Raw genomic sequence first — 138,191 nt, forward strand, 5'->3', positions numbered from 1 at the left:
CTAGGAGACACCTCATAACTGAATTGTTAATCAAAGATCTTTTGACTTCTCTTATAAGCTTACCCAAAGCCCTGTTATCCTTGTTGATGTCCTTCCCGTTCTTTTTCTTAATCAATTTAATGAAGTATTCCATAATTTTCTGGTCCAAAACCTCTCATGCGATCAAGAAACCATCCATGTATTGTAACTTGTGAACATAGTTGATCTGAAATCGATAGTTAGTGATTTTTTCTTTTTAAAAAAACTTATCGATATTATTCTCCTAATAGCATAATCAAATTATAATTTTTTCCTTCTAAAATATATACATATTAGGAATCAAAATAACTACTTTAACATGTTAAAAATCGAAAACTTACCATATTACTATTTCTGAGTGCAACCGAAAGTATGTAGGGTATATGTGTTTCTCTAACGTAACATGATAAAGAACATATATTTATGTCCACCGAAATTAATTTGTATCAGTGTCTATGTATTGATCTTCAACGACATGTAATATAAATACTTACCAACAATATATCCATGAAAGTATCTTTAATACCAAACAATGTCGAAAAGAATCTCAATAATATTAAAATCAAAATTGTCATATTCAGATCTCTTTTGTATATGTCAAAGCTTACATATTTCCTTCTTTATTGATCACCAAGATCCTTATACAATCAATATATCTTCAAGCAAATCAAATATCCTCAGAAAAAAGATTTAATGGAGTGGTACCCATTAGGACTCCTTTAGCTGATTGTCTGTATCCCGTTAAGACCCCTTAGTTATAATATCATATCTAATAATTCAAGTCATAATATGCAACCTTTAATGTATAATTTTATATATAGACCTTTGTTTATTTTATCAAAATTCTAAAAGTTTTGCTTGCGTATGTGAAGATTTTCTAATGTCCTCCTAAAATATATGGAAAAAGAGTTATTAAAATATATGAATATATGAGAAACCCTGATAAAATATTAATTAGTGTTCTTATTGATTTACGAATTCTCTACGTCTATAAACATATTTCTTCAAATAATTATTATTTAGTTATTGTTCTAATAATCATTTGTGTCTAATTAAGTAAAACAATCAAACAGGAAAAAAGAGAGAGAGAGAACTAACCCTTGTTAAAAAGGGATTACCAATACGTTCAAATTAAAGTTCTTTTAAAGCTATTTTTTGACTCTTTTTTTTTAAATCTTTCTTGCTTTTTATTTTGGATATTCTTTGACTATTCTTTTTTGGATCAAATCTATTTTAGTTGAAAAAAGTTTTTCTGGGTAGGAATTTAATCATAATAAGAAAATCTTCTCCATTAAATTTTTATTATATTTATTATAGTTAATATTTAATATTATTAAAATAATAATATAATAATTGAAGAAAAATAATGAAAAGACGCTTTTGTCTAAAGCAAAATCTTTTAATGAAGGGCAAAAAGTTCAATCGATATTTTAAGAATCTTTATACTTTTAATATAATATAGATAGATATGTACTTGCTTTGCACATATGTACTGCGTTAATTAATAATAAATATATATAAAATAAAAACTTATTGTGTGTAGGTTATATTATAAAGTACATTTTCTTTTTAAAAAAATAACATAAAAAGTCTAAGATAAAAAGTTCACTTAAAGAGGAACATGATAACTCACCATCACATTAATAATGAAGAGCAAAACTAAGGCCTCATTTGTTTTCATTAAGATTTAGACGTCTGAATCTGAATACGCATCTAAATATTAAGATATGAATTCTAGATCTGGACACTGAATGATTAAGATGTGGCCTATGATTTGGCTCTACCTCTAGGTTTTTCTGGAGTGCACCCAGTATTTCATGTGTCTATGCTAAAGAAATATCATGGTGATGGAAATTATATTATTCGCTGGGATTCGGTGTTGTTTGATGAGAATTTGTCTTATGAGGAGGAGCCTGTAGCTATTCTTGATAGGGAGGTCCGCAAGTTGAGATCAAGGGAGATTGCGTCTGTGAAGGTTCAATGGAACAATCATCCGGTTGAGGAGTCCACTTGGGAAACTGAGGCGGATATACATGGAAGATATTCACATCTGTTCGTCGAGTCAGGTACCTTTTTCAACCCTCGCTCTTCTTTGACTGTTCGGGGACGAACGGTGGGTAAATTGATATCTGTTGTACGACCCATTAGGTCATTTTGAGGACTAGAGCTTTTTATTTCATAAAAGACCCCTCCCGTAAATTCTTAATGGGTATTTTGGACTATTCGATAACTATGATTATTTAGTTGAGGAATGAGTTTAAATAACTAATTGAATTAATAGGTTAAAGTGGTAATTTATTTAATACCCTATACCATTTTATTTATTAAAATCAGTTAGTGGGGTTGTAACTTTTAATACCTAATTAATTAGAAAAGAAAAGAGAAAAAGAGGCGGAAGACTCACCTGCGACGTCGAATACGAAAGGAAACTTTGAGGTAAAACCAAATTCTGTTAGCTTTGGTTTTGCACAATAACTTACTGCTGACAGAGAATGAATTGTAAACTTTAAGTTTTTTTTAGTAAATTGGCAAAGTGGGAATAGTAAGGGTTGATAATAATGTAATGATGACTCAATCATTAGGAAATAACGATAGTTTGGAATAAGATTTTGGTATTTGGAGAAAATTGAGACTTAACCCTAAGTTAGAACTATAGTAATATGGATGTTTAAGGACTCATTTGCTTATAAATATTGTATATTTGATAGATTGGGCGTAACATTCTAAGGCATCGAAGAAAGGGAAATCATCAGTGAATTAGCTTGCTTGACTTTGGTTCTTCGGTTGAGGTAGGTTATGGTTTATTCTATATCATAGAGAGACTCTTAATAGTGATTGATAGTCGCTGAGTAATGTTGTGAAGTTTACTATGCATTTAATTATTGTGGTTTGGATGGTTGGTATGTTGTTGTGATAGGTCTGAAATCTCAAGACCGTGAAATCCATAATCTTGAACTTGCTGTATCAAAAATGGTGTATTGAATAAAGAAGACTTGATAAAATATTGTTAATGAAGTGGAATGTAATAATACAGAATGATAAATTAATTATATTTGGATCGAGTGTCACGATCTGACACGGTATGTTTGAATCGGGTGTTACATTTTAACACGGTATATTTAGATCAGATGTCACGTTCTGACACGGTATTATTGAATTGAGTGTCACATTCCGACACGGTAATATTAAAGGAGAACAACTTAAAATGACTTAATGGTACCAAATCTCCAATAACTCATTTTCAAAAGAGCGTGATGTGGAAGCCTGAGTCCTCATATGTGGTCTGGATATTGTTGTCTGGTTATGTAATTGTTCATTGTGTGATCACTTGATCTTGATCTTGATCTTGTTGGTTGCCACCTGTTAAGTGTTATGGTTGATTTCTCGCTGCTACTTTATGCATATTGATTTCTATTTTGAGTCAGCCGATGATACCAACTCAGTACATGTTGTCCTGTACTGACCCCTACTTGTATTTTTCTTTGTTTTATTTTGTGGAGTGCAGCAAGTGTTCCACCGACTTCGACTCGACCTCATCTCTTGTCAGTCTTCAGTTCATAAGATTTCAGGGTGAGCTATCCTTCTAGCTCGTGATGAATTCTCTCGGTCATGGCATGGTGTCCTTAGTTTTCGGGCACATTTTGTTATTTATTTATTCTAGTGTTTGACATTTTCAAACTTAGTTTTAGAATTTAGATGTTCTTTATGTGATAACTTTCAGATTTTGGGGAACGTCACGTAATAGATTTTAGTGGCTTTTGTTATTTCTGACTTTAACAAGGTCGAGCTTCCGCATTATTGTCGTGGTTTATAACTTGAATCGTTAATGTAAGTTGGATTTGTATCGTTGGTTCTCCCACCTAGGAAGTTAAGCGTAGGTGTCATTCATAACTCAATTTGGATCGTAACACATGGGTTCATAAACTAAACCTATACGAATATGGCCTCATTATTATACAAACAATGTTTTCATTAGCAACTTTTTTTCCTTGTTATTTAACCAAAAAAATAATAATCTTAGAGTACAACTAATTTTAGGAGACTTATTTTACCTCAAATAATTTTCTTTGCACTGCCTTAGAATATAATTAGTTTTAGAATACTTCTATATCAAATAACCTTCTTGTATTTTTATTTTTTTATTTTTTTGTCATTAGAAATTTTATTCTTACTCAATAATTAAATAATAATTTAAGAAAAATAATGAAAAGATGATTTTGTCTAAAGCGAATTCTTTTAATAAAAAGAAAAAAATTCAATCAATATTTTAAGGGTCTTTATACTTTTAATATAATATATATATTCAAATCCATGTTATGTCACGACTTAGATTAAATTAATCTATCAAAGATCTGATCGTATATCTGACAAAAGATCGATCCTAACTGTCATATCAATATAAAATATAAACTCCTAATTTTTTTTGTTTTGTTTTATGTAATTCGTTTTACTTTTTTTAACTCTGTTTTTATTTTTTTTTAAATCATTTTTGACAACTCTTCAATTATAATTTCCACACGACATATTTAAGATCATTAAATTAAAATATTTTGATATATTCTACATATTTTTAGTTTAAGACAATAGAATTTATAAGTTATTTTTTTCTCTTAAACTCCATGCAAAATCAAAATCAGACAACAAATTAAAACAAAGGAGTATAATATTGTTGCGTACATGTACAGCTTGTTGTATCTATGTTTCATTGAGTACACGCATAATAATACTACTTGAATACCGAAATACGAATAAAAGATTATGAGCACTTTATATTAAATTAACGAATACAAAGACATGTTGTGTGTATGTACAACAATTACTTGTATCATGATGTAAATGGATTTTTTTTTTTGATTTTGCAACCGGTGTCCGGAGCCTGTGGAGTCCCGACTAAATGCGAATCGTGTACTGCGGGGCTCATTCGAGCGTGGCACTGCCAACAATGTTTTTTTCATACCTAAGGCTCGAACCCGAGACCTCAGGATAATGGTGAAGCAATCCCACCACTACACCACAATCAATGTTGATGTAAATGGCGTTGATCGTTTATATGATTACTCAATTATTGAAAATGGTAAAACAAATTATTCCTGTTAAATTTATAACAAAAAAACTCAGAGAAAATGTATTTCAGATAACAATATATTTATGACAATGACACACAATATTTGAAATCAAAAATTGAAAAACAAAAAATCCAACTATATATTTTAATTTTTATTTCAAAGTGTGGTCTCTATAAATAGAACGAGACAGACTCTTCAGAAGGTATGAGCATAGAATAATATTTACCTTAAAGGTTTATTTTGTTATATAGTTTGAGTTTGTGTTTTGCGAAAAAAAAATATATCTATGGATTTGATATTGGCATCGAAAAAAGCAGATAAAACGATAGTGGAAGTTGAAGGAGTTGGTGGATACTACACTTGGTCAAGCAGCCAATTTCCTGTTCTTAGCCAGAAAAAAGTTGCTGCTGGATTATTACTTCTTCACCCTCGTGGAATTGCTCTACCTCACTATGCTGATTCCTCAAAAATTGGTTATGTTTGTGAAGGTACGTAGCACATACATAGGAAAATAAGCTAAAAGGATTATTTGAGGGTGGAATGAAGGATAGGGGATTTCTAATTTTTTTTTCTTTTTTTTTGTTATAAATATTTAATTAGGAGTTAATTATGAAGAGATGAAGTTTATTTAAAATATTTGTAAACTTAGGATAAAAAATTAAAAGATCAAAAACTTTTAACAAAATCTAAAATTCCATCCATTTTCTTCATTTTCTAAACGCATTTTTTTCTCTTTCTCTGTTCTCTCCTCTCTTCTCTTCTCTTTTCTTTTCCCCAATTCTTTCACTCCGATTTGATTGTGAAAATTATATAAAAAAAATTGATGAAAAGAGAAGAGAAGAGAGGAGAGAATATGTTGTTTATATAAACATGAGTTGTTCAACCAACGAAGAGATGTTGTTTAAACAACGAAAAAATTGTTTAAACAACTAAAGTTTGTTTAGTTCAAACAACTAGAAGATATTTAAACAATCCTAAGTTATTTAAGTGTTTTTTATAATTTTTAGTTAAAACAATGAGAATATTTTAAATATCAGCTGGTTATTTGGAGAAATAGGAAAAAATATTTGCTAATTGTTTTGGAGATCGAGATATGAAAATATTTGTTAGTTGTTTAGACAAATGTTTAAACATCACGCCCGTAAGCTAGCTCTAAGAGATATTTGTTTTTTGACAGGTGAGTGCATTCTTGGACTGATCTCACCAGAAGATTCAAAAGAGGAAGTTATAAAGATTCAAAAAGGGGATACCCTACCAGTTACCGTGGGAGTAACTTCATGGTGGTACAATGCTGGTCATGACTCAAAACTCACAATAATTTTCTTGGGAGAATCATCTGAAGAATACACACCTGGAGAATTCTGTTATTTCTTTTTAACTGGAGCCGCTGGTATTCTAAACGGATTCTCTAATGATTTAATTGCTAAATATTTTCACATGAACAAAAATGAATCTGAAAAACTAATGAAAGATCAAAGTATTTTAAATCTTTTAATTAAGATAAATGAAGGTACAACTATCCCAAATCCATCGAACAGCGCGAAACGCAAGTTGGTTTTCAACTTGGATGATGCAAAACCTTGTGTTGACGTAAAAAATGGTGGAACTTTATCTTCTGTAAGTGGTAAAAATATAGCGTTGCTTGAAGAGATTGGATTAAGCGCGAATCGCGTTGTTTTGGAAGGGGGTGCTATACTTGGTCCAATTTTTACAGCGGATAATTCAGTTCAACTGAATTATGTAACGAAAGGGAGTGGACGTGTTGTAATTGTGGGGCTTTTTGGTAAGGTTGTGTTGGATACTAAAGTGGAAGAAGGTGAATTGTTCTTTGTACCAAAATTCTTTCCGTTTGTTGTGGAAGCTGATGAAGGAGGAATTGAGTTCTTCTCCGTGAAAACGTCGTCAAAGTAAGTACTCTTATCATTTAACTAGTCAAATTGAATGTTACTACGTCTTGGGGCTAAGGTGAGATCCACTCAAGGACTAATTAATGTTCCGCTATATATGTGTTTGCAGGCAAGTATATGGAGAATTATCAGGTGGGAAAAAATCAATTTGGGAAGCAGCATCTTCATCAATTTTAGAGGTATCTTTAAATATGACTCCAGATTTGACTAAGTCTTTCAAGGCCAAAATTGCTAAGGGTGCAGTGATTGCCCCACCTTCAACTGTTTAAGTAATTAATTGTTAGACGACATTTGAGTTTATTAAGTGTCTAATATGTAATTCTATTCTTGAAAATAAATTCGATGACTATCTTGTATGATTCGGGGGTAATCGATGGAACTCTACCGAATAATGTGTGTAAAAGATTATATATATAGGAGCTTTTGTTTTATATGCTACTGTTGTGTGCCAGTATGTATAATATATGTATGTCGTCTTAATATGTATGTATGTATTAAACTGTACGTACTAATAGTACAAAAGTTCATTATAGTACTATTAGTGTAACTAACTTAATTAATTAAGGCATTATAATAATTAGTTGGTTCACATACATGTTATGCCTAGAATATATATAATGCAAGAATTGTTTATGCAATATCAATAATGAAAGACGGAAGGGATTCTATATAGTTTAATTTTCACATTGTTAATCTATCTATATTTATACATAAAGTTAGGCATAAACAAATTAAAGTAACATGACACTTCTCTTTGATAAAAAGGAACCATTAGACGTCAAGACAAATGAAACTTTCTTATTTTATTCCCCAATTTTTAATAGCACTTTTATTTCTGATAACACAAATTACACCAATAATATTATAGCAGCCAAAATATGTAGTACAATAACTATAATTTTAGATCTTATCTTAAATGAAACGATATTTTCGTCTTTTTAAAATTTTGAATTCATCTCTGTCATCGATCCAACCTAGCTCCAGGCCTAATTACTCTTCCTTTATCCTAATGACATCTTTGTATATGTAAGTTTAACAAGAATAAACAAAAATGAAAAAGATTATGGGAGGACATATAGGTGAAGTGCTGTTTTCCTTAAATGTCAGTTTGAGAACAAAAGGCTGTAAATCGCATTTGTTAAATGCGTTTTACCTAAAGGATTAATGAAATAAAATTTATGAACGGAATTGAAAGTGCGTTCGACAATTACAATTTATAAAACATATTAGCCGAACACCATTTATAAACAAAATTGAAATTATTAAAGAAATACAACTTAACATAAACTATGGAAAGGGACTTAAAATAGCCTTGAACTATTGAAAAAAGTACAAAAATGCCTTTCATCCATCTATTAGGTCTAAAATGCCCTTTTTCGTTTAAAAATGTCATTTTTGGACTTAAAGGATTGTCAAGGGCATTTTAGGCCCAATAAATGGATGAGAGGTATTTTTATACCATTTTCAATAGTTCGAGAGCATTTTAAGCCTTTTTCCATATAAAATTTTGTAATATGTAACGATATTTACACAAGCAGTGACGAAGCCAAAATTTTCACTAAAGAGGTTCAAAATCTGAATAAGATATACAAATTAGCCGAAGGAGGTTCATCTCTATATATCAAAAATATTGTAATCATATAAATATATAATCTTTTGCCTTAAGAGGATTCAAATGAACCTCTTAACCACAAGGTGGCTCCATCCTGTACATATAGACTAAGCTGTGTAGGATCGAAGAAAAATCTAAACTCTCTTCAACAAAAAATTACATTATTTATATATAATTATAATTATTTTTTTATCTATATAATAGTAAATGTTAAGTCTCTATGGGGATTCTGGATAGGAGAGGGGGAAGGGGGGTTGTCCCAAAAATTTCTAAAAAGGAGAAATTTTGGCTAATAGACTCAGTTAAATTTCCAATTGGCATCTTTCTTTCCTTCAGTTACAGAATCCAAAAAGTTATGCTTTAAAAGCTTATTTGAATTGATTTATTTTAAGTGTTTTTAAGTCAAAATAGTTTTTAAATATTTTTATAGTATTTGAATATTATCCGTTTTGAATCACGCATAATTTTTTTCAAGATTATCATTCGAGAGTCATTTTAATGACATTTTCCGTTCTAATAAAAAAAATGATTTTTCAGGAATATATATATATAAATCGAACACAAGTATTTGTTATGACATTAAACAATTCCACCACTAAACCACACATGCACTTTCAAAACAATATTAACAGCATTTACACCTAATTACCCAAATTAATTAACAAGATTTTTCAAAACATAGTATTTAAGGGATTGGTGATCCTTGATTTTAGACTCCAATCATTCCCATATATAGTGATATACACACGACATATGAAATACATACAACAATATTATTTGTATGCGTGTACATATTATATATCATGCTTAAATATTTAAAAAAAGAGAATTTTGATGACTTGGTCGAGTATTTTCACGAGTCTACATCCACCATTGATTTTGGCAAGTGTATGAGCTTTCAAAGGTATTCTTTGTAGGATAGGAATATTTGGATTAATTTTCGTTATCTATTTATAATACTTGGTAGTACTTTTTTTTTTTTTTAGCTGAGGACCTATTGAAATATTTTTTTTATTCTGATAAAATTTGTATGTATTTTATTGTGTCATGATTTCACCTATAAAACTATATTGACTATATTATTATTATTAAAGAGAAAAATAAAAAATTTGTTTGTTATACCATACCATAATTTGGGTCCCTTGATTAATGAGATTTTAGTTATCCTAATGTGATACCATACCATAATTCGTATACTTCTTTATTAGTACAATCCCGCAGATATTTCTACGGCACTTTACGTCTGAGAGTCAAGTTACTTAAAATTTATATTAAATAAAATTAAGTTAATTTAGTATTTTAAATTTTAAATTTAAATATTTTAAATTAAATAAAAAATATAATCTATAATTCTATATTTCTATTCATATCACTTATCAGATATAATAAAAATATAGCTTAAATTATTGATCAAAAATTTAAAATTTATATAAATAGAATTTTAATTATTTGTCGAAGTTCACATAATTAAAAATAACACGTAAACTCAGATACGGAGAATAATATTTTCTTCTTGCTGTTGTTTGCATAGCTGTCCACATTTCGTCAATCTTCAAACCCACGTTATGTCACGACTTAGATTAAATTAAATTTATCAAGATCTGATCGCATATCTGCACGTAGGGTTGGGCATGGTATGGTATATATTGAATTATTATATTATATCAAAAATTTTGATATCGTGATTTTGATATTATGATATTTGATATGATATATGGTATACATTTTAAGGTTTTTTGGTATTCGATATGATATTAGTATAAACTAAATGTTTAGAAGTTAAAACCTTTACTACTTTATTTTGATTGGAATGTATTTTAAATGTAATTGATTAACAAAAGGAGTTGTTTGTACTTTTTTTTGAATATATATTTCTACATGTGTAATATTTTAGTATGATATAATTGAGACCATTTTTTGAATCATCGAAGTCATAATACCCTATTATATGAGTATATATTATTAGTCGAAATTAATAAACTATGGGTTATCGATTTATCATACCGCAAAATATCGAAACCGAACTTCAGAATATCAAACCATACCGAATTAAATTGGTATGATAATGATATAATAATTTTAAAAATCAAATACCAAAATTACCGTACAAAAATTTCAGATACCGTACCATACCATATCATACCATGCCACTACTATTTGCACGGCAAATTTATAGGTAAAAAATGAAGCATGTGAATTTGTGGTCAGTCCTTAAATTATATATATAGAGAGAGATATTGTTGATATATATGCTATTAAAAAAATCTAATTAATTGAATGTCAAGTTATTTACCTAGTAGACTAATGATCAATTCTCACTTAATATATATATAATATGATGCTCCCATACTCTAGAAATTCTAGATTTGCCTGACAAAAAATCGATCAGGACTGTCATATTAAGATAAATTCATCATAATTAATAAATGATGATATTTGTTTTTTATATAACATTGTTGGAGAGAAATGATTTTCTTGCTAGTCCTTTATAAATAAAAAATTAAAAAAGAAATCTTATTTTTGCACATAAAAAAATTGATTTCCTCTATATTTCGTTATATCTGTGATTAATTGAGTACGCACATACTAATTGGAGTATTTGTCAACAATGGTAGCATGGATAAAGTATAGTTTATCTAACACTTTATATTAAGCGAATGAATTAGGGATGGGTTGTTTGGGCCGTTTGGATTGGATATAAAATTTTGGTTTGAAAATTTAATTTTTGAATTGAAGAAATTATAATTCACATCCAATTTAAACAATAAATTCAATTTTGGATAATCAATTTTGACTTTTGAGCCTTTAATATTGCCAGACATAACTATTAACAACTTCAATTCCCATAATAGTTTGCTCTTTAAAATATATAACTTTCTATAATTATCAAGCTAAGGATTGAGGTCACCCTACGTCGCCCATGTCATGTAATTTCATATTAAATTTTATACTATAACGTATAGGATTCTAGTCTATTGGACCTTTGGAAATTGAACTCATTGATATTGGGCACATATAATATGGGTAATCAAACATTAAAATTCAAAATTTTGGATAGTAACAAATCTGATATTCGTTCCACGATTTTTTTAAAATCCGAACCATAATTCAAAATTTCAAACCAAATATCCTAAAACTTGCTTATGTTTCTCAAAGGTATGATATACTACAAATTTTTCATAGCATGCATGGAGAAATATCCATGCACGAATCTAGAATTTAAATATTTGTGGATTTCATGTTTAAGTTGTTATTACTGAACTTGTTTAAACTTACTTTTGAAATTATGGATTCATCAAGATTTCGTTTACTTGAAATGATTATATCTTATGTATCAAAAATTATGGATTCATTTGAACTGAGCTTTTATGTTTGATATCAATTAGCTATTTCATTGGATACTAATTACTTACTATTTATCTCTCACCAACATATTTGAAAAAGAAATTATATGCTATATCTGCTAGGATATGAACTCTGATTACTCTCTTTCGCATAGCGGAAGTTTTAGTGCATCGGAGTGCCTTTTTTTATCTTATGGTTATTATGACACATATTGTTGAAATGTATATATTTCTTATTGACAAGTAAATGCATTGTTACAATGCTTGTGACAATAGTTCTCTTGGTATATTCTGATGATTACAAACCTGGGGAATAATGTTATTTCTTCTTAACTGGATTCGTCGGCATTCTTAGTGGATTCATAATGAAACTAACGAAGGAGGAATCGAGAATCGAGTTCTTCTCCGTCACAACGTCATCAAACTAACTACTTTTTATTGGTGAAAATATCATAAATTGATGTTAAGGATCTAAATGTTCCATTATTTGCAGGCAAATATATGGAGAAATCTCTAAATGTGACTCCAAGTAATTTGATTAATTCAGTCTTTAAAGTCCAGTATTGTTAAAGGTGCACTGATTGTCCCATCACAGAAATACGATGTTGAAAATCCTCTTGCAACCATTGTACCAATACTCATTCCCGCCATCTACTTACGCACCCATTTTTCAGTTCTTGATTGGCAAGAATTTCATCAAACTTGGTCAACAAATTCACGCTCACATGGCCGTTCGAGGGATTTCTCCCAATGGATTAGTCGCAGCCAAAATGGTAGCCATGTATGCTAGCTCCGGTGAAATCGACTCTGCCTCACGTATTTTTGATAATGCCACAGAACCCTCTTCGCTTCTGTACAATGCCATGATTCGAGCACTTACCCTTTATGGGATTACCAAAAGAACAATACAGCTTTACTTCCAAATGCATTCATTAGGCTTGCGTGGTGACAATTTTACCTTTCCCTTTGTTTTCAAGTCATGTGCTGATTTGTGTGATGTTTGGTGTGGGAAGTGTGTTCATGGCTTGATTTTGAGGTGTGGGTTGGTGTTTGATATGTATGTAGGCACTTCTTTGATTGATATGTATGTTAAATGTGGTGATTTGATTGAGGCTCGTAAACTGTTTGATGAAATGCCGGTGAGAGATATATCGGCTTGGAATGTATTGATTGCTGGGTATATGAAGGATGGGTTGTTCAAATATGCTGAGGAATTGTTTGAGGAAATGCCAATTAGGAATATAGTGTCGTGGACAGCTATGATTTCTGGGTATGCTCAGAATGGTTTAGCTGATGAGTCGTTACAATTGTTCGATAAAATGTTGGATCGTGACTCGGAGGTGAGGCCTAATTGGGTGACGATTATGAGTGTCTTACCTGCTTGTGCGCACTCGGCTGCACTAGATCGTGGGAGGAAGATACATAGTTTTGCTAGAGAGACGGGATTGGAGAAGAATCCTTCGGTGCAGACAGCTCTTATAGCTATGTATGCTAAATGTGGAAGCTTGGTTGATGCTCGTTTGTGTTTCGATCAGATAGACCCAAAGGAGAAGAAGTTGGTTGCTTGGAATACAATGATTACTGCTTACGCATCCCATGGTTGTGGGCAGGAAGCTGTTTCAACGTTTGAGGATATGTTGCGAGCTGGTATACAACCTGATGGAATCACATTTACAGGTTTGCTATCAGGTTGTAGCCACTCAGGTCTTGTGGATGTTGGACTGAGATATTTCAATTGTATGACTTCAGTTTACTTTGTGGAGAAGGGACATGACCATTTTGCTTGTGTGGTGGATCTTCTTGGTCGTGCTGGACGGTTGGTGGAAGCATATAACCTTATTTCTCAAATGCCAATGGCAGCTGGACCAAGCATTTGGGGTTCCTTATTAGCTGCTGGTCGAAGCCATCGCAACTTAGAAATTGCAGAATTAGCAGCTAAAAAGTTATTTATCTTGGAACCAGAAAACAGTGGGAATTACGTTGTGCTCTCAAATATTTATGCAGAAGCTGGAATGTGGGAGGAGGTGAATCACTTAAGGATCCAACTGAAATCACAACGTATTATGAAGAGTCCTGGATGCAGTTGGATTGAATTTGATGGGAAGGCCCATTTGTTCGTTGGAGGAGATACATCTCATCCACAGGCACAGCAAATATACATGTTTCTGGAGGCACTGCCCGCCAAAATAAAAGCAGCTGGCTACATGCCAGATACTACTTTTTCTTTGCATGATGTGAGTGAAGAGGAGAAAGAGCAAAACCTTAGTGGTCATAGTGAGAGGCTGGCAATTGCCTTTGGCATTCTTAATACAAGCCCAGGTACAGTTCTCCGAGTGACAAAGAATCTTAGAATCTGTGGAGACTGTCATACTGCTATAAAACTTATATCTAAAATATATGAAAGAGAAATCATTGTAAGGGATGTGAATCGGTTTCATCATTTCAAAGATGGTTCCTGTTCCTGCAGAGACTACTGGTGACTAAATATGAAGATGTTGATCCCTCTTATTTATCTGTTCATGTTAAGATCAATTAAAAAACTCAGATTGAGAATTCTTGAAGGCGCTATGCATAACCATCTCGGAGACTACCAACTGTAATATCAGCTGTGTTCACTGTCCACACTTGGGAGGAAATTATTAAGCTCCAGTGGCATCGAATGTTTATTTGTACACAAGTTGTTTCCTCATTGAACTATCATCCGATTGATGAATGACAAGCCTCAAAATGATGGGAAGTTTGTTTTATGGAGATTTTTTATAGGGTGAAGTATCATCAGGAAGGATGTTGTTCCCTTGGTTTCCTCAATGAAGACTTTGTAATAATCAACTTTTAGAGAAGCCATTGACTGGGAATAATCAAGTTTGGAATCTCCATTGTTGCTGAGACACCAATATTGAGAACTTGTTTTGAGAATGCCATTTACAGTTGCAGGGAAGCTCAACACAACAATAAACCATTAGACCTGGTATGGCCTTGGGGTACAGTAATGCTCTTGGTTACCTCAAAACATACAGAAGTTGAATGTCCCCAAGTCAATTTGTTGACCAAGATATCGTATTTATAGCATATACGTTAAATTCAACAACTTGTCTAAGTGAAAAAGATTGACGAATGGAATGTCCATCAAGTTAAGCGAAATATGAGAATTTAGGTCATTAGAATTGAATCATGACATATTCATCTATTATTGTTTTGTACATGACTCTTTTCCTGGTAAGAAGACTCTGTTTGTCATTGAAAAGACGAACTAGAAACAAGAATTGCTCGTGAAAAAAAAGAATTGTGGGGTGAGAGAGGCTCGAACTCTCGACCTCAGGATTACTCAGAAGCTATGAGACCTACGCGCTAGCCAACTGCGCCACCACCCCGATGTTGTTCTGCTACAACTAAGAAAATACTTATATAATATACGCAAAACTTCTTCCTTATCAATATTAACCCGCACTTAATGTTTACACCAAATTGTCGTAGAAGTAAGATCTACGTACACTTTACCCTCCCCAAACCTTATGTTGTGGAATTTCACTGAATTGTTGTTGTTGTTAATGTTTACACCAAATCAATGCAACTTACTATAGTTAATCAAATAAAAATATACATTAATTAAGCATAATTATGTGATAAGTATATATATTTTAACATGTGTCATGCATTGACTTGGTGTAAACATATGCTTTCAAAGACGGAAAGTTGTCACCGGAGACGACACAATTCCAATCATAATAGAGAAAAAAACACGCACTATATGATTTTTTTGAGAGGAGAAGCAGAGTTACTTCCCCTTACTCCATAAGAAATTGTTAGTAGCCACACCATGTTGACCATAACGTTGGAATCTCACCCATATTCCTGTTCCATCCGTCCAAAGTAAATTTGCTAGCCATTAAACAAGTTAACCAAGATAAGAAAAATAATATCAGAAATTTCGCATTCTTATGCCACCAACCACTTAGTAAAAGGATAAATAGTTCATCTTTTTTTTAACTTTGGATGATTTTCTGGTATTAATTCGCATGTGTTCTTTTATACATTAACACGAGATTTGTATACATTGATGAACAAAATAGAAATCTCTTTCTTACGCATGAAGTAGTTGCTTCCGACACCTGTATTAGCCTCTTTTTTTTCCTGTTTATAGTTAAACTAAAAGTGTTTGTGTCAGTGAAATGACAAGCAGTTCCCTCTCCTCAATGGGATTCCTCAACTGCGACACTTGAATAAGTACAAGTGTGACTATCCACTGCTGCTCCATTTTCTTTTGTTTTACTCCAAGATATTCTCCAAATTCGAAATAAACTGATCCTGTAGGAGAAGAGTGAAATGTAATCATGTGATGACAATGGCAAGCTGGAAGTATGGATTCAGAGAGAGAGGCAACTGTACCTATTTGTTTCAATGTCCCTTTTCGCAAGCATTAATGTCAAGAAGACGGGCACCATTGCAGCACATAAATGTTTGACTGTGTGGCCACTTACGATATGATAAGTCCAGTTGTAGATTGGCTTATCAGCTGCTTCTTCAATCTTTGCTAAAAGATAAAATCCTGCATTGCAGAAAAATCTCATTTTACATGCTGTAGGAATGAGGTCACAGAACCAAGAGGACAAAATAAATTCAAACCTGCAGCCCACAGCCAATAACTGGAATGTGTGTACATCGGAGGTAGCAAAATAGCCATGAGTGGGATGGCTAGGCATGGTACAAATTGCACTGCCGCATAAGGGCGGAGATCATCAAAGAACCTTCAGAAGGAAAATGTACAATAACAGAGCAGTTTTAGCTGGAAAAACGAATCTCAAGGAAAAGCTCCAGTTATTTACTACGGATCTACACCATGCACTCCCCTCTAGCACGCTTAGAAAATGAAAATACAAGAAAAAGCAAAATCACATCCAATATAGTACTCATAATTCTGGATAAATACAAACCGGGACTCAATTCAATAATCTTCCCGATCCTAGTTCCGGGCTTCTGCCAGAGCTGAAACTCAAGGAGGATAGCTGGTTTCTCTTAAAGACCCCTTTTTCTTAGCTCTATAATCTTACAATCTGTAAGGGCAACATGATTGCAGAGATTGGTTCAGTTTTTTCTGGAAAGCTGAGGAGTTGAAAAGCGGAGTAGATTCTCCCTAATGGAAAGTGAAAAAAAGTAGGTAAATTCTCAGTAACAGAATGCTATAATGTCCCGACCAACTCAGTAACAAGGGAACTTGGAAACAAATATGAAAAGGAGAACCTCTGGAAGTGGCTTGCTTACTTGGACAATCACGTATGATGCAGTGTCTTATACTACCTTTATGCACATATTGAAAAAGGAACTTCAGTATGTGCAGTCGATACAACTTATGCAAAAGCTGTGATGAAAACTTAATTTCGCATTGTTCTTTAAAGTGGCAGTTATGGTGTTTGTTTCTGAACCTTTTTGGTGTCATGGTGTGTGATGCTGAGGATGTTAGGCACTCCGGTAAGTTGGCATGGACAGAGTATAAGGAAACCATTGATATCAATATGGATGATGGTACCTTTATGCACTCTATGGATCATCTGGAAAGGAAATACAAGTGTTTTGAAGGATGATCTGAAGAAAGAACGAAAAGAAGGAACGCGGAAGGAGAGGACCCTAAGAGCATATTATATATCCAAGGATACACTATGCAATTCTTCAACTATTTCTTTTTTTTCCTTTTAAAAGTGACTCTTTTGGGGTGGGATGTGGTTGGTGTTGGAGGGAGGAGTTGATTAGCCATTGTTGAAATAAGAAGCTTACCTCCAATATATAATACTAATTACGCCAGCGAGAAGCAATGGAATGAGAGATATAGTTCCCTTTCTCTCATCTATTCTTTCAATAATAAAGATACCAATGATAGACGTAAATGCAACAGTCATCTGCAACAGTCAGACATGAGGCGTCAAAAATAGGCACACAGAAGAAAACGTAATAAATAATAGATTGCATCAACATTTAGTACTTAGATAACCTACTGGCAATCTATCCCACACAAGACGAGCATCATTTGGCTTGAGATGATAGTATGAGGACCCAAAAGCAACAGCTGCCACACCAATATAGAAGCACGTCCAACCCCAAAGCTCTCCTTGCAAGCTTTCGATGCACATGTCAAATGTCGAATGGAATTAGCTTTAAGCACTTCACATATAAACTAGAATGCAGAATCACTAATTTTAAAGCCTTAACCATCAGCAAACCAGATAAATCTCAACAGTTTACCTCAGCTTGAAATAGTTACCATGATGGCAAAGTACAAGACCTATCAGACCAACCACAAGGAAAGGGAAATTTGATACCACATTCAATGCATTGGGAATCCCTACATAAGAAAACAAAGGCATGAAAAGTTGCAGCAGAAAATTCTAAATGCATATACACCACCCACTAGCCAAGCAAAATGAACTGCTGACATGAAAACAGGACTGGCAACATTAAGTTCACAATTAAAGGTAAATCTGATGATATATTGTGCAATCTAAACTACGAAGAATTTCTGTCATCATGGAATTCAAACTTGTTAACTTTCCCTGCATTGAAGAGCAAATAGAGAGAATATTTGCTATTTTAGCTCAAAAAGTTACCAAATCCGAGTGGACACTAGTAAGATAAATCTGATAAATATAATGAAGAGCCTATAAGCTGTTTTTGGTGATTGATAAACTAGAAATCACTTTGTGTCGCAGAGTTACATAGTGGACACGGAAAGAAAAGAAAAGGAAAATAAGTGTTAGGGACAAGTGAGGAGATTTTACCAAAGGATAGTTCACATTTGTCAATCAGCTGAAACGTACGCAATTGGGGATTATTGGCAGAAACAAATCAATTTAGATAGTCCCATCTAAGTTCACTATGAACCTTTAGGTACTTTTGTTAGAACTATGGACACTATGTAATAGTAAGAAGTCTAAAACAAATTTTTATTATGTACATTCAAACAACTATTGGCCATATTGCTCTTTATCAAGAAATGGAAGAAGCTATATAGGGGTTTTCTCGAGCCTATTCATATAGTACCTAACGTAATTGTGTGATATCAGTGGGAATTCGGACTCTCCTATTCAGCTAGGTACATAGTTCCAGAATTTATACACCAACTTAGATCGATAAACGGATGTTTTACAATCATTCTGCTGTAGTGCTGTGTGTTTTGTCCCCCGAGTATCCACTAGAAAATTCTTCATTTTCTTGTTCTTATTTTCTCTTAAGCTGATTTAATCATGCTATCACAAGCCAATCTCAGAAGTCCAGCTCCAAATAAGAAAATCATCATTATTTCAACATGAGATTTGATCACAACGGAAGAGATACAAAACCAATTGAAAAGATAAATAAGTTATTGGCATGCATCATTCAGAACTAAAATTAAAACAACTCGCATAGAGAGATTCCCATAACAGCAAAATGAGCTAATATTTTGTTTAAAACGAAGACATTTAACCATATTTTTACACTGATATTAGTTGAAGACTCCGAAGCAACTCGTGAACCAAGAAAACTAAAAAGCAACAACAACCAATTCATGAATCATGACCTAGAACTCTTAACAGTGTCGCAAATTGAAAGCTAAAGATCCAAATTTATTAAAGAAAGAAAAAATCATATAATTATTAATATTTAATGGTGCTTAATACCTAGAAACTTGCGTTGATCGGCAAAATTATGATATTCTTGAGACTGAGGAATTGCTGGAGTAACAATCATGAGCACTGTGAAGCAGACGATTGCAACTCCCCATGCCCACATACTTCTCTTCCTCATTTTCTTGACGGTTCTTGTGCCCTAATTCTGATGATGCTCAACCTCTCTTCACAGAAAAAACTTTGATATTTATCTGCTTATCCTTTTTCAACGGAAGGAAACTTCCCCGCTGAGTTTTGAGATCTTCCTGTTAGAACTGTTTGGGTGAAATGTTTTTTCATGAATCCAATCTTTAAATAAAGCGGGGTTGCCCTAAAATTTTTCACCCCATTTACAAATAAGGTTTTTTTTTAGTACCATCTCATTTGATCCGTCGGCCTTATGAGCTCAATCCGCAAGCTTTAGTAGCTAATTCGTAGATCGTAAATTTAAAAAATATTTATTATATATAAATATTTTAAATAGTATTTTATTTTATCAAATCTTCAGAAATTAGGCAATTAAAGTTATTATAACTATGAATCTTTGACCTCTTTTACTTTAGTGTTTATGCCTAATTTCTTATTTCTCTTTTCTTGTCTAGTTTATAAAAAACTGATCATGTAATGTATGTTGTTATAATGAATCTTATGATTGTTGACTGTTGTATCTTGCCTATTTTATTATTTTGTAAGTATTCCATTAAAGTGTGTGGAACTCATAGACATGTGAATTTTTGACGTATCGGTGTTGTGTTGATCAATGTTCGATCGTATTTCTAAGAGGTCAATATTGTCCATTTTTTTATTGAAGGGTCAACCCGTCTCAATCCGTAGCCCTCTTAGGGCTGGGTTGGACTGCTATTTTATAGGTCCTTTAGTTTAAAAGTCAGTTCGTCCTAACTAATTTTAACTCGATAGCCTTTTGGGGTTGAATTGGGTTGGATTGAGTTGGGTCAGCCCATTTTGACACCTCCAATGATACTTGTCATAATTTAATTTGAGAAATAAGCAATTAAGTAGGCATCTACTATAGTTATAGTTACAATTAATTACAATTCGCTCCCTTTTTTGGTAATAAAGGACTTTTATTCATTAATAATCGAACTGAAGAGTCATTACATAAGAAAACTAGCCTAGGCAACATATTGCCTATTCCATCCCTTTCACGAACAGAAATAACAAAAGTGGGGGGATTGGGGTACAACATTAAGCTTCCAAAACTATCAAGCTCGCATTTTGTTTTTGCTAATTGGTCTGCTACTCCATTAGCTTCTCTATATATATGTTTGATAGGTGCACTTCCCATTTCATGCAATAGATACCCGCAATCATCAATTAAATTTTGATTGGAACAATCTTTGTTAGATAACATGCTGATAATTTCATAGCAATCTGTTTCGATTATTAAGGGTGTCAATATGTTTTGTATAGCAATTTTAAGTCGTGAAGTAGAGCTAATGCTTCCATGTAAATATTAGAGGCATAGTGTATTCTCATATTGAAGCCCAAGACCCATTTCTTATTATGATCTCTAAATACACCTTCAATTCCTCCTTTGTCCGGATTACATTTGCAAGCTCCGTCTATATTGAGCTTAAAGACGTTCTTATTTAGAGGTTCCCATTTGATGTAGATGGTACTTTTTATTCTATTTGGGGCATTTTTACTGGTCATAAACTCGTATTCCATTGCTTTATTATAAACTTGGCTAATCAGGGGAGGTTTTGTACTTGTTTGAAATATGATGCCATTTTGGTTGTTTCAGATTTGTCATAGGAGAAACGGTATAGAATCAAGCTAATTTAAGAAGTCATTTAGCCGTTTCTTTGACTTAATTTGTTCTTTCAACCATAATTTCATGATTTCCAGGCTATCCGTGTAGTGAGGATAATTGTGACTTGGATTCACTTGATCCCATAATATTCTTGAGTGAGTGCATCTAAAGAATATATGCTCTATGTCTTCTTTTTCATTCCGACAAATGTTGCAGATATCACTAGGCAGGATTTTTCTTCTATGTAACATGTGAGTTGTGGGAATTCTGTTAAGGCAAACTAACCACAAGAAGTATTTTATCTTATTTAAAGTACTGATCTTTCAAAGTCAAGTAAAATTCTCCTCCTTGAATTTATAATTGCTTTCTTTTGAGATTAGATTGTAAGTTGTTTTTGTCGAGAAGACATTATGTCCTACAGTATTCCATTTATAGCTATCCTCTCCTATACTAATTTACTTGCTGTATGTACTACGAATTTGTTTCTTAATTTTCGTTGGGAGCTCAAAGGAGAAAGATTCAGTTTTGATGTAACCATTATTAAGGATGTCGGTTATAGTTAAATCATATTCATGCTTCATTAGAGGGCCATAAATCATATTTCTTAGAGGTTTTCCTTGGTTTATCCAATTGTCTTGCCATGTGTTTATTTGTTTTCCATTTCTAATTTCCCACTTAATGCCCTCGTTACAGAGTTTCGAGCCTCTAATAATATTTTTTCATATATAGGGTCCTCTTAGGTGGCTTGTAGCCATTTGATTATTCATTTTTTTATTTTCATACTTATTTTGCAAAAGTTGTGTCCAAAGTGAGTTCTGATCTTTTTTAAATATGCAGGATAATGCCATGTTGAAAGAAGCATTTTTCCATAGCGTCTTATATAACCCAATGTCCCTCTTGTTTTTTGGCTTGGTAACAATATTTCAGTTTGCTAGGTGGCATTTTTTTTTCTTTTGTACTTCCCCACAAGAAATTTCTTTGAAATGAGTCAATCTTTGATAACATTGCTTTGGGTAGATGATAAAGTTACATGATGTGATTTGGGATAACTGCAAGGGTTGATTTTATTAGGGTGGTTCTTCCCGCAATTGTGAGAAAGCTGGACTTCCATCCCTTTACCCTAGTGTTCAATCTATCGATAATAAACTGAAAATTATGTTTTGATAGTCTTGAATTGACCATTGGAAATCCCAAGTATTTTCCAAAGTCGTTAGAGTGTTTCTGTCACGACCCAAAAATTGAGGTCATGATGGCACACATCTCAAAACCCAATCTGATGTGTAACCCTAAAAATAAAACTCATACAAGACTCCTAAAGGAAAAATCATGTCATGATTTAAGTGAAAAGAAAAACAATGAAGAAAATATCCCAAAACCTGGTGTCATAAGTATAAAGAGCATCTAATACAAGGTTCGAATCTGAAGATACAACATAAGTCTCTGAATGATACAAAAAACTGAAAAATAAAGATAGACTAGTGACGATCCGAATTCTGGGACCTCACCACTAATCTGAGAATACACAATCCGCTAGAATATTAACTGCCACGTGGGGTACCCCGACTAGTATCTGCATCAAAAAGGGACACAGAAGTAGGGGTGAGTACAATTCACATGTACTCAGTAGGTTTTAGCTGACTGAGTATAAGGAATTAATCAAACCTACGAAATAAACTAAGGAACGCTTCCACCTGCATACAGAAAAGTCCCACTTCGGCATCGGTGCCGCCAGTTTATATATATAGTGGCACGAGTAAAGTAAACCCATAACAACAACTCATAATCACAATTAATCGAATAATTCAAGCAGCACAAATATCAATGCAATGCAATGCAATATGATGATGCAATGATGTGGTGGTACGGTGGAATCAAGACTGTCGCACAGCCTGTCGTATACACCTGCCAAGCTGTGCTACCAAGCAGGACCCATGGGGGTCTTGCAGACCATATACCTCAATCACAATATCTCATTATCCTTGCCACCTCCTCGTGGTCAAGGGATCACAATGCATCCACTACCCTGCCGGAAAACTACCTCGGTCAGGGACTCAAGATACAAAGGTTAGGATCACAATGTATCCACTACCCTGCCGGAAAACTACCTCAGTCAGGGACTCAAGATACAAAGGTTTAAAGGTGTTTTATTTTCTTTCTCAAAAAGAATTTCCATATTTCTCAACTTCCCATGTTTCATGATATGATGAATGAGGATGAATGCATCAAAACACATATGCATGGAAGTAATAATCAACTCACATGTGGTATAAGGTTCAAAGTTCTCAAAACTTAACCTACACATGATATTCACCCTCAATAAATAGTAACGGGAAGAACACCCTTTTATTTAAATATTCACCCCTTTCTCAACAATATTTCAATACTCAAGTATGCTCAAAACCCCCAACCCAATCTCTCAGGCGGCATCACAAGTCAAATAATATACTCAAGCCTCTCTCTTAGGCAAATCACAATTCACATGCTCTCAAAGCAAATAAGATAACAAATAAGGCCCCCACACGGGCTATGTAATACGAATAAACCCCCACACGGCAACACATTAATAAATGAGCCCCCACACGGGCATCACAATATATATAACATTCTCAACTCATACTACAACCCCATCCCAAAGTCTATAACATATGAATGACTAATTACCCCATCTCAATCTCAAAGAAAGATAGCCAAACCTACCTCAATTGCCGAAACTGCACTCGAATACCTCCATCAGATAAGCAACTCTCGAATTCAGCGCCCGGAATGAGCCCCCACACGGGCATCACAATATATATAACATTCTCAACTCATACTACAACCCCATCCCAAAGTCTATAACATATGAATGACTAATTACCCCATCTCAATCTCAAAGAAAGATAGCCAAACCTACCTCAATTGCCGAAACTGCACTCGAATACCTCCATCGGATAAGCAACTCTCGAATTCAGCGCCCGGAATGACAACCCACTATCAACAATGAAACATACACGTCACAAGGAGTCCAATGACACCCATATTGATAGGTTTCGGAACTGGGGGTAAAATGGTCCAAAAATTAACTATTTTCGAAAAGGGTCAAATCTGAAAATTTATTGAACAATCCCATTCTATTGGTAATAAGGAACTCATGGTTGAAAAACCCATAAAAATAGAGCTCAAAACGAGTTGAAAATCACAATTTTCCTTAAATTCGGATTAGGGAAGAAACAAAGATTTTTGGGGTTTGAAACTAAAATTTAAGAGTTAAAATCGTCAAAAACTTAATGAAAAAGGAAGGTTTTAGGTCAAAAATCACTTACCCAACACTTTGCCTCGAAAATCTCTTCTCAAATCACCTCAAGGAGTTCAAGAACTCAAACAAATGATGAAAAATATTGAAATGGGAAGAAAGGGGCATTTTCTGCCCAAAAAGTTACTGTTCACGCGTGTTACTGTTCACGCGTGTTTTGTACAAATTTTCAAAAATCACCCTCAAGGTCATTACAATTTCATACCTAGGCAATTATTGATTTCTTCTCTAACATCCGTCGAAGTATTTTTAGATAAAGTTATTTTGAATTTGCTAAAATTTATTGATTGTCCAGAGATTGCACAAAAAACTGTCTAGCACATCTATTATAGAGTTACAACTTTTTTCATTGGCATTTGCAAGTAAGATAAGGCCGTCGACAAAGAAGAGGTGAGAAATTAAGGGTCATTTTTTGAAAATTTTTATGGAATCCCATCTATGGCAGTCTACTTCTTGATAGATGCGTCTAGATAGCATTTTCATACAAATAATAAGGATGTAAGGAGAAAGAGGATCGCCTTGTCTTATCCTTCTAGATTGTTTGAAGAAGACCGTTTTTGAACCATTAACAAGGATGGATATTTTTGAAGTGGATATACATGACAAGATGATATTAACTAATTCGGAGGAGAAATTTAGTGCTTTTAGGGAGTATCGAACAAAAGATCACTCTATTTTATCAAACACTTTCTCTAGGTCTATTTTAATCAACATTTTTGCCTTTTTTCCTTTTAAAGTTCTAAAGTGATTTAGGACCTCGTAAACTATTATGGCGTTATCAGAGGCTCTTTTTTATATACATAAAAAAGGCTTGAGTTGGTTGTATAAGTTTCGGAAGAAAAGATTTAATTCTGTTGACAAGAATTTTTGTAAAGACTTTATAAGCGATGTTACATAGACCGATAGGTCTAAATTATTTTATAGTTTCCACCTTTTGGCATTTTTGTATGAAGCATATGTAAGTTGTATTCATATCCTCAGACATTCTCCTTGTCCTAAAAGTCTCTTTGCAAAAATTGATTAGGCATTTCTTTGTGTCGTTCCAATATTTTTGGTAGAAGAATGGATGTAGACCATCCGGCCCTGGTGCTTTTAAAGGTTAGAAGGAGTCGATGACATCTTTTATTTCCTTTTTGTTGGGTTCCAATGTCAGCCTGTTATGCTCCTCGATCTCTATATTAGCACCATAGGTCATATAATATTCATTAATCGAAGACTTCTTTTGACTAGTGGTGTATAAGTCGTTGTAGAAAGTGTTAATTATCTCTTTTATGTCGTTGTTCATATTACCAATTTCACACATCATCTTTTAGACTAAAAATTATGTTTTTCCTTCTTCTTTGCATTGTAGTAATGTGGAAGAATTTTGTATTGGCGTCTCCTTCTTGAAGCCATTGGATTCTAGATTTTAGTTTTCTAAATTCTTTCTCTAATTTTAATATCTCATTTAATTCTTCAACAAGTTCTGTTTTCAGGTTGATGAGAAAAGAATTGGTCATGTATTTTGGTGATTTTTGAATTCCTTCGATTCTTGCAAGCAAGATATTCTTTTTTATGAAAAATATTTTCAAACATTTTGGTGTTCCATTCTTTTACGTTCTTAGTGAAATTTTCTATTGCGTTGGCAATATTTATTTGATTTTTTCATGAATTGTGCACAATATTTATAAAGTGCGGATGAGATGTCCACATTGATTCTATTCTAAAGATATTATTATTTATGAGAATATGTTTATGTAACTCAAGCTTAATTGCACAATGATCGAAATGAATTCTAACGTGATGTCTCACATTTACATCTTGGTAGAGTTTTATCCATTCCGAATTGGCTAATAATCTATCAAGTCTTTCCATAATTAACGTTTTATATTTTTTCCTTTTGTTAGCCCAAGTGAACCTTTGTCCTTTGAATCCTAAGTCTAGCAATCCACAATTGTCCAAGCAACTCGTAAACTGATTAAGTTTAGTAGTATTAACATGTAGACCACCAAACTTTTCATTAGCTTTTGTTACTTCGTTAAAATCTCCGGCTACTAACCATGGTCCCTTAAAATTGTTAGCTGCAGTTTTAAGGTTATTCCATAAAACAAGTCTTTTGCAAAGTAAATTGCTAGCATAACTAATTGTTAGGAGCCATGTGTTGGATTGATTGTGTACCTTTATCATTGCATGAATTTCCTAGTCTGTAGAACCAATTTGATCCACCGTAATCTCCTCGCTGTTCCACATAATTACAATTCCACCAGAATTTCCTTGAGCAGGAACTTGAACTAAGCTACTGAATCTGAAGTCCCTCGTGATGCCATGGTGATCGTCCTATTTTATCTCAAGCAAAGCAACTAAGCTTGGCTTATTGTAGTCGAGAATTGATCTGAAAGCTCTTCTAAAATCTTTGTTTCCTGTTCCTCTATAGTTTCATACGATGATTATCATATTAGAGTTCAGAATTTGTGAGCTCCCTCCCCTTTGAGAACTCTGATTGTTTGAACTTTCTTTGTTGCCCCACATATAGTTGGCAAATAGTGTTGGAACCATTATCATTGCATACTTGTAAATCCTTTGAGGAGGTGTTAAAGTCCTTATAGTGATTGAGCTCCTTAATTTCACCGGGAAGCGTAAGATGAATCTTTTTTCTTTTTTTTTCTTGAACACTATTATTTTTTCTGATCTTAGCATCTTATACTGGACTACATTTTCTGTTTTGAATCCTACCTCTTCTTCCTCCTCTTCCCTCACTGGTTGGTTCAGTGTTGGTGATGCCATTAGATTTTGTGTAGCTTGAGGGGGTGACACATATGTTTGTTCCCTTTATGTTATATTCCTCTGATTCTGCATAGGGATCAACACATGTGTATAACCCTGGGCATTGTTGTTGGCATAGTAGTTCACTGGGTTTGACATCATGACGAAATTTTGTGAATTCGTCTGATAGTTCACTTCCATATTGATACAGTTGGGTTGGAATTGGTGGTAGTTGATGGCTTAAAAAAAGAGGGGGATTCATATTGAGTAGGTTGTCTATGTTTTGTGGGTTCCAAGTGTTGGGGATTAAAGAATATAGTGGTGCATGTTGCGCTGAGTTAGTCAGTCAGGTGTGATTTGCAATGTTCTCCATCCCAATTCTCAAGCCCACTGTTACTATTTGAGCCAAGTAGCGGGGGTCCTCTATCTGGAGGACCATGCCCTGTCCATTGATTTGGAGTCCTATGCTCAACATGTGTTCCGTTAGTCTATGTTCCAATCATGATTGGGGAACATGATTCAAGGGGAGCAAAACTGTGGAGAAAATCTGTGGTGGAGGAGTTGTTAGTTCTGGAGCAAGGATCCTGTTGATATTGTTTGGCTTCCTCACCCACACATTCCTCTTTGTGCGTTGGAATCTCCTATGACACCTCCCTGTATATTCCAAATCTCCCAACACAATCTCTCTGTCCCCTTCTTCATTCAAGAGTTTATGGATGTATGACTGTCATCTCTATTTAACGAGGGTCTCCTCTATCAAGAATTTTCCATGCTCATCATTAATGTACTTCACTTCCCCTCACACGAAAAGCTTTTTAGTAGGCGGTATACCTTCCACTAACTCATCCAAATCCTCCCAAAAGAGCCTCTTATCCTCCTCGCCTAAGTCCGCTTGCGGCACATAAGCACTAATAATGTTCAACGTGATCCCTTCAACGACCACCTTAATCGACATCATCCTATCAGTGACTCTCCTAACATCTATCACCTGATCCCTTAAATCACTATCGACTAAAATGCCTACCCCATTTCTATACTTCGATCTACCGGAGAACCAAAACTTATACCCGTCTACCTCCTTTGCTTTAGAACCTACCCATTTGGTCTCTTGGACATCTTAACTAGTTCTATGGATTTTCCCGTCAACGTCCCAATGTTCCAAGAACCTACTCTCAGTCTATACGCTCATTTCACCCATTTACCCCTCCTTACTCTCGTTCCCGTCCCCGAGCGAGAACATGACCCTAGTCTACCATCACTATCCAAAGCCACGAAAACGCGTATGAACTAATGAATTATTCAAAGATCTAAAGTCAGCAAAATGTAACTATAACTGTTAAGAATATATATAACTACAGTAGCAGTTAAATAATACAAACAAATGTAGATACAGATGCCAAAGCCACTAAAAGATATGAAATACAAAGTTTATGCAGTTAAATAATACAAACAAATGCAGATGCCAAAGCCACTAAAAGATATGAAATGCAAAGTGATAAACTGAGAACCAATTAGTCTAGAGAATACAAGCAACGAGATAGTACTTGACAATATAGAATTTAGAATGGAGATAAAACGCACTAACTAATAGGCAGAAAACAAGAACAGTAAGCAATTGATTAAGCAATGATAGTAACAATATGGTATGGAACACCAATAAGCAGTTCAAGAAAGGAAGGAAAGGAAAGATATAACCTGTCCCGAAGAAAGAGTCTGGCCGAAGGAGACCGGCGAAGAGTCTGACCGGCAAAGTTTGGACGTTGCCGGAATCTACTTAAAGAGGCCGAAAAATGCAAGACGAAAAGCTTTGCCGAAAATTAAAGGAGAAGAAGAAGGAAGAGTTTGCCGAAAAGCTTTACCGGGAACAAATAAAGAAGAAGAAGAAGAAGTTACAAAAGTATCAAATCTGGGGACTTATAGATCTTGCCTAGCGGAGTTCGTTGAAGGACTTTGCAAGAAGGGCATCGCCGGAGGAGCTCGTCGGAGAAGACAGTAGCCGTCGGAGAAGACATTAGATTTTTGTAATCTGCAGAAACACAAAAAAATACAAATAGAAAATCAATATATACAAATACAAATCAATCAGATCTTATTATAATTTTGAAACACAAAAATACAATAAGAAATCAATCGACACAAATACAATTCAATATAATTTTCATGTAATTTTTATATTAAAAAAATACAAACAGAAAATCAATTAATATAAATACAGTGGGTGATTCATGAGATTTTTCTCGTGATTCGTAGGTTGTGCTTGAAATTATTGTATATCATTAATTAAGTTGAGAGTCATATTTGTATAAATATTTAATAGTCACGCGAGATATACAAATCATAAACATGATAACTATTTAAATTGTAGTTACATTATTTAATTAGCCAAACATTGGGTAAGGAGGCTCATTATGTTTCTAGTTTTAACTATTTATGAATTTTTCTCTTTTAATTTCACACTTTTTAACATAGTAAGCATAGAAAAAGCGAGACACCAAACAAACACTACCAAATTGGTGTTACTTATGCTAAACATTTATTAGCAGTACTAGAAAATGTCCTAGGGGACTCGTTACTGAGTCATTACAGGAGAGAACCTCGAGAGCATGAGAGTTAATTATATGTCTAGTTTTAGTGGTTTGAGATTTATACTTTTTCAGTAATATGATGATAAAAGTAAGTAGTTGCTTCGAAACAATAACTAATGATAAAGTGTTAGATGACTGCGGCTACTATATCTGCTCTATATATGCATGTTCGATCAGTGGACTAATCAACTTATGAAGAAAGTACTTATTATTAGTATTGGGATTAACATAAAATTAATTCATGTTGTTGAGTAGTATAATAATCTCTTGTGCATCAATATTTATAATATCTTTTTTTGTTATTTTTTATGAAAGAAATCAAAGTTGCATTGCACTAGAGCAATGAAATAAAATAAGATCTGTATTTTCGACTTGAGTATGCCAAAGAAATCGTGTTGGAGTAGAAGCTAAGCCAATTTTGTGGAGATACACTTAAGTGAGCAACATGTTATGATTGAGTACTCTACCGTAAAGTTAGCAATTCAAAGAAAATATCGAAAAAATTGTGTAGATCCAATCCGAAAAAGAAATAAAGAGATTAGACAAGACAACCAAAAATCATTGAAAGAAGAAATCTAAAAAAATACCTTCACACTTTGTAATTCATTTAAAACAAAAAATAAAACTAGTCAAATAAAATAACAATTTTCTTTTAAAATTTTTTGATAAACACCAAATTCATTTAAATTCGTGTGTGCATGAGTTTAATGTCAAAGTGAATAATAAATAAATTTAGTAGAAATCAAGTCACTTCGCACAAGAGTTCAAATGACGAAACCCGACAAACAAGGCGAAAAAAAACATATAATTAATTATAATTATAATTTTGTCAAATATGAAATATACTCTCATAGTAATAAAGTGATCACCAATATTTTTTCATGAATTTTTTACATGTACGTTTTTTCCATATTTCATTAGTGGATATAAATTAAAGAGTGTTTTGATGAAATTATTAAACATTAGATATTAAAATTAAGTCCTTAATGTCTATTTGTACAAGTAATTTGGAATTTAAAGTTAAAATAATTAAATATTTTTAAAAAGTACTCGCCAACTAAGAGTGATGAATTTATTTTAAGTAATTTTTGAAAACTGCTTATAAATTAAAAAAAAGTAGGTATAATTCAACTTATTTTTTTTGATTTATAAGCTGTTTTCAACTCATAAGTTGTTTAAAATAATTCCATCCAAACAAATTTTATTATTTATTGAAGCTTATTTTAAGCACAAAAAAACTAAAAACAACTTATAAGTCAATCCAAACAAGCTCTAAATGTAAATATTTCTATTAAAATCATTAAAAACCCAATTATGGAAAAAAAGAAAACGTTTTATTTGGTGCCAAATCAAGTTGACGCATGCCGACGACGTTTCCGGCTATGTAGACAAGCAAAGCCCCGTCAGCACGAAGCCCCACAATAGAAAGTCATAATATTCCCCTTTAGTTCCCTCTGTAATATATAAACCAAAACCCTCAACTCCCGCCGCAGGGTTTCTCTCCTCCGCAGCCGCTTTCACCTTTACAGAAAAGCTTCAAGGTATCGAAGAGAGAGCCATGGCGCAGTCACTGGAGCTATTATTGATTCAATTTCTGATGCCTGACAATGATGCTAGAAGACAAGCCGAGGACCAAATAAAGCGTCTTGCAAAGGATCCTCAGGTGGTTCCATCACTGATTCATCATCTCCGTACTGCCAAAACGCCTAATGTTCGGCAGCTTGCGGCGGTACTTCTCCGTAAGAAGATCACTGGCCACTGGGCTAAGCTATCTCCTCAACTCCGTCAGCTCGTGAAACAGTCACTAATTGAGACCATAACTATGGAACACAGGTCCTTTGGTTCATTATTTCACTTTTTTGTTTCAAATGCAGTACTTATAATTGGCTGAGCGCTGTGCACGACACATTTTTGCTATTTAGTATTCTGAATTTATTTGCTGCAACTAATTTTCTAGGCGCTCTATTTAGATTTGCATGCGCTTTTGTATCCACATTTTTCAAAAAACAACCGTGGTATTACTTTATAAAATCTGCTGGATTAGAATGAACTGAGAGTTCTTACAGTTCTCCAATTCTTTTTGAGTAATTCGGTTTTCTCTTATGTCTGAGAATGAGTTTCTGATCAAAGTATAGAGTATAACACATGTACTGTTAACGGTATACAAGTTTTTGCAGAACTAAGAGACTTTTCGTTGAGCTTTTAATTCATTGTGAAGGAGATTATATTTTGACTGGTGAAGTCAATTTTGTTAACTGTTTATTCTCATAATATGGATGGAAGAATCAGCGATTTGTCAAGCAACCTAATTAGAATAGAGTTACACTTTCTGTGGTAATTTACTCAATGATACATATGTGTGCGTCTGTCTGAGAAAATTTTTAGATCACACGACCTTTACATTTTTTTTTCCGGAGAGGCATCGAATTGCGTTGCTTAGATGCTGTTATTAGGCCTCTAATGGAAGCTTGAAAAGATGATATTTTGCCTGCAAATCATACTGATCTAATGTGATACTCATTTTTCAGTCCTCCGGTGAGGCGAGCTAGTGCAAATGTGATTAGTATCGTTGCAAAATATGCAGTTCCAGCTGGAGAGTGGTCAGATTTGTTGCCATATTTGTTCCAGTGCAGTCAAAGTGCACAAGAAGATCACAGAGAGGTATTCTATACTTGATTGCCATCACATGTTTTGGTTAGATGAACACTTGATATGGTCCCTTTGTTTTCAATCTTCCCCTTCCTTTGGATTGGGATAATGATGCCTTCTGTCCCATCTTCTGCAATTACCTGTAGGATTATTTAGTTTAGTGGACTGATGGTTGTTTCATTGTTTTGATGATGCAAGGTGGCTTTAATTCTTTTCAGTTCCTTGACTGAAACTATTGGGAATTCTTTTCAACCATATTTTGCTGATCTGCAGTCATTGCTGCTCAAGTGCCTTCAAGACGAAACAAGTAATCGTGTCAGAGTTGCAGCTCTCAAGTAATGTTTGTTTGAAAATCTTTAGAACTGCTGAATTTCTTGATCCAGAAACTACATATTATAATTCTTAACCGCAAGTGGAATTAAATCGTGTTAACAGGGCAGTTGGATCTTTTCTGGAGTTTACTCATGATGAGGCAGAAGTGGTGAGTATGTTTTGTTCATTATGCTATCTTATCGCTAATGCAGCTTCTCCATGTTTCAATTTATTGTAAAGTTTTTTTTTTAAAATTAAATATTGTTAGAGAAAACTTGGGATCACATAAAATCTTTTTGAGTCTTGAGAATAATTAACAATGCTCGTTAGTTTTAAAATATCTCAACTGCCATCTTATCCTGAGAATGTGTCTGTTCCTGTTTCCTGCCTGCAGATCAAGTTTCGAGAGTTTATCCCTAGCATTTTGAATGTGTCAAGACAGTGTCTTGCTTCAGGCGATGAAGATGTTGCTGTGCTTGCTTTTGAAATATTTGATGAGCTAATAGAATCTCCGGCACCTTTACTTGGGGATTCAGTTAAAGCAATAGTTCAGTTTTCTCTTGAAGTTTGTTCAAGTCCAAATTTGGAGTCGAACACACGCCATCAGGTAGGAACCTGATATGGTTACAGCTTAGTGGAACTGTTGGTACTTGGATGTTGTGATGTTTGCACAATGTTTTTACCTGTTCTACGTCTGTTACTGGTTCTTAAGTGTTTTACTTTGAATTGTTGGTTCATTTTTCAGGCTATTCAAATAATCTCGTGGCTATCAAAGTACAAGTCCAATTCTCTTAAAAAGTACAAGCTAGTAACACCAATTTTGCAAGTTATGTGTCCATTGCTTGCTGAGTCTACAGACAGAAATGAAGATGATGATCTTGCTCCAGACCGAGCTGCTGCAGAAGTAATTGATACCATGGCCCTGAATTTGTCTAAACATGTATTCCCACCTGTTCTTGAGTTTGCTTCTTTAAGCAGTCAAAGTCCAAATGGGAAGTTTCGGGAAGCTTCGGTTACTGCTTTAGGTGTCATTTCTGAGGGCTGTTTGGAACTTATGAAGAAAAAACTGGAACCTATTCTACACATTGTCTTGGGGTCTCTGAGAGATCCTGAGCAAATGGTGAGAGGAGCTGCTTCATTTGCCTTGGGCCAATTTGCTGAGTATCTGCAGCCTGAGATAGTTTCTCACTATGAAAGTGTCCTCCCATGCATTTTAAATGCTGTAGAGGATGTATCTGATGAAGTTAAGGTGCGAACATGCTAAGAAATAGTTAAGATCTTCCACTGGTTCCTATTTCTTCAAAAATGGTTTCTGTTCTTGTGCAGGAGAAGTCTTACTATGCATTGGCCGCATTTTGTGAGAACATGGGTGAAGAAATTCTTCCTTTCCTGGATCCTTTGATGGGAAAATTACTTGGTGCTCTCCAAAGTAGCCCTCGTAATTTGCAGGAAACTTGCATGGTAAGTGCCTTTTCAGATGTTTAAAAATAGTTTTGTTTTTCTAGTCTGAAGCTGCGTCACCTTGTAACAACGTATTTTATTGCAGTCTGCTATTGGTTCAGTTGCATCTGCTGCTGAACAAGCATTTGTGCCCTATGCTGAAAGAGTACTGGAGTTGATGAAAGTTTTCATGGTGCTTACAAATGATGAAGACCTCCTTTCACGAGCTAGGGCTACTGAATTGGTTGGGATGGTTGCAATGTCTGTTGGCAGGACAATGATGGAACCAGTTTTGCCGCCTTTCATTGAAGCTGCAATTTCAGTGAGATTCTTTATAAGCTCTCACATTTAGGGTTGCTTTCAAATTTAAAAACAATTCTTGATGGTTTTTGATGCTATCAGGGTTTTGGTTTGGAGTTTAGCGAGCTTCGGGAATATACTCATGGTTTCTTTAGCAATATAGCGGAAATTTTAGATGAAGGATTCGCTCAGGTATCACTGATGATTGGATCTTTATACATTACATGCTGTTTTCTCTTCTATAACTTACTCTTTTTTTTTTTTGAAACAGTACCTTCCACATGTCGTTCCTCTGGCATTCACCTCCTGCAACCTAGATGATGGTTCTGCTGTTGATATTGATGATTCCGATGAAGATGAAAATGTTCATGGATTTGGCGGTGTGTCATCTGATGATGAAGTGCATGATGAACCTAGGGTTCGTAATATCAGTATAAGAACTGGTGTGCTAGATGAAAAGGCAGCTGCAACTCAAGCCCTTGGCTTATTTGCTTTACATACAAAAAGTTGTTATGCGCCGTATCCTTTTCTCAATACATACACAAGCTTATCTTGTATGACATTGATGCTACTGGTTTTCTGGATTCCTTAATGTAACTCAAGTTACTTGGAAGAGTCACTTAAGATTTTAGTGAGGCATTCTGGCTATTTCCATGAGGACGTTCGAATGCAAGCCATTATTTCTCTCAAATGTGAGTAGTAATGGGCTGCTTTCTCTATTGATTTCATCTTAATATTAGCATTTGCAGTTTGGATGCTTGACCTGGGGTATATATATTTGTATGTTATATAACATGTCAGTCTGTCTATACAGCTATTTCATGTGTTATTAGAAACTTGATTTTGAATATCTCTATGTGATCAAGTTTACAGGGTTTATAAATATCTGATACTAGTTTTAATTACTGTGGTAATTTATAAGATGATGCCATTTTATTTTCAAAATTACAGTACAAGCTAAAGCTAGTCCATAAGTGCTCTTTTCTGGATCTCTTTGATTGCAGATATCTTGATAGCTACACAAGCAGCATTGCAAGGTCATAATGTGAGTAATGATCTATCTCATCCATCATTGTTGTATTTAGTTTATCATTTATAATTGCAAGCAGTTGATGCTTTTTGTCGATCAGCCTTTTTCAATGGATTTTTGACAGCTGTAAAGTTCTAATGATGCATCTGCTGTTGTAATTTATGAATTTTCATGTTTGTTGTGGTCAATCTGCTGAAGATTTGGGTGTATTATAAGTTATTCATAAGTAGTGCTAGAGGTTATGTGCCGTAAAGCTGATACACAAAATATTTTTCTGTGTTTTTTTCGACGGGCTCTTCTTTGGGTTAGTTTGAGTTTGCTTAGCTTTCTCCTTGCTACTCCTGCATTAAACCTGAGGGGGTTATCCAGATTACAAAAATTATCAGAGAAATTCACGAGGCTCAACAAAGATCCTTGGAATCTATATATGGTTAGTTTATATTGTTAGAATGCTCCATGTCCTTGACAGCACTGTCTTGCAAGTCTTTTACATCAAAAATATATTTAAGTATGATTCAGTATCTTCCTATGTAGACAGATTGCCGAATATTCTCATTTACAGTAATGTAACCATATACCTTGACTACTGTAGTCTCGTTCAGTTTTGAAGCTAGATTTATGTATGATATTTTTGTAAACTTTGTCACTTTTTGACCTAAACTTGAAAATGAGATAGAAAGCTACATTCCCTTAGAGGGAGGGGTAAAAATACATTGTAAGACCTCCTGGAGTATCTAAACAGTGATTTCCACATAAGAAATGCAAATTCTCATTTAGTGGATGAAACTTCAAGAACTTCTTTCCCCCCTCCAAGTAAATGTTTGAAGTTGAGGTATTACATGGCTACTTTTTGTGCTGTTAAATATGCAGTGATACTGTTAAAGCTTGTAGTAATGCATAGCAAGTCCTGGATAGAAACGAGCATCTGAAACTCATTTAGTATAGGTTGAGCGATTGAAGTAATTGTGCTGCCTTAGGCTGAAGTTCACACATTTTACGATTTAATTAGCATGTTTATTTAAGCTTTAAATTAAATTAGTGATGTATGATAATATCTCTGATGTTAATGACTGCTTCATTTATTTATTTTTCCTCTTTGGCAGGAGGGAATAACAAAGACAAAAGAAGTTCTTGGTATGATTTATCTACTCTGTGTCAGTCATATAATCTGTGGTACAAATATATCATCTGAGTGTTTAAAAATGTTTTGCTTTGCAGATACTGTGATGAAAATTTATATAAAGACAATGATTGAAGATGACGACAAAGAAGTTGTTGCGCAAGCTTGTATGGCTGTTGCTGATATCGTGAAGGATTTTGGTTACATGGCTGTTGAGCCCTGTAAGTGTGCACATTTTAATTCCTTCAGGTTCTCCAGTCATTAAAAATAAATTCAGTATTAACTTGTTTTTTCCGTCTTTATAGATATCACTCAGCTTGTTGAGGCAACTGTAGTTCTGTTACGTGAGCAGTCTGCTTGTCAACTTGTAGAATCGGATAGTGAAGCTGATGATGACGACAGTGAACATGACGAAGTGCTAATGGATGCTGTTTCTGATCTTCTCCCTGCATTCGCTAAGGCCATGGGTTCCCATTTTGCTCCAATCTTTTCAAAGCTGTTCGAACCTTTGATGAAATTTGCAGTGAGTTTGGGGATGCTCCCCCCTACAATTTTGTCAACTTCTTCGAACTCATCATGTTTTTTCTGTCTTTTGCCTTAGAGAATCAGCTTTAGTCGCAGTGTTTCATGTCATAACCCCTGCAATTGCAGAAAGCATCGCGCCCACCTCAAGATCGGACCATGGTCGTTGCAACCCTTGCAGAAGTTGCTCAACACATGGGTGCTCCTATTGGTGGCTATATTGATGTAAAATTTATAAATCTAGTTAATTGGCTCTTTTATTCTCCTTTCCAATACACACACACACACACTTTTTCTTTGATAGTTCTGCAACTGAATTGGGGAATATTAATCATGCTTCAGACTGTGATGTCCCTGGTACTCAAAGAATTAGCTTCAGCGGATGCTACAAACCGAAGGAATGCAGCATTTTGTGTTGGCGAGTTGTGCAAAAATGGTGGTGATGCTGCTTTGAAGTATGCTTTCGGTTGCACACCTTGTTTACCCATCTACTTCTGTTCCTAATTTATGTTCTGAGTTTGTGTGGTTGTAGCCACTGATTTATTTACCATTTGCCTTCTTTGTTGGCACATCTAAATCTGATTTATTCACTTTATTCTAGATATTATGGAGATGCCTTACGGGGCCTTTATCCATTATTTGGCGAAGCTGAGCCAGATAATGCAGTGAGAGACAATGCTGCTGGTGCGGTGGCAAGAATGATAATGGTTCATCCAGAGACAATCCCACTGAATCAGGTATAGAATTTGACCTTTCTATTGTTTTTGGCTTCAAAGGTTTCCCTCTATTTGCTATGGTCGTTATATGTTGTACTTTCTTTAGGTGCTACCTGTTTTCTTGAAAGTTCTTCCTCTAAAAGAAGATCATGAAGAATCCATGACAGTCTACAGTTGCATATGCAATCTTGTTTTGTCGTCTAACTCTCAGGTATTTTCTTGTCTTATCTTACCTGTCATGTTGATGTGCTTTTCTTGAGTCGAGACAGACTCTCTACCTTTATAAGGTAGGGGTAAGGCTGCATATACACCACCTTCCCCAGATCCCCCCTTGTGGGATTACTTTGGTCCTTGGGTATGTTTTGTATCTTTTCTGTCATGTTAATTATCATTCTTGTTTCCTTTATGTCTTCATCTTCTGTGGAATGTAATATTAAACGCGTTTTTACTTCTGTTTGTTTTGTGAATATGCAGATCCTATCTTTGGTTCCAGAGTTGGTAAATGTTTTTGCCCAGGTTGCCATGTCACCTGTTGAAACCCCTGAAGTCAAGGCTCATGTCGGAAGAGCATTTTCTCATCTAATTTCGATTTATGGTCATCAAATGCAGCCTCTTCTGAGTAATCTTTCACCTGCACATGCTAATGCCCTAGCAACTATTGCACCTCAGAGCTGACATGTAAAGCGCCTTTGAGAAGAGCAAGTTTTATATTTTATGTTCTTGAAATAGTGAAAATTATCTTACTCATCGGACATGCATCCATGGTGGAAGAACAGCTAATTAGGCTGATCGCGTCCAGGTATAGTCTTATCTAGACCATTGTTATCATTCTTCCTTGCAACTTATTATGCAACATACATGTCAAGTAATGCCATCTCAACCGGCAAGTCATGCCATTATTTAATCAACTATCTTTATGCAAAAACAAACCTGAGATATCTGTAGTTCCTTCCTCAACTGTGCTATTATCATCTACCTTACTGGTGATTTGTTTTGATTTGCATTCGGTGGATCTATTTATGTTTTCTTGTAGCGTGATTTGTTCACTTCATTTAAAAAAGAATGTTTCATTTAAGTATGCATGTATCAACAGCTCGCATCTTGTTTTCTAAAACTTTCCCCCAAAACAACTTCTCGCTTAATTTAGTCCCTACCTCTAGATATCCAGCTGAAGTTGTAATAACGAATGAAAACAAGTTTGCTTTGATATTGTATCCACTATGCATCGTTACCCTCATAATTCTTTAAGTTGAAGTTTAATAGGCTTTTATGTGTACTGTTCCATTCTTTTTTCTCCAATAATGTTCCATACTCCGAACAAGTCATAAATGGATATTTAGTTCTGCTTTCTTTGTCCATCAAAAGTAATTTACTCAAAATTTTGTTATTTTGCAGGTTTGCGTTGTTTTATTTTTGGTCAGGTGTCAAAGTTTTCCATGGAGATGCATTATCTTCCATTTTGACATAATCTACAGAAGAGTGTCATTTTTCTTTCTACTTTCAGGGTGATGTGATGGAGGAGAGTGGGGTGGGGTTTGTTAGCCATTTTATATTGTTTTATTTATTATTTATAAGGTGTCAAAGAAAGAAACTAGGAAAAGAAAGGGCTGGTGGAAGTTATGTTTGTGTGAGGTTTCATATACATAGTTCTTTTTTGGAAAAACTTCAGTGTGTATATCCACAATTCTTTGATGTTTAAGGTGGGGTTGCTGTATAATTTATGACTTGCTATTGTTTGGAACAAAATTTTGTCATAGTTAATATGTGTCCACGTTATAGGTCAATTTTTTTAGATCTTTTGGACTGAACTTGCTAACTAAATTAGATGGCTACGCTGATTGATTTTCTCTCTTTTTACTTTTTCTGTTTGAGTTGCAAGTAAATCATCATGAATGGTGGTGTTTAGGATATAAGCAGTCCAGACCCAGCTATGTCACCCACAAAAAATAAGAAAAAATCATTGTTTGTTGAGAATATGAACAAAAGGACATTGTTATAAAAAATCTAAATGTTTGTGCCTCCATATTACAGTTGCCTAACGGATAAAAAGCTATGACCAATAAGGTAAGACCTGTGTAAGAAAGATGTTCGGTTGTTGGTGGCTAGCTTGTAGATGCAAATATTGATCAATCGCTTAATGTGGGATTCGGTAAGGGAATTCCAGTAGCAATCCCTTGTCCCTTTAACTATGCACCAGCATAGGAGCTCTTGTAGTCTTAGCTGGTGGATCTACAAATAGCCCTAATGGTAAAGAAATGAATGAAGTTTGACGGAGCTCTATCCGGTAAGTAGTCTCCTCTTGCCAACATAGGAGGTTATGTTAGATTCCATGTAATAGCTCGCATGGTCATAAATGTTGGTTACGGTCATCTTCCCACAAAATGAACGTTTTAATGTTATTTATGTTGATTTCTTATTCATGCATCTACTTATGTACTTTATCTTACAATGCTTTAACGTTTTCATTGAATTGCATGCCTACATACTTAGTACATTCAAAGTACTAACGCATACTCTTTTACCTATATGATATCACCATGTAGGGACGGGAGTTGCTCCACATTCATCTCCACGTGGCTAGTTGATGTTTTACCCCGAATTTTTATACATTGGATTATTTGTAAGCTTATCGGCATAAGTTCAAGGACACGATTATTTTGGGATATGAGACAAGGGCTTTTAATTCCCGATTTTATTATTGCTCGGTTTACTAATTAATTATAATTAGAGTAGAAATATTATTGGAGATTAGAAAAATAATTAACCATGATTAGATTATTTAATGGGGATTAGTAATTAATTATGATTAATTAACTTAATTAGACCACTAAGTGGGCCCCACAAAATGTAGCTGAATCTGATTGGTGCTTGGTTGAGTAGGACACATGTCATTATGGTTGGACATGTGTCATTAATATAGGCAGCCTATATAACTTCAATTGACGACTAAGATTAGTCATACACTTCAGAATTTATCTTCAACAATTATGAATTAGAGAGAGAAGTTCTCATCTTCACCAAGTAGAGAGAGAGTCACGGCCATGGAAGCAGCCTTTGAAGCTCATGGCCAGCTCTTTTCATCACTATTAGATTGCTAAAATCCATCTTAAATTGGAGAAGGAAGTATGAACAACCATGGCTGCCAAGCTCACAGCCATGGTTGCCCTCGAGTGAATTCATGTTCTTGATAAAAATTATTAATCTCCAAGGTGTTCTAAGTACTAAAAGGAGCAGCAAGGTTAGAGATTCAAGTTGAAGAAGATGAAATGGTGCAACTAATTATGGAATCTGCCTAAATTAAATTTGAGGTAAGGTTTCTTCTTTTGGCATAAAATTTGGAGCTAATGATGTTGTAATGAAGAGATTAACTTGTATTAAATGGAATTGGAAGTAAGAAAACTCCATGATTAGTGTTAGTGTTGAAATGGACAGAATTGGAGTTGCTTAAGTTAAATTGAGTTGATTGTTGTTGTTGCTATTATTGTTATGGATTATGTGTTAAGAGTGAAGGAATTTGATATTTAAAGTTATAATTGTATTGTATTGATAACGATATGGTTTGGTTGTGTTGTTGTTCTTGTTGAGTTGGAGGACTAAATTCTTGTTGAATTGAAGGACTAAGAGTAGCTAAGGCTATAGTGTTGTTGTAATTGTTGGGCTATTATAAGGTCATTCGATGAAGTGTTGTGACTATAAATTATTACGAGTAACTTGAATATGCCGTAGTTGTTATGTTAAAGATTATGGAACGTCGGAATATGTGGGCTGATTTGGAATATTGTGTGGGCTGTCTCGGAACATTCTTGAATCTTGCCTTGGCTAACTTTGATATAGCACTTGAACGTGTGATTGTTGATGTTGACTTGATTGTTATGTAGTTGGTTTGAATATAAGGGAAATGTCGCTTAATTATCTAGAAATGAGCTGCAAACGTTGGAGTACGTTTTGAAACCTTCCCGTAGCTTAACCATAGTTCTTGACGTCTCAATATAGGTTAAGACACTATGGGCAGCGTATACATATTGTATTACGATACGCGTTGAAGGTATGTAAAACTATCCCTTCTTTCTTTTGGCATGTCTTAAATATAAGTGATATATGATATGAGCTTTGGGGTAATTCCATTCATAAGTTTTGAGTATGATCCATGATTCTTATTCACTTCTTGACGTTAAAACTCTTAAAGTAGTTGAGCTAATGCCCTTGAGTCTTCTATACGTTGGACAGTAGTTGGTATGTGAAAGTCCCTATTCTTAAAGACTCTATAATGATTAATGTCCTTAACTTTCATAAGCTGTCTCGTATTATCTTAATACGTATCTATGATCCCTGAAGCTTTATTTAATATAGTTCATAATGACATTCAAATAGTACTGAACATGACTATCGCCCTGATACTCAAGTATTAATTAGCCTACTTATCTATGAAGTCTCAAATGATGATCTAAATGCATATGGTTACTTACTACTCTGCTCGTGCATATTGTTATTATATCTTTCACCAAGTTTCGGGCTAGGTATATTATCATGCACAATTTTACTACATTATTCACCGAGTCTCATGATGGGCCGGGTACGATATACGTGTACACGACTTTATTCACCGAGCCCCTTACTAGAGGGCCGGGTACGGTATATGTATATGATGATATGATAATATGATGATATGATAATATGATGATACAACTTTATTTACCGAGTCCTTTTTTAGAGGGCCGGGTACGGTATATGTATATGATGAAATGATGATATGACTTTATTTACCGAGTTCTTTACTAGAGGGCTGGGTACGGTATATGTATATGATGATATCATAATATGATGATACGATTATGGCATCGAGTCCCATAATGGGCCGGGTACGGTATATGATAATGATATGCATGATCTGTTTCATAAGGCACAGGTACAGTGAGTTCTTGATTATCATACTTGTCTCCTAGATTCTCTACTTCAGTTATGATCTTTCTTGTTTATTTCATTCTTTATATACTCAATACATATCTCGTACTGACCCCCCTTCTTCGGGGGGCTGTGTTTCATGCCTGCAAGTGCAAATACTTGCTTTGGTGATCCGCCAGCTTAGGACTTCTATTCAGCCGTCTTAGAGAGCTCTGTTTTTTTGGAGCCTAGACTTTTAGCACAGATCTTATGATGTGTATGTATATGTTTATCCAGGAGTACGACGGGACCTTGTCAAATCATATTTTGCTATCGATACTCTTAGAGGTCTGTAGACATATGTGTGGGTTGTGAATAAATTTGTTCAGCTGTCTATACGATGTGCCATGGATATGTTCTTCTGTAATGACAGCCTTGTCGGCTTGCGTGTCATACTATATTTGGGCAGTTATGACTCCCTATGAGATCGGTTATTCGAATATATGTATATATGATGACGTTATGAACCTTTGGAGTTCTTTTGTAAGTTTCCATATTGATTTTAGCTTCAGTTTGACTATACCTAATAGGTACGTTTACGAGTGTCCAGGTCGGGCACTAGTCATGGTCCACAGGGTTGGGTCGTGACAGTTGAGTTCGTTGAAGGCTACCATTTTGGTGAGTTCCCATATTTCAGGAACAATATTCCTTTCCTTTCTAGCTTTGTTGTGTAAAGACTTTTGGATACTTTTCATGGTACTTGTTTCCATTTATTATGAGGGTGAGTTAAGGACATGTTTTAGCCGCCGCCAAGTCTTTAGTAGAGGTATGTTTGGACATAGATGTGTGATGTTTGAAGTTGATAACGACTCTTATTCTATGATGTTCTCCCTTAGTTCCATTTCCCTTTTTTATTTCCGCTTATTGTTTATGTCATTACCCATAAAAAAGCTAAATGAATGCTAAGAGGCTTGGGTGACGTATCTCCGGTGTCTCATCTAGGCCCTAGGCTTGGATCATGACAAACTTGCTTTATCTTTCCTATTAATAATATATATATATATATACGGAAAATGACCAAAATTACCCTTCAACTATTTAAAACAGAGCATATATACCCTTAAACTATATTCTGGCTCAAAAATACCCTTCCCTTTATACTATTGGCTCAAAAATACCTTTCACGTCATCCTATTAGCTCACTTCTACCCCTCCGCTTGACGGAATGAAATGTGACTCACTTCTACCCCTCCGTTTGAGCCAATAATATAACGTGAAGAGTATTTTTGAACAAGAATATAATTTAAAGATGTATGTGCTCTATTTCGAATAGTTGAAAAGTAGTTTTAACCCGATATATATATTAGTAAAAGTTAATGACAAGGGAATCGCGATATTGGTTAATTTAAAAACAAATTATTACACTCTTATCTGGTTGAATTTTTTAGTATTAGTGTTCCTATAAAAAGAAAGTGGGTGGTGTGAAATACAAAATGATTCCGAGAGAGATGACGTCTTGCTACTCTGCAAACTTGTTATTTCCTTCTCTTCACTTTTCTTCTTCTTCATCCATTCTCGGCTATGCTAATCATACTTCACTAGCTTACCGGCCCTACTTCAGTCGTGATGCCTCGCAGGCGAAGATTAATCGGCGCCTTTCTTTTTCTTTTTCTTCTGCTTCGCTGCCGTTCGACCTTTCTCCTCCTCCCATCGACCACGACCTCCTCGTAAGTACCAAATTTTTACATTCTTGAATGAATACAACTTGTTTCTTTAGTGTTCTGAGTTGTTAATTCTTGATTCTTGAAAGTCAGCTTCATTGTGGGCTTTAATAAATATCAAATTCTTACATTCTTGAATGAATCCAACTTGTTTCTTAGTGTTCTAAGTTGGTAATTCTCGATTCTTGAAAATCAGTTGGATATAACGTGTGTGAACAAGGCGGATTTTGGGTTTTTACCAGAGCGTAATTATTTCTTTCCAATTGATTTTATGTAATTGTCTTGTTCAATTTACTATATTGCTGGGTGAAATTAATTGAATTATTTAGATTATCAATCGTAAAACTTGAAACGCTGAGTAAACTAATGAATCTAACTATAAAAGTTGTCCTTGCATTCGAAGAGCCAATGCTAACCGAGGTCTGAATTCCAGCACTGGGGATACTAGGCAAGTTCTTCCTGTTTGTCCAAATCTTTGTGGAGTGAGTTACCTGATACTTAGATATCTGTGATGGTCGGAAGCAGCATGTACCCGGGGACTGTTTGTGGTGCACTTTCTGATCCGCTCATCACTTTCATTGGAAACAACAATCAACAAGAGTATAAACTTACCCACTTTCAGAACCTTACCAAGGAAACAAAACTTTCTTTCTTAAACAAAAAAAAAACAAAAAAAACAAATACTCCATGTAATAAAGAGGGGTTTGTGGGGTGAGGTAGACATGGCTTGTTGGTAATGGGTGCCCCTCCAGCCAATGCCTCCATCCAACCCTACTTGTGGAATGTCTCACTTCAGTAGGCAGTTATACTTTAAAAAACTTTTTTTCTAACCAATAAGGATACAAGAAGGAAATGTTGTTATGTCTGCTAAATGTTTCCTGATGAACAAGTGAAGGATGAGAGTCACTGACCTGATGCTCCCACATGCTTTCATTCTTGGTCTCCTTGGAGTTGGCTTGTTTAAATTTTTCTTCTTTTGCTTCCTGCAGGATACTATGACAGTTGCTGGGGCAAAGGTATCAGAAGATGGGGTAATAGGAACATTCGATAATGACGAGGAGGCATTAGATGCTGTTGAGAATGGTGTCGTGGTGTGTATCTAGCTTGATTCAGGTTTTCTTGGTAATTTTAGTTACTTTTATCTATTAAAAATTTCCTTGTCATATGAATTTCATCTGTTGATTAAAAGATTTGTTATGGTCCAACTTTTCTATCATATGTTGTATATTATACTGCGATATCTGGAATTGAACCTGGCCTTGTAAGGGAACTTGTATACTGCTCAGCTTAGGCTTGCAAAGTGCGACCTGATGGTATCATTCAATTTGTTCTAGGTTGTGGATCTTTCACACTATGGCAGGATAAGAGGTAAATCCATCCACATATTTTCATACTGAAAGTGATTCTGTTTTTCTTTTATGAGACAAAACTCTAAGTTTAATCTGTGAATAATTTATTGACGCGAGGAATAGAGGTTAGGTTAGTTGTTTAATGTATCTAAGAGTAACTCCATTAATCCACATTCTTCTTCTAATAAAATAGTAACTTCTTCCCACTTAAACAATTCTGTGGAATGTGGTTTTGTGCTTATTTCCTTGTGTGAGTCATGTGGATAATGGATGTGAAAATTACTTTTACCACTTGTTCTCGTGCTAGTGACGTATTATGGACTGACAGGAAATAAGTTTTTCTACCTTGTTGGAGTTGTTTTGGTGGCTACTTATTTTTAGTTGTTATTTTAGCACTCTCTGTCTTTTTTTTTATTTCACACAGTTAGTGGAGAAGACAGGCTTCAGTTTCTTCACAACCAAAGTACTGCTAATTTTGAAATTCTCCATGAAGGGCAGGTATTTACTCAGCTTTTCCACAATGCTAGGTTGATGAAAATAGGAAACTCCACTAGTGCTCTGCTTTTATATTTCACGAGTGGGAATTGTAGGGATGTGACACTGTTTTTGTGACGCCAACTGCTAGAACCATCGATATTGCCCATGCCTGGATTATGGTAATCCTTCATAGTTCCCTTGCTGAGAATTGGTTTCTTGTGCCTAAGCTTTCATATGTTAGATTATTATGGAAGTGCATCTTATATTTCACAGAAAACGGCAATCACATTGGTGGTCTCTCCAGTGACCAGGGAAAGAATAACTGATATGCTTAAGAGGTATGTTTGGAACTTCCATGCTTTTTCTCTGGATTGCTCTCGCTCTTGCTTACCTATGCTTGAATAGTTTTTTGGGCCTAACCAGTTGTTTTACATTACTCACCTGCTGATTTAACAATATGTCGTACTTCTATTCATAGGTACATATTCTTTGCAGACAAAGTTGAAATTCAAGATATTACCGAGCAAACATCCTTGTTAGTACTAGTAGGGCCTACAAGTAATCAGGTAAGAACTGTGTCTATTTAATCGTCAAGCAAAGGGATAATATTTGTTTTCTTTTTTCTTCTCTTAAAAGCTAAAACTAACTTTTGTATGTAATGGATTACAAACAGATAATGGAAGCTCTGAGTCTTGCTGACATAGTTGGACAACCATATGGATCACATAAGCATTACAGTGTAATTGGATACTTCCCTCTCTGATATCTATTGTTTTGTATTTAATGCGGACTTCCTCATGCCCATTTTGCATCTTCCCACTGATACACCAACATAAATTTACTAAAATGATGGGTATAATAAATCATTCAAAAGTATAATAAGTCATTCAAGCATTGTCCTGTTTGGTTTACATTATTTGATACTCCTTCTATCCCATATTGTTTGATCTACTTACTATCTTAGTCTGTGCAAGATATAACTTCTTTCCTCAAATTGCAAAGGCCAACAATTATAAAAAATTATATTAACATTCATGATATTACTTCCTATCGTTTTGTATTTAATGTGACTTCTTCATACTCTTTTCACATCTTCCCACCAATACACCAACATATATTTACTAAAATGATGGGTATAATAATCATTCAAAAGTATAATAAGTCATTCAAGCCGTGTTCTCTTAAATTCCATTAAAATTCAAGTTAAAATTCTGCCCTCTGTCATTTTTAGTTCATGCATCAATTCACCAAATCTCACTTGTATTATTAAGAAACATGAGTATCTATCCATTTAGTTGTCATTTCCAATTGCAAATTCTTAAGTCCAACCTTGTGCAGCATTCATGACTGTTCTTGTGTTGTCAAATTCAATATAGAGAATATCTACAGTTTCTATGCCATTTGTCTGCAATATCTGCAGTTAATGTCCTTTCTTACCACTGAAGTACTTGCTGTAACTTCTTACTGTTTAGCTTCTGTTGGTTTAGTTGTTCTCATGTCCTATATGTTAGATTAATTGCAATATCTTGAGCACATTATCGTGTCTCTGTTTTCCAAGAAATAGGAGGTTTAACATTTTACTTTTTCTTATGATATTAATTAACATGTGAAGGTAAATGGGATGCCAATAACTGTGGGAGTGGGAAATATCATCTCTGAAGAAGGTTATTCACTACTGATGTCTCCAGCTGCTGCTGAGTCGGTCTGGAAAGCTCTTCTAGGTCATGGTGCTATCCCAATGGGTTCTAATGCGTGGGAAACTTTAAGGATACTTCAAGGTAATTAAAGACAATTTGGTTTTCTCTCTTTCCATGGTTAATATTCCGGGTAATATCTTCTGTTGAGATCATGATTCCATTGTGTTCTGATCACCTATTATGCTTTAGGTTCATGTCCTCAAGTTTCAACCAATCAACATCCTGTCTGATTTAATTCTCAATATTGATGCAGAAAGCTTTGTGTCGTCTTAATTTATGCAGGAAAACCAGCTCCTGGTAAAGAGCTCACAGAAGAGTTTAATGTTCTGGAGGCTAATCTGTGGAATGCTGTTTCTCTGAATAAAGGTTCAGAAGCTCCTATTTCTATAGTTATGTTTCCTTCTGTTTATGGTTTATCAAATATGATAAAAATTCAGGGTGCTATAAGGGCCAAGAAACCATTTCTAGGCTTGTAACTTATGATGGCATCAAGCAAAGGCTATGGGGAATACGTGTATCATCCGCTGTGGAACCTGGTAGCACTATCTCAGTCAATGGGAAAAAGGTTTGAGCTTTTCTGATTTTCCAATTGATTTTCAGTCCCTATTGTGATAGCTACAGTATAACAAATGAAATGCATCAAACAGAATTAATGCCTTGTTGAAGAATTGTCTAAGACTACTATAATTGTGATGAATAGCAACCAATACATGGCATGCGCATCTTGTCAAGTGCATTACTGAAATCAGATCCCATTATTTTTCTTTATCGATCCTAGTATGACCATTTGGAAAGAATTGCCAGAATGATGATGCTATGAACTTCGGCAGGTTGGCAAGGTGACGAGTTTCACAACTGGTAAACGAGCCTCTCAGCCCCTCGGACTTGGCTATATTAAGAGGAAAGCTGCTTCTGAGGGAGACCGTGTAATTATTGGTGATGATGTTGAGGGTACAGTGGTGGAAGTGCCTTTTCTCGCTCGTCAAATCCCTCCATCCTAGAGCTGAACATAGACAGCATGTATCTTCTCTCTGTATCAGCAAATGTAGCATATGTGATATTACAACTTACCTTTGCCTCCAAAGAAGGCTTATATGTGGTAGCACATCGACATTGTGACATCCACTATCTCATTTGAGTTCTTGTCCTGTTAATGGCTCTACCAAAAGCTAGACGATAGCTCCCTTGAAGACCCCTTACCAGATCTTTTGAGCCGTTTAACATTTTTGCTTCATTGAAGTTGTCATTATATCCAACTGATGGCCCCTCCGTCCGCACTCCTGAAGAAAGGAAATCAGGGAGCCAAGTGCTTTAACACCTATGGAGGTGAGTAGAAAAAAGATTCATATGTGTAATAGAAGAATATTTGGAACACTCTTTCGGTATTGTCATGCATTTACCATTAACCTATTGACTTTTTTTTATTATTGAGAATTTAGTTATCAACTTGACCTCATCTGTTGCTATTGATTATTGATAAATGTATTGTGTGAAAACAAACTAGCTTGAGGCCATTTGGGAGAACTTCTCAAAGTTGACTAGGGTTAAATTATGATTTTAGGACAAGACATGTTAGATTATGTCAATCATCACACATATTCAAACATCATTCTTCCCCTCTTCACAGATTTTGTCCTTCCCTCTTTCCAAGATATGTTGATCAAACAGTGCTACATAAATTGAGACGCACGGAGGATAAATCTTTATCAGTAGATAGTCTTAATAGAAATTCAGTTTGGAAATGGCTAATGTGAGGTATATTCTTTCAGAATCAAGGATAGATTTTTTCTTTTCACTAGTACCTAGTAGCTAGCTATTTAGAAAGTGAAGTTAAAACTTTTGATGACTTTTATTTTCCATAAAATATAATGTTACAAGTACCAACAACTAACTATTAAACTCTCATGGGGTCCCAGTTAACCTACGAAGATTTTCAAATTTAATTAATTTCATCTCATTGATCCATTTCGCCACGGTTCACGATGGTTTCAAAAAATATTTATTTTTGTAGTTGTACACAGTGATGTACTGATATAATAGTTTAATCTATTTCAACAAATTTATTACTCTTTTTGTCATCAATTTATGTGATATAGCCAATTTTTAGATTTAAACTTTTAAATTTTAATTGTGAATTCGAATTTTTTTAAAAAAATAAAATTTATTTATTTAAAAATTACATAAAAGAATACTATGAATCAAAATAGTTAATAACTTAAAATATTTTAAAAATATATATAAAAAAATAAATTAATTTTATTTTTATTTGAATTTTAATTGTGTTACATAAATTAAAACGGAGAGAATATAATTTTTTACGAGGTTATCTTTTGATGTGTATCATAAAAATTGACCACTACCTAATTGTATAATTTAGTTACTAGTACTCTATTTATTTTTGGCCCTTTTTCTCATAAAGTCAAGACGTCAAGACTGACTAACCAGTTGCAGCGAAACCGTAGAGAGAATAAAACAAAACCACTGCGTTTCCTTGCAATTTCATAACCAAAAATTATAGTATTCCTTTTTGTCTTAAGAAAATAATAAAGGAAGAATCAAATTAGAAAGAAAAAGAAGAAGAAGAAGATTTTATCATTAGTGATTAATTAAAAAAATATTTAGTTTGTCTTTTAGAAAATAATACTTTCTTTATTTCAATTTAAGTTATGCAACACAATTTAATTTAATTTGATATAAAAAAAAATTGAAAAAACTTTTAAAATTTTCAACATTATTTGATTGTTTGTGTGACAATAAAGTATTTTATTAAGAATAATTGGGGCATATTGACGTCAAATCATTTTTAATTATAGGTATGTGCTAATATTAAGGGATAATTATTGTTATATCCCCCAGAAAATTATTTATCATTGGATACCCCATTACTTTCATATCCCTTATTTTTAACTATTTCGTGCATTTGATAACATGAGAATATATAATATACTCTGATGGTATCAAACAGTTTCGCTGAAACATTGTCTCTTTCTTCTTAATACCATCAGAGTATATTATACTCTAATGGTATCAAAAAGAATTTGTTTGATAAATTGCTTGATACCATCAGAGTATAATATACTTTGATGGTATCAAAGAGGAACAAGAAAATGGGCACTTATATAAATACGCGTTTGATACCATGAGAGTATATATATACTCTGATGGTATCAAGAATGAAGAGACAGTGCTTCAGCGAAACTGTGTGATACCATCAGAGTATATTATACTCTGATGGTATCAAGAAGAAACTGTTTAATACTATCAGAGTATTAATATACTCTGATGGTATCAAATAGGAGAAGTGATGCTGATATCAGCATGACGTCATGCACGAAATTAAAAGAAAAAAATGGGGTAAGAGGGCAAATATTTTGGCTCATGAGTCTATCAAAGTTAAATAGTTTAAGTTGAGTCCAATTTGGATAAATAATTTCACAATTATTCTATTAAGTATAATTTTTTTGTATATTTTTCATAAACGGACCACATAAAATGACTATTAAGCAAAAACCAAAATTAGCAAGAGAATGTAACAAAAAAATATATCTTTTAGCAACAACATAGGATGTGAGCAAACATCTTGTTCCCTTTTATTTTAGTGATGACATCTAGCTAATAACTAGAAAATCTCTTACTAAACTTTAATGTTTTTAGAAATCATCTAAATATTTCTTTATTATCCCAAATTGCCATCTATTTCTTGATGCACGTTCCTATTTGTTTCTTCTTGGCTAGTTAATTTATAAAAGCCAGCCGCCTTTACAAAAACTTTCAAGATTCAGAAACAGAGAATGAACCTACCATTTTGACTCTGGCAGTGGCACAACCATTCAACTACAATACTCCACAGATAGATCATCAATCATCAAAAACACTTTTTGGGCACATAATTCTGTTAACCATAAATAAAACCCCATTAAAAATGGTTTCTTGAATCAAAAGATCTCATTTTTTTTTCTTTTCTCTGTAGAAGAAGTTAAGATGAAGGGTGATTTGTGGATTGTGTGTTTGTTGTTCAGTTTATTTTCTTGGGTAGTTTCAATTTCATCAGCTCAAAACTTTTCTGCAACTTGTCCTTTAGATTTTGGCTATGTTCTGAGAGCTCCATGGTCTAGTTCTAACTGCAAAGTTCTGAATTCAACTCCTCAGCTTCTTTCCAATGGTTCTGCTATTCCCACATCAAGCAAAGGCCAGTGCTGCCAGAACCTTCTGTCCCTCTTTGGTGTTGCTATGGCACAACACCTTAAAGAAACTTCTTTTTTCCGTTTACCCAATCTGGAAACTTCTGTTTCTTGCATCCAAGAATTTCAATCCAAGCTCAATTCTTTGTCTCTGCCTTCAAATCTTACCTCTTTCTGTTTTGACCCTATTCAGTTTGTCAATAAACCAAAAATTTGTGCCTCAATTCAGACCATCCAAGATTGGGATAAAAGGCTGGGGAATTCAACTGTTCTGGATTCTGGTTGTAGGTCTGATCTTCAGGATTTATCTGCCTGTGATGGCTGTGTAGCTGCTGGCTTTAGAGTTCAGCAACAGTTGATTGCAATTGATGGTAATGCATCTCATTCCACTGATTGTTTTTACTTCACTATTTTGTATGCTGCTGGTATTGTCAATGAGTTTGGTCCTGAAAGTACTGGTTCCATGTCATGTATTTTTAGTATTGATTTGAAAAAGGATAGTTCATCAAGTAAACGACATTTAGCACTAATATTTGGGTTGGCTGGAGCTGGTATGGCAGTATTATGCATGTCTTTGATGTTGGGACTGTATATCTGGTGGAACAAAAGGTGGAGGAAAAATGATGATGTGGAAATGGAAAATACGGTGTCTAGGCGAAGAATGAGGCCTAATACTGCTGTTTGGTTCAAAATTCAGGAGCTTGAAAGGGCAACAGATAATTTTTCCCAAAAGAATTTTATAGGGAGAGGTGGATTCGGAGTAGTTTATAAAGGAACTTTAGCAGATGGGACTAATGTTGCTGTCAAAAAGATTATAGAATCTGATTTTCAAGGAAATGATGAGTTTTGCAATGAGGTTGAGATTATTAGTAACTTGAAGCATCGTAATCTTGTATCACTTAGGGGATGTTGTGTGACTGATGAAAATAGGATTGAAAGTGGGGAGAGTGAAAGGTTCCTTGTCTATGATTACATGCCCAATGGTAATCTTGATGACCATTTATTTGCTGTAAATCAAGGTGGAATACTGAAGCAACCATTGACTTGGCCTCAGAGAAAAAACATAATTTTGGATGTGGCAAAAGGACTAGCTTATCTGCATTATGGGGTAAAGCCAGCAATTTATCACAGGGACATTAAAGCTACTAATATTCTATTAGATGAAGATATGAGAGCGAGAGTGGCCGACTTTGGATTGGTCAAGCAAAGTAGAGAAGGACAGTCTCATCTTACCACCAGAGTGGCAGGAACGCATGGCTACTTAGCTCCTGAATATGCTCTCTATGGGCAATTGACTGAGAAGAGTGATGTTTATAGCTTTGGAGTAGTTGTTTTGGAAATAATGTGCGGAAGGAAGGTCCTTGATTTCTCTTCAGGATCGCCTCGTGCTTTTCTGATCACAGATTGGGCTTGGTCGAAGGTAAAAGCTGGAAAGACAAATGAAGTTTTGGATACCATCCTAGTAAAGACTGAGGATTCAGTAAGTGCAAATCCAAGGGGTATAATGGTGAGATATCTCCTCGTTGGAATATTATGTGCTCACGTGATGGTGGCCTTGAGGCCAACTATATTGGATGCACTGAAAATGTTAGAAGGAGATATTGAGGTTCCTGAAATTCCAGATAGACCAGCACCTCTTGGACAACCTTCATTTTATAATGCTAATGGTAACACATTCAGCATATCACCAGCCTTGAGTTGCTTGCAACTGCCTGCTGGAGACATGCTCAGGTGACCATATGAGGTTTTCTCATATTGCATCCTTTTCTTGCTTATCGAGATTAGGAGAAAGCTAATGAAATTTCTGCTAGAGTTGAACCTGGGAAGCAAGAGCTTGGTAATTTTTTTGATCAAATAATATTAGCTCGAGACTTCTCTTGTTTCCGATTTCCTGTCAACAGGGACATACTTAGAAATCTCAAGTGTAGAATGAAATCGGAAACACCATCTACTTGTCCTCCAGCTAAACAAAACCAAGAGGATTTGGAGTTCAACTAGATTGCCAATTCCTTGGAAGACAGAGTTTCTTCTTTCTTTCATTCTTTCCAACAGCCTAGAGCTTTTGACAATCTTTGTTTTAGGCAAACTGCAGATGTTGTAAAAATTAGTAATAGCTGATATTCCTCTGTAATATATAGCTAGCTTGCTTCATTCAAGGCCACGGTGCCCCGTGATGTATGTTGCAGTCTGTAAATTCATATGTCTACATGTTTATGTTTCAAAGTTTTTGAGACAATATTCCCTACCATACTGTTTTCTTTAAAAGGAGACACAGTGTTTAATTCCTGTAAAGGGTGAGTTAAATTTCAATTATGGATAAACAGCCAACTATACTATGCTAATATCAACTGCTGGGTTTTTGTACAAGATTTAATAGTTCAAATGCAAGTATTGTGTAGAATTCAACATTTTAAAAGTGCTATCTTGCTTCTATTGTTGTAGAATTGAACATAGTTAGTAGAGGTACTTCTTTCTTCTATCGTTTTCTTTTTTAGAAAAAAGTTGGCGTCGTGCTTGTTTAGTCATGAGAAATTGTTAAACAATGCAACTATAAGTAACTCAAAACCAGTAGGCATGAATTGAATTTCATGGGTCAATATTGTGCCTCTCTGAACTCTGTGTTGCAACTATTTACCAACTTATGCAAGAATTCTGGAGAGTCTGTTAATGAAACATTGTAGAAACATTGATTCCATATCCAAATTAAAAGATCAACTGTGTGTTTCAGTTTAATAATTTTACTTTCTCCTTTGTCCCCATTCTCTGATGACTTATTGAGAAACAAGTAAGAAAAACACAAGAGAACGACAAGTGATGTGTATTATAGTATTAATTTTCATATAGACATGCCTTGTTTTGACTTAAACAGGAATGCTGTTCTTCCAGATAGTCTCAATGAGGAGCCTGTTTTTTCCATTTACAATGAATTTTTCTATGGTCTGCGTACATTCTACCCTCCCCAGACCCCATGTTGTGGGATTTCACTGGGTTGTTGTTGTTGTTGTTGTTAATGAATTTTTCTATGGATTAAACTATACTAGTATAAATTTATTGATGTACAAAATGTTACAACGTTTAAATGATTGAATTCTTAAGTCATCAACAATCAACTAAAAATTTCTATGCCAGTAAATGTTTGATATAGTTAAGTTGTACAGGGGTATGCTTCTTTCTCAATCAACTAAGTTTATCTCACGTAGATACACTCAATCTTTTCACAATGATAGCGTTTGCCTGAATATTTAATGACTGTTATATATGTATAGCGACATTTGATGTTTGAGTCTCAATTGTTATAGATAAAAGTATGCAAAAAATTAGTTTGACGATTTTGTGTATGAAAAAGAAGAAATGTATTTGTTGACCAAAAAATAGAAAGAATATGAATGTAAAAAAGGCAAACGTTGTAGCTTCTTTTCGTGAAGTTATGATCATAAGTGATGACGATATTTGAATACAATGTTTTTTCCTTTTAAATATTTGTATTTGAAATTTACTATGTGCATGACGTTAATAATGAATATCATGAATATTTTAATATTTTATTTTTTACATAATATATTTCTAATATAATATTATTACAATATTTGAATATGACCATTATATAGAGGGGTAATTTTACAAAGAATGATATCGCTATAACGAATGTCATTGTATTTTTGGAGAAGTAAAATATAACATGAAAAAACATTCTTGGAGAGAATCAGATCATTTCAGTAAAAAGTTGTTATAAACAAAGTTTCATTGTATGTGCTTAGTTCTTTGCCTGAAAAGTTTAAAAGTCGTCTAAATTCAATATCAAACTACACTACGATGAATGTTTGATTCGAATAACTTTGCAAGTTGAAAGAAGTATTCCTCAGTACAATTGAAGTATCCCTCAGTACAATTTAAACCACGGAAAATGATCAAATATATTTTTATATTATTGAAAATAATTTAAATATATCCATCGTTATACTTTTGGGTCAAATATACTTGTGATGAAAAAATTATGATGGGTTGTGAAAGTTACCAAAATAAAATTAAATGATCCTATTTGTTCCGGCCTATAAAACTACAAAGGTATTATATCTCGCCCCACCAATAAACACTTGCCATATCAGAAAATCAGCGTAGGTATTTTGGAATTGCCTAAATTACCCTTCTTTCCTTCGAGCAAGACCGAAAAGTCCATGCCTTATATAAAGGGGTCTCCCCTTACCGATCGAAGGTGCAAATACTACACTGAGCCCTAACACTCTACTTAAATTAGGACAAAATCTTGATCTGCAGTTCAAGAATTCTTGTTCATTTAACTAGGAATGTTTCAATCTTGATTGTGGGATTTTCTTGAATGGAGACTCGTTTCAGATTTGGGTTTTGGGTTGTGATCGCTGTAGTTTTCTCTATTTGCCTTTCTGGGCATTCAGTTTATGCGGCAAATAGTAAACCCAAGAACGTTCAGGTTGCTCTCAGGGCTAAGTGGTCTGGTACCCCTATACTCTTGGAAGCCGGGTATGTATTCTTCACCATTCTTGAAAAAGGCCTTCTTTGTTAATTAGTTTGGGATTGAAGCGCAGTAGAAGTTGTATTGCTTTTGGTTGCCTTTTGCACTTTTCTTTTTGTGATAACTGTACTTGCCTTTATGAAGTTTTAGCTGTACTAGTATATAGAAACACTTTTGGAGAGTAGAGGAGAGGCAAACTAGTATATTCAAATTGGCATCCCTCATGAAAATCAAGAAGGCTAATACCGCCACCATGCTATCTCTCCAAGAATGGGTTTCACTTCCATGGAACCTGTAGCAATCTTTTGAATTCCGTTTACAGACTATTGGTATATCTGATTTTCAAGGCTGTCACTATGGAAGTCCTGTCATGATCATGGATCTTGTCTTTGCATATCTAGCCAATATTTCAGACATGATGTATGCAAACATATCTCATACTGGTATTTTGTTTTACCCATATGCGTTGAGTGATGGCTAATTGTAGAAGGCATAAGGCAAAAACCTCATGCTTGAGTAAATGCTTTAGGGAAAGGATAATAATAAGAGAGTAAAAACTAAGTTATGCAGTCATCTAGTTCCTCCTCCTATCTGTAGGTTTGTACGATAGAACCGAGTAAACTGCCTTGAAACTGCCAGCTTCTCTTGGTAATCTAAACACCTATGCAATCTTTTTTTTGGGAGAATATGTAATGAAAATTTTATTTAAAGACTAGCACCTAGAGAGTGCAATGATGAGAAGTACAACTTTTAGCCAATATGCATCTCAGTACAACAACATGTGAGAAGAACCATGGACAACCATCCTATCTCACTACCCTCGTCACTAACACACCAACCACCTCCACTACCCCAACTATCATCATGCCTACTACCTTCACTACCATTACCAGCCACACTAATCAACCACCACGACTATCACCACTAGTCACTACCACCAAGTACATCCACCATCACAACCATAACCAACTCCATCATTTTCAAACATCACCACCACCACTCCTTTTGCACAACATCGCCACCTGTCACCATTGCCAAATACCACTACCAACCACCACTGTAAAACCTAATAATTTATGAATATAATATTTAAATTGTTTTACTTGAATTTTATATGGCCACTAAGTATGGCCTGTATGTAGGATCAGTTCCCTCCTCCCACCAAACAAAAGAGCCGTTATATATATGAAAGTTTTGCAAGGTCTCGTCTTTTTCTCTTTTCATGAACATGTTCGTGTTGATATATCCTTCAACAATTCCATTTGTTGAAATTCTATTTGATTTTTGATATCCTAACTATTCACTTAGTTCTTCCAAATTTCTTAGTAAATTCTGTAAAAGTATGCTCTTGTGCGTATTTTTTTTTTTAAAAAAGATTACTTAAGATTTGTGAAGAAGCTGAGGACCCTAATGTAGACTGTGAAGCACTGTATTGTTAACTGAGCTGAAGAGACCTGGGTAACATCTTTTATATTTAGTAAGTATTAGAGTGATGTCCATAGAAATCCAAGTAAAGTTGATAATGTTGGATCAAGGATGTTGATATACCAGTTATTTCCTTTCCGGTTGAGCAGACTAGTTTGGAGCTTGGAAAAGTAGAGTTCTGTATTCGTTTTCTCATGTAGTGGTAGGCCACAAGGAGTATGTGTAGTAAGAGATGTTTGACATATTTAGTATTTCTTACATTTTCCAGCCATTGGAGACCTGAGTTATGATTGAAAGTCCTGTCAACTATAATCTTAGGATCCACATGTTAAAGAAAAGGAGGAAACAGATTGGGTGATAAATTGCAGAAGAAAAGCTATGCACTGTAGGTAGGTTAAAAAAATGGATGCTTGGAGCAATTGAAATATTTTATTGTAAAAGAAACATGTCTAGAAAATCAGGGTTATGTTCGAGTAATAAGTAAAGGAGGAATTTACTATAAGAATATGGGATGCAGTGAAGTATAAATATCTTGGTTACTTGTATCATGCATGAACAAGTGCTTTCTCAGGCTCATGAAAGAAATGTATGTACACATTAAGGATATCCATTTGGACACATCCAACAGAATTGGAACAATATAGAGAAGATATGTAGTTATATTTTTTTTTTGATAAGGGTAACGTTAAGAAGATATGTAGTTATATACCACATTGAGGTTTCCTTCTCTTGCCAAAACGTACTCAACTAGTCTTCTCATGGGTTTCCTTGTAGTAGGAGCAAACCGTACCTTTTCCTTTTACATTTTGTGATGTTCTGCTCATGATGGACAGGGAGTTGCTATCAAAGGAATCTAAGGACCATTTTTGGGATTTTATCGAGTTATGGCTTCACTCTGCAGATGAAAATTCTGACTGCCGTACTGCCAAAGATTGCTTGAAGAGAATTATAAAACATGGGAGGTCTCTATTAAGTGAATATTTGATAGGCATGTTTGAGTTTTCTCTCACTCTTCGATCAGCATCTCCTCGGATAGTGCTTTATCGTCAATTGGCAGAGGAATCTCTTTCTTCTTTTCCACTTGCTGACGATAACAGCTCAAGCTCTCCTGATGAAGGAGTATTTCAGCAAAGTGATAGTGCAAAGTACAAAAAGGTTAATCCTCTGCTTTTTGGTGAGAGCCCAAGAAGTCCTGAAGGAAACTGTTGTTGGGTAGACACTGGTGAAAGACTATTTTTTGATGTTGCTGAGTTGCTGGTGTGGCTGCAGAACCCCAAAGAAGTGTAAGTCTGTCTGACTTTCTTTTCTCTTCACAAAACATATATAAGGCGGTTGATTATGTCCAGATGTATGTGAGCTTTGCTGCTGATCTTTAATATTGGCCAAATATTTTTGTATGCAGATCTCTCGATACATTGCACCCCGAGATTTTTGAGTTTGATCATGTCCATCCAGATTCAAATGTAGGAAATCTGGTAGCTATTTTATATGGTGCTCTGGGGACCCATTGCTTCGAACAATTTCATCGTACCTTGGCCAGTGCTGCCAGAGAGGTCAGCTACCATGCCTCTATAGGTTATCTGTGCTTATTAATTTTCTCTTGATCCTCCAGAATCAGAATGAAGTCAGAATGGCTGTTCATGATTTGGATTCTCTGGAATATTTCCTTTTTACATGAATACTATCCATGACATTGATAAAAGCTCTTCAATATTTAACATCTCTTTTTTGGCTGCTCTTATCTAAAAGAAAAATAAACATCTCTTTTAATGATACATCCGTTTGCACCTTGAGAAGCAAAAAAAAATTAATTCTCCAATATAATTAAGTGATAAAAGAACCTAACATAGTGTAGAAACTTAATAGATGATAAAAGATGTGTTTTTTTTCCTTTATCAGAGGTAACCTCACATTGTTTCCATGCATTAATTAAATACAACAAGGGCTGTAGAGGAAGTAAGGTAAAGCCTTAGTGGGTGCTCTTGGTCATCAATATGCTTCTTCTAAGAACGAAGCAAAAAATAAGATTTGAGGATGAGTTGCTTGTATCCCCTCTAGCCCTTGGAGATTTTAGACAGTGTTTGTAAGGTAAAGAGAGGAACAAAAGATGTTTTGATGGCACCCCAACTCCCATTCCTACCCTTAAAGCAAGATGTTTGATTATTCTTTTTGGTTGGGTTAATCTCATTCCTGTACCTAGTGTTGATTCTTCCTTGGAATTTATCAGCTCCATAGATCTTTGTTGTTAGCTATTTAGATAGCTATTTTTGCCTTTCTGGGAGCTGATATTTTCTTTCTTTTGTAATCTGTGAATCTGGAGTGTACATATTGTATGGACTCCTGCCATATTTAAAGATTCTTAACACTTCCCTTCAACTTGCAGTGTACATATTGTATGCTTCTGGCTTGCCGTAAATATACTTAATTGTGGACCATTGGGTGATTCTGTAAGAACACAATCTTTTGTCGAATAAAGTGACAGTCTACTTTTATATGCTTTGTTCTTTCGCGAAAGACCGGAGTTGAGACAATGTGAAACGCTTCCTGATTGGCCTGGGTACTTCTGTCTATAGCCCCATACTTTTTTGGAATCAGCCAATGAATAAAGCATTGCGACGCTTTTCAGTGTTCCTCATTATGACATTTCTTTTATTTTCATTTTTATCAATTGAAACATTTGAATTTGATTCCACTAGGTTTTACTTAACAAAATGCTTGCTACAAAGAAGGGGGGTTGAAGGGTTCAGGTTATTACCCTTGCCTATGAGACATATTCAGTGTTATCTCCACGTTGTTCGTTCCAACTAGAGAATGAAAGAAAAAATATTCATTTTCAGTCCCTATCTCTGTTGTTATACTCTCCCTCCTATAACTAAAACCAAAAATAGAGTTGTAATTTGTTCAAGTGCTGACTATCCAATAACTATCACAGGGGAAAATTTATTATGTCGTAAGACCCGTGTTACCTTCTGGATGTGAATCAAAAAGTACCCCCTGTGGAGCTCTTGGTACCAGAGACTCCTTGAACTTGGGTGGTTATGGTGTGGAACTAGCACTGAAAAATATGGAATACAAGGCTATGGATGACAGCACTGTAAAGAAAGGTAAGTTCTGTTGTGCACTCATCTGAATCATGCTACTTGATGCAAGCAGCGATATTGATGCGGTAATCTCCAACGTAGTGTTGAATGCCAGCTTAGGATGTTTTACTACTTCCTATAGGATAACATTGCTTTTTCTAAAATGGGAAGACTGACACTGTTTTGTTTCTGGATCTTTATCGCTTTTTCATTACCAATTGCCGTGGTTGAGCTGACATTGCTTGGATCAAGGATAAAGTGACTGGATCCCTTAGGATCTCATGATTTCCCAAAAGAAAATCAACAGAAATAAATGTCCTTTATTTTTATGATATCAAGGCTGAACTTGTCTTATTCTTCGTTCTTGCAATGAATCTCAGAGACATTTTTTTTTTGTATATTGTTTCCATTTCTCTTAGATAGTGACTATACTTATGTTAAAAAGCAAGTTGTCTTTTAGTTTCAAGATTGTGTGAAAATGTTTTTCCAAAATGCGGAATTTTAGGATATGAAATATACTCGTATCAGTGGAGCAAAACCTTTGGGTTTTATAAGATCCACCCACTTAACTTCTTGGAAAAATTAGGAGTCGAATAGTGGTGCTGATCTCACATTTGAAATTACTGCTTTATTCACATTATATGTCAAGTATTTTTCTTTCCCATGTTGTTTGCTTCTTTTAGTACCTGATAAAAAAAATGTCCATGCTTCTTTTATCTTGTGTTTAGCAAAAAGCATCTAAGTTTATCTATTGCTGCAGGGGTCACTCTTGAAGATCCTCACACTGAAGATCTTAGCCAAGAAGTCAGGGGATTTATATTCTCTAGGATTCTGGTTTGTGTTATCGACTTTTCCTATCTCAAACTGATATTCTATTGAAATCATTACCTTAGAACACATACACAGTACATGTACTTGTTGATGACTTTGTGGACCTACTGTTCAGAAAAGAAATAACAGTGTTGCCAATGAAAATGAAAGTCGACAAACTTTATTGACAACATAAAGAATATAGCTTGAAACTCTTAATATCTTAAGAAAAATATGCATCCTAATCTTATTTTACTTGACCACTTAAAAAATAATTCAGTGAAGGACAAATAATAATAATAACACAGAGCTTATATCTCCCTTAAGTAAAAGAAATAACATGGTGGTGTGCTTGAGTGGATGGATCACCTTTGGTAAAGGTAAGTTTGGTAAAGTGCTGGCTGTTTGACACAGTTCCTCAAAAGTTTTTCTCTTCGTGGTCTTATTGTATTTTTATTCCCCCTCCCCCCCCCCCCCTTTTAGACTTGACTTGGTGAAGATATGCAGAATGAGAAGTCAGAATACACAGTAACTCTTCGTCATTCTCTCCTCCCCCTTACCATTCTATATCTTCCACCACCTTTTGACGTCTTATTTGAACAACGATGGAGGATAGAGATCTGTCCTTTTACTGCTGATTTCTTCTCAAAAAAGTGCATCTCTACTCTACCGTGTGCTTTCTCCTACACTTTGCCCCTTAGAGAATTTCTGTTATCTTTCGTAGAAAACCATGTATATTTTTTAAGGTTTTTTACTTTTTGGTATACTTCTTGTAACTGACACATTTTGCCCTTCTTTTAATTTCTTACTTTATCAAAAAAAATCTTACACTTCGCTCTTCCCCCCATGAAAAGCATGATGTTAATAATGTGAAGGGCAGACTAAATGCAGACATTAGCTGAGATGCTAACAAGACTTTTTTAAATTCTACACTATGGTTTGTGCTTTTTTTTTTTTTTTTAAAAAAACTGGCAACCTTCACTATGGTTCGTGTCTTGTGTGATTAGCTTTTAGAGTCCAGTAAAAGCTCTTTTCGGTGGTTGTAATAGTTGCGGGCAATCCATCCTGCCAAGGCTGTAGTCATTGAAGAACCGATTCTGGCTTCCCTTATCTGCAGGAGCGTAAACAGGAGTTAACATCTGAAATAATGGCTTTCAGGGATTATCTTCTATCATCAACAGTTTCTGATACACTTGATGTCTGGGAGTTAAAAGGTGATGATAACCTTACTATTATGAGCCTAGAACTTGTCAATATTAGAAATGAAAGCTTCTTTTTGATTAAGCTAATCTTATGGTTACTCCCTTTGTGATGCCAAATATAAATAAACAGATTTAGGGCATCAAACTGCACAGAGGATAGTTCATGCTGCTGATCCTTTGCAGTCAATGCAAGAAATTAATCAAAATTTTCCTAGTGTTGTCTCTTCTTTATCTCGGATGAAGGTAAACTATTTTTCAGTTAGCATATTTAGTGTTCTAGTGGTAAATATTTTTTTCCAACTAATGTGACATTTATTAGGATCTGATCGTTTGATATGCTTTTAAATTTTATGCAGCTCAATGAATCTATCAAAGAGGAAATTGTTACAAATCAGCGAATGGTCCCACCTGGAAAGTCATTAATGGCCCTGAATGGTGCCTTAGTCAATATTGATGATATTGACCTTTATCTGTAATGCTTTCACTTGCCTCTACGCCATCTTCCTTTATCTCCTCTCCTCTGCCTGCCTTCACTTATTTCCATCCGCAATTCATTTCCTTTACAATCTGTTATTATGTTCTATTATTAGAAACGGGGAGAAGAAAAATTAGAAATGAATGTGTTCAGAATTTGGGGACAACAACAACAACAACCCAGTGAAATATCACCTAATTCATGGGCAGACGTCTACACTTAGAGTTGGGGAGATGATTCGGTTGAACCATCCCTTGTTACTATTATGTGCTTCAACAAAGGTTCTCCGAGTGTTTGGTTATATGCTTAAGACTGATAACTTTTTTGACAGAACAAAAAATGGTTGTTTTTCACTGATTCACTTTATAGTTTGCATCTGATTTTACTTGTCAAACTTTTCTTTATGATCACCAGCGCTTCACTGTGAGAAGTCTCACCCCTTTTCCTCTTGGTAGAGTTGAAGAACTTCTGAAATTTGTTTTCCAGGCTGGTTGACATGATCCATCAGGAGTTATCATTAGCTGATCAATACTCTAAAATGAAGGTGCGAAGCTCTAGAACCTTCTCAAGGGCATGCCTGATACAGATTCCCTGAGTTTTGACATCTTTTTTGGTTATCTGAGATTTTCTTCTGATGCAACCAGTGCGCAATTACCTGATTTACTGGGGGTGGGGTGAATTCCCAGAATATGCTGCAGAAACATCTTGCTAAGGAGACAAATTCTTCATATGCTTTATACAGTATATTCCGTCATTTAGAAGAGAAGTTTATACTGCTTGTGCCCCTTAACTATGGGTGAAGTTTAGCTCATCATTTCAATTACAAAAGCTAGCGACCTATGATGGCTATTATATGAAGTTGCCTCAGCTTTTTCTTGTGGAGAGTATGCTCAGAACCTAGAACATCATTGGAACTTTCTCATTAGTTGTGCATAAAATGTTTATGATTGCAAGCTGTAGCAAATAGATCATTCAAACATGGGAACTTAACATGTGGGATGAAGTTTCTTGGTGCTTGATTTTCCATACCCTAAAGTTGCCCTTGTCTTTTGCGGTTTTGCCTGTAGGTTGTGCAGTTCATCAATGCTTATGTCGCAACCTTTATTATTTTTTATACCCAAACGTCTTTGGTGTTTTATTTTTTCATGGCTGTTCTGTTGAGCAAAAGCCCATGAGTAATTGTTGCTTGAGAATTTCAGATTCCTGTCAGCACCGTGAGGAAGCTCCTTTCAGCACTGCCCCCTTCCGAGTCCAGTACATTCCGTGTTGATTTTCGCTCAGATCATGTTCATTATCTCAATAACTTGGAGGTGGATGATATGTATAAACGTTGGCGGAGCAATTTAAACGAGGTACCTCGTTAACTGATCTTGGGATTGTGCTCTTTGTCATCACTTCATTAACTTTTATTTTCTAACTTTTTGCATCTTTCTGATTTAGATCCTGATGCCAGTCTACCCTGGACAAATGCGTTACATCCGGAAGAACCTCTTCCATGCAGTTTATGTTTTGGACCCTGCCTCCATTTGTGGGCTTGAGGTAAGCTCTATCGTGTTGGGAACCCAAAATATGTTTTTGTGCTCATTTGTTTTTTAGTTGTTTATGTTGTTGTCATCCAGTTTATAGTGATAAAAGAATACGGGTTAACAGTTTCTCTACAATTTGCAGACAATTGACGCAATTGTTTCAATGTTTGAGAATCATATTCCAATGAGATTTGGAGTGATATTGTACTCTGCAAAGTTAATTGAGGAGATTGAATCAAGCAGTGGTCAACTTCCCCTTTCTTATAAGGAGAAGGATGGTCCAAATCAGGAAGACCTCTCCAGTTTGGTAATTACTCAAATCTCGTCATAATAACTAGTAAATGGTTGAATAAGATTATTTGGACCCTTAACTAGTTGCTTGTCATTCTTGGTATAAGCCAAGTGACTCAATGTTTACAAGTAAATACTTGTTTCTTTTGCATGATACATGGTAGAGTGGATTAGTAATGAAGATAGGTGTTTCAGATTAACAGGCGTATAGTCAGGGTACATTTGCTTAGAGTTCTATGCCTTGTTTTCCCTACATGTGGCTCAGAAGTTCAATGGAAATGTTTTCCTGATTAATTACTAAGTATTGTATATAGTCATGTAATAGTAACAGGGTCGCTCTGCTTTTTCCAACTTCCTATATTGCTGGCTGTTGCATTTTTTTTCTGCAACATACTTCTATAAGGTACTTGTCATATGAACTAATAATATTCTACTACGTGCTATGCTGATTGGTATCATGTAATTAAAAGCTCAAATAGCTAGCCACTTATATAAGTATTTAGTTGGACCTTACTCTAACAGCTTGGAGTATACATGCATTCATAAAAAGGGCAGCCCGGTGCACTTAAGCTCCCGCTATGCGCAGGGTCCGAGGAAGGGCCCGACCACAAGGGTCTAGTTGTTTTTCTTTTTTTGATGGGTAAATAACAACACATGCATCAAGACACTGATAGCACCCTTATGCATGATTTTTGTCATAGAGACAACTTGCTACAAAATGTGAGCTGTTGATGATATTATTACTTTCTTTTAGAACATGATTTGTCGTAAGAACTCTTTTTACATGTAGCTAGTGTACTAAGATTTCATAAAAAATTCATTACATTTTGGAAATAAAAAAGGAACTCTTTTCACTGTCTTTCTTTTATTCCATTAACAGTTGTATTTCCCTTGAAGTTTCAATTTTGCTCTTGATGCATATGAACTGATGAAAACTGTAATGTTTTTTTGGCAGATTATTCGTCTTTTCATCTACATCAAGGAAAACCGAGGAATTGCAACAGCTTTCCAGTTCCTGAGCAATGTATGATTTCAATACTTTCTATTCTGTATACTGCCTATAAATGAATATGTTAGATTGCAGGGGATGCCATATGTGTAATTACCATGTTAGTATCTGAACAGCTTCTCCTGAAGGTTAACAAGTTGATGCATAAAAGAGTGTCTGATAAAAAGCCCCAAAAGCAAAGCACTTGTTTGCCTTTGAAGGGAGCTATTTAGTCTTTAGCTATTATTGCCTATTACTATCTTTTAATATGCAATTCTGCATGTTACCGGTCTCTTTGTGTTTCCAGAAGTAATCTCTTGGGTTTTGTGAAATTCTTTCACCTTCTTCTTCTTCTATTAAGAAAAACTTGTATTTACTTATCCAAGAATAAAGGAAAACCTGATTTTAGTGTGCAACCTTTTTCATGGCCTGCCATTGCTTGTCCCCTGTTGAGTTGTATAGCTAGTTCCACTACTTGTCATGCCTCATTGGTATTTTTATTCTACTCAGTCATATTATTCTTCCTTCCTCACCACAATGCCTTTGCTTGTGTAGATGATTGGGTTTTCTTTGTTGTAGACATCCATATTTTCGGGTGGGTTCTCTACTTTTTACATACTTCTTATATATAATATGGAGCTTCCCCACAACATCTATAGAGCAGCATTGCTCCTCATAGTAAAATGCCTAGTGTAAATTTTAGAACAATTATGTCTGGAGCATGTCTGATGAAAGGGAGTAATGGGGCTAGGTCCTTTAGTTTTTCCTTTTGATGATCTGTTCTTCTGGAAAATGGTGGTGATTCATGTCAGGATGTGTATGGGTTACAAATTTGGAGAACTTTCTACTACTTCTACTTTGAGTTTTTCCTGTTGCTCCTGTAGTGTTTTTGGTGTATTATAAATATACACAGTTAAGTAACTATTTCACCTAGAAATGTAGGTAAACAAATTGCGAATTGAGTCAGCTGCTGAAGATCCTCCTGAAGTACACCATGTTGAAGGCGCATTTGTGGAAACACTGCTGTAAGCTTACCATTTTCCAAGCGTCCAGTTCATTTTTCTGCTTGTTTTGTTGAGAGCTACATGCATTAAAATGGCTTCTCATTACTAATTTCTTGAGTTGATAGATTGTTCCTTTCTTAATTTGTGTTCCAAAACATTTACAGTCTGTGTCTTTTTGTAGACCTCAGGCTAAAACTCCTCCTCAAGATACCTTACTGAGACTGGAGAAGGAGCATACTTTCAAAGAACTCTCTGAGGAAAGCTCTCTGTTTGTATTTAAGCTAGGTTTGTCTAAGAGACAATGTTGCCTCTTGTTCAATGGGCTTGTCCATGACCCTACTGAGGTATAACCCTGTTTATGATCACAGATTCAAAGTATTGAAAAAATCGCTTAGTGTCCGACATTTGTAACTCTAAATTTGCATCTCTACTTATATTTGTGCAACTTATTTTCCAGGTACATAAATGGTCTCAATAATTGCCTCTTTTACCAATATCTGAAGTTTGATTCACTGAAAAGGGAAAAAGAAAAATCTCCTAGACAAGTATGGCATATAGTAAAAGGAAAATGATTATGTTGGGTAATTTCTTTAGGAAATTAGATTTGTTATTTGAATGCCATGGTCTCATACTGGTCTTTTCTCCTTGTGCTTTAGTTGCTCAAAGATAAATATGTTTCCAAGAATATGGAGTTTGCTTTTGAGAAAGGTTTAAGGAAATAGAGTTTTTCCAGGAGACCTGATATATATGAGATACCAATTGGCGACTCATGTAAATTTATTTCTAATTTTTCCTGTTACTAATTGATTTAAAAAGCTGTATAAGCTATATCAAGCCAAAATATTTCTCCATATCTGTTGGTTATCCGTATGTTGAAATTTATTTCTAGGAGGATGAGACTGTCCTATAACATGATATAATATACCTGGAACTTCTACTGGCAGGATGCGCTAATGAATGCAATGAATGATGAGGTTCCTAAAATACAAGAACACGTTTATTTTGGGCATATAAACTCTCATACAGACATCCTGGACACGTTTCTATCAGAGAGTGGTGTGCAGCGCTATAACCCACAGGTTCAATTCTTTGTTTTCCCAAAATATGTTGCATTGGCTTTTGTGCTTAGTGCCTGAAATAATTGGGTACATTGTTGTCTCTCTGTTGACTTAGATTATAGCTGAAGGGAAAGTCAAACCGAGATTTGTATCTCTCTCTGCTTTAATTCTTGCAGACAACTCATTTTTTAATGAAATCAGCTACTTACATTCTACAGAAAGTAAGCTATACTCGGCTTAACACTATTGTTTAATGTGGAACATGTTTGAGTATCTCTTTCATTTGTGCCGTCTTAACTTCTTTTCCAGCAATAGATGATTTGAAGCCTGTGACTCATCTTCTTGCTGTCAATATGGCATCAGAGAAAGGGATGAAATTGCTTCGTGAAGGAATACATTATCTGGTAGTTCTCCATCTCACTCGCTCTCTCTCTCTCTCTCTCACTCTCTCTCTCTCTGGGAGGCAACCGGGTGCACTAAGCTCCCGCTATGCGCAGGGTCCGGGGAAGGGCACGACCACAAGGGTCTATTATACGCAGCCTTACCTTGCATTTCTGCAAGAGGCTGTTTCCAAGGCTTGAACTCGTAACCTCCTGGTTACATGACAACAACTTTACCAGTCACTCCAAGACTCCCCTTCTCTCTCTCTCTCTCTCTACCAGCAACATATATATATATATATATATGTGTGTGTGTGTGTGTGTTACACACATACAAGACATTCTTCATCATTATTTATTTCTAAATACTCTTGGATACTCAAGTTCAACAAAAAATACTCTTGGTCATGGGAATTAAGTATTTGGATTTTCTGCAGATGGCTGGCACCACAAATGGTCGCTTGGGAGTGCTGTTTAACTCTATTCAGGATCCCCATTCACCAAGCTTTCTTTTCATGAAAGTTTTCCAAATCACAGCCTCATCATATAGGTCTCTACTGATTCTTTTGGATCTTTTCTTTGGGCACTTTTTTTTTTCTTAATGGCTTCATTAAACTGTACTTTTTTCTTTCTTTATCTTGCTTTGAATGATGATTTGCAGTCACAAGAAAGGCATTCTTCAGTTCCTGGACCAAATTTGCTTGCTTTACCAACATGAATATATGCATGCATCTTCGGCGGGCACTGAAAACAGTGAGGCATTTATGGATAGGGTCCTTCAACTGGCTAATTCAAATGGATTGTCCTCAGAAGGACTCAAGTCTGCTCTTTCTGGACTTTCTGATGAGAAGTTAAAAATGCACTTGAAGAAGGTATCTGACTATTCCTGGCTTTAGTTAGTCTGTTCAACAACTCACTAAGGCCGTTTTAGATCAAGATCAACTCATCCATGGCCTTGCATTTTATATTTGATCAAGCGTCCAATACATGGGAACTGACCAATATATGGGAATTAATTCCATGGGTTAGAAGTTGCAAATGCTTAGGATGCCATTAGTATCTGCATTTTATTTTTATTTTTGTAGTATCTTAGCTATGGTCAGTTGAAATGCTTTGAAACATTTCCTAATAATTGTGTGGACAACACAGCAGAATTTGCTTTCGACCTACTCTAAAGATTATCTGTCTCGATAACTAACTCCTTCTATCAACCGGAGTGCTAAAGTGTTTTACTTACCTATTAAGCAAACGTTTATCATTAGACCCCAGTTTCTCTGATGAGAGAACAACACTACCTATCCAATTTGTGAACTCTATGGTCAAAGCGTTCAGAGAGACACCAATCATACCAATATGAACTACTCCCCCTGTTCCAATTTATGTGATGTAGTTTGACTAGGTACAAAGTTTAAGATAGACAGAAATATTTTTGATATTTGTGGTCTAAAATAAGTCGTAGATGTTTGTATGACTATAAATTATTTCATTAAGGGTCAAATGCTCATTTTAAAATTAAATTGTTACTAAATATATAAATGTGTCATTCTTTTTTGGACTAACTAAAAAGGAAAGTGATTCATATAAATTAGGACAAAGAGTGTATTAGTTGTAGTTGGTGCTATGCGGCTAAGGTATTGATTAGATGCATTCTTGCTGAATAGCCTCTCCATTTATTCTTCATTTTTAATACATTTACAGGTGAGGAAGTTTTTGTTTGGAGAAGTTGGCTTGGAGTATGGTGCCAATGCAGTTATTACAAATGGGAGAGTAAGTTTGACTTGTGTCAATTGCATTAATTTGAAATGTGTATTCTTATGGAATTTTTGACCCCCAAGAATATTTAGATTTTTTGAGATCCCATCCTCATGATCTTCAGAGTGTTGGTGTGATTGGAGGAGACATTCTTTTAATCAGTTTTTGACGAACATTATATTGTTCTGTGTTAACTCAGTTTTTGACCACTTTGATAGGTGATTAGCCTGGTTGACAACACAAATTTCTTGAGCCATGATTTGCAACTTTTGGAGTCTCTGGAATTTAAGCAAAGAATAAAGCATATAGTGGAAATAGTTGAAGAAGTAGAATGGGGGGACATTGACCCTGATATGCTAACAAGGTTTGTGCATTTGTGTTCTTCAATGTGTTCCGTTCTCGCTTTATGCTGTACTGCCAATTGTGAACACCTGCTTTACTGCTTATAAAGTAAATTTGAAAGTTGTTTCTTCAAGTTCGATACCCCAGTTTTGTCACGACCCAAAAACTGAGGTCATGATGGCACACATCTCAAAACCCAATCTGATGTGTAACCCTAAAAATAAAACTCATACAAGACTCCCAAAGGGAAAAGTGATGCCACGATTTAAATAAAAAGAAAAAAAAACAATGAAGAAATTATCCCAAAACCTGGTGTCATAAGTATAAAGAGCATCTAATACAAGGTGCGAATCTGAAGATACAACTTAAGTCTCTGAATGATACAAAAGACTGAAAAATAAAGATAGACTAGTGACGATCCGAATTCTAGGACCTCACCACTAATCTGAGAATACACAATCCGCTAGAATATTAACTGCCACGTGGGGTACCCCGACTAGTATCTGCATCAAAAAGGGACACAGAAGTAGGGGTGAGTACAATTCACATGTACTCAGTAGGTTTTAGCTGACTGAGTATAAGGAATTAATCAAACCTATGAAATAAACTAAGGAACGCTTCCACCTGCATACAGAAAAGTCCCACTTCGGCATCGGTGCTGCCAGTTTATATATATATTGGCGCGAGTAAAGTAAACCCATAATAACAGCTCATAATCACAATTAATCAGATAATTCAAGCAGCACAGATATCAATGCAATGCAATGCAATATGATGATGCAATGATGTGGTGGTACGGTGGAATCAAGACTGTCGCATAGCCTGTCGTATACACCTGCTGAGCTGTGCTACCAAGCAGGACCCATGGGGGTCTCGCAGACCATATACCTCAATCACAATATCTCATTATCCTTGCCACCTCCTCGTGGTCAAGGGATCACAATGCATCCACTACCCTGCCGGAAAACTGCCTCGGTCAGGGACTCAAGATACAAAGGTTAGGATCACAATGCATCCACTACCCTGTCGGAAAACTGCCTCGGTCAGGGACTCAAGATACAAAGGTTGGGATCAAAATGTATCCACTACCTTGCCGGAAAACTGCCTCGGTCAGGGACTCAAGATACAAAGGTTGGGATCACAATGCATCCACTACCCTGCCGGAAAACTGCCTCGGTCAGGGACTCAAGATACAAAGGTTTAAAGGTGTTTCATTTTCTTTCTCAAAAAGAATTTCCATATTTCTCAACTTCCCATGTTTCATGATATGATGAATGAGGATGAATGCATCAAAACACATATGCATGGAAGTAATAATCAACTCACATGTGGTATAAGGTTCAAAGTTCTCAAAACTTAACCTACACATGATATTCACCCTCAATAAATAGTAACGGGAAGAACACACTTTCATTTAAATATTCACCCCTTTTTCAACAATATTTCAATACTCAAGTATGCTTAAAACCCCCAACTCAATCTCTCAGGCGGCATCACAAGTCAAATAATATACTCAAGCCTCTCTCTTAGGCAAATCATAATTCACATGCTCTCAAAGCAAATAAGATAACAAATAAGGCCCCCACACGGGCTATGTAATACAAATAAACCCCGTCACGGCAACACATTAATAAATAAGCCTCCACACGGACATCACAATATATATAACATTCTCAACTCATACTACAACCCCATCCCAAAGTCTATAACATATGAATGACTAATTACCCCATCTCAATCTCAAAGAAAGATAGCCAAACCTACCTCAATTGCCGAAACCGCACTCGAATACCTCCACCGGACAAGTAACTCTCGAATTCAGCTCTCGGAATGACAACCCACTATCAACAATGAAACATACACGTCACAAGGAGTCCAATGACACCCATATTGATAGGTTTCGGAACCGGGGGTAAAATGGTCCAAAAATTAACTATTTTCGAAAAGGGTCAAATCTGTAAATTTATTGAACAATCCCATTCTATTGGTAATAAGGAACTCATGGTTGAAAAACCCATAAAAATAGAGCTCAAAACGAGTTGGAAATCACAATTTTCCTTAAATTCGGATTAGGGAAGAAACAAGGATTTTTGGGGTTTGAAACTAAAATTTAAGAGTTAAAATCGTCAAAAACTTAATGAAAAAGGAAGGTTTTAGATCAAAAATCACTTACCCAACACTTTGCCTCAAAAATCTCTTCTCAAATCACCTCAAGGAGTTCAAGAACTCAAACAAATGTTGAAAAATATTGAAATGAGAAGAAAGGGGCATTTTCTGCCCAAAAAGTTACTGTTCACGCGTGTTACTGTTCACACGTGTTACTGTTCACGCGTGTTTTGTACAAATTTTACGAAAATCACCCTCAAGGTCATTACAAGTTTCCTTTCAAGAAATAAACTGCTCTTCCCTTCATTAGTATGCTGCTAATGTTTGCATATCTATACTATACATAATCCTGCATAATGGAGCTACCAGATATGAGTAGTGTCGTCACGTTTTGCAAACATCTTCTTAAAACTGGGTTCCTCAGAAGTCAGATGATAGCCTCACAATCGACGACTGTTATTCACATATTACTGAGCCTGTTATCCCACAAATGGTGTCTTTTAAAGCTTTATGCTCACAAATGATGTCTTTTAAAGCTTTATGCCAGTGTTGGATGACACATTCCTGTGGCTGCTTTCTAGAAACTGGGCCTTCTTTAGTCAATTTTATACAAGGCGGGGATATTGTAATTTCTGTAGAGGTCTATCGTGTATCTTTTGTCAACTAGCCTTCTTAATGACCGGGGAATCTTAGTAGTCCAGTTTGTTGGCCACATGAACTTTACCTCATTGGTGAAAGTTCATTTACCTACCGTGTAATCCCTCCTCCATTTCCCCTTCTCCTCTCCCCTATATGATAATTTTCTTTTTAAAAAACCCTTCTTTGATGACTTTGTGTACTTCAGGTCATATCAACACAATTGTCTTTTCCATCTAATGATTTATTCTCTTTGACTGGTATAAATTATTACTTGGGATTTGAATTTTCACGAACCATTCCAATAATTTAATTTACTTTATACCCTTCGGCCTGGCTCAAATGGTTTGACTTGGGATTTCCATAATGGAGGTCTCAAGTTCAAATCCCCTTGCCTGCAACGGCAAAGGGGTGGCCTTCTGGGTCAAGCTCGTCGCACGGACTTGCCTACTGTAGTTTACCTCTCCTGTGTGTTTTGCGAGCTATTGCACAGGTGCGGGCTTTACCCTATGTCCACCCAAAGGGTGGCGGTTGCGGGTTCCCTTGTCATTAAAAATATAATTAATCTACTTTATGTTTTGACCAACTACCAGCATAAAAAAATATAGACCTTTGGTTTATGGACCTAGTTATCATTCTAACAATTTCCCAAGGGTCATCTTTACTGAAGAAGCTAATTGGATGCTTTTGTAATTTCTTCAATTTTAGGTTCTCCACACTATTTTCTTCATTGTGCTAATTGTTTTGTGATATTGTAGTAAATTCATTAGTGACATTGTCATGTTCGTCTCATCTTCAATTGCTATGAGGGATCGTAATCCCGAAGGTGCTCGCTTTGAACTTCTGTCTGCGAAATACAGGTAACACATGTCAAACACCATTTTGTGAATACAATTTTTATCGATAATGTGGATTTTACTTTCACTCCAAGAGTTATTATGTTATGGATATAAAATACAGTAGTTGCTAAAATATAAATTGTTGAACAAAAATGTGTTATGTTTATGCAAACAAACATTTTATGCAAGTTATTTTCAAATGCCTAAGAAGAAGTATAAGAAATGAAATGTTCTAGTGCACAAGGGATGAATAACCAAAGGCATTTGAGACATTTGCTCCTCATGGTCACCTGGGAGCTTTTAGAGTCTCCTCAGTCCTCACCTTTGCAAGTGCTGAGATGAGTCCCAACTTCCCCATTAAAGCATTGAATTACAAGGACATAAGACTTTGGTAGCATCTTTTCATTGTGTTGGTACACGTTGCATTTTTCTTGCAATTTGAAATCATAGAAAGCAAGAAAGTTGGTTAAAGATTTTAAGTAGGGATTGGGAAGAAATGGAAACACTGGGTAGAAAGATACTCCTCGGCTTGATTCTGTAAAACCAGGATATATTCTTCATACACGCGTGAATGCCACATTTCAGAAAGAGATGCTTCTGGGTAGTAAGATTATTCCTTCATGTCACCAGTTATCTTTCCTACCTTGAATATGTTGATCAGCTGCTGTGAGAAAACACGTATCTCTGTTCAAGTAGGCATGTTATAAACTGTTCTATCTTCTCACTAACCCAAGATGCAGCACCTCACTGTCGTGTAACGATATTATCTTTCTTCCTTGTGGCTCAAGCTGTATCTTTCTAAATTGTGGCATCAAGACCAGATTCTAGTTTTGTTACTTTTCTCTCGTCTTTGGGGTCTGAGAATGACACAGCTGAGCTCTCGTTGTTTACTCTTGCCTAAGGTTGAACTTGCTTAAGGGTTTTAAAATATCTGAACTTAGAGAGTACATAAAATTGTGTAATGTGCTTTAAGTTCAGTCATGGTGTGAACATGCATCTATGTGTAGAAGATGCTTTATCAAACAAAAATATTCTGCATGTAAATAAGCCATGGACTTCATGTTGACCCCTTTTCCATGAAAACACGAAGTACACTCTATTGGAAGATGCACAATTTTGGTTTATATGGATATTGTTTTTGGTTTTGGAATTTCCGTTATATTAAATCAATGTTCTTAACATGTTTTCTTGCAGTGCTGTTGTTTTAGAAAATGAAAATTCCAGCATTCATATTGATGCTGTCATTGACCCCTTGAGCTCATCCGGTCAAAAGTTGTCTTCTCTTCTTCGGCTTGTGTCAAAGTCCATTCGGCCAAGCATGCGGCTTGTACTCAACCCCATGGTGAGTTGATTTCCTTGAGTAGTATATGACAACCATTGAAAATGATCACTATTTTATTTAGAACTCTGCACTTTCCCATGATTTAGTACTGGCAGTTGAACTGCCTCTGTGCTGTGCTCTACAATTTATCAATTAGGGCGAGTCCTAGGCCAGGAGCTGGTTTGGGGAATCATGGGGCCTTACTTATTCAGGAGGACTTGATTCTGAAATGGAATGATTGATAGAATTGATATTTCATACTAGGACTAATGGGGATTTTAAGGTTTGAAGACAGGTTTGTCCTTGGGCTTGGTCACATGAAATATGCATGGCATCAGAGAAGAAGGAAAATTGTCCAACATCAGTGCAATGCTTTATAATCACATGTAGGGCTCTAGACAAGAACAAATGATAGGTTTAAAGCTCAACAACATAATGATGGTAAAAGGGAACATTTCAGCAAGAATTTGCTTTTCATTATTAGTTGAGGTGCAAGCTGATGTAGATCTGTCATCCATATTCACCAATGAAGGGAGCGAAAGACAGAATCTAAACTGCTTCATATATCATGCATGTATGGTGAATGTCCATGCAGAGGTTAGAAAGGAAAGGAAGTCGGATAGTTGCTCCTTGCTGGTGTTTGGGAAGAAGAAACCTAGTTCTGAAGCTACTGAAACTCTTAAGAAGTTAAAGTTCGAATTGTGAGAGATGACTGAATTGGAAGTTCGGGGCAAGGTCTATGTACCTCCTACCCTCCCCCAACATCACTTGTGGGATTATATTGGTTATGTTGTTGTCGTTGTTGGTTGAATTAGAAGATGGTCTTTCAAATATTTTATGTTCTTTTTTATAATTAGGATGCTCCAAATATGAAATGTTAGTACTCTTGCTATCTTGCTTTTGACTGTCAGAAATGGATGCTGAGAGTTGCAATGGACCCTTCATTATTTAACTTGCTAATTTAGCCGGCTAAACAAATTGTAATAACATGCAAGCAAAAGTTTGTCTTTACAAATTTCTACTTAGTTTAGGTTTTAACTTGAATAATTTGCATTTTGTCTCCAAATTATTTCCATTTCCTAAGGTATGTTGCTTCTATATTTATCAAATGAAACATCTACAATGTTTGCATGTCTTCAGGTATATTGCCTCTGTAATAATCATATGAAAGATCTCAATGTAATGGCTTTGTTGGTAAACCTCAGGCTTAGGAAGTTCACATTGTTTTTTTTCCTTGCAGAGCTCACTGGTTGATCTTCCATTGAAGAACTACTACAGATATGTTATACCAACACTGGTATGTCAGAACAACTTGTCTTTGCAAGTCCTTCAGTCATAATATTTTTTGATGAATTAGTCCTTCAGATATTCTTCTCTCCGTCTTCATTTTTGCTAATTTTGCAGGATGACTTTAGTAGTACAGATTACACCATTTATGGTCCCAAAGCATTTTTTGCTAATATGCCACCTTCTAAGACACTGACTATGAATCTTGATGTTCCTGAGCCATGGCTTGTTGAGCCTGTTGTTGCTGTGTAAGTATTTCAAAAGATTATGGAACTAATGGCATATATGCCAGGCTACTTAGTGATGTCTAATATCTGCCTAACTTGCAGCCATGACCTAGATAATATGTTGCTTGAAAACCTAGGAGAGACTAGGACACTACAAGCAGTGTATGAACTTGAAGCATTAGTCCTAACAGGTACTTGATTCTCCTCTATTTGATGTTATCACTTTAGTAACCTGAGATATTGGCTAAAGAAGAATAATGTGATGGTTCCACTGCAAATGAGCTAATTCCTTATTGTAACCTGAGATATTGGCTAAAGAAGAACAATGCCATGGTTCACTGCAAATGAGTTAATTGTTCTAGTTTCTAAACCATTTGATCAGGTCATTGCTCTGAGAAGGATCATGAGCCTCCTAGAGGCCTTCAGCTAATCCTAGGCACTAAAAGTACACCGCACTTGGTTGACACACTTGTCATGGCCAATTTGGGTTATTGGCAAATGAAAGCATTTCCTGGAGTTTGGTACCTGCAGCTCGCTCCTGGTAGAAGCTTGGAGCTTTATACTTTGAAAGACGATGGTGATGGTGGTCAAGAGACAACTTTGTCAAAACGGATCATTATAGATGATTTGCGTGGTAAACTTGTTCACATGGAAGTGATTAAGAAAAAGGGCAAGGAACATGAGAAACTGTTGGTTTCTGCTGATGATGATAGCCATTCACAAGAGAAGAAAAAGGTGATAATTTCCCTTTATTATTTTGTAAAACATTTCCCTGTACAGAAAATTTATTATGGGTCTGTAACTCTGAAATAATAAGCAGTAGAATACTAATTTTCTTGTTCGCAGGGAAACCCGAACAGTTGGAATTCTAATCTTCTTAAATGGGCTTCTGGATTTATCAGTGGCAGTGACCAATCAAAGAAGAGTAAACACACTCCAGTGGTAATTCCTCAAGTTTCACTCATCAAATATAGTAATCATACTCATGAGATTATCTAGAGAAAGTGATCGTGATGGTTAAACAATTTTCTTTTCCGTGTCAAAGGAGCAGGTAACCGGTGGTCGTCATGGGAAGACGATTAACATATTCTCTGTTGCTTCTGGACACTTGTGAGTTTTCTGTTTTGGAATCATCTTCTCTAATGCTTAACTTTTTTCATCTCTAACAAGAATTGAACCCAAGAAAGAAACAAAATCTTATTGTCATGTGTAACGACCCATTAGGTCGTTTTGAGTACTAGAGCTTTTTATTTCATAAAAGACTGATTCCGTAAATTTTTAAGGGGTATTTTGGACTATTCAATAATTGCGATTATTCAGTTGAGGGGTAACTTTGGATATTTAATTTAATTAGTGGCTAAAGTGGTAATTTATTTAATATCTTATACCACTTATCCCATGAAAGGGCAGCCCGGTGCACTAAAGCTCCCGCTATGCGCAGGGTCCGGGGAAGGGCCCGACCACAAGGGTCTATTGTACGCAGCCTTACCTTGCATTTCTTATCCCATATTTATTAAAATAAAGTAGAATAGGGTTTGTCAACTGCTACGCACAAAAGGAACAAGAGTCTGATATATTGAAGAGTTCAAGGTATTTGGAATTTGCGTCATGGGAAAAATCTAAGAAAGTGAAGGTTTTTGACATCTCGTATAGACCCTTGGTTTGGAGTTGAATGTTGTATGGTTTTTCGTCTTTAAGTTCATCTATGACCATGCAATGTGAACTAGTTCGGCACAAACTTACTAGGGATTTATCAACGACTTTTACGAAGTTGGGTTTTGATTTGAGTGACACACATTGATGTGTGGAAGATGTTGCGTTTTTATGTTGGTTTGGATTGTTTGAATTATGGTAGATGACTTTATGAGGCTGGAAGTAACTGAGAAAAGGGAAATCTTGACCTCTGTGGAGGTGAGATCTTCTTTTCTTGACGAGATTAAAGGAAAGCGGTTTGATGATGAGAAGCTAAGCCGAATTCGTCATATGGTCTTGCAGGGAGAGGCCAATGAGGCTGTGATTGATGAGGAAGATGTCCTGACGATTAATGGGCGGATATGTGGGGCCCGTGTTGATAATTTGATTCAAACCATTCTTGCAGAGGCTTACAGTTTGAGGTACTCTATACATCCTGGTTCAACCAAGATGTATCGTGATCTGAGATAGCATTATTAATGGAGTAGAATGAGGCATGACAAATTGATTTTGTTGCCCAATGTCCGAATTGTCAGCAGGTAAAATATAAGCGCTAGAGGCTTGGAGGGACGCTTCAGCGAATGCGCATTCCTAAATGAAAATGAGAAAGGATTACAATGGATTTTGTGGTTGGTCTTCCAAAGATATTAGGTAAGTTTGATTCGATATGGGTGATTGTTGACAAGTTAACTAAGTCGGCGCACTTCATTCCAGTTAAGGTGACTTAAAATGCAAAAAAAGTTACCCAAATTCTATATTCGCGAGATTGTTCGATTGCATGGAGTTTCGATTTTCCATCATATCAAATAGAGGTATACAATTTACTTCTAACTTTTGGAGGACCTTACAGGCTGAGTTGGGTACTAGATTAGATCTTAGTACCGCATTGCATCCTCAGACCAATGGGCGGTCTGAGCGGACAATTCAAGTACTAGAGGATATGCTTCGCGCGTGCGTGATAGATTTTGGTGGTCATTCTGTTCAGTTCTTACCCTTGGCAGAGTTTTCATACAACAATAGCTATCACTCGAGTATTGATGACTCCATTTGAGGTATTGTATGGGAGGAGATGTAGGTCTCCTATTGGTTGCTTTGATGCATTTGAGGTGAGACCTTGGGGAACTGGTCTTTTGAGGGAATTGTTAGGGAAGGTGAAATTCATTAGGAGAAGCTTCTAGCAGCTCAGAGCATGCAAAATGAGTATGCAGACTGAAAGGTCAGGGACATGGAGTTTATGGAGGGAGAGCAAGTGTTGTTGAAGGTTTCACCCATGAAAGGTGTGGTGAGATTTGGTAAGCGAGGTAAACTCAGTCCAAGGTATATTTGGTGTTTGATATTTCCCGACTTAGTATTTTAGAATTAGATGTCCTTGAAGTGATGACTTTCAGATTTTGGGGAACGTTATGTAGTAGACTCTCATGGATTGTTATTTCTTACTTTAATAAGGTTTGAGCTTCCGCAATATTATTGTGTTTTATGAGTTGAATTGCTAATATAAGTTGAGGTTGTATCGTTGGTTCTCCCACCTAGGAGGTTAAGTGTGGGTACCACTCATAGCCCATTTTGAGTCGTGACACCATGTTAGTTTATTGTCATGTATTTTTCACTTCTATTCTTATATTGCATTCCTACTTTCCTGATAATTTATGGATAGTTGTATAGTTTTGGTTAAGACTTATATTTTACTTATCCAAAAAGAAGTTTAGGCCAAATTTTAATATGTTTTCCCTAATTTCTCTGCTTCTTTTGTAGTTTCAGTATCTAACAGCTTTAAAATGTACATTGCAGATATGAACGCTTCCTAAAAATTATGATACTAAGTGTTCTGAAGAATACTCAACGGCCAGTGAAGTTTTGGTTCATAAAAAACTATCTCTCTCCTCAGTTTAAGGTTCGCTAACTTTTGTTCTTCACCTTAATTTTTTCTAGCAGCTTGTTTCAATCTATAAAGTTTACATATTGAACTAATGAGTTACTTTGTTCTTATAGGATGTAATCCCGCATATGGCTCGAGAGTATGGTTTTGAATATGAATTAATTACCTACAAATGGCCTACATGGTTGCACAAACAAAAGGAGAAGCAAAGAATCATTTGGGCATATAAAATTCTGTTTCTTGATGTCATTTTCCCCTTGGCGCTGGAGAAGGTATTCATTCCCCCCGTCGCCCTTCGATTTTTTTTTTTTAGAATTCAATAATTATCCTTACTAGATCTTGTATTTTTTGGTTGTGAGCTTACAGTTGATTGAACTTCTGTAATGTGTTATTGTGCAGGTTATCTTCGTAGATGCAGACCAAATTGTAAGAACTGACATGGGAGAACTTTATGACATGGATTTGAAGGGACGGCCCCTTGCGTATACACCTTTCTGTGATAACAACAGGGAGATGGATGGCTATCGTTTTTGGAAACAAGTATTGGCATTTTCTATTATTTTTTCACTTCTCTTTCTGCTCACTCATTTGTCCTTTTAACTGAGAACAGAATGACTCATCAGCTGTTCTGGCTTTTGCATTTACTGACTAAGCTGTTAACTTGTTCTTTGTATTTATTGAATAGGGCTTCTGGAAGGAGCATTTACGAGGAAGACCATATCATATTAGGTATCATTACCTCTTATATATTGAATCATATATATAATACTTGTAGTTATTTGAAAAATGAACAAGCTTTCCATGGTGAATGCAATCTGCAGTGCTCTATATGTTGTCGATCTGCTAAAATTCCGGGAGACTGCTGCGGGAGATAATTTACGAGTGTTTTATGAGACCCTGAGCAAGGATCCAAACAGTCTTTCAAATCTGGATCAGGCAAGTCAATGCTTTCATGTGCAATCATCATATCATTCTACAATACTGGCTCATCATAAATATCTCCTTTTTTTGTTGACTTACTTGAAGCAAGCCAAAATGTGTTTTGGTTCTGAGGGTACACAGTTTTTTTGCATTCTAATCGGTGCTTTCTGCTAGTGTACGCACTGGAAGTAAATTCTTTTATATTTTTATAATCAGATATCTTTCCATTTTGAGTTCCTTCTTCAGATTAGAGAACTCGAGAAAATATAGAAATTACTATTTATAAATGGAAATAGTTTGACGTTATTATCCTGTCCTACGGAGGCCTAAGATGCCTTTTTTCCACCTGATTTTTTTCATTGAGCAACTTAAAACTAGTAATTCTCGATTTTTTGTTTTTATACTTGCTGTTGCATAGTGATTACAGTGGTTATATTCAGGACGTATTAATTGGTATTATGGATGACAACCAAGTTGACCTGATATAAGTTATGTCAATGACAAGTTACACCATGCATATGTTATAGCAAAGTTAGGTATCTGCCCAAGCATTTCAGGGAAGTTTCATTGTTTACAATCAACGTATGCTTTCCTGATAAAATTTCTTTGCTTCTACATTTCATTGTAAGTGGTTGAGACATATTTGTCAAGCTTTATGGTTTCCATAATACGATGATTATATTGCTCTTTACTTTTATGTTGTGTTACTACTGAAAAGAATCTTGTATCTCAGGATCTTCCAAACTATGCTCAGCATACTGTACCCATCTTTTCACTCCCACAAGAATGGCTTTGGTGTGAGTCATGGTGTGGTAATGCAACAAAGCCCAAGGCAAAAACAATAGACCTCTGCAATAATCCCATGACAAAAGAACCCAAGCTCCAGGTAGCAACTCAGCTGCCTCACCCTGTCAATGGTCTCATTATCCATAAGCCACCATCTTCTTCTTGCAGTTTGTCCTTTGTATCATTAGCTCCATCTTTTCTTGTTTGTCTTGTAGGGTGCCAAGAGGATAGTGGCAGAGTGGCCAGAACTTGACTATGAAGCAAGACGCGTTACTGCTAAGATCTTGGGTGAAGACTTTGATCCCCAAGACCAGGTAGCACCACCTGCTGAAACACAAAAAACAATTAGCGATACTCGATTAGAAGACGAGGAATCCAAGTCAGAACTGTGAATTTGATGCAAGGCAAGTATTCCTTGTGCTTTGACACCTTCATATTGGGTAGATGTTATCTGTAGTCACTTTTTGGTGCATCTCTCAGATACCATGTTAAAAAGGCTAAGAGCAGAGTTTGTTGGGATTGTCTATTGAGGCAGAGACTTTGAAAAATTGATCTAGTTAAGAAGTCTTAGATGCACAATTAGGTGCTAAAAGAATACCAGCTATTATGAACCAAATTTTGCCATTTGCCCTGCCCTTAGTAGGGAGGCAGACTTGACATCTCATATGGATAGATAGTTACAGAAGATTCTTGGTAATATCTCAAATGTATTCTGTGCAACCCTCCACAATTTGGGCAGTTACGAAACAACATTCAAGAACTTATATTGTTGAAAGTTGGAACATTCTGCAATTTTGATGTGTAACATTGAGGTCACCTACATTCCTCTAACTTGAAAGGTTTGAGCAGTTAAATCACTCCAGCCTTCCCCAAACCTATGTCAGTGGAATCGATAAGTATATTGGATTTGAACAAACTTTAATTTTTGGCCTTTGTGGAGAAGCTTCGTGTGAATGTATCAGGTTGTTACAATGAAAGTGTTCGGTATTCCAGAGAAAATGTTTTCCAATTTTCCCATGAAAGTAGGGGAAATAAGTTCGACTTGTAACATTCCACATTGATTGTGTCATCCCACCCTCCAACATAGCCCTCATCCCCACCTCCCATAGTGTTTGTCTAAATTATGTACAAATACTTTTAGAATAATATCTTTTGCTTACCTACCGAACAAAAGAAAATAAGAAACCTTGAGAAAACATTTTTCATAAAAAACATTTTCCTTCATGCCGAACACACCATATGTGATCATCATTCTTGAGTTTTATAAATACTCCAAAGTTAGCCACTGAAACTTGATAATAAGAAGATGAAATTGTTTTATGGATCATGCAATGAAGAGTGCAACATCATATCCACCACTGCGATTGGTGTAATGTAATGTGTCGTTCAAAAGACATTTTAAAAAAATACTCTACATGAAACAACATATAGTTATGTAGGAAATTGTTTTATGGAAGTCATTTGCTAGTATTATTTTTAGTCTATAATGTAAATATTTTACACTCACCAACCAAACGCTAAAAAATATTTTTCATAGAAAATGACTCATCGTACCAAACACGCTCATTTATTTTGTAATGCACTGTATCTATCATACTGTTTATACCTTTAAATGGGGTTTTGAAAGATATGATAACAAGTTTGTACCTTCCTCTTGCAATTGCAAGTTTCCTTCATCAACATCAAGAAGCTTTTGACTACTTTTTATTTTATTGGTAAAATTGTACGTCACTTTGTTATAATTAAAAATAATTCATACGGCACTTTATTCTCACATTCGTAGAGAAAATCAAGAGGAAAAAAAAGCCCCCTAAATTTGACAATTTAATTTGTTTGCGTTTCGTTATAGAAATGGCCACGTAAATGTGTATAACAATTTTCCTTTCATGTAATTAACAAGGGTATTGAAAATCTAATTAAAACGCATTAATAAAAGAATAAGTGAAATTCAAACCCATGACATGCGTCGATTAGAATTGTAACGTATGAACTTTTTGGATTAAGATAACTCATAATATCAAAATCAAGGTAGGGGACAAGAGGGGGTGGGGTAAAGAGGGATTGTGGGATTGAGACTATGCATGAAAATAGACCACATGTATTCACCAGTGTCTTTGGGGACTAGTCAAAAGACTCATATTATGGTTAATGGTCCCTTTTATATATGGATTGTAAGATCATTGCAATACTTTCTTGTGATACTTGGAATTTGTTCATCGGATAAATTTGTTTTTGTGCGATAGCTCGCAAATTATATCAGAGATGTAAATTAAATTAGACAGGTCCAATGCGACAAGAAAGTAACATAACATTGATTTAATTCTTTTATTTATTTGTTAGGCATTCTTTTCCTCTAGGCTTATGATCGTTGACAAATTTGTCTTTTTATTTCATTTTCTAGCAAAAGGAGATCTACACGTACCTTAACGGTTTATTAAAATCCAACATTTTTTTTCCATACACTACTATATAAGGATCTGTAAAAGAAGAAATTATTGAATGTCTATAATTGTAAACTCATGAGTAATAACTATTGTCTATTAACTTTAAATCGTCGTAAAAATTCATAAATTTTAAATTTTGGACCCGTCTTTAATTGCTCGTCCTCTTAACCAAAAAGTTTCAGTCATAATAGGTCTTGAAACAGAATGTTACGTTGTCTGGTGAATACAAATTAGGCCAATGAAGTCAAATTCAAACATCATGTCATGTGTTTTGTGAGGTAGTCATAATTAATAATTGTCCACTTGATAATTATATGGACATAGAAGAAAAATAATGAAGTTCAAAATCTGCAAATTCCTTGTTTGTTTTGTCTAAAAATATGCAAGACAATCATATAAAGACAATGTTCAGACATCATGCAATATTATTGATAACAACATATCCAAGTTGGAAGACTAATTGCACCTAAGGTGTCTTTCATTAAGTAAACATAAAGCCAAACTATAAATTGAACCTAATTTTTTTCCAACCATTTAATTAGTAAAACGCCTACCCTATGACCGCCCCTCCCCCCACCACAAAAAGAAAGTATAAAAATGAAAAATTAAAGTTTCTTTTCCTATGAATTAATTTAACATAAAAGTCTTGAACATGTATTTAATTAAATCACTTAATTAACATATTAAGATTACCATTTTGGGGAAGTTAATTTTTTACTTATAAGCATCCAACAAAAAGGACTATTAAATCGAATTTTCCATACAGAAATTAATACTTTGGTAAAAGTAAATGAAAAACAATTTAAGCTTGCAGTCAAGTAATTATGTATGTGTTTAACTGATCTACCAGACATGGAAGTCAACTAAACTTGCATAAAAATTAATGGATTTCACAGCTATTGACAACTAGAACCCAACATTACGAGTTTGATCGAACCTAATAGTTTTAGTTCAAATCTATTTGTATTAAAAAAAAATACGAATAAATGTGTATAAAAGATAAATTTGAATCCAATTACTATATTGTCATCCGAGAATATAGAACTCATACATAAAATTTTAATTCGTATTTAGCCAATGTCTCCACAAGAGTTATCATTTTTATCAAATTAGTTATTAATTAATTATAATAATTTGTCTATAATTTCTTTATAAATAATTTAATTGTATATTTTTTTTTTATATAGTCGGTATATAGAATCTAACTCAAAACGTATTTTTCCCAACATTAAGTGCCACCTTACAGAATCATGCACATAGCAGTGAGCATAAGCATTATACCCATCAATTCATCTCATCTAAAACGTACATATACCAATATTTGTCTTGTCCAATCAAAAATTCATTACATGTCAACATGAAATGCATAATGCTCGTAAAATAATTATTAAATAACACTGTAATACATTTGTGTCCATAACTCGACATGAAAGATGCGTTGAAGAGGGCCCTCCACTAAGCAATTATTTACATATTGGACATAATATCACATCTCTCCAACCATCTTGATTTATTATCCAAGACCTTATCATAAATAAAAATCAATTATGCTAGTACTATCTCATACGTGGGGTGTGAATGAATACTTGTAAATACATAATTTTATTTTTACCTTGTAAAGATATATATAGAGATAGTTTCTAATAAATCTTTGACTTAAGTAGAATACAGTAATGAAAAAGTCATGCTGATAATAATGTGTAAAAGAGAATAGTAAAAATAATAAAATAATACGATAATCTTATCGATAAAAAAATAACAAATTAATAATTATAATAAAATATTGGAAAATAAGATTATAGAAAGTAGTTTTTTAAGTAATCTTCGAACTCCAAATCCTGTTAGCCAGCAAATCAAGAAAACACTAGCTAGGAAGTAGTGCAATTTCTCACTAAGGCAAAAAAGGGTACTCCAATTTAACACAGGCAATTTAATTTCCTATAGCATCTTTCAAAGGTCACTTTTGACATAAATATTATAGGACCACATATGGTCCACATCCCATTCTTTCCTCACACAGACCACAATTTAATTAGCTTCTATGTATGCTTTCCTACGTACACCATTTACAACCAAAATAGTACTCTTAGCTTGCTTCTCTCTTGCACAATTATTCATCTAACTTTATCAACCCCACAATTGTACTATCATTTTAGCTTTTTTGCTCATATAGATATATAGGTAGATATCTTTGTTAACATCAATATGCAAATGAACCATTCATACAATAACTTCATAAAAAACATGATTATTGAAGATAGCCATAAAGAGCAACACGTTGAACAAGATGATAGCCATGGGAATAGCAATTCAGGTACTTCATCAGATGATCTCAGTTTCCGGAACTTGTCAAAGCTCATTCTCCCTCCTCTTGGTTCCAATGGTCACAACCAAAATCAAACTCAGGAGAAAGGATTTATCATCACTCCTATGGATTCAAGATACAGGTTCGTTGAATTCGAGTTTAACTTCTATACACTGACCGTCAGTGATGAAATATTAATATTTACACTTTCAGATCGACTAGTCCCCTAAATGAAAAAGAAAATAGGGAGTGGAAAATTACTAATTAAGAAGAAAGAGAAAAAGAAAAAAGAAGGGAAAGTTGTAGATTTTGTATAATCTCACTTATTTGCAATTTCCGAGTCAGAAATAGTATGTACCAACTACAAGAAGCTTTTGTTTATGGATTGTCATTCCTAAAAATAGAAATTCCTAGAGCTTCCACTTAGTAAAATTAATTTCTTAAATTAAAACCGACAAATACTTTTAGGAGCTAGAAGTGACTCAATTTGTTTTACTTCGAGAATCTACTGAAAACAGTCCCTCGATCTACCTTATCAAGACAAGAGTAATACTGTGTACACATCATCCTCTTCATATCCTCACTTATGGAATTACACTAAATATGTTGTTATTGATTTATACACGCGGCCCCTAAATTACTGAATATATATATGTGCAGGTGTTGGGAGAGTTTAATGGTAATAATGGTGGCATATTCTGCATGGGTATGTCCATTTGAGATAGCTTTCATGCACTCCAACCCAAACAAGACTCTTTACATAACAGACAACGTTGTGGATCTCTTCTTTGCTACTGATATCTTCTTAACTTTCTTTGTTGCCTATATTGATGCTACAACTCAACTCCTTGTACGTGACAGGAAAAGAATTGCTATAAGGTACGTAACATACATAAATACACTGACAAAAATTTAAACTGTTTTATATTATCAGTATAGTATAACATGTTGAGAGTTTTCTTATAAGTGCATCTGATTGTGAAAATAAGTTTTCTACTAATAATGCATAAAACTTATTGATCATGATTTATATTTTTTGGTGAAATATACGTAGAGGAAAAAGTTGACAGGCCTCAAAAGTTTTAACCTAGCTACCAATTATCACCGACTTTGGAAAAATACTAATTAAAGTTAGTTTAATCACTAGGGGGGAAATTGGTCCTGTATTTTAACCTCATTAAGAAAATCAAAAAAAGCTTTGTGGGTCCAATATGACCAATCATATATTGATTTATTGCACACATAAAATTTTGGCACTTCAATTTTTTTTCCTGTTTTCGTGGTTGAACTCTAAGGAATCAGAATAATGGAGTAGATTATTTGAATATATTAAAAATATAGTGAGAAAGGTATATAGCACAATCTAGAAAAATTGACCCGTCTTCTTTCTTTTCTTTTTTTTTTTTTTGGTCAAAGAATAATTAATGTATATAGAAACGTGAATTCTTTAATTCTATAAATGTTGATATTTTGCATTTCACGAAAGAAATTTGTGATGGTAATTGCCAAGTAGATTTGATCCTATAAAAGGAAACGCCTTTCTCATCTTTGCTAGAATGTTAGGTACATATATGACTCTTTTGTATAGTAAAGTGGAAGCCCCATTACTTTTTTGGGGAAAAAAATTAGCAAATTTATATTTTGTATTTATTCGAAATAGTAAGAGTTTCAAAAAATTATAATACATGGCAAGAGTTTGAATTTTATTATGTCGTTTTGTACTTGTTTGTTTGGAGTATTTGTATCAATTGTTATATATCGATGTATCAGAACAAATAGATACAATAAATCAAGAGCGAATTGATACACCAATTAATAATTAGCCAAACTATCGTATAACTAATAATTAGGATATGCTATTTCTAAAATTCTCTTTTGTTGTCTTCATTTGACAATATGTGGTTCTTCAATGATGAGAATATATAAAAATCTATATATTCTTTTGTTCTCTGACAAATTGACTTAATATATTATAATTTCGTTAGATTCTCTTCCCACCCAACACCCACCGCAACATAAATTAATTATAAAAAGAATATAGCAGTAAACAATTCACAACTCCCTTTTTGTTTCCACTTTGAGAATTTGGAATAATCTTTGTTGACTATACAAGTGGAAAGGTCCACCAAAAAATAAAAAGAAAATGAATTCAATCTCCAAGCACTAAAAATAATATGAACCATATGGCATATGCCAACTGTCAAAGTAAAAATTCTTCACAAATCACAATAGGTAATTGCTGAATCATAAATGAAAAAGGCAGCCAAACGTGCTACAAAAATATCATGTCATTAGATCAGTTTCTTTCTTATGTTTTGTCTTTCTATACGTGAGTGAATAGCTAATATCATGTTCGAAAATCACAGTCTATATATAAAATTAATTTTTTTTTATATACATAAATATAATAGATGTTGAACTCTTTTTAGTAGTAATTTTTTAGATTAGTAAGATGACGATGATAATAATACAGATATTTATCAACATGGTTTATAATGGATGTGGCGTCAACCATACCATTCGATCTTTTTGGGTTGTTGCTCACTGGCAAACACCAAGTTGGCGTTTCTTACTCTGTTATAGGAATGCTCAGATTTTGGCGTCTTCGCAGGGTTAAACATTTTTTTACCAGGTAGAGAGTCCTCCTCATTTTTACTACTAAGAAATTGTGATATATCAAATTAAATTGATTATATATACTTACCTTTTTTATTTGTTATTGGCAGACTTGAAAAGGACATGAGATTCAGCTACTTTTGGGTCAGATGTGCCAGGCTTCTATTTGTAAGTACTTAGAAATCAAATATTTAATTTATAACTTTATAGTAGTATACATTATATTAATAGCTTGTCTATTTTAACTTGTAACAGGTAACACTATTAACAGTGCACTGTGCTGGATGCCTCTATTATTTGTTAGCTGATAGATATCCACACCAAGGAGATACTTGGTTAGGAGCTATGAATCCAAATTACAAGGAGACAAGTCTTGTGATTAGGTACATTGCAGCTTTGTATTGGTCAATCACCACCATGACTACTGTTGGCTATGGTGACCTTCATGCTGTCAACACTTTGGAAATGGTCTTCATAATTTTCTACATGCTATTCAATCTTGGCCTCACTGCTTATATAATCGGTAATATGACCAATTTGGTCGTGGAAGGAACTCGTCGTACCATGGAATTTGTAAGCTCTGTTACTTTTCTTTGCTCTGCCAGTGTATATAAAACGTTTGATCACTAAATAAGTGATTTGTTATGTTCCAGAGAAATAGCATCGAAGCAGCATCGAATTTCGTGTGTAGAAATCACTTACCTCCAAGATTAAAAGACCAAATATTGGCTTATATGTGCTTAAGATTCAGGGCAGAGAGCCTAAACCAGCAGGAATTGATTGAACAACTTCCCAAGACAATCTGCAAAAGCATCAGGCACCATTTGTTTTTACCAACAGTGGAGAAAGTTTATCTTTTCAAAGGTGTCACAAGGGAAATTCTGTTACTTTTGGTAAGACATAGTAACTTATTTTTTTGAAAAGAGGTTTTATATGCATGTATAATTGTGTGACAGTGTGGTCTAATTGATGAATATGCAGGTTGCAGATATGAAGGCTGAGTACATACCTCCAAGAGAGGATGTAATAATGCAGAACGAATCGCCAGACGAGCTGTACATCATAGTGTCAGGGGAGGTGGAAATGATTGAGTCTGAAATGGAGAATGAGCAAACTGTTTGGACTTACAAATCTGGAGATATGATAGGAGAAGTAGGGGCATTCTGTTGTAGGCCACAGAGCTACACGTATCGAACCAAGACACTTTCACAGCTCTTGAAGATCAGAACAAGTAATTTGATTGAAGCAATGAAAACCAGGCAAGAAGATAATATCGTCATGATCAAGAACTTCCTTCAAGTTAGTGCAAACTACCCTGTGATATTCCTTTCCCATTGGACAATTTAGAGCTGAATCTTGATATTGTGCCGATGCTATGGTAATTGCAGCATCACAAGAAACTCAAGGGCTTAAGGCTTGGAGATTTATTCCATGGAGTTGGGGAAGATCATGGTGATCCGAACATGTATGTTGACTTGCTAACTGTTGCTAGTACAGGTAATGCTACTTTTCTTGAAGAACTTCTCAAGGCAAAATTAGATCCTGATATCGGAGACAATCAAGGAAAAACCCCACTGGTATGTCCCCTCGTGGCCTACATTTATGTTCGAAAAAGAAAGACACTGTTTTCATTTACATATAACATTGTTTTCTCTTTCAAACAGTTTATGACATGATTATGTTTCTCTTTCTGATGCATCAGCACATTGCAGCATCGAAAGGGCATGAAGAGTGTGTCATGGTGCTTCTTAGACACGGATGTAACATAAACCTCCGAGGTAGTCATCCTCGATGTATATTATTGTAAACTTCAGCAAGTTAGAATGTTTGACAGGGCTAATTGGCTAAGCAATGTGTTGATTTGTACCACAAAATGCAGATATAAATGGTCACACCGCATTGTGGGAAGCTATAGCAGCAAAACACCATTCAACATTTCGTGTGTTGTACCATTGGGTTTCCGTCTCCGATCCCTACATTGCTGGTGACCTCTTATGCACAGCAGCTAGAAAAAATGACTTGACAGTGATGAAAGAACTCCTAAAACATGGATTACAAGTTGACTCAAAAGATCGCGATGGATCAACTGCTATTCATGTTGCAATGGAAGAAAATCTGGAAGACATGGTAAAGCTACTTCTAATGAATGGAGCTGAGATTAACGATAAGTTAAAGTACAAGATTTCTTCAATGAACCTAAGTGACATGCTACAAAAGCGCGAAGTAGGACACAGGGTTATGGTCCCCGACACAATGGATGAAGTTGCTCAAAAATGGCGCGAACAAGAGAAGAAGCACAACTCAGAAAGTACTAGGGATCGAATGTCTTTTAGAGTTGGCATATACAGAGGCCATCCTATGATCAGGAGAAGAACTCATTGCAGTGAACCTGGCAAATTAATTAGTCTTCCAAATTCACTTGCAGAGCTCAAGATCATTGCAGGTAAATTTACTTCTATGTAGTTTCTGATCATATTTCAAACCAAAAAACATCATACGTCTGATAAAACGTGAAAAGAATTAGTAATATTATTATTGTTTGGAACTGAGACGCAGTCGTTAATGTATTGACATGTTGTACAGGTCAGAAGTTTGGATTTGATGCAACAAATGCATCGGTGACGGATCAAGAAGGATCAGAAATTGACTCAATTGAAGTGATAAGAGATAATGACAAGCTATTTATAGTTGAAGATCCAAAGTGCTTGTAGCAATACCTATTAGTGACACTTAAAAAGTGTCTGTTCACATGCATATTATATCACTAAAGAACTAAAATGTATATATGGTGGACATACAATCCTTTCCCATTTGTGTGGCATATAGAGCACTTAAAAAGATGTAATCAGTTCCCTAGTGATGTATACTCAAAACTTTTGCCTGATCTTATAGCAGTGGAAAATCTATTGATGGAATGAAAAGGTTGATATTATTGGTGTTGCTTTAGTAGATTTGAGTCCCACCCTTCATATGATTTAACCCCACAATCTATATACTAAGAGTTAAGGATCAATAGTATTAATTCCTTCCATTCAAATGTCAATCTGAAAATCTTCTGGAGTTGTATCAATGTTCTTTCTAGAGGATACCCCATATAATTTATTGTAGCAAAGGTATTTGGAAAATAAAATAATGCTTTCTTAATTTTTGAAAATGTAAAAGGGTCAAAAATGTTTAAAATGGCTTAAAATTATCTACATTTTATCTATTGAATCTAAATGCTCTTTACATTAATTTCTAGTCTAAAATTATCCTTCCTTTTAATAGAAGCTGAGGCTAAATATAAATTTTTCGAATTAAAATATATGACATAAATTTATTGGTTCACATGTAATTAGATTCAACTTATTCACAGCCCAATGCATTAAGCCAAAGTTGTTTTTAATACTCCACAACACCTTATCGTAACAAATAAAAACTGAAAAATCTGCAGGGATACAACAATACAAGTGAGAAAATTGAATACATCCAAACAGTGGTTATTCTCAAAACAACACTTTAAAATACATGGATTAAATCTGCAAAACGCAAATTTCATACATAGTTGATTCCTAGACAGGCCGTTTCTTACAGTGATTAAATCCAAACCAGACTCCATTAGGTAGAAACTTATCATATTTAAAGGTAATAGCAGGACGATCTGGACCGTACACCTTGACGCTCTCCGGTTTCCAGCCGTCCGATCCAACCCTCTTCAAGTTTAGGTAGCAGATCTCATAAATACAGAGGCCACGGATCTGGAAAGTATCCGTAGAACAGCTTTCGAATATCTTCGAGGATGGATTATCTAACCTCGGCGCGTGGACCTCAAATCCGTAAGAATCTCCAAAAGCAACACTGATTTTGTCTCTGGTGTATTTAGTTGAAGAACAGCTTGTTTTGATTGACAACGTGTATGAGCAGCTCCTAGCAGTAGCGGCGCTCTGATTGGTTTCGATGAAAAATAGGGATTTTGTTGAAGTTGAAGTAATTGATGTTGCTTGACAGAAACTGAAGAAGAAAACAGCTAAGCTGAGGAACAAGAGGTGACCACCCATTTTCATCACCATCAAATTTTGATAATTGATTAATTATTGCTGTATATGTTGTTGAACATTTAATAGCCCTCATTTTTCTTTTTCATTTTGTTTTTTTACGCATCGGGTATTAACGAAAGATATTTCTATGCAACGTGGCTGCTAAAAAATTATAAATTAAATCAAATTTGGTCCTACTTTTATATAAACCACTACTACTATATTGGATTTGAACTCTATAAGTAATTTAATTTAGTATTAAATGCTAGCTCACCAAATAAAATACTTTTTCTATCTCTCTAACACTAATCACTAGACACATGTCAATTGACTCCCTACACACGTTGCTTAATTAATCAAGGTCCAAATATATAGACAACTCCATTTTCTCTGTCTTTTTTTTTTAATTAATGATTAATTACACGTTGTATGTTAACTTAATTTAATTGTTATTGTTGAACTTAGAATTGAAATTGTGCCTTGAATTGATATAAATTGATTAATTAGATTGTTAGTTTTGAACCTTGATTAATTACATTGTTGTTGTAGAACTTTCACTTGAACTTTGAATCTAGAATAATGAATGTCTTAATTATTCAGATCTCAGTCCTTAAGTCTGTTTTCAAAATCTGAATTTTAACTAATTATATCTTAATTATTAAATATATTTGTTTTTTTTAATTTTACAACCACTTAATGGTTATGAATGATTAAGATCTATAACAAAGTTTTAATATCATTAAGATATTTATTTAAAAAATTGTACAAAGATAAGTTCACCGCTACTCCATCTACTTCTACCCACAAGCATCATTTCAATCACACCTACCACCATCATCAGCCCAATCACCACAATCATCGTCATATATAACCATTACCCATTATTTACAACTATTACAAACAATCATTATTACATCTAGGCCTGCGTATCGATCAATTCAGTTCACTTTTGAAGTTTATCGATTCGACTTATCGATTATTGGTCTATATACATGCTTAACTATTATAGAATCATTAAGATATGGGCTTATCAATTATTAGTTTATCGATTATTAATCGTTATCAATTCGTTATGGGTTCAACCGTTAAGATTTGACACCAAAAAAATATTAAAGATCACTTAGAAATTAGGTGATAAACCAAATGAACTGTGCACATGAGTTGACAGATTGCATTTTGCTCAAAAGCAAACATTATCACATTGTAGAATAACCGAGAGTTTGAGACAACCAGAAATACATTATGAAACTAAACTCTAATCCGATAATGAAATAATCAAAACCATTATCAAAATCATTGAACCGATAACCTATTACCGATAAACTAATATCTTTTTTTCAATTCGGGTTATCAATTTCAATTTGATTTTGAAAAATCCTAATTATATCCACTAATCACTATTGATAATTATCATAATAAGTCAACATTATATATCGCTAATCGACATCATCGTTCACCACTATTGTTAGGTATCAATATCATTCAATGTATTAATTATCAATCATTACCACCAACAACACGGTTAATCACTATTGTCAACCAATATACTATAAGATACTGCACATAGCCACCATCATCAGTCAACACCATCACAAATCAACACACACAATCATCAACGTTGATCATCACCATCATCAATTGCCAAAAAAAAGATTTAAACATATTTTATTGATATCAATTTAGTATTTTATATGAATTTTATATTTGCCATTTTTAAACAAAAATAAATTTTATACATTCAAATGTTGATAAAATAAAGTCTTAATTATTTGGTATTCAGATCTTAATGCAACATCTTAATATTCAAGTGTGTATTTAAATCCGTACATCTAAATCATAATTCACATCTTGATACTTATATGTGCATTATGAAAACAAATTAGGCCTAATAGAATATTAAGGGTCATTTGATACGAGGGATAATAATTTTGGGTTAAAATATAAAATTATTTTATTATACATTTGATTAGGAATATTAGTTAGTCTCAACATTATTTGGAATAAATTACACTCACTTACCTAATATATATATATATATATATATATATATATATATAGTAAGAGAATTTGATCTATCCATCTCATGTGGAAAAATCTACATTGACATCAGGTAGAAGTTGTAATTAAATTTGGTTATTCCTATTTCTTAGTAAAAAAAAAAAAGCACATTGTTGTTCATAATACACACACACTTTTTTTATAAATTTTCTTCTTACCTTAGTGCACGGCCTGCCTTTTTTCTTTAATTATGTAGGTGTATGAAAAGGTAAAATGGCAAAGAAATTACAGTCAAGGGATTCGAAATCTCACCCAGTCAATGTAGTAGTGATAGAAGTCCCATTTATGGATACAAAGTACATCTATAAGCATATAAAATACCGCAAAGAAAAGCTAAAGGTCAACTTTACCATAAAAGCTAAAATTGTAACAGCAATAATGATATTTAGGTACCTGAGAAATCGAAAAACCTTTTATTTTGGTAATAAATATAGTTTTGGATGCAAACAAACAGAGATTAAATCTTTTAAATACATCAATTAAAACACAAATTTCATCAATAGTGGAATTCTATACCCAACAGAGGCAGAGGCAGAGGCAGAGGCAGAGGCAGATAACCTACATGATTTTACGACAGTGATTAAATCCAAACCAGACTCCATTAGGAAGAAGCTTATTATATTTAAAGGTAATAGCAGGACGATCTGAACCGTACACCTTGACGCTCTCCGGTTTCCAGCCGTCCGATCCAACCCTCTTCAAGTAAAGGTAGCAGATCTCGTAAATACAGGGGCCACGGATCTGGAATGTATCCGTTGAGCATCTCTCGAATATCTTCGACGATGGATTATCTATCTTTGGCGCATAGACCTCAAATCCGTAAGCATCTCCAAAAGCAATACTGACTCTATCTCTGGTGTATTTAGGTGAAGAACAACTTGTTTTGATTGTCAATGTGTATGAGCAACGCCTAGCAGCACCGGCGCTCTGATTGGTTTCGATGAAAATTAAGGGTTTTATTGAAGTTGAAGTAATTGATGTTGCTTGCGAGAAACTGAAGAAGAAAGCAACGAAGCTGAGGAACAAGAGCACCAGGAACTGACCACCCATTTTCTTCATCACCTATTTTGATTATTGTTGAATTTTAATAGCCTCACCAATCACCACCCACAATTTTGGGTCAATGAAAGAGATTTCTATACAACGTGGCTGCTAAAAAATGTAAATAAAATAAAACTTGGTCCCACTTTTGTTTCATTTGTCATAATATTATATTTATATAATTAAAAATATCTTTTTAATTATTTTTTTTCCAATGTTCAAATCAAATTGTACCAGGAAATGTCAGTTAATTAATCAAAATTATACAGAGATCTCTATTTTTTCAAATTTGAAGTACATAAAATTTGGATCGGCAAACATTACTACTGTAATTATGTGATAAGGATATATTTTTAATTAATTACATGAATTGGTTATAATTTAATGAAATTTACTATTATACAAATTTGGGGGTTCATATACAAATCTCTAAAGCAAATTTGGAAGAATTTGTATAATGCAGCAAGATATACAAATGAAAAAACTCAATTTATATAATGCAGCAAAATATACAAACGTTAATAACCATATCAAATATAAATATAATTATGGAGAGTAATTAAAAAAACTATACTCATAAGAATTATTAGACTTAATATGTGTGTCATTTTTGAAATTTTTCCAAAAAAGTTTTTGATCATACAGGAGCCCAACAAGTTAAGATTCTTTTTGCAACTAATTACATCAGTGGCCATTCGTAAATTTGTTTACAAATTAATTGGCCTTGACATTTTGTCTTACAAAAAAAATAGTCAATGGCCACTCGACTGCTGCAAATGTTTCTTCGGACCATTTGTTAAAAAAATTATTGATTTAATTTTTTTTTCTCTTTTTTATTTTTTCCTTTTATAATTGTTTTAATTCTTTTGTTGAAAATAAATAAATATTTATGTCGTTTTATTTTTTTGTTTATTTTTTTATTTATTAAGGTGGAAATGGATGATAGTCAAATAAATATCGATACATTACATAATTATTTATATAATATCGATACATGATTATACAATATTAATATATTACATATACATTACATAATTATTTATACATCATATATACATGTTTGTACAATATTTATACAATATCGATATATTACATACACACTACATGATTATTTGTACATTATATATACATGTTTATATGTCATTTATAAGATATTGATACATCATACATGTTTATACACGATTTATACAATATCGATACATTACATATATACTATATAACTATTTATAAAAATATTGATACATTGCATATACACCGTAAAGATCATTGGAAAAAGTTTTGAAAAAAAGGATATTTTTTCATTTTTTAAAAAATGCATTAAAAACAAAATAAAAAGTTTTTTAAAAAAAAATAAAAAGGAAGGAAAAATGAAAAAAAGATGGAGGAAGGGAAGCAAAAAAAAAAAGCCTAATGCCTTGGACTGATTTGGGCCCATGGCCTCTTTTTTGGCTATTTTTTGTGTAAATAGAAATATGAGTATATTTATTATAAATTAATTACTTTATTATATGTATTTGAAATTAGCCCATTTTATTTATATATTATTATACAATATTTATGTATCTTATAAATAAAGGGTTACTTATCAATATGTATATGAAATAAAAATTATTTTTAATAAAGTGGTCATATATATGTGTAATATATTGATATGTATATATAATATAATAATATTGTATAAATAATGTATAATTATATATAAATGATGTATAACTACATATTTGAGATATATATATATCTATATAATTGTTAATACAATAAAGTATTTCAATCTCAATCAACTTAATTCACCTCAAAATAATTTATATTTACAGCAGGTTAATTTTTTAAAGTCTAAGGTTTGAACAAGCTTTCAACATGAAAGAAAGAAGAGGAAAAACATTAATGCCCGTAAGAATACGACAAACCAGAATAGAAAAACAGACTGCACTTGAATTTGAAAGTGGTCGAATGACCATTTTATGTAATTAATAAATAATTGGGTTGTTTTCAGCAATGGGCATTTGTCTAATTTTTCTTGAATCTAGCGCTATATAAAAGTATATAACAAGTTGATTGCTATGAGCCCGTTTGGATGTGCTTAAAAAAAATAACTTTTATGTATGAAGTGTTTTTCAAATTTTGAAGTGCTGAAAGTTATTTTTATAAATAATTAGTTGAGTGTTTGGATAAAAGTGCTTATGTTGAAAATAAGTGTTTGAATTTTAGGGTTAAAAGAATAAAAAGGGTAGTTTGGGAATTTAGTTAAATAATAATTAATATAAAAGTAATTTTCATGGTCAAATAAAATGACTTTAAGCACTTAAAAAAAAAATTAAAAATTCTAACTTTTTATTTTTAACTGACTTTAAGAACTTTATGGCTTAAAGTTAGGACATCAAACGCGACCAACTAAAGCCTAGCTTATAGAGATGAACTTCTTTTGCGAATTTCAATGCAATTTTTATTCAAAATCAGTCAAAATCTCTACCAAATTACTCTAGATGTTGGCCACGATCTCCTTAGACTATTTCCAAGTAGTCTAAACAACATTTACCCCAATTAATCTCTCACAAAATTAAATTCAAAATTTAAACTCACTTCTTATAACTTAATCAACAATGGTGAGTATTCTTTTTAATATGATTGTCACCTCTCAAATCTTACAAAGCAGGTACTATCATCACGATTTAGTGGATATTTACCTTGAGTTTTTTATTATTATTGAGTTTTTCTTTTACTAAAAGAAAAGCACAAGATTTTCATATTTGGCTTATCCTTTTTCTTGTGGAAAAATATTTATTACTTTATAAATTGAGTTTCATTCCTTCTAATTTGGCAGCATTCACAATATAGCATCAGGGTTTTGAAAGTTTTGTATAAGGAGAGAAACGGTGAGACACAAGTATCACGTTAACACTTGTGAGGTTACGTTAAAACTTGTGTGAACCTCTTTTTATTCCGAGTGAATTGTGTGAGGTTGTTTCTCTCGATATTGTGTACTATCTCTTTTATATAGTGAATTGTTCATCTCTTCTTGTTGACGTAGGTCGATTGATCGAACCACGTTAAATATTTGTCTATTTTGGTATATTTCTCTTTTGTTTTGTTACTCATGGTCTTTAGATGTTTGTTTTGCTAGCTTCCGCATGACAGATGATTATTTCAGTCCTAACACGAGTTTAGTTCCAAACATAACAACAAATCAACTTTGTCAACTAACAATTAAGGGGTGAATGAGTTGAAGAAGAGAAAAGGAGAAGTGACATAGCTTTCAAATTCTATAAAAGATATAAGCTAAACATTGACTCATTTCAGTTATAAGCTTGAGTTAGGTGACTGAGAGCATAAAAATTTCTATTTTTAAAGTGGATTCAGCTTGCAAAATACATATCAGGTACTTGTAGTAAAGTGACAATACAAAATTTGTATTTTAAAAAACAAAAGAATTATGACAAAGTACGTTAAAACTTTTTCTCAAGTGTAATATATAGGTGCTAGCAGCTGAACTCTTACAAGGAAGTTACTAGTTTGTTTCTTAAATCTAATAGGTCAAAAGTTATTATTACGTGCAACTATATAATAGCTTAATTTATATGCACTGATGAAATAAAATAAATTTTCAAGATTACAAATTCTTCTATTGTACAAATTGTCAATCTTTTCTGTTATTTAAGAAAATTAGAAGAAGCTAATTCAAAAACTCTCCGGTAAAACCGTAAAATAAGAATAACACCACGTTGAAGTAAATAGGATTCTTATGAACTACTTTAGTTAGTATAATAACTGACCTCTTTGAAATATTATTCACGTGATAATTACATCAAACAATTTAGTTGATCTACTCGTGTACTTCCTCCATTTTAATTTATTTGTTTTATTTTTTTTCTCAACCCATTTTAAAAAGAATGTATTTTTACTTTTTTGACAACTTTTTAATTTCATGTTAAATAAAAATACAACAAATAATTTGAAATGAATGAAGTCATACGTACCATATATATTTGATTTGGTCTAGAAATATTCATTATCCAATTACGTTCTCTTGATTTGATTGTGCTGCTCTGTTATTTCTTTCCGAAAATAAAATAAAATTTGAGCAATCGATGCAATTAGAGCTGCTTATCTCTATCAACGTTGATTTTATGTTTACAAAAATTGAAGGAAAAGAAAAAGAAAAAGAATCACAATGATTGCAGTACTTGAGATCGAGCCAGCTATAAGCTTCCATTTTTCATTGTATCTGTCAGTCTCTGATGATCTATATATATATATATCAATTGAATTCATCTCATTGTTATGAGAACTAGTGAAGGACAATTAATGGACCATGTTATGTACTGACAAAACAAAATATAATTGTAGATTTCTTTGATAGCTGACAGTTCAAACTAGGGGAATGGACTACATACCTAAAACTTGCACAAGTTAAATGTATCAATTCTGAGTTTTGAAGTTTATGAATTTCTATATTAATAACACATTCATATAATTTTATAAGTAGAGTTAGATAATAATAGATTGCATGTATACATATTTTATCTTATCTGATGAAAGTAGAAAGATTATTTTCAATAAATATTTAGACTCAAATACGAAAAAAAGCTATTAAATTTACGTGAATTCATAATAACCTATGGATATATATGTCGTTTAGTATAAGTGAATATCATTTGCTTAAGGGTATATATATCCTCGGCATATCATGTTTTTAGTGGGACAAGAAGCATCAGAAGCTGCAGGTTGAGAGAATAGACTCATTACCAATGTAAAAAGTACAATGTAACAAAGGACTTAATTAGAGCCCATTTGGTCATAAATATTTTTGGAAAAACTTTGAAAAGTGGTGTTTGGCCACACAATTTGGCAAATATATTTGGCAATATCCTAAGTTTTCAAATACTAGAAAACATTAATATTTGGACCAAGTTTTCGTATTTGGAACGTTTTAAATATTTAAAAAATAGTCTAAATTTTTATATTTTATAAAAAACACTCATCATTTATTTATTTCAATTAATATTTATCTACCTCCTTCGAAAAAAATTGAGTTATAATTTGAGTGACAAGATTGAGAAAAATGAACAATTTATTTTTAATGGATTATATAATTCCAATGGAATCAGTGACAAGTTTGAATATGCGATTAATGTATTGCTCTTGCCCATATTGTTCTTTTGTTATTGTTGATTGTTATTAATTATGTTATAAGGTTATTTTTTAACGGAACATGTTCATTATGAAACGATGATACAAACTTACAGGTATTTTTAATAATTTTTAAAACTTACGGATATAAATCATATTTTTAAAAATAGTCGCACACTTGGGAAAATTTATAGTCAAGCGCATGGTGAAACTTCACCTAAAAATAATTTGGTAGGAATATTTTAGAATTTGGGGACAAATGCTAGCTTAACATAGCAAGAAATGATGATCAGTCTTGTACGTACATATATTTTACATGACTTGATAGTGTGTGTATTTTTTTAAAACTTAAATATAGACCAGTTGAATTATATACTACCATAATACAATGTGGAAGATATGAGTACTAGTATAGTACAACACAAGACGTTATGGGGCCAATTTTCAAGATTCATAGAATGGTACTACTTTGAAAAGAACCTGTCATTCAGACCAATTTTCTGTTAACTAAACAGCCGTGTACCTTATTTGAGTAGTTTTTACTAAAGAATCACTATTTTTCCATAAAAAGTTCTATTGAGTCAATTGTTTCTAGCCATAAATAGAGCTTGTGACTTATAGGTTACGAATTAATTATAAAATAATTAGTCGTTGATGTTTGTTTCACAGTAGGTTACCACCCCATTAAGAATCTACCCCGTTTTTAATTATGGAGCTATAGTTAAAATAGGAACTTTCATCATTAAGTTAAGAAAAATTAATGTGTCAAATAAATTCAATGACTGGACCAATTTTAAGGTTCCAAAGTTCCACTTCAAAAGGAAACTGTCATCAGACAGGCTAGAACAAATTTCATGTTTAATGTAACGGACATTTGTGCCTCAACTCATTAACCTAAATTATTTAAGGGGTATTATGACTTGAATTATTTTTTCATCTAATTTATGAAATATGTATAAAGTCTATAGGTTGTGTATGTTTTATATCAAATATACATATATTATAAGTATATTATTATATATACGTACACATTGATGATGTATATAATGTGAATATTTCGATCATGGTGGTAAACTAGTAGCTTTCCCTTAAATTAATAATACTAGTTTGTAGGTTATTAAGATTTGGTTCTATCCTAATGGTATCGACTTTCTTCTTCTTTCTTCTTTTTCCAGTTAGTTTGATCTTTTCTTTTGAAATGGAAATTTTTTCAATGCAGTATTTGGAACTAATATTAACTTGTACTATTACACTATTTTTATATTATTTCAAAATTGATTGACATCTTACAATAAGCCAACTAATTCCACTTGTTCCTATATCAAATAATTAGATGTTAGTTCTTTTTCTACTAATAATCGTGGTGAAGAGAATTTTCTTTCAATTTAATTAATTACAAAATGAAACTTTTTATTGACACTACTTTAACAGATATTTTTCAAAACTCTTTTGGTCCCCTCCAAATTAAAGTGTTATTCATTAACTTTGTCCACCAAAACTTGATATTTTTGCGTCCACTAATTAAGATTTGAACTTGAAACCACATCATTTTCAGTCGGCTTCATTAAGCAACATGTCGCACACTTGGTGCATTCACCATTACCCTTTAGTTGCAATTCGATTTGATTGATTTTGAGCTTCACCAATTTTCAGCATTACAAAGCTCATGTGGTGTCCAATCCTTCCCATGAAATATCTTATCATACTAAAAACTGAAAACTACCACTACCCCTTTAAAGAATTGTACGAAGTTTGCTGGAACATCCTCTCTAGGACCCCAAAAAATAACAACCTTATAGCTACCTTTTAATTAAATGGATCGATCTTGATTAAATTTCCACCCGCCTAGCTGTAATAGTTTTTAGCCATCTTCTAAGCAAAGTCAAAAGTTCAAAATCGCCAATCACACCTAGAAGGGTGAACAAAACTTAGGCTAAAAAAGTTTTCTAGGTGTGTGGATGACTATTTTTGCCCCACATTTTTGAGTGGATTTGGAAACTGGAATTCCATTTTGCAATTCCAATACAAAATGTACTAGTCCTATAAATTTTGCCAAATTTCAATGTAGGAACAAACTAAGCATGCATTCTTGAATATTTCCCCCATTTCAAAAACAAGATCCCGGCTTTTGATGATACACATCTACTATACATCATTGATGCACAAGAAAGTTTTGGGCTCTGCCAAAAGCAATAATAATACTCCATTTGATGCAGCCACTCTAGGATTAATATTCGAGATATATGGTCCAAAGGGGTTCAATTAAATAACTTTCATCGAATTATAACGTATAAATAAGATAAATTATTAAATCTATTTGATCTAAGGGATGTTGTAATAGCAAATGATCGCTCAAAAGTTGTTTTAATTCACAAGTTCGTATGACAACATTTTCTTGCATTATTTTGAATCCCCTTGATAGAACTTTTGGGCTCTATCACTAGCCACACGAGTATATATAAGAAACGTTTCTTGAATGTTGGTTTTGATATCACTTGAAAGATACAGACCTCACCAACCCAAATATATAGCCATAGGATTCAAATCTCAATTTAGAAAATGCTATAGGAAATTTTAATTCTCTGTAAAATTTGTTGGACTTGTTGGAAATTCATAAAACCCACCAACCCTTTTTCTCTTTTTAATTTGTTATGATGTTGGTGTTTTTTGGTTTTTTTTTTTTGGAGTATTGAGGGGACCCCAAGTTAATGTTAGCGGCAAGTTCGTGTATATTGAACTTAGAAGCAATATATTGCTTTTCATGAAATCTTTCCCAAAAAAGTATAATATTACTTGTAAAAGTGAAAATGAGGGGGCCAACATCTGTACATAATAATCTCAACTCCAAGACCTCATCATTAATATCTCCTTAAACCTCCCCATCATACAGCTAAATAAATTATCAAAAGAATAATTATCAATTAAATTAAATGGAGAAAAAGGTGAAAGAGAAAAAGAAGCACTCAATTCCAAGATTGAACCAAATCAAAATTGAAGGATGAGAAGAAAGAAGAATAAGAAGTATCTCAGTCAAAGTAGTCAAACTTTTACAGCCCAAGAAAACAAAATCTAGGGCCTCATAGAATAAAGAGCTACTATAATATATATATTCAAGAAGACAACAAATAATAAGTGTGTCTCATACCCAAACAAAATTGACGATATAGATTTCATTTCTTCATACAAGCCTATATCATGTCATCAACATATTAACTCCACCTATGTGAGTTTATTTAGATTGTCCATAGTGGCGAAATCAAAAATTTAATTTTATAAGTTATAATTTAAAATGATGACAAATTTAATATTTGATCATATTATATGAATTTCTCAACTCAGATATACTGTTGAGCAAAACCTAATAGGTTCACTAGAAGCTGTATTCGGGCTTCTAGCTTCGCCTTTGATTGTCGTCGGAGGAGGATTGTGATAGACTGACAACCAGCGTAAAACTTGTCAGTTTGCAATGAGTACTCATATTTAATAATTAAAAAACAATAAAGATTTCTCCCTAATTATCATTTTATGTGCAGACCCACTTTTTGATTCTTGATTCTTGAAAGGTCCTGCAGACTAAATCTTTATGAATAGGAAAGTGTAATGCCTTAGGCCAACTCATGAACTTGTCATGTTTGCTTTTTCATTTGGACTTAGGAATTCCCCTTTTTCCCTTTGCCATTTTTCCTTTGCAGCATTTCTCTGCTTCCTTTAAATAATGAATACGGCAGATTCTCCAATCATCTCCTCCACTCTGTAGGAAACACACATAATTGCTCCCAACAACCAAATCCTTTTCACTATATAGACTCCTCCAATTTCACTTCTTCAATATATTTCACTTCCAATAGATAAAAATAAATAAATATATTCATCACCTTTTCTTCTCTTCTAACTTCTTCTTTTTTCAAAAAAATCTTCATGATGAGTCATTCTTCATCTACAACTTCTGTTAATGGATTCTACAACTTCCTAACTAGAGGACTTGACAATCTTGATCATTTGTTCTTATCTCAAAACTTCATGTCTTTCCATGTTCTACAACATGTTTTGTCATGTCTCAGGTCTTTTCATTCCCAATTGACATTATTAGTCCAAAAGTTACATTTGCCTGTTGGAGAAAAATGGCTTGATGAGTACATGGATGAAAGTTCAAGACTTTGGGAAGCTTGCCATGTTCTCAAATCAGCAGTCACAAGCATGGAGAATTATTACACTGCTGGTGCCAATTTTGCTTCTTCTCTTGATGATCACCACATTTTAAATCCCCTGCTTTCCCGCCAGGTTCTATATCTATATCGAAAATTGTTATGTTTTTTGTTTCCGCGTAAAGTTGTAATCTTTTTTTTAACTAATTTCTTCTTGATCACAGGTTATTCGAGCGATAAATCGTTGTCAGAGAGAAATAGTAGCACTTGAAGAAGAAAACAAGAGCTTAATGGAAACAAGAATGCAAGATTTATCATTGAACTTCGATGAAAATGTTTTGATAGGATCAAAATTCAATGGATTTAGTGGCTTCAGAGGAGTGCTTTATGCAATGAAGAATGTTAGTTCGTTGCTTTTGGTCATTTTGCTAAGTGGACTAGTATATTGTTGGCCACAAACAAGTTTTTACCAAAGTGTTAGTCATGAAGGGAACATGGTTTTTGGTTCATCTTTTATGGTTTCAACTTCAAGATTGCATCAAAGAGTTGCAGCAGAGGTGAATCAGGCTGAAGGACAACTGCCTGGGATCCTACTTTTCGAGTATCGAAGAGCAAGAGTAGCTATGGTTGAGCTGAAAATTGAACTAGAAAGAGCCAAAGAATGTGGATTAGTATTGTCACAAGTTGACATCCATGATAAGATTGAAAATTTGAAAGATTGCTTTGGAATGTTGAAATGTGGGGCAGAAAGCATCATTGGCCAACTTGATGACTTCTTTGATGAAATAGTTGAAGGAAGAAAGAAACTTTTGGACTTGTGCACTCATAGGTAATTTAAAGACACAAAGGGAAAAATATGTGTGCAACCATAGCCTTAGGAGATGGTAGAATTGTAACAATAACTTAAGTGGGGTAGTTTTTCCTCCTCTTTTTTTTCTTTTTTAGATCTTAAAATGTCAAAAAAAAATCCTATTTTGCAGCTAAGTTTAGTCTTGGAAAAAAAACTTTAGCAGGAAGTTTTCTCTGTCAAGTAATGAATGAATATTATCCTCAAGGAAAAAAAAACAGAATGTGATTCTTCCTTTGAATAAAAGTAACATTATAAACAAGAAGAATATGTTGGATAAAGATAGCTTCAATGATAAATAAAAAGAATTATAAAAAAAAAATCCACTCAAAATGTAGATTCTTCTCTTTATCGTCAATATAACTGCATCAAAGATAAGAATTGTCTGTTCTTGTTATACTGACAAATGCCAGCAGTCAGTCACTTCAGTGGGAATAACATAAGAAGATTGATAAGAATCACTATTATCATATATATATAATACTCACTTTTATTGTATATAAATGCTGTTCATTCTACCAACATATTTAATCACTTCTAGAATAGTATATAGTTTCTATTTATTTAACTCCCATATACCCCATACATAAATGTAATATCACCTATGACCTGTTACATGTCCTTACACTTTTAGCAATTGTGTTACTATGGTTAGACCTCCCTTGAGTTGGTCGTATTCTACTATCAATGATTGATCTAGAATTTAAACTTGACGTATTTTGAGTACCGAGAACATATTATACTTCTAAAATTATGAGTTTAGAATATAATACTTATTAGTTAAAATCTCTATGTCATGTATAGAGAATATTAGGTTTGGTTGAATCTTTAATAAGCTCCGTCCTCCTCTATCTACAACTTTGTTAATTATTTTACCATTAGATTCAAAAATGTCCTCTCTCCTTAATTACCAAAAAAAAATGAAGGTGACCCCTCTCTCTTCTGCATCATTGATTTACAATGATGATTATGATTAAAAATTCAACTACTTAAAGGCCATTTATTCCCCAACCATACAAAGATGAAGATACATAAATGATTATCCCAACTAACATAATAAATTACTTGTTCAAAGGCAACATTTTGATGTGTTGAGGAAACATAGGAGTTGAAAGAATAATTTAATACACTATGTTAGTAGGTGTTGCCTTTACAAAAAAAAAATGAATTTTTATAATAGACAGGTTAGCTATGTTTAGGTTTACTGAAATTGGAAGATGCCTCTTCTGTCAACTGGAAAAGAATGTGATACCACCTAAATAAAGTGAATAAAAAGGAATGATGCTTCCTGCCCACATGACACAACTATTTTTAGGAAAATGACACCTTCTTAATAATGTTAATAACAGAGATTAGATGCATCTTTTTAACATTGTTTGTCGGTTATAATCACAGACAACAATCCCTTTTTCTTGCAATTAAGTTTTGTCTAATTCACATTAAAACTTGATATGTTAGAACCTTGATTGATTAAGGATCTTAAAAGTAAAAAAAGCAAACTGCTAAATCTTTGATTTATTAACAGCCTAAAAGTTGATGTTGGAAAAAAAAAAGAGGTTCTTTTTAGCTTTTCTGATAAGGCAATTCAACGATTTTCTTTTTAAACAGCAGAAGCAAAAATTCAAACAGCAGAAGCAGCTCGCAAAAGGTACTTGAAAAATAGTTTTCTCATTTAGATATCGGTTCGGCAGAATCCTTTATATTTACGAAAGATTTATGGGAAGCAGGTATATAGAAAGTAACCAAAGAGTGATAATTATATCCTTGAATTCAAAATACTTAGAAAATGAAGTGGAAATTCTATTGAGAATCATTCATGAGTTGTGTTAGTAAATTACTAATCATTCAAGTTGTGAAAAAAGTGATGCAGAAGTGGGCGGAGACAGAGGAATAGAGGAAGAGAAGGATCATGAGATTCCTGGCTAGCTGCAGCATTTATTTTTTCTCAAATTGAAAAAAAGCAGTTTTTCTTTCAACTGTGGAAGCTTTTGTCCAATTCTCAGAAAAAGATATTAAGTATTTATTTATTTTTCTTATGAAAGCAAACAATGAGAAGAGTACATTGTAGCATGTGTAGTAATTGACTGTTGTTGTTGTTAGGGTCTAAAATGTCTTTGAACTATTAAAAATGGTATAAAAATGTCCTTTATTCATCTATTGGCCTAAAATGACCTTTTTTTTAACGAAAAAGGCCATGAGGGACACTTTTATACCATTTTCAATAATTCAAAGACATTTTAAGCCATTTTCGGTTGTTATAATGTTACTAATAGTATAGTATATTGTTGATCGAATAAATGATGATGAGAAGAAAACAAGCAGCTCTCTGTGGCTGCTGTCAACAGAGTCTATACTCCTAGGGGTATATTTTTTTGTATCCTACCTCTGACACGTAACCTATTCCCTGTGGCTGTGAAAATTGTGATTCTCTAGCCTTTTTCTCCTCTAATTATTATCTTCTTTTTCTTCTTTACAACTTGCAACTCAGACTTGTTCCTTTCAACTATCCAAATCATGATTCTGGTTTGCCAACTTTTCACTTCTTTTCCCAAAATCTCCAACCCCCAAGGGAGGGAAAAAGAACACCTTTCTTATCTTAAGCTGTCTTTCTTTCTGCACTTGCTCTAACCTTATTGGACAGTGTAAAGAAAGTTGCTAGACCTGGTCGAGAAGTGGTCTAATGTATTACTATTTTTAAGTCTTGGCATCTTAACTGTGCCAACTCAATTCCTAGCATTAAACCATGGCACTAGGCTACCTTGAGCAGAATGCAATCTTCCAAGTGGCAAATGAACTGAACACCTAGTAAATATTGTACTCGTTATCCACTCTTTATACAACACATTCAATATATCCTCCACTCTTTATACAACACATTCAATATATCCACAGGACACAAGTACTTCACCTAATTATAATAGAAGCGCTCTAACAGCTACAACTCAACACTTAACATGGAAGGAGAACAATCAAAAAAATATAGTATATTAACACACAAACGCTTGACTGTAAATGTAATCCATCATTTCAAAACTCCCCTTTCATTTGCCTTCGTTTCTTTGTTACTCAGATTTACGTACATCCAACCTTGTAACCTCTTCAATGAGAGAACTATGGAGTATATACAAGTTGAATATTAAAGATTATAATAATATAGGTACAACCAGGAAAAATGAGACCCAAAACGACAGTGTATCAAAACAGCTATAGAAGAATGAATCAGTTCCCCCGTGACATAACACTCTTTAATTTACCAAACCATCGACAAAAATACTGACACTGGCCATTACTCCAATTTACCATGGCAGTAGATAAGGATGCAAAACAATCCATCATGGCATATCATACGTTAATCCAGGCTTGCTAAGCTCAAGGGACACTTGAATACATCATATAAGCCTACTACTAAATCACTAACCACGAGTTGGGTGCACTGCAGTTCTCCCCATCCACAGCAAAGGTTGGTCAACGAATAAAGAAAGAATTCCTCCACAAGAACTAGATTTCCGGCTAGATTATACTTCAAACCCAGGCATTGCAAACAGGGACGCAAAATTTTCAACACGTGTTCGTAACTCAATAACATCTGTATTTTTCTCAAGGCCCTTCAGAAAAGCCTTAGCGAGCTTTCCATGTTCTCTCTGTATTGAATTTGTAATTTGTGCTGCCTTGAGGAGGAAATCTGCCATCGTTTCAAAATCATTCTCTATACAGCCTCGTGATGTCATAGCAGGGGTCCCTGCAGTCAGAACACGAAAAATTGATTACGCAAACAGCTTTTCAACTCCTAAAATTTGATATATGTGCCTCCATATCCAAAACTTACCTATCCTCACACCTCCGGGGGTAATACTTCCATTATCATCAAAGACCATTACTTTGTTGAGAGTGATGTGACACAACTCGCAAACCTTCTCAAAATTCTTACCTGCAACATAGAAGTACAAAGATCAACACTAATACATTCAAAACCAGTGAAGCAAGTTAGCAACTACAATTCTAATCATATTGAATTAGAAGCATCCTGTCCCAGAATCAGTAAGCAAGAGAATTAGCACGGGATGATCAGATTATTTTGAAGTGTACAAGTAAGCTAATCAATGCATATAACATCAAAGTTGAGCACGTGTTGTTAAGGGCCTGATTCTAGGCACATTGTGTCACTTATGAGCTGTCCTTAAAGAGAATACCATCAAACAAATAACTATAGATGGCATGATATATTAATTGTCAAGAAATTCTAGGGTTGGACATATTAATAATTGGGAATAACAAATTAGAAATTTTACAACACAAGTGAAGTCACCAATATGAATTTGACAATAACTTACAAATCAGAAATTCAACATTATTTTTAACTTGATTGGCATGATATTTCTTTTCATATTACACTGCCTTCACAAAAGCTCGTTTTTTTAATTTCACATTGATACACAAGGAGCCTTTTAACCTTTTCGCCTTTGATAATATTGAGTTGGGCTGTGTTATGCTAGGAGTTAACTCTCCTTGAATATCCACATCACAGGCATTCAACAATACTAAATGCTTTTTTTCTACGTAAAAATACTACTTTCAGACAGTGATTTGCAACTATGTCAGGACTTCACACTCTGGAAAACACACCTCACATACCATTTAACAATTGTATATGCTTTTTCATGTCAAAAGTACATTTGCTAAGATTATAAATATTTTTGTAATAACAATTATAAGCTAAAATTACAACTATTTATTTTTTGCACATTGGTGTCCATGATCCTTATCATGCTATTGTCATGTTAACTGCAACCAACTTTACCCTCAAAATTAAAGTACATGTCTTCATGTTCTGTTCACAATGCCAGAGACAAGACAAAGTCAGTAGTAAGGAATGCACAAAAGCAAATCCGGTGCCTCCCACATGATCTCCATTTCTTAACAAACACACACTTTTGACTGTTCTTTTAGTGATCAACTAAAACTTAAACAGGACATTCAATTGAGAGGGACGGAATCAATATATGACAAGCAGCCAAAACATCTCAGGCACCACAAGTAAGATTTGGGTGGATTAATTGCCTCCCGACAATCTTGCAAAAGCAGCAAAGCAGATCAGACTTTTACAGAAATCTAGAGACCAAACCTAATGAGATATACTGGCGATGTTGGATGAATGTTGATCCCAAGGTCATATAATATACTAACTTCATCGAAGAAGAAATTTACAATTCAATTCAATCAATTCAGTAGCAGAATCGATAAAGAAACCAAGTCAGAAACCAGTGCTAGAGGAATTGACAGCAAAATGAGAGGAACAAAACATGAACGAAGAAGAGAATGCAGTTCATTTACCTCACTAGGATGAAAAGAAGAAGAGATGAATAAAATTTTTTTTTGATGAAGAAGAGGAAGAGACGAATGATAACCCAGTGCCTATGACAAAAAATGTCAAATGCCTTGCAAAGACAGACTGTTTTTTTATTTTTGTTCTCAGCAGTATCTTAGTTGACTGTAATGTAATCGAACAGTCACAAAGCAGGCATATAGCTAACCTACTAGGCTTAGTTGAACTCCACTGACCCTTAATTTTCCAATTCGTTCTTAAAAGAAATATTCAAATAGGTGGGGAGAAAGGAAATGATGGTATAAGCCACAAGAAAGAAGCAGACTTCATGAATAAATTTCACCAGAGACAAATGACATAACTCAATGAACAAAATAAGACTGTGGCAATAGGTATAATAGAAAAGATTTAGAAACCTGTTAACCCAAGATTTCTTAGATCCCACAATATCATGTGATTGTCAGTCCCTCCAGTAACTAGTCTGCAGTTTCTTCTCAATAAAGCAGCTGCCAACGCCTGAGCGTTTCTCTTAACTTGTTGCATATAAGCCTTGTATTCAGGAGTAGCCACTTGCTTCAGTGCTATGGCAAGGGCAGCAATGTGATTGTTGTGTGGCCCTCCTTGCAGTGCAGGAAAAACAGCAAAGTTTATCTTTTCCTCGAAATCATACTTATCACTGCCATCACCTTGATTCAAGAGCAGACCTCTCTTTCTTGGCTTTGAACCTTTCCTATAAAAGATAATACCTCCCCTAGGACCTCGAAGACTTTTGTGAGTTGTTGAGGTAACTATATCACAATAATCAAACGGACTCGCGCATTCCTGCAGCAAAAACCGTGCCACAGATTAGCAAGCTCACTGATTACAAATGCAATAAAAGGATAAATTACAAATCAACTCTGACAGGATTAGAGAGGAAATAATTCATAAAACAAATAGCAGGCAGATGCTTAAGGAATGAGCTGACACCAAAACATTTACTCATGAAGCATGATTGACAAAGGGTGACATGTCTAACAGATTCCCGCAATACTCCCCTTAGACATCCTATCATTCCAGTTAAAAACTATACCAAACTGTAAAAGCTTTTATTTCTCCAAAAAGTCAAATATAATATTCTCAACCCTTCATCAAAAATATATATACAATATTCTAACAAAGGGAACTCAGGACCAAACTCAAATAAAAATCAGCTAACCTTTTTACACTAACTCCCTTCAGATAAAGTGGTAACAAATTCGAAGATGAATGGCCGTAACAAGTAAGGATAATTATAGCTCAGTTACTTTACTTGGAGACCCAACACCAATACCCCAAGGGTATATTCACACATGTGCGCGCACACACACACCACAAAATAAAAAACATAAATTCAATGGCATATAGCAGCATACTGAAATCAACAAGAAAGGCATTATCTTAAGAGCTCAATTGAGTTGCACGAACTAATCATGAATCGAAAAAGGCGAGATTTTTTCAATCAGATAACTTACACATTACGCAAGCAATGCCCAATAAAGGTACCATAAGGGCAACTTGCTGAAGTAAGCTGGCTGCTTTTTTTTTGAAGAGGTATATATGAATCAGTAAGCTCTAGTTAATTGGCCTAATTAAAATAGCTAGAATCCAAAGGCTTCTATACGTGGAAGGAACTGGACTGAAGCAAATGTGTTATTGGGCTGATCCTTCTTGCTTTAAAACAAAACATAAGCAGTAAGCACTCAAGCCATTAAGAAGAAAATTAAACCGACGCATGAATGAAATGAAATGAGCATAGGATCTGGGCCTGTGAACGTTACTAAAAATAATCAGACAGCCTGAAATTACCTTTGCAGCAATGAGACCACTAATTTGTGCCATATCGCACAACAAAACTGCACCACATTTGTCAGCAATCTGTCTAAACTTTACATAATCCCATTCCCTGGGATACGAACTCCCCCCACATATAAGTATCTTGGGACGGAAATCAAGAGCCCTTTCCTCAAGCTTATCAAAATCTACATACCCAGTTTGGGGGTCAACCTTGTAAGACAGAGACTCAAAGAAAATTGAAGCCCCTGAAACTCTCCTTCCATTAGGAAGATAATATCCATGACTTGTGTTTCCACCAGATGGTGTATCCAATCCCATTATCCGATCACCAGGCAGTAATAACCCAGTATAAACTGCAAAGTTTGCTGAAGTACATGAATATGGTTGCACATTCACACCCCAATTCTCCGGGTCAAGTCCAAAAGCAGTTAATGCACGCTTACAACATAATGTCTCAATTTCATCTATAAACTGATTGCCACCATAATACCTTGCCCCTGGTGAACCTTCAGAATACTTGTTCGTCAAATGGCTCCCTAATGCCTCCATCACAGCCTTGCATACAAAATTTTCAGAAGCAATCAGTTCAATCCCTTTGTACTGCCTCTGCTTCTCCTTCTCCATAATCTCAAATATATCCGGGTCAGCTACCTGTAAACCCTGATTACCCCAAGCCCTAACCGCATTTCTTCGCGATTCAAGCCCTAGCAAATTCTCATTAGAACTCGTAACCCTAAAACTCTTCGAAGAGGAAGAAGACGAAGTCGCATCAGTATCTCTCTTCCGCTTAATACACATGGAATGCCCTAAAATTCGAAACTCTTCAACGTCCCTCTCCTCATCCGCTCCCTCTCCCCCTTCCTTCCCGTTCTCCTTCGTTTGTTTATCCATCAGTTGAAGTGGAACCGGCGTAACCTGGTACGATTGGTCCTTAACCCTAGAATCGATCTGAAAAGCAATCGAATCATCAGCAATATGGGACCGATTAGGTGCGCTCATCACCGGCGAAGCGTGAGTAATAAACCCTAACGACAGGTTACTCGATTGAGATTGACTCAAATCCATCACAATTGGTCAAAAACAAATCAACACTCCGACAATTCTCAAATGAAAACAAAGATATAACTCTAACCCGTCGGATTAAGTACAGGAACAACAGTAACAAGAGCAGAAACAGCGGCGGAAACAGACGTCGGAGTAGCAGTTCCGGTAGAATCGCATCGTCCAGATGAAAGTCCTGAAAGGAAAAAAAAAACTATAGTTTACAGATTTTTGTTGGTATGTGAATGATATTTGTGAGAGAAGGAGAGAAGGAAATTAAACGAAATGCATGGGGGTAAACTTTGACGAAGACGGGAAAAATTCGAGGGGATGTACCTGGACGACTTTGCTCCTGTGATTACGGTGACCAGCCTGTTGATTTAACCAAATCCTTCACCTTCCGGTTTTGCTTTGTGTGCAATAATGACTCCCAAGAAATGGAATGTAGACCATTATCGACAACAGATTCGTTTGGGCCTCCTTTCAGGTTTTATATGGGCCGGATTGTGAGCCTTATAAAGAAGAAGTTGGGCAAACTGCCCATTTTAGGCGAAAATGAAAATCACCCCATATATTATATTATTAAACATATTCATATGTGTTGTATATTGGATGTTGTTGTCCAAGTGGGACCCACTTTAAGTGGCCAAGTTGCCCGCTTGGTCTTCTTTCTCTCCTACTTGCTACCTATTTCTCTTATGTATATGTCATCTCTAGCATTAAGAGATGGAGTATAGAAACAGAAATACATACTGCAATCATTCTCTCTTTTGTTCTCTTTTATTTTCCTTACTCTCTCCGTTTAATTAATTGTTAAGGTAGTATATTCATAATATGTTATTACCACGAGGCTCCGGCTATTTTTTTTCAAGGTAACAAAAAGCGAAGAATATGGATATGCCTCAAATTTTGTTTGGATCAATGATCAATCACGAGAATATTTGTGTAATTGATAGTGGAACAACTCATGCTATATTTAAAGATGAGAAATATTTTTCTAACTTGCTAAAAAAAAAGCAAATGTTATTACAATTTCTGGTAATTCAAAAATGATAGAAGGCTCCGGAAGAGCTACTATAATTATGCCTAAGGGGACAAAAAATTGTTATAGAAGATGCACTATTCTCTTCTAAATCCCAAGAAACTTGTTAAGTTTTAAAGATATCCGCAAAAATAGATATCATGTTGAGACACTAAATGAAATGAATATTGAATATCTTGGTATAACCAAGAATGTCTCAGGCCAGAAATATATTTTGGAAAAATTACCAACTTTGTCCTCCAGCCATATTATGCAAAAATTAGTGCAATTGAAGCACATATGATCATAAACCAAAAGTTTACTGATCCAAATACATTTGTGTTATAGCATGATCGAATAGGTCATCTTGGATCAATAATGATGAGACAAATTCTTGAAAATTCAACGGGACATCCATTAAAGAACCAGAAGATTCTTACAAATGATGAATTTTCATGTGTTGCTTGTTATCAAGGCAAATTAATTGCCAGACCATCGACCCTGAAGGTTGGCATCGAATCCCCTGGCTTTTTAGAGCATATACATGGAGATATATGTGGATCTTTTCATCCACCTAGTGGATTGTTTAAATATTTTATGGTCCTAATAGATACATCATCTAGATGATCTCATGGTGCCTGTTATCATCTCGCAACCTGGCGTTTGCAAAGCTGTTTGCACAAATAATAAGATTGACAGTGCAATTCTCAGATTATCTAATTAAGGTCATTCACTTTGATAATACTGGAGAATTTACATCCCAAGCTTTTGATGATAATTGCTTATCAATTGGGATAAAAATTGAACATCCTGTGGCTCATGTTTATACTCAAAATGGCCTTGCAGAATCATTTATTAAGCGCCTACAATTGATAGCAAGACCTCTACTAATAAAAAACAAAATTATCAATTACTGTTTGGGGTCATGCTATCTTACAAGCAGCAACACTTGTACGTCTCAGACCGACACATTATAATAAATATTTTCCGTCACAATTAGTATTTGGACATGAGCCAAATATAGCCCGCCTAAGAGTTTTTGGTTGTGCGGTATACGTGCCTATATGTAACACCCCAATTTATTTCTAAGAATTATTTATTTGTTTTTTTAGTTATGTTTTTGGATGATCTGACTTTAGGACATAACCCTATCAAAATTTGAAAATTTGGGAAAACCCATAAAATGAAAGTTGTAGATAATTGAAATATCTTTCCAACCATAGGTCATGGTCTTATATATGACATCGGAATAAAAAGTTATGGACATTATAAGGCAGAAGGGTCAAGATGGGCAGAAAGTTTGGCCCAACCCGATTCCAAGTCGGGTCAGCCCATATTTCTTACCATGTAAGAGATAAGTTCAGCCTTATCTCTTTCCTTTCATTCAATATACTTCCAGAACACCATATATATATATATATATATATATATATATATATATAGAGAGAGAGAGAGAGAGAGAATTAAAAGCCATTTTTGACCCAAATTCGAGTCCCGATTTCCGAAGCTCGTGAAGAGAAAAATGTTGCACATTGCGTTGTCTTCATTTTGAGCTAAAAATCAAAGAATAAGGAGTGTATTAAGGTGGTTGACTTATACTCAAGGTAAGATTTAGGTGTTGTTTTTCCTTATTATCAAGCTTGTTTAGAGATTTAACGGATTAGCACGGAGAAAATAGTGTTATAAACTTGTTTGTTGCTTTGTTGGAATTTATTGATTAGGGGATGTTTTGGTTAGATTAAATGGGTGGAATTAGTTAAGTTATGAAGTAGAATGATTGTTGATATTGTTGTTGATGTTCTTGATAAGTTGTTGTCGAAATTGGGGGAATAAACTTTGCTTGCAAACCCGTTTTTGGTTGGGACTGCTGTTAGTAATTGTAGTATAACTCCTTGTGTAAAACTTAGTTTTGAGTGATTCAAGATGTTTTGGAAAGCTATTTCATAGGGCTATAACTTTTATTTAGGATCCAAAATCCAGTTTTGCTTTTATTGACTCGAAAAAGGGTGATGAAGTACAGGGGAGGTGCTGCCCAGATTTTGGTCTAAAAATCCTACATGGACTGCTGTGGGTATTTTGAGCATACTTGTTGTACATAATTGCTGTAGGGGTGATTCAAAGTTTTATATGACCCTAAGACATATATCTATAACTTTCTTTGAGGACACAAAGCCTAATTCTCCCATTTACCCCTTCGAAACTGAGCAGCAATACAAGACAGTAGTGCTGCCCAGAATTTCCGTTTTGATACTTTGGGTTGATTTTCAGTGATTTTATGTTTAGTTTCGATATGCTGGAACTTTTAAACTTAAGTAGATATTTGATTGTGTATTTAAGGTGTATATTCTCTTATACAAGCTAAGAGAAACTGTTTGACGAAGTGGATTTTGGTTGATCTATGACATAGAGAAATTGAACTCCTCGAGTAGTGGTAGAACTTGTTGTGTGCTAAAACGCCAAGGTTCGTGTATAAACTTGAACTTGAAATATTTTATTTTTCTGAAATTTGAAGTATTTTATTGGGTTGTTTCCTTACTCCTTGTTTTGTATTTTGGTATGACTATTATCTCAAGTATTGCAAAACTTTCGTTGAATCGCCCACTTGTACGAATTGCTTGATCATTTTGCATTCTTGTTGGGAATTTGTCCTTCTTGTTACGGTGACTTGTCATCGATATTGGCATGCCTCTCGATTCAGATCTTGCCCATCTTGACTTTGGATTTACATTTCGTCTTGACGATGGATTTTCGTCCATTTTTTAGTACGAGTGAAAAGCCACTTTCAACATGGTCTTTGATCTTCTTGATATTGGGTGACGACCCTTCTTGATATGGACACTTCTTGATTTCGGGGCTTCGGTCCGTCTTGATATTGATTGTGCTTAGTGTGAAGGCATGACGTACATATAGGGTGAAATTGATTATTTGACTACTCTTTTGAATTGAATTATAAGCATCCTTGGTACTTAAGCCTTTGAATATTAGTATTGATATTTTGAAACTCTCCAAGATTTGTATTCGATACTTGATATACTTGTTCACTTGGACTTAATGCTACCTTATTGAACCGCTTATGATGAAAAAGGAAATTTGAGAATTTTTAATGGCTCTAAGTCCAAAGGTTATACACCACTAAGTTTTATGCTTAGCGATAGTTGTTTTCTATCGTAGGTGATGTGCGAGACGGGATATGAAGATGGCCATGTGGAGTAGACTTTTTGAGAGCTCTTTTGAAGATCACATATGCATATACATCTAGTTTTTGTATATTATTTTGGGGACTTGTACATGATACATGTGTGGCACTTACGTACGAAATTTTGAAGGCTTGTAACTTGAACCAAGTGACTAATTTTGTTATTTTAGAGTGTGCTTTTAACTCAAGTTATGCAATGTACTAGGTTATATTTTGACTTGTCATTATGCACGAAGGAAGATAATATTTTTGTGATAATTACTTATTTGAAGTTTTGTGTATTTATGGACCTGCAGTATTGTTGAATTGGAAATCATTTTTTTAAAAATAAAACTCCTATATCGTATTTCAATAAGTTTTTTTTTTAGGATAAAAAAAATAGTAATAATTAGTTTTTGTTTCGTAAGTGGTATTCTCCTAAAAGGGGATGCTACACTATATCACCACCACAATGTATAAAGATGGGCCATCAATGAAGGTTGGACATCTATGTTGGGTTTGACTCACCTTCCATAATTTGATACCTTGAACCGTTGACTGGAGACTTATTCACTGCTCGATTTGTAGATTGTCGATTTGATGAAACAATTTTCCCGTCACTAGGGCGAGACAAAAAGGAACCCGAACCCGGAAAAGAAAAAGAAATTGCGTGAAAAATTTCATCACTATCTCATTTTGATCCACGTACCCGTACATGTAAGCAAGAGGTCTAGAAGATCATCCACTTACAGAAAATAGCAAATTAAATGCCAGATCCATTTACTGATTTGCAACGAATAACTAAGTCACATATTTCTGCAGTGAATATATCCGAATTGATGTCCCAAAATGACCATCTACTAGTATCATAGCTTTTGAATCTCAAACACGTCTGAAGCGTGGTAGACCATTGGGATCAAATGATAAAAATCATAGAAGGAGAAATATGAGAAATAATAAAGATGATACTACAAAAGAACCTCCTGAAGAAGGTCAACATTTGAGTGATCCTGATATTCCTGAAGAAATTAGTGAACCCGAGATTCAAGTGAATGAAGAACTTTCAATAAGTTCTTCCGATAATGAGATAAATTTAGATTGATATAAAATTACGGTTGATAATGTTTTTTGCATAAATTTTGCACTTAACCTCATGCAAGATAGTGAAAGTCTTGAGCCTAAATCTGTCGAAAAATGTCGATGAAGATGTGATTGGCCAGAATGGCGAAAGGCAATTCAATCAGAATTAGACTCACTTGCTAAACGTGAGGTTTTTGAACCTGTAGTCCAAACCCCTAAAGGTATAAAACCAGTTGGCTACAAATGGGTTTTTGTGCGAAAACGAAATAAGAGAAATGAAATTGTAAGATACAAGGCACGCCTTGTTGCACAAGGATTCTCTCAGAGACCCGGAGTCAACTATGAAGAAATATATTCACCTGTTATGGATGGAATAACTTTTCAATATCTCATCAGTTTAGCTGTACATAAAAATCTTGAAATACATCTAATGGATGTAGTTACAGCTTACCTTTATGGTTCACTTGATAATGACACTTACATGCAAATTTCAGAAGGATTAAAATTGCCTGAAGCATGTAAAAATTCTCGGAAAATATACTCAATAAAACTGCAAAGATCATTATATGGTCTAAAACAATCAGGGCGCATGTGGTATAATCGCCTAAGTGAGTGTTTAATAAATGAAAGTTATATTAATGATGTTATTTGTCCATGTGTTTTTATTAAGAAAACGAAATTATAGTTTGTTATACTCACCGTTTATTTTGATGACATAAATCTCATTGGAACCCCTGAAGAGATCCAAAAAGCGATTGAGTATCTAAAGAAGGAATTTGAGATGAAAGACCTTGGAAAGACAAACCTTTGTCCAGGTTGCAAATTGAACATTTAGCAGACGGGGTTTTTGTCCACCAATCTCCCTACACTGAGAAACTCTTACAAAGATTTTACATGGACAAAGTACATCCATTAAGTACTCCAATAATTGTTCGATCACTTGAAATGGAAAAAGATCTATTTCGACCTCCAGAAGAGTATGAAGAAATTCCTTGTCCTGAAGTACCATTTCTCAGTGCTATTAGTGTACTTATGTACCTTGCTAATGCAACCAGGCCTGATATAACATTCTCTGTTAATTTGCTGGCAAGGTATAATTCATCTCCAACTCGAAGGCATTGAAACGGTATCAAATATATTTTGCGATACCTAAAGGGTACTATTGATATGGGTTTATTTTATACTAACAAAGGTTGCGCAGACCTTATTGGTTATGGAGATGCAGGTTATTTATCAGAACCACATAAAGCTCGATCTCAGACAGGCTATTTATTTACACACGGAGGAACTGCTATATCATGGCGATCTATAAAGCAGTTTATTGTTGCTATTTCTTCAAATTTTGCTAAAATAATAGCAATTCATGAAGCAAGTAGAGAATGTGTGTGGTTGAGATCGATGATACAGTTCATCAAAAAAAGACGCGGTCTGTAAAATGATGTTAAAGCACCTATAATTATATTTGAAGACAATGTCGCGTGCATAGCTCAATTGAAAGATGGTTTCATAAAAGGAGATCGAACGAAATATATTTCACCAAAATTATTCTTCACACATGATCTACAGAAGAATTGTGATATTGATGTACAACAAGTTCGTTCGAGTGATAATCTTGCAGATTTATTCACAAAGGCATTACCAACATCAACTTTTGAGAAGCTGAGATATAAGATTGAAATGCGTCGTCTCGAGAATATCAAATGAAGTTTTCATCAGGGAGAGTAAAATACGCGCTGCACTATTTTTCCCTTAATCATGGTTTTGTCCCACTGAATTTTCCAAGTAAGATTTTTAATGAGGCAGCAATCAAGGCGTATTAGCAGATGTGTGTACTCCTTTTCCTTCATTAGGCCTTTTTCCACTGAATTTTTTTTAATAAGGTTTTAACGAGGCACAACATCTATAGATGTTCAGGATAAATATATATATTATCCTTTATAGAGTTTTTTTAGAAGACCTATTATACATAGATATTCAAGGGAAAGTGTTGTATATTAGATGTTATTGTCCAAGTGGGGCCCATTTTTAAGTGGGCAAGTTGCCCACTTGGTCTTTTTTCTCTCCTACTTGCTGCCTATTTCTCTTATATATATGCCATCTCTAGCATTAAGAGATGGAGTATAGAAACAAAAATACATACTGCAATCATTCTCTCTTCTGTTCTTTTTTATTTTCCTTACTCTTTTCGCCTAATTAATTGTTAAGATAGTATATTCATAATAATATGATATTTTTCCTTATTTATATTAATCAAAGTATAGCAAGATTTTATTTTTATTATATTATAAGAGATTTGGGGGAAAAGGTGTCATGTGCGCACCTCTATAGTATCGTCCTCCTTCACAATCTTAAAGCACCTAAAAAAATAATTTATGTTATGCAATTATTAGTGTTCTCGATTTAACGTAACAAATCAAGATCTATATATATTCATATATTATATACAGAAAATATTTATATACTCTTATGGTTGCATATGGTGATACATAAGTAGATGTGAATTTTATTTGTGATATATAAAAATAAACGAGCGGGGTAATTGGATTTGACGGTTTTGTTTTTGTAAACTTTACCTAAATCCCATAATGGAAAAGTCTAATTACTATACATCCCTCATTGTACCAAAATTACCCGATATCCCTTTTTTCAACTTTTCTGATACATTAGTGATGTATCTGATACATCAATTATCTATAGAGTAATTAATGAAGATCATCTATTTATGGATAGTATCTTAATATAAGGTATGATTGGTTCTTTAAATCAATTACTGATCTAATTAATGAGATTAATTTGGTTAAAAAAATAACGATTGTGTACGTGAAGATTCAAGCCAAAAAATAAAGCATAAATTCAACTCAAATTCGATTTCAATTTTTTTTCCAGTTTTGGTGATACATAAGTTATGTATCTGATACATCAACTTTAGATGTAGAATACTTAATGCATATCAGCTATTTATGGTTAGTATTTTAATGTAAGTTTTGATTGGTTATTTAATTGAATCACTGATCTAATTAATGAGATTAATTTGTTTTAAAAAGCAACTGTGATGTTCATGAAGATTCAAGCCAAAAAATAGAGCATCGTCTCGAATGGAAAAAACAGAGCATCAATTCAAACCGAAGTTGATTTCAATTATTTTTTCACTATTGCTGATACATAAGTTATGTATCTGATACATAACTTTAGCTATAGAATAGTTAATGCACATCAGCTATTTATGGATAGAAGATTGAGATAAGGTATGATTGGCTCTTATAGTTCCGAATATCAATGGGTGGGACGGGATCTTCTTGATGACGTATTTCATTCCCTGCATTGACATGAAAATGGTTAAATACAACTTGAACTTTATACATAAATACGATGTATCATATGCATTAAAATATCTGATGCATGAGATGAGATTCTGATACATACAGAAGATGTATCAGAAGCAGTTATATATTATATTCTGATACATAAATGTAGATGTATCAGAATCATTAAAACTTGAAACAACAGAAAATGACACTTAAACATGATGTATCAGAAATAGTAAATCTCCAAAAAAATTGCATTTGAAAAAGACATTATGTATCTGATACATAAATGTAAATGTATCAAAATTATTAAAACTTGAAATAACAGAAACTAACACTTAAACATGATGTATCAGAAATAGTAAATCTCCAAAAAATTGCATTTGAAAAAGACATTATGTATTTGATACATAAATGATATGTATCAGAATCATTAAAACTTAAAACAACAGAAACTGACACTTAAACATGATGTATCAGAAATAGTAAATCTCCAAAAAATTGCATTTGAAAAAGACATTATGTATCTGATACATAAATGATATGTATTAGAATCATTAAAACTTGAAACAACAGAAACTAACACTTAAACATGATGTATCAGAAATAGTAAATCTCCAAAAAATTGCATTTGAAAAAGACATTATGTATCTGATACATAAATGATATGTATCAGAATCATTAAAACCTTCACAAAATTTTCATTCTAAAAAAAAACTTAATTGAACCCATACCTTTGGGAGATTAGGGCGTGTTGTAACCCCTTCAATCTTGTTGTCTATTTCTTTGGGTGCATGTTTAACCGTAGCTTTCGACTTTAATTTCTCACGTAGCTTATTCATCACTGCTGGATCATTACGATGTTTGGATCTAACCTCGTCGTAACCTTCCCAAGACGAATCAGAACCAGGTGAAACAAGAATTCCTTGATTTTTATTGGACTGTTTGAGACCATGAACGGATTCCATATGTATCATTGAAGGTATGAGAAACAAAAATAGAAAGATTTACAGAAGAAAGCAAATGATAAAAATTTTAGAAGATTTTTCAAAGATTTACAGAAGAAATCAAAAGATACAAATTTTAGGAGAAATCAGATTGAATGAGGATGAAGTGAAATTCCATATAAGGAAAGATTAAAATATACCTTAGTTGAAACCTTGAAATTGATTAACGGTTGAAGAGGATCAAATTAACTAGAGCAAATTAGGGCGAGGATGAAGGAGGAGGCGGATGTATCAGTGAGGGAGAGAGAGAGAAAGGAAAAAGAGGGATTTTGGAAATTTTTTGGTGTAGTAGAGAATAAAAGTAAATATAACATCTTAATATGTGTAAAAGGGTAATTTTCCCTTTGTTTTATATTCAAGCACTATAACTAGTGAAATTGTCATGTTAAGTAAATGTTTTCTCCTCTTATTGTCTACGAATTGGTTTTCTAATAAAATTGAAAAATTGTTTTATTGAGAAGTTGAAAATCGAAGAATCAAGTTGGAAAAAAAAAAGGGTCTCACGTGCTTAACTTTCAACTTTATAAACTGTACATATAATTGTTTTAATCCAAAGATATCTTGATATATTATAAACTACAAATTGGATAAATTAATCAAAATTGCTTTAAGAATCTCTCCACTTTTATATTGTTTTTTTTAAAAAAAACTTGTTTTGAAAATGGTTTTCTTGAGATGATGTGATTTATCAAAAATAACCACTTTATCTGATCACATGAGATAAAGTAAAATTTGTTAATTACATATTTTTCAAACTTCACTTGAAGGAATATATGTATATATTGTTGTTGTGCTCAAAGAATATATCTCACGAGAGCATTACTTATATACTAATTCTATTCTAAGAGTGTGTTTGGTAAAAAGAAAAATGTTTTTCAATTTTTTTATGTTTGGTTAACTTAAATGTTTTGAAAAATATTTTTTAAATTAACTTATTTTCCTCAAAACTAAGGAAAATGACTTCCTTCCAAAAACTAAGAAAAACATTTTTCAAAACTTTCTTCCAACATCAAATTACAATGTTTTTTTCTCACCCCACCCCTACCATGACCCCCTCCCCCCAAAAAAATTAAAATTTTTATTTTAAGAAAAATTAAAAGTTTATTTTTGAAAAATATTTCACATTTTGAAATTTTTATTATTTTACTCCATCCCTACCCCAACCACCCACCCCCCCCCCCAAAAAAAACTTTATTTTTAAAAAAAAATATTTCAAAATTTAAATTTTTTACTTTTTTACCCCATCTCCCCCCCTCCTCCCCCCACCCCCTACGCCGACCCCCTACCAACCCCCCACCCAACAGCTCCTCCCCCCCCCCACAAAAAACATTTTTGAAAATATTTCAAATTTTGAAAACTTCATTTTTTACCCCACCCCTACCACGACCTCCTCACGCCCCACCCCCACCATCCCCCTTCCACACAGAAAAAAAATTAAAAAATTGTTTTTGAAAAATATTTCATGTTTTAAAATTTTCATTCTTCCCCTAACCCCGCCCCCCATTCCAGCCCCCCCCCCCTCCCCCCCCACCACCCCACTCCTAAAAAAAATTAAAATATTATTTTTTTTCAAAAAAACAAATTATTTGAAAGTTAGGTTTATAGTCGGGTGTGGTCGGATTTTGGTTCGAAAGTCGAGATCGAGTTTAAATTTGGAAGTCGAATCTTAGGTTGAAAGTCGAGTTGGGTTCACATCAGGTGTCTAAGTCGGTTTCCGAGTCAATTACTAGGGTTGATTTTCATGTCAGAAACTATTTTCTTAAAATGTATTTTCTACTCTCTAGCAAAAAATAAAAGATATTTTCTAAAAAGTATTTTATTCACTAACTAAACAATGAAAAATATTTTCCGAAAAATATTTATCACTCACCAATCAAACATAGAAAATATTTTTCATGAAAAACATCTTGCTTCGTACCAAACACACCCTAAGTCGTCTTTATTTTGCGTTCTTATATGTACTTTGTTTCACTCTGAAGTTTATTCCTAAGTTGCATATGATCAAAAGCATATACTTTTAAAGATTGTTAACCCAAAGTCATGAATATCATATTTACTCTCAATCAGATCACAAGAAACGTGATTTTAAAATGTTGTCTAACATTGAACCAAAAGAGAAAAATAGTAATTATATATACCTTTCACATGCTATGAAGTTCCAATTGGTTGGTGAATTTTTTTTAGAAAAAACGTACAACTTAGAAAAGCTAGAAATGAGAAGCTAGATCCTAGATATTGATGATCATAAATAAAATTTGTTCATGTTAAATGCTTCATTTGATTAATTATTTTGACCTCTTAAGTTTCATTTTTTTTTGGTGGGGGTGGGGTGGGGGGGTGAAAAGTGCGGATATATACATATATATATATATATAGAGATAGATAGATAGATAGAATCCGCCTCAATGTTATACTTTTCATTTTAATTTATGTTGTACTTTTCACGATTTAATTTGACTATTTTTTAAAGTTAATAAAATTAGATTAACTCAATATTTTAAAAGTTAAATATTCAAAAATTATATAAAAGTACTATAAATTGTAAAATTTCTCATGTGAATATATACAATGAAAAAATACATTTAAAATATTAATCAAAATTTACATAGTCTAAATCTTAAAAATGAAAAATGTCACATAAAGTAAGTCAAGGTAAGTATTTTTAGCTGCGTATGCTAAAAAAATTTAATATTTTTTATATAGTAAAAGTTTTGTGTTATAAAATATAAATTTTTCATCCATTTTTACCAAATCAGCTCACTAGAAAAAACGCATGATAGGAAATAGATTCTCGCTAAAATTCTGAGAAACTTCTTAATTTTACTCTAATATTTTTTCTTTTACTTTCTCACTAATTCAATCAAAACATCTGTGGAAATAACAACTAAACATTTTTTAAAGGAAAATTTTAATGAAAAAATAGTAATTTTTTAGTAATGTTAATTATTCTTTATCAAATAATTTACTTATAATCTATCTATCTATCTATATTACTTTAAAAAGCATGAAGGTCCTTATAATGTTGATTGAATTTTTTGTCATCGCTAAAAAATTATGTAATAGATAAAATTGTCATTTACTTATTTCCTCAAATAATTGCCATATAATTATTATTCTAATATTTAGGATTTTAAAATTAATTAAGGTTAGAACTATTAAATATTTACTTATTTGTAAAAGGTAAGAACTCTTAATATTTAGTAATTTAATATTGACTAAAATTCTATTTCTTAAATTTGTCCTTTTTGGAATTGTATTAAAAGTCCTAATATGGCAGATCGTAAAGAACATTATATATCAAGAACCTATAGATACTATACGAAAAACACATATTATGTATAGGATTATTAATTGTGAGTGTTCTTCTTTTATTACAATCATTTTTATGTCGTTTGAAAGGCTTTTAATTATGATGTGTTTGTCCTGGGACTATACGTTTGCGTAGTCATCCTGTAGATCAGTGATATCTGAATATGCAGAAAGAGCTTTGTGGTTTTGTGCATGAAAGGTAACTTCTTTTTCAGAATATAGTTTTGTGCAGAGAAGTAATTCAAAGGGTAAATTATTTTTTCAAAATATAATTATATTTGATAAAATTGTTATATCTTCTAATATGAGTATGAATATTTATTTCTGATCAAGTTTCAACTTCTAAAATATTATGCCCACTGTATTTTTGAATATGATTCTAATATATCTACGGATTCTATTTCTAAACGTTCTATCATAATTTTTTATTATTGTTAATTTGTTATTAGTAATTATATTATATTACAATGCTCATATATAATATTATTCGTTTTTCTTTATCTTATTATTTAAAATATATTTAAACACGTGCAAAACAGATAAGTTGAGTTGCTTAATATATAGCATGATGATACAAAAAGGTTTTTTTTATCACGTGCTTAAATATATTTTAAATAATAAAATTAAGAAAAATAAAGTACATTATATATGAGCATTGTAATGTAATACAATTACTAATAACAAATTTTACTACCATGTAAATGTACAAGACTTAAACTCCATACTTTATTATTGGAAGTAGTAACTATTAGTCCTTGCTTACAAGCACTGATCCATTAGTTGCAGGTGATTAGTTTTGGACTAAAATCATTCTTGAAGTATAGCTCAAATTCAGGATACATTTTTATATTATAATTGTTAACAAAAAAAATCTTTTGACTATTCAAAACCTTGCAATAAATATTCTTCTGTTAATTTTTGATGGTGAAATTACAAGATTACAAATTACAATTGAAAAATAAAATGAAGAAAATAAATTATCTTCTTGGCTGAGGCGCGGATATCTCGCTCTCTTTGAGGAGATTCAAGCCCTTTGCAGCAAATCTTTTCACCGGTCCAGCAGTAATCCTCTTGACTTGTCCCCTTCAGGATACAACAACCTTATCACAAAATGTAACTCAATAAACTCTGGATAAGAGTTGAGTTTAAAGCTCCACAAAAAAAAAATACCTCCCTTCAACTAATAAGAACTCTCTTTTTTGACAAACTTAATACACTCAATGTTTTCTTACCTTTCAAAACAAAGAAGACCTCTCTATTTATAGGAGAGGAAATCATTCAAAGATGAAAAAAAATAATGGAATGCCATCATTATCATTTAGTGCACCACTTATTAGTTATCATTATGATTTAGTGCACTACTTATTAGAGATAATTAGGTTAAAAAATACATAATTGAATGAATAATTTTACACTAATTAAAGATGATAATGAAAGACATTTTTATGTACTGAAGAAAAATAGAATAAATATGACATTAAATGTCATCAATGGACAATTGCTAAAATTGTAATTTAATAAAATGTTAAAATGCCACACTAACAATCTCCCACTCATTTTAGAAAATTAATTTGGTGCATCATTATGATTTAGTGCACTACTTATTAGAGATAATTAGGTTTAAAAATACATAATTGAATGAATAATTTTGCACTAATTAAAGATGATAATGAGAGGCATTTTTATGTACTAAAGAAAAATAGAATAAAGATGACATTAAATGTCATCAATGGACAATTGCTAAAATTGTAATTTAATAAAATGTTAAAATGTCACACTAACAATCCCCCACTCATTTTAATAAAATAATTTAGTGCACCATTATGATTTAGTGCACTACTTATTAGAGATAATTAGGTTAAAAAATATATAATTGAATGAATAATTTTGCACTAACTAAAGATGATAATGAAAGGCATTTTTATGTATTAAAGAAAAATAGAATAAAGATGACATTAAATGTCATCAGTCGACAATTGCTAAAATTATAATTTAATAAAATATTAAAATGTCACACTAACAACTTTTATTAAAAAACTAATAGCTGGAAAAAAACATGTGCATGTGACTTTTCTCAAATCTCCATATTCTATCGGATTAATTTCCTCCCAATTCTCAGCCGATCAACTTCCATATTAAGGCGGATGTGTAAGCACTCTAAGAGAGATAGAATTAGTAAGGAGGATATCTGAGATAAGGTAGGCGTATAGACCTCGATAGAGGATAAAATCGATGCAAAAAATGAGGCTGAGATAGTTCGAATATGTGAAAAAAATACACGGATGCACCAGTGCGTGGAGGTCAGCTATGGATGGTTACAAGAGAAACAAAGGTAGACTGAAAAATTATTAGGAAAAATTGATTAGATATGTCATGACGCAATTTCAACTTACCGCGTGAGCTAGGAACATGATCTTACATAGAAGATTATGGAGAGTACTGATTAAGGTAGAGAGTTAACTTAGGTAGTTCGTCTAGTCACTTGCATAATAATCATAGTATTACCTTGAGAGTTTGTTGTTATATTCCAATTTTGATTCTGTTTGTTGTTTTTTGCATATCGTTTATCGTATTATTTTGTGTTAGTAATTGTGTTTCTTTTTTAGTATGCTTTGTCATCCTTTCTTTAGCATTTTGTCTTTGCTTCTTCACTCTCACTGTTTCCTTTTTCTTTTACATTTTTTGAAATGTTTTGTAATACTTTAACATGAGCTTGAAATATATTGAAAACAACTTACCTACCTAATTAAAAATAAAATTTATATATATACTATTTTTCTTGTATCTATTTATGAAATTATACCGAATGTTTTTTTTAATAAAATGAGAATGCGACAAGTAACAAAACGGGAATGCTATATACTATTTGCGCATATTTGTATGGATAGTATTTCTAACACGCAAAAGATGGCCACGTACATAGAAGAAAGCGAACTAGGATATCGACATTTCATGTAGACCCCACTAGCAAAAGGTCCCCATTTTCCTTTGGCCACCGTTACAACAAATTGCTCTTGTAGGCCCTACCAATTTTGACAATAACAAGAGTACTTTATATGGTTGAAATTCCTCTTTAAGTCGCTTTGGACCACGTTGTCAAAACAGCCCAACTCTATGTGGCAATCTTTGATTCGCAGATAAATTTATCTTTATAACACTCAGATAAAATTATTTTATCCTTCAAGTCGATAAAATTAAATTTATCTTTATAACACTCAGATAAAATTATTTTATCTTTCAAGTCGATAAAATAGCATCAAAATTATGGTTTAATTAAAATATAATTTAATTTTAAAATATAGTTTCTTATTCGAAAAACAAAGGACTCCAAAGTTATTGGATTTGTTCCTGTGTGGTTTGGATCACGGTAGAACTGTAAAAAGAAATGGATAGCTGACGCAGTAGTTAGGGGAAAGCGAGTCTACCAAGTTTATTGTACTCGCGAGAGTGGGGATGATTACTTATATGTGTGGATGACGTGAGTTTTCCGTTAGTCTAAAGGAGAAAGTTTTCATTTCCCGTTACGGCGAAGCGTCACGTCCTCAAGTTGCTTCCTATAGGCGTAGAGTAAATCCGAAAACTAGAGGTGGCGGAATTACCCTTGTGTCCTCACCATACTTTATAACCTTTTTTAAAAAAAAATAAAATAAAATTTGTTCGTTTATTTATTTTGGAAGTGGGGAGTTCTGTACCAACACAATAAAACATTAAACACGTTACTAGAAACTAGAAAGTTGTTCACGCAGTATACCACTAAATTAGATGATAATCTATCTAAAAGAGAAATATAAACACGATGATGTGATATCTTTTTATGATCTTTATTTATATTTATTTTTTTTGCCTTTTTTAATTTAAATTAATTATTGTATTATAAAAATAAATTATTAAATTTATTATAAATAAATATTTTATTAATGAAGGAGCATTTAGAAAAAAGACTTTTCACATGCCAATTTACAAGAGGTAATTATTTATAACTCATGTATCTTTAATTTCTACTCTTAATAAATTTATTTTTCTTTTTTCTCTTTTTTTCTTTCTTCTAATCATAAATCATAAAATCATAATATTTTAAGAATTTATATTTTTATTATTTAATTTATTTACAGGGAGTAATTGCCCATGATTTACACCTCTTTAATTTTTACTTTAATAATATTCATAACCCCCATAATTTTCATGTATAACCTCCAAACTTTAATTTGGAAATTTATGGTGTCTTATGGTATTCCTCTATTTGTCTATATAAATTAATATTTAATTTTATGAACATTCACATTCAAAATTATCCTTTTCCCTCTCCGTTATATTAATTTTTGAATGAAGTAACATGTAACAAAAAAGAAGTATATGAAGGTAAAAAATGTTTTATTTTCAAATCTTTCTTTTCATTTTCTCTATTTTGTCTATATAAATTTATATTTAGTTTCATAGAGATTCACATTCAAGATTATCCTTTCTCTTATTCAATATATTGATTTGTGATTTAACTCACATATAACAAATTAAAAAAAAGTACATGAAGGTAAGAATTATTTCATTCTCAAGTCTTTGTTTTTATTTTTATGTACTTTCATGTTTTCTTAATATTTTATTAATTTATATATTATCATTCTCTAAGCAAGTATGATAGTGATTATTTTCTCAAACAATCAATCTGCGGTTGGCACTAACATTATAATCATATATTGTAGTTTGATTACAATATTTGTTAGACTTGAAGAGATGATTATTGTTTATTATTAGTACCATTGAAAAAATAATTTGTAGATATCTTGTATCGTTTGAATTTCTCTTTTGATATGATTGTTTTTTAATTGGTATAATATTTTATTTATTCATAATTATGTTAAAAAAAATCAATTTGTAGCATATGATGAGAAGTTTGACATATCTTGGGAATAGAATATGGTGGCGGATCTACTGACAAAGAAATATTGCAGAAGAAAAACCTTTTTTTGAAGTATAATTAGGAATTACTTTTGCTAGATTTTTTTCTTAAATTAACTTATATTAGTAACTTAGTTACTTTTGCTAGAATGTTTTTTAACTTTGGTTTGTATAAATAATTTAGCCTGATGTATTGAAAATACTACTCATTTGGTCTTTTACTATCCTATTTTTTTTTGTTATGAAGCACAATTAATATAATTATTCCATTTCAATCGAAAGGATTATAATGATCAAGAGTTTCATTTTTATTATGTTAGAAAAAAATTATAAAATAAAATATCAATTCTATGATTAATTTTTTTGTTTTGCGTATGTAACAATCTGTTTTCATCACAATTCTTTTTTGTTTGAAATGTATTTATAATTTTTTAATTTTCATTTCTAATTACTTTGTCAATGTAATAGTGTAAGTTATTTATATATTTTTTTATATATCTTAATATCACAACTAAATTTTTTTTTATCATCTATATATTATATAATTAGAGTTTTTGAATTAATAAGGTGACACATCTTTTATAGCCACCAATCATTTTTTTTGTTCATTTTTTATCCACCCCCTCCCCTTATTTTCACATTCATTAATTTATTATTACAAATAAAATCAATGCATAATTAGTAATATATTTAATGACTCATATCTCTTCATATTACTTGTACCTTCTACTCTTAAATATTTTTTTTATAACTTTTGTGTGTTTTATTTTCATAGTATTTAATTAATGTTTAAAAAAGTTATTATAAACGAATGTAATAATAAAGAGACAATGAAGAAATTTATTTTTTTAACAAAATTAGAATTTATATATAGAGAATTAAGTACTCTTGTAAAAGATATAGAAAATTAAAATATAAAAAATATTTTAACATAGAATAGTATATTGTTATTTCAAAATATGACCTCTTATTCCATTTACTCTACCACAATAATTTTTTTGTTTTACTATATACATATGAATAGTTTGCACTTAAAAAGATCCAAAAAAAAAACTATTTTTGTATATTGAAAAAAGAAGAAAAAGTAAATCATGTCGCAGATGAAGAGAAATATCAATATTATTTTGTATATCCACACTAATATGAATATAAATATTACATGCTATTTTATTAAAATAAAAAAAATATTCAGTTAAGGTAATAAAAAAGTTGTATCTAACCTCTTTCTATGCTTCTATTGAGTCGAGGGTCTTTCGAAAACAGTCGTCCTATCTTGGTAGGAGTAAGGTCTGCGTACACTTTACCCTCCCCAAACCCTACGTTGTGAGATTTCACTGGGTTGTTGTTGTTGTTGTAAGGTAATAAAAAGGTTAAAATAAAAATAGGTACAGTAAAACCTCTATAAATGCATATGCTTGGGACCCGAAAAAAATATTCATTTATCTAGATTATTAATTTATCTATAAATGCATAAAATATTTATTTATCGATAAATAAATATTTATTATTTTAGAGAGTATTTTGCAGTATGTGCCATAAGAAAGAAAGAAAAATATTTGAATTAAAAATTTCAAATGTTTAAGTTTAGGATACTAAAAAGTGTAGTTTTTGCATATTTATTATTTAAATCTAGGAAAGCTAAACGAATTTAGTGAAGTTTAATGTTTCTAATTGTATTCATGTATATACAATATGAAGAAATTTTATGTTAACTATAAAAGGAAAAAGATAGATATTTAAAAATCATAATCCAAGTATAATGTCTTCTCATCATTTGAAAGACATACAAAAATCATCTCTAACCAATAAGAATGAGATTAATTTTGATTTTGGTGGGAAGAAAAAATAATCAACTATAGAATCATATTTTAAAAAGAGTTTAACGAGATTATTACTTTATCGAAGTTTTACTGTATAAGGTACTTATCCAAAATTAGAGAATATTTTTAAGTATAAATATAAAAATAAATCCAAATTGCCGTTGATCCAACTATTTAAATTTAAAATAATGAATGAATAATATCAGGTATAAACCATAAATTAACAGCTAATTCAAATAAATTAAAAAGAAAAAATAGATAAATAAATAAAAACAAGAAAGCACTATTTACAAGTAAGCCTCTCACATGTAATCATTGACTTTTAAAAAATGTTAAGAGTATGATTACATTACATTACAATAAAAAAGAAAGAGAAAAACAAACTTGAAAGGAAAAAAGTGGAGAGTGGGTCAATTTCATCTTGAACAAGAAAAGACTAGAACAAGCAAATATATAAAGTATACATAAAGAAAAGAGCGTTTACCAAATCAACCCCAAAATACCACATGTGCTCGATTACTTCCTAGACTAATGTATATATCTCACAATTAAGCCCAAATTCCTTTGTTTCAACAAACGCATGCACCTTATATGAGACCAGTAAGTTATATTTCCAATAGGCCTAATATTTAGATATTCAAACTACAGTGTGTTTTAATTAAACACTTTAATATATAATAACATTTTAATTAAACACTTTAATATATAATAAAGTATTCATATTAAATAATTTTATTCAAATATTGTTTTTTTATATGGATATTTTCAATCACCTATTAAATAATTAAATTATTTGGGAGATGGTAGGAGTGACTTCTGTGGTAGACAAAATGAGAGAAACGAGATTGAGATGGTTTTGATATGTGCAAAGGAGGAGTGTCGACGCCCCAGTTAGGAGGTGCGAGCGGTTGGATTTGGAGGTTATGCGGAGGGGGAGGGGTAGACCGAAAAAGTATTGGGGAGAGGTGATTAAACAGAATATGACACAACTCCATATCACCGAAGACATGACCTTAGAAAAAAAAGAGTGGAGGTCGCGTATTAGGGTAGAAGGCTATTACAACAACAACAACAACAACGACCCAGTGAAATCCCACAACGTGGTGTCTGGGGAGGGTAAAGTGTACGCAGACCTAACTCCTACCAAGGTAGGACGGCTGTTTCCGAAAGACCCTCGGCTCAGTAAAATAAAAAAAGAAGTCAGATAAGAATAGTCTTAGGTCTAGGAGTGCCATTATAGTTCTATTAGCCTTTTGATTATCACATTAATTTGTTATTGTTATTGTTCTTGTCTTGTAGAATTTGCATCACTTTTAGTTTTAGCTGTTATGCTATATATATATATATTGTTTTTCTCTCTTACTTGGGACTGATACTTTTGAGACGATGGTCTTTCGAAAACAACTTCTCTATCTCTACGAGGTAGTGATAAGGTCTGTGTATGTTCTACCCTCTCCAGACCTCACTTGTAGAATTTCACTGAATATATCATCGTCGTTGTTGTTTTATTAAATAATTAAATTAACCATATTAAAAATGTCAATGTGTTAAATTATACACAATAATTTTTAACTATAAGGCATATCATTAAAAAAATGACATAACATATTTTATTTGTCTATTTATAAATCAGGAAATAATACAAATACCCCCCCCCCTCTCTATATAGACGATTGAATATATAATTTCAAAAATAAAAAGAGAGTTCTATCATATGAAGTATAAACCAAATATACATAAAAGGCACCATTACTATGTCTTTACTTTACGATTAAAAAAACAAAATATTAATGAGACTTTCCCTGGATCATTAATGTCCCATAAATAAAATATTTTACTAAACACAGGTATTCAATAAGTCGTCACCAATAATTAAATCAAACTATCTAAAAATATTCGGAATATATAAAGACGTTCATATCCTTTTAAAACTGATTAAAATACGAGAGTTAGAGTCCGTTTGGATTAGTTTATAAATTACTTATAAGCTGACTGACTAACTTAAAGTCATTTAGTGTTTTAAATAAATCTCAATAAATAATTGAGTTTGTTTGAATGGTAACTTATGAGTTGAAAACAGCTTATAAGTCAAAAAAATAAGTTGACCTGTACCTACTTATTTATTTTTAAGTTATAAGTTACTTAAAATAAGTCCATCCAAACACAGTTATCTTTACTTTATCCATGTTCACTTGATACTTTTTAAAAATATTTATTAAAAATTTATTTTGCTAAACTAATTTCCCCCTTTTTTGCTAACTTAATTTATTAATTGCTCCATACATTTTATCTGACCCCAAATAAATTTTGAGAAAAATTTGACAAAAACTTTGAAATTAGTATTTAGTCATATAATTTGTCATTATTTAGCAAAAATATTTGACAAATATCCCAAGTTATAATATTTGGGGAGTTTTAAAAACTATCCTAAACTTTTATATTTTATAAAAACACTAATTATTTATTAATTACAACTAATATTTATCTACCAACTTACTCTGTGGTCAACCAACACCATAAATAACATATCTATCTATTAATAAATAACATGCTAGTTATTTTTACTATATCTATAAATAATGTCCATATTGTTATTTTGTTGTTGTTAACACAAATTTATGAATATTTTTAATAATTTTAAAACTTACAAATATAAGATAAGATATTTTGAAATAATTAATTATTTTTTAAAAAATTTATGACCAAACACATGATAAAACATCACTAAAAACTAATTTGTCAAGATGGGCCAAACGCTAACGAAATTTCACTGATCAATGTGGTTACGGTTGAAAGGGTAAAGTAGAAACATAAGCAGTGACGTGAGCAAAACGTTAAAAAAGGAACAAGCAGGGTTAAAACTGTAAAAGACACAGCTTCAAGTCGGAGTACCGTTGTGGGACAAAATAATGACGTGGCAG

The 138,191-nt window shown here is 33.6% G+C and overlaps 12 protein-coding genes and 1 non-coding gene across 17 annotated transcripts; 8 read left to right on the top strand and 5 right to left on the bottom strand.

Annotated features, from left to right (window-relative positions):
- The first annotated feature begins 5,291 nt into the window (after nt 1-5,291).
- Nucleotides 5,292-7,473, top strand: LOC129884599 (cocosin 1-like). The gene is made up of 3 exons (XM_055958883.1): nt 5,292-5,572; nt 6,262-6,991; nt 7,101-7,473. Exons 1-3 carry the CDS (start codon nt 5,371-5,373, stop codon nt 7,258-7,260), a joined length of 1,092 nt encoding a protein of 363 aa, XP_055814858.1. The 5' UTR covers nt 5,292-5,370; the 3' UTR covers nt 7,261-7,473.
- A 4,763-nt stretch (nt 7,474-12,236) lies between these two features.
- Nucleotides 12,237-15,156, top strand: LOC129884600 (pentatricopeptide repeat-containing protein At3g62890-like). Its single transcript, XM_055958884.1, has one exon. The coding sequence runs from the start codon at nt 12,550-12,552 to the stop codon at nt 14,425-14,427; it is 1,878 nt and encodes a 625-aa protein (XP_055814859.1). The 5' UTR covers nt 12,237-12,549; the 3' UTR covers nt 14,428-15,156.
- A 77-nt stretch (nt 15,157-15,233) lies between these two features.
- Nucleotides 15,234-15,318, bottom strand: TRNAM-CAU (transfer RNA methionine (anticodon CAU)). The gene is given in 2 exon segments: nt 15,234-15,269; nt 15,281-15,318. It is a non-coding gene; the product is annotated as a tRNA-Met (tRNA).
- A 585-nt stretch (nt 15,319-15,903) lies between these two features.
- On the bottom strand, nt 15,904-19,907 carry LOC129885845 (uncharacterized). The gene is made up of 7 exons (XM_055960294.1): nt 19,594-19,907; nt 18,182-18,281; nt 17,935-18,055; nt 17,717-17,838; nt 16,571-16,692; nt 16,334-16,493; nt 15,904-16,252 (listed from the first exon to the last, which is right to left on the bottom strand). The coding sequence occupies exons 1-7, from the start codon at nt 19,718-19,720 to the stop codon at nt 16,138-16,140; spliced, it is 867 nt and encodes a 288-aa protein (XP_055816269.1). The 5' UTR covers nt 19,721-19,907; the 3' UTR covers nt 15,904-16,137.
- An 11,510-nt stretch (nt 19,908-31,417) lies between these two features.
- On the top strand, nt 31,418-39,809 carry LOC129885846 (uncharacterized). Of its 2 annotated transcripts, none has more exons than XM_055960295.1 (21): nt 31,418-31,807; nt 32,503-32,635; nt 32,822-32,958; nt 33,059-33,104; nt 33,330-33,542; nt 33,681-34,184; nt 34,262-34,396; nt 34,482-34,697; nt 34,778-34,867; nt 34,947-35,194; nt 35,279-35,367; nt 35,680-35,720; nt 36,809-36,839; nt 36,924-37,046; nt 37,131-37,348; nt 37,477-37,572; nt 37,690-37,802; nt 37,949-38,084; nt 38,170-38,274; nt 38,538-38,862; nt 39,459-39,809. In XM_055960295.1, exons 1-20 carry the CDS (start codon nt 31,533-31,535, stop codon nt 38,736-38,738), a joined length of 3,150 nt encoding a protein of 1,049 aa, XP_055816270.1. In that variant the 5' UTR covers nt 31,418-31,532; the 3' UTR covers nt 38,739-38,862; nt 39,459-39,809. The 2 variants fall into 2 exon arrangements, with proteins under 2 accessions (XP_055816270.1, XP_055816271.1); XM_055960296.1 differs by having other exon boundaries at nt 32,897-32,958.
- Nucleotides 39,810-44,414: 4,605 nt separating this feature from the next.
- On the top strand, nt 44,415-49,644 carry LOC129885847 (putative transferase At1g60990, chloroplastic). The gene is made up of 12 exons (XM_055960297.1): nt 44,415-44,671; nt 45,655-45,756; nt 46,000-46,033; nt 46,439-46,512; nt 46,605-46,670; nt 46,765-46,829; nt 46,970-47,057; nt 47,165-47,230; nt 48,104-48,269; nt 48,471-48,554; nt 48,626-48,753; nt 49,019-49,644. Exons 1-12 carry the CDS (start codon nt 44,438-44,440, stop codon nt 49,187-49,189), a joined length of 1,278 nt encoding a protein of 425 aa, XP_055816272.1. The 5' UTR covers nt 44,415-44,437; the 3' UTR covers nt 49,190-49,644.
- Nucleotides 49,645-51,860: 2,216 nt separating this feature from the next.
- LOC129885849 (probable receptor-like protein kinase At1g11050) lies at nt 51,861-54,592 on the top strand. The gene has a single exon (XM_055960298.1). It carries the CDS (start codon nt 52,170-52,172, stop codon nt 54,102-54,104), a length of 1,935 nt encoding a protein of 644 aa, XP_055816273.1. The 5' UTR covers nt 51,861-52,169; the 3' UTR covers nt 54,105-54,592.
- Nucleotides 54,593-56,573: 1,981 nt separating this feature from the next.
- LOC129885850 (UDP-glucose:glycoprotein glucosyltransferase) lies at nt 56,574-83,881 on the top strand. 3 transcript variants are annotated; one of them, XM_055960300.1, is made up of 38 exons: nt 56,574-56,866; nt 59,117-59,566; nt 59,686-59,836; nt 61,216-61,387; nt 62,124-62,197; nt 63,291-63,387; nt 63,506-63,618; nt 63,732-63,847; nt 64,337-64,394; nt 65,050-65,202; nt 65,291-65,389; nt 65,519-65,683; nt 66,623-66,691; nt 67,598-67,680; nt 67,841-68,003; nt 68,604-68,738; nt 68,833-68,938; nt 69,027-69,121; nt 69,535-69,647; nt 69,759-69,969; nt 70,796-70,864; nt 71,068-71,213; nt 74,692-74,793; nt 75,967-76,114; nt 77,334-77,390; nt 77,498-77,628; nt 77,710-77,798; nt 77,990-78,342; nt 78,454-78,549; nt 78,653-78,717; nt 81,088-81,190; nt 81,289-81,447; nt 81,575-81,715; nt 81,861-81,904; nt 81,997-82,111; nt 82,830-82,982; nt 83,098-83,286; nt 83,363-83,881. In XM_055960300.1, the coding sequence occupies exons 1-37, from the start codon at nt 56,706-56,708 to the stop codon at nt 83,272-83,274; spliced, it is 4,932 nt and encodes a 1,643-aa protein (XP_055816275.1). In that variant the 5' UTR covers nt 56,574-56,705; the 3' UTR covers nt 83,275-83,286; nt 83,363-83,881. The 3 variants fall into 3 exon arrangements, with proteins under 3 accessions (XP_055816275.1, XP_055816274.1, XP_055816277.1); XM_055960299.1 differs by having other exon boundaries at nt 83,098-83,881; XM_055960302.1 differs by having other exon boundaries at nt 78,659-78,717; nt 83,098-83,881.
- Nucleotides 83,882-87,387: 3,506 nt separating this feature from the next.
- Nucleotides 87,388-93,179, top strand: LOC129885851 (potassium channel AKT2/3). The gene is made up of 11 exons (XM_055960303.1): nt 87,388-87,773; nt 88,292-88,510; nt 90,105-90,263; nt 90,358-90,415; nt 90,503-90,820; nt 90,901-91,140; nt 91,229-91,546; nt 91,636-91,824; nt 91,950-92,025; nt 92,127-92,690; nt 92,831-93,179. Exons 1-11 carry the CDS (start codon nt 87,532-87,534, stop codon nt 92,956-92,958), a joined length of 2,511 nt encoding a protein of 836 aa, XP_055816278.1. The 5' UTR covers nt 87,388-87,531; the 3' UTR covers nt 92,959-93,179.
- A 402-nt stretch (nt 93,180-93,581) lies between these two features.
- On the bottom strand, nt 93,582-94,386 carry LOC129884601 (embryo-specific protein ATS3A-like). Its single transcript, XM_055958885.1, has one exon. It carries the CDS (start codon nt 94,294-94,296, stop codon nt 93,799-93,801), a length of 498 nt encoding a protein of 165 aa, XP_055814860.1. The 5' UTR covers nt 94,297-94,386; the 3' UTR covers nt 93,582-93,798.
- A 2,325-nt stretch (nt 94,387-96,711) lies between these two features.
- Nucleotides 96,712-97,437, bottom strand: LOC129884603 (embryo-specific protein ATS3A-like). The gene has a single exon (XM_055958886.1). It carries the CDS (start codon nt 97,378-97,380, stop codon nt 96,880-96,882), a length of 501 nt encoding a protein of 166 aa, XP_055814861.1. The 5' UTR covers nt 97,381-97,437; the 3' UTR covers nt 96,712-96,879.
- An 8,670-nt stretch (nt 97,438-106,107) lies between these two features.
- On the top strand, nt 106,108-107,773 carry LOC129884604 (uncharacterized). The gene is made up of 2 exons (XM_055958887.1): nt 106,108-106,770; nt 106,859-107,773. Exons 1-2 carry the CDS (start codon nt 106,408-106,410, stop codon nt 107,465-107,467), a joined length of 972 nt encoding a protein of 323 aa, XP_055814862.1. The 5' UTR covers nt 106,108-106,407; the 3' UTR covers nt 107,468-107,773.
- Nucleotides 107,774-110,593: 2,820 nt separating this feature from the next.
- LOC129885852 (serine hydroxymethyltransferase 7-like) lies at nt 110,594-116,088 on the bottom strand. Of its 2 annotated transcripts, XM_055960305.1 has the most exons (5): nt 115,997-116,088; nt 114,632-115,856; nt 113,221-113,626; nt 111,308-111,409; nt 110,594-111,220 (listed from the first exon to the last, which is right to left on the bottom strand). In XM_055960305.1, exons 2-5 carry the CDS (start codon nt 115,682-115,684, stop codon nt 110,997-110,999), a joined length of 1,785 nt encoding a protein of 594 aa, XP_055816280.1. In that variant the 5' UTR covers nt 115,685-115,856; nt 115,997-116,088; the 3' UTR covers nt 110,594-110,996. The 2 variants fall into 2 exon arrangements, with proteins under 2 accessions (XP_055816280.1, XP_055816279.1); XM_055960304.1 differs by having other exon boundaries at nt 114,632-116,072.
- Nucleotides 116,089-138,191: the final 22,103 nt, after the last annotated feature.

Source organism: Solanum dulcamara, chromosome 4 (assembly GCF_947179165.1).
Source record: "Solanum dulcamara chromosome 4, daSolDulc1.2, whole genome shotgun sequence".
NCBI classification, from domain to species: domain Eukaryota; kingdom Viridiplantae; phylum Streptophyta; class Magnoliopsida; order Solanales; family Solanaceae; genus Solanum; species Solanum dulcamara.

Excerpts from the sequence above, each read along its gene's own strand:
- LOC129884599 (XM_055958883.1), top strand. The coding sequence starts at position 5,371 with ATGGATTTGATATTGGCATCGAAAAAAGCAGATAAAACGATAGTGGAA. Across the intron at positions 5,573-6,261 it reads AATTGGTTATGTTTGTGAAG|GTGAGTGCATTCTTGGACTG; the intron begins GTACGTAGCACA and ends GTTTTTTGACAG. Across the intron at positions 6,992-7,100 it reads TCCGTGAAAACGTCGTCAAA|GCAAGTATATGGAGAATTAT; the intron begins GTAAGTACTCTT and ends ATGTGTTTGCAG.
- LOC129884600 (XM_055958884.1), top strand. The coding sequence starts at position 12,550 with ATGTTGAAAATCCTCTTGCAACCATTGTACCAATACTCATTCCCGCCA.
- LOC129885845 (XM_055960294.1), bottom strand. The coding sequence starts at position 19,720 with ATGAGGAAGAGAAGTATGTGGGCATGGGGAGTTGCAATCGTCTGCTTC. Across the intron at positions 18,282-19,593 it reads CGATCAACGCAAGTTTCTAG|GGATTCCCAATGCATTGAAT; the intron begins GTATTAAGCACC and ends TTTCTTATGTAG. Across the intron at positions 16,494-16,570 it reads TTATTGGCTGTGGGCTGCAG|GATTTTATCTTTTAGCAAAG; the intron begins GTTTGAATTTAT and ends TCTGCAATGCAG.
- LOC129885846 (XM_055960295.1), top strand. The coding sequence starts at position 31,533 with ATGGCGCAGTCACTGGAGCTATTATTGATTCAATTTCTGATGCCTGAC. Across the intron at positions 35,195-35,278 it reads ACAAAAAGTTGTTATGCGCC|TTACTTGGAAGAGTCACTTA; the intron begins GTATCCTTTTCT and ends ATGTAACTCAAG. Across the intron at positions 37,573-37,689 it reads CTATTGGTGGCTATATTGAT|ACTGTGATGTCCCTGGTACT; the intron begins GTAAAATTTATA and ends ATCATGCTTCAG.
- LOC129885847 (XM_055960297.1), top strand. The coding sequence starts at position 44,438 with ATGATTCCGAGAGAGATGACGTCTTGCTACTCTGCAAACTTGTTATTT. Across the intron at positions 46,513-46,604 it reads AAATTCTCCATGAAGGGCAG|GGATGTGACACTGTTTTTGT; the intron begins GTATTTACTCAG and ends TGGGAATTGTAG. Across the intron at positions 48,754-49,018 it reads TCTCAGTCAATGGGAAAAAG|GTTGGCAAGGTGACGAGTTT; the intron begins GTTTGAGCTTTT and ends GAACTTCGGCAG.
- LOC129885849 (XM_055960298.1), top strand. The coding sequence starts at position 52,170 with ATGAAGGGTGATTTGTGGATTGTGTGTTTGTTGTTCAGTTTATTTTCT.
- LOC129885850 (XM_055960299.1), top strand. The coding sequence starts at position 56,706 with ATGGAGACTCGTTTCAGATTTGGGTTTTGGGTTGTGATCGCTGTAGTT. Across the intron at positions 59,567-59,685 it reads CTGCAGAACCCCAAAGAAGT|ATCTCTCGATACATTGCACC; the intron begins GTAAGTCTGTCT and ends TTTTGTATGCAG. Across the intron at positions 71,214-74,691 it reads GACCCTGATATGCTAACAAG|TAAATTCATTAGTGACATTG; the intron begins GTTTGTGCATTT and ends GTGATATTGTAG.
- LOC129885851 (XM_055960303.1), top strand. The coding sequence starts at position 87,532 with ATGCAAATGAACCATTCATACAATAACTTCATAAAAAACATGATTATT. Across the intron at positions 90,821-90,900 it reads CTCGTCGTACCATGGAATTT|AGAAATAGCATCGAAGCAGC; the intron begins GTAAGCTCTGTT and ends GTTATGTTCCAG. Across the intron at positions 92,691-92,830 it reads AGAGCTCAAGATCATTGCAG|GTCAGAAGTTTGGATTTGAT; the intron begins GTAAATTTACTT and ends CATGTTGTACAG.
- LOC129884601 (XM_055958885.1), bottom strand. The coding sequence starts at position 94,296 with ATGGTGATGAAAATGGGTGGTCACCTCTTGTTCCTCAGCTTAGCTGTT.
- LOC129884603 (XM_055958886.1), bottom strand. The coding sequence starts at position 97,380 with ATGAAGAAAATGGGTGGTCAGTTCCTGGTGCTCTTGTTCCTCAGCTTC.
- LOC129884604 (XM_055958887.1), top strand. The coding sequence starts at position 106,408 with ATGATGAGTCATTCTTCATCTACAACTTCTGTTAATGGATTCTACAAC. Across the intron at positions 106,771-106,858 it reads ATCCCCTGCTTTCCCGCCAG|GTTATTCGAGCGATAAATCG; the intron begins GTTCTATATCTA and ends TCTTGATCACAG.
- LOC129885852 (XM_055960305.1), bottom strand. The coding sequence starts at position 115,684 with ATGGATTTGAGTCAATCTCAATCGAGTAACCTGTCGTTAGGGTTTATT. Across the intron at positions 113,627-114,631 it reads GTGGTCTCATTGCTGCAAAG|GAATGCGCGAGTCCGTTTGA; the intron begins GTAATTTCAGGC and ends TTTTTGCTGCAG. Across the intron at positions 111,410-113,220 it reads AAGAAATCTTGGGTTAACAG|GTAAGAATTTTGAGAAGGTT; the intron begins GTTTCTAAATCT and ends TCTATGTTGCAG.